Below are 144,179 nucleotides of genomic sequence, written 5' to 3' on the forward strand. Positions count from 1 at the left end.
TCCAAAAGCCTTGCTTTTCATCAGTCCACACGGTAAGATAAATTGTCTATAAATGGAGAAAGTTCAGCACTGCTGCTACTCTCCCTAGGAGTGGCCGTCCTGTAAAGATGACTGCAAGAGTACAGCGCAGACTGCTCAATGAGGTGAAGAAGAATCCTACAGTGTCAGCTAAAGACTTACAAAAGTCACTGGCAAATACTAACATCCCTGTTAGCGAATCTACAATACGTAAAACACTAAACAAGAATGGATTTCATGGGAGGATACCACAGAGGAAGCCACTTCTGTCCAAACAAAGCATTGCTGCATGTTTACAGTTTGCACAAGAGCACCTGGATGTTCCACAGCAGTACTGGCAAAATATTCTGTGGACAGATGAAACCAAAGTTGAGTTGTTTGGAAGAAACACACAACACTATGTGTGGTGAAAAAGATGCACAGCACACCAACATCAAAACCTCATCCCAACTGTGAAGTATGGTGGTGGGGGAATCATGGTTTGTTGCTGCTTTGCTGCGTCAGGGCCTGGACGGATTGCTATAATCGAAGGAAAAATGAATTCCCAAGTTTATCAAGACATTTTGCAGGAGAACTTAAGGCCATCTGTCTACCAGCTGAAGCTCAACAGAAGATGGGTGTTGCAACAGGACAATGACCCAAAGCATAGAAGTAAATAAACAACAGAATGGCTTAAACAGAAGAAAATACGCCTTCTGAAGTGGCCCAGTCAGAGTCCTGACCTCACCCCGATTGAGATGCTGTGGCATGACCTCAAGAAAGCGATTCACACGAGACATCCCAAGAATATTGCTGAACTGAAACAGTTGTGCACGTCTGATGTGCAACTACAGGAAACGTTTGGTTGAAGTTATTGCTGCCAAAGGAGGTTCAACCAGTTATTAAATCCAAGGGTTCACATACTTTTTCCACCAGCACTGTGAATGTTTACATGGTGTGTTCAATAAAAACATGGCAACATTTCATTCTTTGTGTGTTATTAGTTTAAGCAGACTGTGATTGTCTATTGTTGTGACTTAGATGATGATCAGTAAATAAGAAGAAGAATGCACACCAGAATTCACATTGAATAATCAACCAGGTTTAATAAACCAAGGGCCCTTGCTAAAGGCAACCAGGAGGTGCCGAAACGTTGGGGGGTTATTTTGATTCCTGTTTCTGCCCTGTTATATATTTCTGCATTTCAACCTAATATTGGTTTATTAAACCTGGTTGATTATTCAATGTGAATTCTGGTGTGCATTCTCCTTATTTGGTTATTATTTATATTGGTATTTGAGGGAATACCAGTGGGAATTAGCACCCAGGTGGCTATAGCCTATACTAATTAGTTTCTCCATACTGAATATATGCCCCTGCTGGTTTAAAAGAGCGACAAAAACAAATTTGAGCACTCTGAGAACGAAAACAAAACAAAAAAAGCTAAGAGGAACTCAGTAGCTTGCCCTCTGCTTAATCCCTGCTCAAGTCTCAAAATTGTGCTAATTTGTGCTATTACAGAGATAACTTATTCCAAGACATATCAGACTGATACTACCAATAAGGGCAGTCCAGAATCGAAATGTCGGTAAGTGCTCTCTGCACGAGAGATGCAGCTACCCCTGGCATTTCAGTTCTGGACTGCCCTTCTGGGTAGGATTAGTCTGATATACCTTGGCTCTCTCAGTAATGGCACAAGCAAAAACTTTTTTTGAGACCTGAGCAGGGATTTGTCGAAGAGCAAGCTACTTAGTTGATCTATCCTTTTGTCAGTTCTTATATTGTTTTTGTTGAAATACATTAACTTGGCTCTCCCTAAGTTCAAAAGGTTAATCCAGACATGCGCACCATGCATACCTAGAGGGGTATTGGCTATACCTTGCTGAAGAGGCCCAAAGAAGGCTGAAATGATCGTCCCTGGTTTCTGTATCTCTTGTGCAGAGAACTTGCTGGCATTGTGGTTCTGGACTGCCTCTGGGTGGGATTAGTCTGATATGCCTTGGAACTGGTTCTCCCTGTAATGGTAAAAGTGATTATAAATTACCTTGAGACCTGAGTGGGGATTTACCGAAGGGCAAGCTCCTAAGTTCCTTTTGTCTGTTCTCAGAGTTCTCATATTCTCTGTTTTTGTTTAAAAGAGCAGCAACATTTAATTGTTTTCTGATCAGTGTGAAGTTTTCCTGCTGCAAAGTTACTGTAGTCCTGCCATTTTATATTTACCTGTATTTCTGCTTTTCTTTTTCTTACTTTCTTCATAAAATCTCTTTAGTATTTTAATAAATTTCTTTATTAATTTTTTACTATTTTGTTTTGTTTTCTTTCTTTTGTTAAGAAAGGAAAGAGATGTGATGTATGGGCGGTTGGGCTGTGTGTGAGTGTGATGTAGATTAATTTAGAAATAAACAAAAAATGTTTAAATGTCTATCTGTTCCTGTCCAAATTTGAGATGATTAAATTGCGTATACGCAGAAGTAATTCAGACTGACACACGGAGTTCAGGTTAAAATAACTTCGAGGAAATTTATTAGCATCTGGTTAAAAAACGGGTATGCAGACCCTTTTAAAGGCAAAATGACATCATCATTGAATATCAGATAATAACAAATAAACACCATTAATTGGATTAAATGTTAAGTGACTATGTCAGTGTCCACCCATCAATATTATTAATTGGATCAAGAACTAAGTGGTTAACTAGGTGTCCTCCCACCGGGAGGTGGTATTGTTCTGGACACGGGTGTGGACAGATGGCTCAAGCGCCATCTCTCCCAGCATGAGGCTTACTCGGTGGGAAGGGGGGCTTGAGCGTCATTTTGGGCAGTTAGTGATGTCAGACTCGTGGTCAGGTGCAGGGTTCTTTTATGAATAGAACATTTCATTAGGCCGGCGTTCTCATGGCCTTGGCCTTGGCCTTGGTTATACTTTGTTGCATGTTACAGGAGATTCAATAATTCCGGAGTCAGCTATGTCTTTATAGAAAATACAGTCTCTATTCATTACACTAAATGTTACTGGGAAATTCTGTCATGTAATGTGGACAAAATGGAGGGTCTGTCATAATGTGAGGTTAAGATGGAGTTAGTACAATAATTCAATACAGGTTCAATAAAGATTTTTAATAATTCTACATCAGGTGTATGAGTGTATGTAATGTGATGTATAGGCATTGGGCAGTTGGGCTGTTGTTGGCTGTGAATGATGCACTTCCTTTCTTTTGGTTCTTTATTTCCTGTTCCTGTTGGCAGTTGGTGGAATGTTCGAGGGATTTGAAATAGCGGCTGCAGAAACCCTGTGTAACAAGGCTGCAATATGAAGATCCTGTTATATATGTATTAATAAAGTGAGTACTTCGTTATACAGGAATTATTGACTGATTTGTACAAAACATCACAGGGAACAAGAACGGTTGTCTCTGTTCCCAATAACACACTCTTCCGCTGGGGAGAGAGACCGACTGTCTCTTTTCCCTGGCCCCCACACTGCTGCTGGGGTGGAAGGACGACACGCTTCTTTCCCTGTGCTGCACTCTGCCACTGGGGAGCGAGACCGGTTGTCTTCACTCCCAATAACTCCCACTGCCGCTCTGCTTTGCGCTGAAGGTTCCTGGCCACGATATTCCTTGAGTCCAGTAGGTATTCTTCAGCGGGGTTGGGTCCATAGAAAGCCAGCAGCCTCATCAGCAGATTGTCAAACTGCCTTACTGTAGCTGGGCGCCATGCTTGTTCCATTAACGAACGCTGGTTCCGTTTGGCTGGGAAGTGCCATCCCAGCGCTTGCCACCAATTGTAGGTTACCTCCGCTAATACCTTCTTTCAGTCGCTCAGGAACCCTTACTACAAGCAGGCATCCATTTCCCTCCAGTAACTGGACGACACACAGCTCTGGGAGTACAACACAATTAACTATTTATTCAGGGACACACACGGCCATTTATGCAAATGCCTAGTGCAAGGGATTTCCAACACAGCATTACAGAGTCATCCCTCCCATGATCCCCTCTCATGTACAGATAAATCCTTTTATTTTGTCACACATGGTTTGTTAGGCACCGACCCTTACATGGGGTCTCCAACACAATACACCAGGAATGAAGGGGGAGGGGGAGAGGCACAGACACGCAATAAATACATTCAGAAAATGAAGGGGGAGAGGCACAGACACGCAATACATTCAGAAAATGAAGGGGGAGAGGCACAGACAAGCAATACATTGTTAAATAGTCCTGAAAACCATAAGCAGGCAAATATTTGGGCATGGCACACAGTAATGGCGTTTCGTCACTCCCTCCATTTTAATTTATTTATTATTAGTAATAAACTTTGTTATTTTAGCTAAATACTGCAATCCAAACCAACACATTGTGTGCCTGCCTGCTCACTGCTCAGCTCACACTGTCTAACTATCTGCAACAATAACAAATTTTACTTTAAGAAAGCCTTGCTAAAAGTGAAACTCATTCGTGTTATTAATCTAGAATATTCCTTTTATTTATTTATATCTATTTTAAAGCATTAATAAAGTAGTTTATTTTGTAATATCCCTAGACTTACCCTATATCTTTTTCTGGAGCTGGACCATGGGGAATGGCAATAGATTCTCCCCTGAATATTGTAATAGCCCCCACCTATTTGCCATGGGTGGGGGCAGGGGGCCATAGGGGTATCCTTCTATTATTTTTTTTAAATATCCCACCTGCTGGTCACGTGTTGGATCAGGGGGTTGGACAGTGATCTATCCATTTCCCTAATATTTTTTAATGACCCCCTCCAATGCTCACAGTAAGGGGCAGTAGAGGGCTCTGCCCCCTGTTATTTCACCAACAAGGCAGGTGGGGTATAGGGAGGTTAAATCCTACTATTATAGTAATAAGGGGGTCTTATTATAAAAGCCTTTAAAATATTAACCTATTTATTTTACTTTTTTAGTGTCTGGCCTGGGTTATATAACTATTTGCCTGCTAGCTGCTATTTCATTCCTCCGGCCGTGTTAAGTCTGGCTGAAATCAAATTCAGTCCTGTTTGAGGCTTGCATTAAAATTCCAGACATTGTAAAATAGCATGAACAATGTCTGGATTTTTCAGTCCGAATCACCCATATGCAGCCAGATGGTTTTGTCCAAATCGCACTTTAATAAATAACACTATTGGTTTCTACGGATCCCACCATTTATAGACTATGCTCACTTGTGATTGGTGAGTTGCTATACGTGGCAAGTTTACCTGTAGTTTACTTATTTTCATGTTTGCTTGCATTGTATTAATTTAATTGTTTCTTCTGCTAGTTTGAGTAGTAAAGAGAGCTTAGCATAATATAAGTCTACTGTACGAAAAAAATCACATACTTCAACTAAGTTAGCTGTTGACATTTATTTTTGTATTTTTATTTAATTTTTTTATTTTTGTAGTGCATAGCTAAGTAACAGTCGCTTGTGAGGTACCCCAAAGGCAATCCTCCAGTGTTTCATATTTGTGTTTTACATTGGGGTTTAAGAGAAGCATGCACAATTTTGGTATTATTAAGTGGCGGTTAATACAATACGTTGCATACAGGTTTGATTAGTTATGTCTTGTCGATTAGGTCAGCAAAATTTTAACAACAATAGTGAGGCTTCAATGCTACCTCGCTTAATTAGTAATGCGTTAGGTCATGTTTAACATGTCCTGTCCATTAGGTTGGCAAAATTTTAATAGCAACTGTGAAGCTTCAGTGTAAACAAGCTTAACTGGTAAAGCGTTAGGTCATGAGTACAAGCTATGCTAGTCTGAGTAAGGTATCATGCTTAACTAGTATATATGAGGTCATGCTTAAACATTATATTGTGTCATGCTTAAATATTGTATTAGGTCATGTTTGGTCTGCAGTAGAGTAAATAACATAATGTACTAATAACTACCAGATCTATAGTGCTGCCACTATTCACACATGCTTGAGTAGTTAGTCTATAGCAGAGTTTTCATTTTGGACTGAACCTGCTTTAGTGTGTTGCAGAGCATGGTTAGTCCATATAGCAGTTTGTGTGGTTCACCCCACGCCAACTCTGGAGGCCTGGTGCAGGAGCCCTGTGTGTGGGCCATGGATGGGCTGTTGCTGGGCACCATCCTGGTGTGAGATCGCTCTTGTGGAACCGCCGACGTTCCAGTCGTCTTCCGATGTCTCTGAGTGGTTGAGGGGACTGGTATGCTGGCTGGTCTCGTGTTGGTGTAAGTGTGAGTGAGTGCTGTCGCCCAAGGGCCATGTCGGCTTTTCCCGCCATCCTGTTTGTCGGCTCTGTTGCTGTCGAGAGGCCGTTCTGATAGATCTAGACGGGAGTCCGCCCAAGTGACGCTGGATTGACGGGAGTATCCAGGCCGCCACCGTTCTCCTCGCCTTCTTGAAGGCTCGGTGTTTGGCACAGAGTTCCATCCAGAGGCTTGCGCAGATCCTCTCAAAAAATGCCAAGGTATTCTTGGGCAGCTTGATAAAGGTGCGCCGCGTTGCAGGCTGTGCTGTGTCGCCATCTTAACTGTGCCCTGGCAGTTTCGCTTCATTGTTGGTTTTAGCGCTTGTTCACGCTGCTTTGCGGGAGTAGTCGCCCCCAACAAGGACTGGGATATCCCCCGCCGGCCCAGAGCAGGGGGTGGCAGGGCAGCGTGTGATTCTTGCTTGCAAGTGGTTCCTGTGCCGGGCGATCGGCCTCCTCCCTCAGGCACTGGTCTCCACTCTAGTTTAGGCCTCACGGCCGGTTCCAGCTCTCGTGTTGTGGTTTGATGCGGAACAGGTATCCCTGTAATCCACAAGGTGTTCCTCATCGTTTTCCGGGCGCCAGGTGCTTCATACATGGTTTGGTTGTGCAGGATTATTGATTTTATGCCCGCTGGTGTCGGAGCTTTCAAAGAGCACGTCTGGCCATTTTGGCAGTCAGGCCCCGCCCGACATTTATTTTTTTCAATACAGAGAGCTTGTTCTTTTTCACACTCCCATGCTTCTCGGTTACATTTCCTGTGCACTAAATATTTTAAGATGTAAATTAATCTGTGATCACGTAATTGTAACCAGACAAATGGACGCACAGGAACAGAGGGGTTGAGGGCCCTGCTCAATGAGCTTACATGCTAGAGGGAATAGGGTATAGTGACACAAAAGGTATATGTAGGGGTAATGAAATAGGTTGTAGACAAATATTCACTGAGAACGTTGGTTATTTTTGACAGTTACAGGAGAGGAATCATGAGGGGAATGAAAACCCACTAACAGTTTAAATGATATGCTTTCCTGAAGAAGTGTGTTTTCAAAGATTTCGTGAAGGAGTGGAGACTGAATGAAAGTCTAATGGAGAAGGGAAGGAAATTCCACAGAAAAGGTGCAGCCCTGGAGAAGTCTTGGAGGCGAGCATCAGATGTGGGAGTATGGACAGAGGACAGACGTAGGTCTTCGTCAGATCGCAGGGGCCTCAACGGGACATACTTGTGTATTAGGGAGGATAGGTAGGTTGGAGCAGCATTATGAAGGGACTTGTAAGCATGCATCAGAATCTTAAATTGAGCCCCATTTCTAACTGGAAGCCAATGTAGGGACTGACAGGGGGGGAGGCGTGGGAGGTGTGGGCAGACAGGAAAATGAACTTCGCCGCCATATTCATTATAGATTGCAATGGTGCAATCTGGGAACACGTAAGACCACTGAGAAGGGAATTGCAGAAGTCAAGGCGAGAAAGAACAACGGCATGGACCAGCACCTTAGTAACGTCTGGTGTTAGGGCCGGATGCGAGCTATGTTTTTGAGATGGAAGCGGCAGGATTTGGCGATTGACTGGACATGATGGGTGACGGAGAGGTCGGAGTCAAAGAGAACACCTAGGCAGCGAGCCTGCGAGGTAGTGCGCTGTTGACTTGGAGGGAGACAGACATGGGAGTAGCAACACTACATGGTTGATCAGTTCATATTTTACAAGGAAAGAAAATAATGCAAATTCTTAGTTTACATTTTTTTAAAACAAAGTTTATTTACATTACATTAAAATAATATATTTTTTCATATGTTAATGAAACATTTTTAACTTTAGTTAATGGTAGATATTTCACATAATAATACACACTCGTAAAAAAAAAGGATATGTTTTTATTCTGTTGCTTCTCAGTAATCATAGCATGATATTAATGAAATTTGATCTTTGTGACTGCCAATAACGATTCAGTACATCTCCAAGATGGAGCTCTGAACAAACCTTGCCCCTCAAAAGTTGTTAGACAAATGCTTCATAATTGCTGTAATGATTTTAGTATTAAAAGTCACAATCTGAACCTGGGAGAAACAAATGGCAAATATTTCATAGATTGTTTCACTGTTTTTTTTACTGCTTCAATCATCACTACGTTTAGTTATACGGAAAAATTGGATTATTGACTTGAATAGCAGTCAATATGTGACACATGATTGAGTTCAAATATTTATTTTACAATTTTTTAGAACTAACCTGCTTATTTTCACTAAAGTGAGAATTTAAAGTGAATTGAAAGTGAATTTCAAATATAAGGTCAAAATATTCAAATCAGAAGCAGTCTGCTAAGTTTTCAGTTTGGCTAATGCGGCCTTGAATTAAAATGAACTTTCAATTCTCACTTTAGTGAATAAGACATAAAGTGTTTGGGTCTTCTATTTCCAGGAACACCTAGTGCAGACACTCAATGTGTCGATGGGTAACTGTTAGGTGTTCTGCATTAAAAATGGAACCATATGAGATTTTTCCTGTGCATTCTATTGACACAAGCCCAGGCATTGTACAGTGATTGCGAAACACCCGCTTTTAACAATACCAATAACAAATGTTTGTATAGCAGCATATAATCAGCAGGATATCAGTATTACAGTATGGACAGCTATCATATTCACTTCTGGGTATTCATACTTATAAGGATTCAGTCTTAGGACTAGGTTGGGAACCACTGTTCTAGGTAAAGCTCCTTCACGTAAACCAAACCCAAATAAACACTCTATATGAATACAAAGAGCTTTGTATTATACACAATTTTGACATGTTTAACGGATTTATTGTAGCAGTACCTAAAAAAAGCATGTTGTTTTGCTCAGTGCACTGTATATAACAGGGGTGCCCAATGATGCTTTGCATGCCTTTAGAATGTCTTTAGAATCACAAAGCATCATGGAAGCTGTAGTTTTACAACATCCGGGGATCTACCTTCCAGGCGCCACTGGTATATAACATATACTGTTAATACAGTTGATTATATTTAATGGGTTTATAGCTGTTTATAAATGCATTTTGGGATATCTGATCCTTGCTTAAGAAGTTGTTTAAAGTTTCATTTCACATCAATTCAATTTACATTGCATTCTAAGGACCTAACCCATCTTGCCACTGGCACTTGTTAGAATATTGTTCAGGCAACAGTGGCATACGACAGACAATTCTTGGGTAAGCTACCACGTAGCTATTATTGGACAAAAACATGATTTCAATTAACCAGCAGTGTGTTGGTGCTTGTGTAGGTTTGTGAATTCTAGAGCTGATAAAAGTTATGTTTAACAATAATAACAAACATTGTGTATTCTTTACGTACAGTAAACACTTCAAACAGGTTTTAAGGCACAAACATATACGCAATGGTATTTTCGATTAAATAATTTAAATTTCTACCTATTGCAAGAATTCTCAGTGCACTTTGTAGAAGTAGGTTGAAAAATATCTTACAATGATTAAGGCTATAGATAAATGCATATACCAATTACTCAAGTATTGAAATTAGAGTCAAGTATACAAGAGGCACAAGACATGTTAAAGTAAAGCTTAAACTACAATACAAAAAAAACTACTATATCAAAGATAAATTCACAAACAAACGTGTAAATGTTTCATGATCAAGTCAGAAATCATTATATTTACGATATTGTTGGAGGACACATATTATATTTCTGAACACCATCTGAGAAAGATTGCTGTTGACAGCGAATAACTAGTGCAAAGGAAATGTATTTTCCAATCAGCATGCTAAGATTTTTAGACACTATTGGAGATGCTGTATTTAGTTACTAAACAGTAAATTTTGGTGAACTGATATTTAAATTGAAAAATGTAGCAAAAGATAGGCAATTTACAAAAACAATTTGGAGAATTTTTCCAACTCAACCATTAAATATTCACTAATAATGTTACAAATCACCAAGTAGTTCACCACAATTAATTATTTAGTCAATACTCCCAATAGTCTATGAAAGTAAATATTGTTTACATATGATTAAAAAAAGAAGGATGCCGTTCAGTTATACCTACAGCGTTATTGATTTAGAAAACTATAATCTGTTTTTCCACTCTTGCAAAATAAGGCCATTTGTGGAGAGAAAAATTGGAAGACATTTGACAAATTTTAAAGCAAATATTCAAATATAGTTCACTGATAGGAATGAACTCTTTGGGTGCCCATGTGTTGAACACCATTCTCAGCTCTCTGTCTCATACTTTTGGAAAGTAACCTAAAATATGCAGCTAGAAGGGTATAGTTGACAGTACTTTGAATGAAATGACAGGATAACGCATGAAAAAGCACCAATCAAAGATCGATGGTGTTCAAGAATGAAGATCTGCTGGATATGCTACACTTCAGAGCTGTCGCTGCTACTATGGCGGGTAGTCATAGTTTCATTGCTACTGCTGTGGCTGGATGGAGACTTTTTCTCAGATTGTCCTCTGCGTTTCAGCAACAAAGCAACAACAGCTATAGTACATATAAGAAGCAGCAAAGCACTTGTCCCCCCAATGAGAGGCAGTATGTTTCCTTGTGAGTCATATCCAGTGACTTCCAAGGCTGGCTTTTCATACTGTCCTCCAGCAGACAAAATATCCTTTTGGCGACCAGAGCTCTTGCTGGAATGCTCCAAAGTGATGTGCTGAATGTTGGTTCCTCTGTTCTTTTCAGCCCCAATGTCTTGTGTGAGGGCTGTAGACTCTGGATTCGCCCTGCGGCTTCTCTTCAGTAGCAGCTGGTCCTGTTGACTGTTAGAACTACTCAGGATATGGTGATATTCCACACTTCTCTTTCCAATGCCTCTGTTTGCGTTTTCTCTAGAACGAACTGTATAAATGGTGTGAATGAACCACTCACGGCCTAAAGCCACCTGTAAACAAGGAAACACAGAAATAAGTTTCACTTTAAGAAATAGTGATAACATATTTATATAAGCTGAAGCTACAAAGACCACAGAAATAGGTGAAGCCAGCCCTTTAAATTACTGAACTTTGTAGCTTTAAAATAGTGGTTTTCAATGTTACATGTAAGATATAATGTTATGTTGCTACTGGAAACCATCATATTAACAATGCTACCTATCTACAGGTTTGTTTGTATTTCTATTTGTTTACTTACTTGGAATAAAGGAGCAGATGAGACACTGAATCCATCTGAGCCTGGTTGTTTTGATAGGGGAAGAGCTTCTGGAACATCGACAGCTAATCTGGCGTTAAATGGGACATTTCCAAACATCCTTTCTTGAGTTTCTGGCTGAGCTTTGTCCTTCATAGAAAACAAAATTAGTATTACTTTTATGAGTCAAAATAAACATGTTTTGCCTGTGCTTGAGATATGTGAATTCCTAGCTCAATCTCCCACTGGCTGGTGTAATGTGGTAGTAAAGACTCTGGAGAAATACGCATGGCATAAACTGTAGAAACTAGGTGTGATTGGTAATTATACACAGATTTTTAAAGCAGGTGTTGGATTGCTGAATACAGCTATGAAATGTTGTAATTGGTGATAATGTCAGCGTCAGACCATGCCATGGTCGATGTGAATATCAACAAAAAGAAGTATCAACAGAATGACTATTATTAAATGTATTAGCAATTGTCCCTTCTAATGGTAAATGTATACTCAGCTGTGTAAATATTTACATTGGACTAGGTTACTGGGCATCTCTGGTCCTCTATTAGTATGGAGGAATGGTGTTATGATGGGGAAGTTAGAGGCATCCCAAGATCCTCTTGTAAATGGGCTAGGGAGCTTGAGTGTGCCCATGGCGTGGAGGAATTGCGAGTTACATTTTCAATCCCTACAAAGGTATTAACTTACTCTCCATCTCACCAGACACAAAGTGGAAGAAGAGGCGAGCTATTTGACAAGCTGGTTAATAGAGCTTAGCCACTATCTGATAGTTTTGAAAAAAGGGCCATTTCACTGGGCTCTGACCAAATGGGATCATGGTTACCTCGCTCTTTTTTAAAATGGGATCTCCTTGCAGTAGATTTAAAAAAAACAAACACTATCTGATATGCACTCATCACAAACACTGGCCAAAGTTAGCATTAATATTTGTTTGTGTGTGAAAAATGCAAAAAACTAATTTAAATGGCAATTTTGTTCAGTGTGCGTGACTAAGTGGCTACTAAAAAAGACTGGACATACCTCAATTGCAATAACTTGGGTTGTCTACTTTTGCAAATGGTATGCCATCATGGGGGTAATTCTCATTCCTGGACTACCATACGCAGTGACGGCTCTAGACTTTGTGAGGCCTTAGGCGAAACTCAAACATGAGGCCCCCACTGGCACCCAAAGTGGAAAAAAAAGTAGGAGTTGCCTTGTGTGTATAAGGTGCTGTAGTTGTATTGAAGGACAAGCTTGCAATGCTGGATACAGAGAGCTAGTCTCTGTTTTCTTTGTTCAGAGGCTTGCAGTGTCGCGGCTTCCTGTGTCGCTGTGCTGTGAGCCCTCCAACTGTAGTTATGGCATAATTTGCAAACTAAATTTATTTGCAATAAACAAATTTAATTAGCAATTATGCTAATCATTTATATACGAATGCGGGGTATGATTACATAGTCTTGCAGCCGTGTATACATTACTGTCAGTATGTGTATTTCTGAGTGTGTCTGGCATTTCTACCTGTGTATGTGCATGAAAGTGTGTGTATGACCGAGAGTATTCTTTTGTGTGAATGTATGACTTTATGAGTATGTGTCTGGGACCGTATGTGTGTGGGGTAACTGATTGTGGTGTTTATGGGGGCTGCCTGTGACCATTGTGCACGTGTGTATGGTGAATGTCTTCAGTTTGTGACTGTGACAAGGTGAGTAAAGGGGCAACTTTGGTAGGGTGAGTGTGACAGAGTGAAGGGGGTCAATGAGACAGGGTTGTGGGGATGAGTGTAACAGAATGAGGGAGGGTAAGAATGATAGGGGGGGCGATTATTGACATGGCTGGAGGAGGAAGTGTGACAGTGCATGGGGAAGTAAGTGTGACAGGATTGGAGGAAGTTAATGTGACAGGCTGCATGTGGCATAGTGTATCACAGGGATGGGGTGAATGTGCCATGTTTGGAGGAGGAAGTGTAACAGAATAAGGGCAGGCAAGTGTGACATGATTAAGGGGGTTAATGTGGCAGGATTAGAGTAATGTGGAAGGGTGAGTGTGGCAGGGTTTGGGGTGAGTGTGGCACAGTTAGAGGACAGGATTGTCGGGGGTTATGTGAGTGTGGCAGGGTGAAGGGTGTGAGTGGGACAGACTGATAGAGGATGAGTGTGACAGGGTTAGGGACTGTGTGCGACAGTGCAAGAGAAGATGGGTCTGACAGGATTGAGGGGGGTTAATGTGATAGGATAATTGTAGTAAAGCAAGGACAGGTGCGTTTGGTATGGTTGGAGGGGGTGAGAGTGACAGGATTAGGAGGGTTTAATGAGAGTGTGGCTGGGTGAAGGGGGTGACAGTGTGTGGGGGCTGAAAGTGTATATGTATGGGGTTACAATGTGTGCGTGTGCGGGTGACAGTGTGTGGAGGGGGGCTGTGACAGGGTGTATGTGTGTGGGGGGGCTGTGTCAGGGTGTGTGTGTGGAGGGGTGAAGGGGTGACAGGGTGGGTTGGAGGGTGGGGGCTGTCATCCCACAGCCAGTAAGATATGTTGTTACAGGGTAGGGGGGGACTGTGACAGGTTGGCTGGGCTGTGACAGGGTGGGGGGGGGGGCTGTGAGAGGGTGGGGGGACTGCGACAGGGTAGCAGGGGCTGTAACAATATGTGTGGGTGGTTGTGACATGGTGGGTGTGGAGGCTGTGACATGGTAGGGGGGCTATGAGAGGGTAAGGGGGATGGAGGGGCTGTGAAAGGGGGTAGGGGGGATTGAGGGGCAGCAACAGGGGATAGGGGGATGAAGGGGCTGTGACAGGGTGTTTGTGTGGAGGTGTGACAGGGTGTGTGGGAGGGTGGGGGGCTGTCATCCCACAGCCAGTAAGGTGGGTTGTGACTTGGTAGGGGGAGACTGTAACAGGGTGGAGGGGGGGAGGGCTGTGAGAAGGTGGGGGGACTCTGAAAGGGTAGGGGGCTGTGACAATATGTGTGGGTTGCTGTGACAGGGTGGGTGTGGGGGCTGTGACATGGTAGGGGGCCTGTCAAAGGGTAAGGGGGCTGGAGGGGTTTTGACATGGTGTGGGGGCTGGAGGGGTTTTGACATGATGTGGGGGCTTGAGGGGCTGTGACAGGTTGGGGGTGGAGTGGCTGTGACTGTGAAGGGGGGTGGAGGGGCAGTGACAGGGGGTAGGGAGGGCGGAGGTGCAGTAACAGGGGTAGTGGGGTAGTAACAGGTGGTAGGGAGTAGTAACAGAGGGTAGGGGGGGTGGAGGGGCAGTAACAGGTGGTAGGAGGTTTAGTTACAGGCAGTAGGGGGTGGAGGGGCACTGACAGGGGATATGGGGTAGTTACAGGGGATAAGGGGTGGAGGGCCACTGAAAGGGGGTAGGGGGTTGTAACAGAGGGTAGGGGGGTGGAGGGCAGTAAGGCAGGGGCAATAACAAGAGGTAGGGGAGTAGTAACAGGGGGTAGAGGAGTGAAGGGGCAGTGACAGGAGGTAGGTGGTAGTAACAGGAGATAGGGGGTGGAGGGGCAGTGACAGGGGGTAGGGGTGGAGGGGCAGTGACAGGGGGAAGGGGGATGGAGGGGCAGTAACAGGGAGTAGGGGGTAGTAACAGGGGGGAGGGGGTGGAGGGGCAGTATCAGGGGGTAAGTGGGGTGGAGGGGCAGTGACAGGGGGTAGGGGGATGGATGGGCAGTAACAGGGGAAGGTAACAGTTGCCATGACACTTCAGTCTGCAACTCACTCCCAGCAGAGCTGCAGACTGACAGCTGGCTCTCTCCCGGGCGCACTGACAGGAGGGGCCTCGCACCTGGTGGCATTATGGACAATCTGCTGGGCCCCCTCCTGTATCGGGCATGGTAGTCTGTGTCGGACATGGTAGTCTGCCCATGGTAGTAGCAATCTGGCGAATTTTAATGTGAAAAAAATGAAACACAAGCCTTATATTTGACGCTGTAACTTCTGAAAACACCATAAAACCTGTACATGAGGGGTACTGATATACTCAGGAGACTTCGCTGAACACAAATATTAGTGTTTCAAAACCGTAAAATGTATCACAACAATTATATTGTTAATGTAAGTGCCGTTTGTGTGTGGAAAATGCAAAAAACTTCACTTTCACTGGCAATACATTATTGTAATACATTTTACTGTTTTGAAAACACTAATATTTGGGTTCAGCGAAGTCTTCCGAGTAAAACAGTATCTCCCATGTACAAGTTTTATGGTGTCTTGGAAAGTTACAGGGTTAAATATAGTGCTTGCAAATTAAATTATTTGGACTTTCGCCCTGGGTTGTCAGGCAGGTCCCGCAAATGGTAATTAATAAAATGACCTAATTATGTAAAAATATTACATAAATATATACGTAGAATTAAAAAAAATATATAATATATATATATATATATGTATATATATATATATGTAATTTTTTAATAATAATAATTTTAGTAGTGATATATACATATATATTTATGTATATATACATATATATATTATTTTGTTCTAAGTTTATTTTGATATCAATATATATATTAATATCAAAATACAGTTAGAATGAAATTACACATATATATTTTTTAATTTTTTATTTTTTATTTTTAACATATTTATATATTTATTTTATAATATATATATATATAATTATATATTTTTAATTAATATAATTTTACATATATTTTGATATAAATATATATAATTATATATATACTAATATTAAAATACACTTAGACAGTGTATGTTTATTTGTAAGTGTATATATATATATATATATATATATATACTTAGATCATATATATATCTATATATATATATATATATATGATCTAAGTATATATTATTTATTTTTTAACTATGTTGTAAACATTATTTAACGTTCTTTCATGCGGCATGGGGACTACCTGTCATTCCAGGCAGTTCCCCTGCTGGCACTGCTATGGACAGCTATTCCGTCCATGTGATCGTGAGGTCCTTGCAAGAACCTTGAGACCACATGGCCCAGGAGGACCGGATCAGATGCAGGTAAGTGAATAGGATGGCGGGGACATACTATGCCGCTCGTCGGCGTTAAGAGCCGGGTCCCCAAGGACGGCATAGTACGCCCGCCGTCCTTAAAGGGACACTGTAGGCACTGTATATGCCTCATCTCATTAAACTGATTATAGTGTCTAGAATTCTCTGGTGTCAAATTTCATTCAGCATTAACCCCTTAAGACCGGAGGGCGTACAAATACGTCCTTTTTTTGTAAGCCCTACGTTTTTTTTTTACTTACCCAGTCGCCGGTGATCCCACGCCGGCGATCGTGGTTGGGGGGACTCCCAGGGAGCCCCCCGCGGCACGTCTGCCCTCCAGGAGCCCTCCCGGCCATGTGAGAGTGAGGTCCTCACAATCACATAGCCGGTATAGCTGGCTCAGGCATTGCCAGCAGGGGGACTAACTGTAATGACAGTTAGTCCCCCTGCTGGCTGAAATCAAATAAAATAAAAGTTAAATAAGTGTAAACAAATATATATATACTTAGATCATATATATATTATATATATATGATCTAAGTATATATATACACATATACATACACACACATACACTGTCTAGGTGTATTTTACTATTAATATATATATATAATTATATATATATATATATTAATATCAAATTACACGTAGACTGATACTGATTAAATATATATATAATTATTGTTATATATATATATTTATATATAATATAAAAAAAATATGTAAATAGGTAAAAAAATTAAATTAAAAAAATAATTAAAAATAAATAATTAAAAAAGATATAGATGTGTTTTATTTCGTTCTAACTGTATTGTGATATTAATATATATGAATATATACGTATATATCACTATATATATACCTATATATAAATAAAAATATAATTTTTATATATATATATATATATATACATATATTAATTCTACACATATATTTATGTAATATTTTTACATAATTAGGTATCCTAATTAATTACAATTAGCGGGACCTGCCTGACAACCCATGCCGAAAGTATAGGGAATTTAATTTGCTAGCACTATAGTTAACCCTATAACTTTCCAAGACATAAAACCTGTACATGGGGGGTACTGTTTTACTCGGGAGACTTCACTGAACAAAAATATTAGTGTTGCAAAACAGTAAAATGTATTACAACGATGATATCGCCAGTAAAGGTGAAGTTTTTTGCATTTTTCACGCACAAACAGCACTTACACGGATGATATTATTGCTGCAATACTTTTTACTGTTTTGAAACACAAATATTTGTGTTCAGCGAAGTCTCCCGAGTACAACAGTACCCCTCATGTACAGGTTTTATGGTGTTTTCAAAAGTTACAGTGTCAAATATAAGGCTTGTGTTTAATTTTTTTCACATTAAAATTCGCCAGATTGCTTACGTTGCCTTTGTGACCCTATGGTAGCCCAAGAATAAAAATTACCCCTATGATGGCATACCATTTGCAATAGTAGACAACCCAAGGTATTGCAAATGGGGTATGTCCAGTCTTTTTTAGTAGCCACTTAGTCACAAACACTGGCCAAAATTGGCGTTTTTTGCATTTTTCACACACAAACAAATACTAACGCTAACTTTGGCCAGTGTTTGTGACCAAATGGCTACTAAAAAAGACTGGACATACCCCATTTGCAATACCTTGGGTTGTCTACTATTGCAAATGGTATGCCATTATGGGTGTAAATTTAATTCCTGGGCTACTATACAGTCTCAAAGGCAACGTAACCAATCTGGCGAATTTCAATTTCAAATGTAACACGCCATATTTGACCCTGTAACTTCCCAAAACACCCTAAAACCTGTACATAGGGGGTACTGTTTTACACGTGAGACTTTGCTGAATACAAATATGTGTATTTTATTGCAGTAAAAGCAAACAGTATTATGACATTGACAGTTAAAATGTCATGTAGAACTAAAAAAAATAACATTTCTTATTTTCTCCCATTTTTTTCATATTAAATTATGTTTCATAGCTAAATATTTGATATTAACTGAAAGCCCTGTTTCCCCTGAATAAAATGATATATAATAAGGGGGGGGTGCATTTAATATGAAAGAGGTGAATTACGGTTGGACAGACATATAGCGCAAATGCCAGGTTTTGTTTACGTTTTGTTCTGTTCACAACTTGTACATTTGGCTCAGTCCTTAAGGGGTTAAACAGTTTTTAAAATGTTTTTATGTTTTAATGCTAAACAAGCATCCCCAGCAGCCCCCTCAGTGCTGCTTTTGGGTAATGAGGAAGTATTAGCCTAAGCAGCAATGGGCAGCTGTGATTGGTTGAGAGTGTCAGCCGACTGCTTTTAGCCTATCAGATCTCCAACTGACAGTATGAAGGGTATGACAACAAGGGAATGTATAATCTCTGCCTTAGCCATTCCTCCAGAAGGGGCCGGACTGTGGGTGGCCAGGGACCCATTGTTAGTGTTAAACTACTTGAAAATGGTTTAGCACTGAATGGAGAGACAGTGCCTGGGCACTCCATGCACTATAGCTAATTCAAAGAGCTTAAATGGTTATAGTGACTACGGTGTCCCTTTAAGGGCTTAAAAGCTTTAAATGAGAAAGTTGCCTTAATCTGTAGACTGACAAAAAGCCAGTAAATATGCTTGCTTTCTTATGCTTTCCACACCCACTCCAGAGTTGACACTGATCTAAACAATCAGTGTCATATCCCTAGAAATGCTGGAAATTGGGCATGTCTGAAAGATTTACACATGAGCAGTTGGAAGAACCCCTGCCCTTGCAATATCCTGACAGGGGGAGAAGAGAGGGAGCATGATCACTCTGGTCATGCAGAGTAGTCTCTGGTGTTGGGTCTATCTCTCCTGTTTCTGTACAGCAATACCTGTCATTAGGGGACTGGTTTGAAACTGAACTGTACGGGTAAGTGGGAGGATGGGAGGCTGAAGAAACTCGCCTAGTTGAGAGGTGTGCCCAGTAATGCAATCTAACCAATTTTATATTGAGTTTAGAGACGTTTTATTACAGTGGTAGACAACCTTGGGCATTCCAGATGTTGTAGACCATATCACCCCTGATGCTTTGTCAGCATTATGATTGTAAGAACATTATGGGAAATCTAGTCCACAGCATCAGAAGTGCTGATGTTTACTGAACCCTGGTATACATACTTTTCAAAGTTTTTCTTGCTTTATGGTGGTCTGTATATTCGTTTAAAAGTGTTTGCTTGCTGATTTAAAAAAAATATTATCAAGTGATGCATGCCCATTAAAATAAACATTTTGAGGGATATAACTGTGTATAATATTCCACAATATTTCATTGTCCTGTCATTTAATTTGTCACAGAAATTAACCCAACATGTTCAAAACACGTATCAATCGTTATGTATAAAATAATGATTGACCTCAGTTAACTCCTTCACTCCACCACTCATGTATACATGATTGTACTATTGCAATCTAAATGTAGTTATTGCAGAGAAATTTAATTTGCAATAGCTGCCCAGATAGCAGCGCCCGCACTACAATTATAGTTGGCTCCACTGGGCCCCACTGCTACTGCAGGAGTTTGTCGGGGTGATCTATACTGCAGGTCTGCACCTCTGGTTGAGTGCAGATCACTATCGATGCTCCCCCTGGTCAAGGGGAGTATACGGATGGGTCTTCCTGACAGCCCATCGGACCACCAGAGAGCCCACTGGACTTCTAGAGAATTAATATCAGACCCCCTCCATCCTACACAAAAGGCAAGCTTGAGGGAGACTACTGCTAAATAATAAAATAAAAAAATAATTCTAGAGTTGGGTGCTGGACAGAAAAACACAGCCTCCCCACACATATCTCCCACACTTACCCCACACACACAGTGATCCTGCCACACAACAAAGCCTCGCCGTAAGCACAAAATACATATAAAAGACCACAAGCAGCCCCCCTCTATGTATTGTGTGTCTGTATCTCAAGTAAAGTTAGGGAAATTAAATAAAATGTTGCCTAAGTGTGACAGTGCTTATACAGATCTTGGCTTGACGTCCTTGGAACATTTTAAATTTCTATCCCTGTTACTAGTGGTTTTTATTGCAACAACCAGTGTCTAGGTGTGGATGGCTGTAATGTTAATTGACAAGATCCATGGGCCCTTGATCAGTACAAATCCCCCTCCTCTATCTAGTTGTTTTTGCCATGGAAATCAGCTGCCACTTGCAGTATTAATAATGTCCAAGACCATGTGAAAAAGACACTCTCTAAGTGCAGAAGAAAGCACCCTTAGATGGCATGCTCCTGTGTGCATGTCCCTTCTGTTAATACTGACAAATCTGGCTGTAGGTAAGTTTCAGCTGTAGAACTAAAACCCCATTATGTTTTGCTAGCATTTCATATAATTGTATAATAATTTATAACATACCAGTATTTTAAATTGGTACATTAAAGTAGGTGAGCTGGCAAGACATCCATATTCATTTCTATCTGGGTCATATTTAGGAACATATCCATCAGCACCGGAGCATAGAAACACTTTTTCAATACTACAGATAAAAGAGTCTCCAAGGTTTTGAACTGGATCCACCATTATTCTTCCATAAATCGTGGAACCTTAAAAATAAAGAAAAAAATATTAGTATATCCAGATTTCTATCTTATTGTATACTCTGACTGCATCAAATGAGGCAGCACTGTCATGAAACACCAATATACAAAAATATTAAATAAAATAAAATAAAAACTACAGAAACACAAAAAAATAAAGCAAGACAAAAACATATGAGCAATTGTATGTCATATACCTATGTGTATATAAATATATACAGTGATGGAAAAAATGTTTGATCCCCTGCCGATTTTGAACGTTTGTCCACTGACAAAGCAATGATCAGTCTATAATTTTAATGGTAGGTGTATTTTAGCAGTGACAGACAGAATAATAAAAAAAAAAAATCCAGAAAAACGTACCAATTGAAGTGTGATAACGGAATGGTTAGTTTTGAGATCTCTCGTAGGGGGTTGGGAATGTTTGTGTTTGTTTGTGTATGTGAATGTTTTGCAACTTTTTGTAAATGTAATTTGTTAAAAAAAATGTAATAAAAAGTAAAAAAAAAAAAAAAAGAAGAAGAACATTAAGGTCCTGGAATGGCCTCGCCAGTCTCCAGACCTTAATCCAATAGAAAATCTGTGCAGGGAGCTGAAGGTTCGAGTTGCCAAACGTCAGCCTTGAAACCTTAATGACTATGAGAGGATCTGCAAAGAGGAGTGGAACAAAATCCCTCCTGAGATGTGTTCAAACCTGGTATGACCACCCTCTGTGATTGCCAACAGGGGTTTTGCCATCAATTACTAAGTCGAAGGGGTCAAACAGAGGCGGCTCTAGACTTTATGAGGCCTTAGGCGAAACGCAAACATGAGGCCCCACTAACAAAAAAGTGTCACATATACACATTGACGCACTGTCTACCTGTGTATGTGCCTGAGAGTGTGTCTGACAGAGAGTATCCTTGTGTGTGCGAATGTATGTCTCTGTGAGCATGTTTGTGTTTTTGTCTGAGACCCTATGTGTATGGGGTAGCTGATGGTGAGAGGGAGCGGGGGGTGTGATGGTGAGAGGGAGTGGACGGTGATGGTGAAAGGGAGCGGGGGGTTGATGGTAATGTGAGAGGGAGCAGGGGGTGATAGTAATGTGAGAGTGAGAGGGGGTAATGTGAGAGTGAGATGGGGTAATGTGAGAGTGAGGGGGTTAATGTGAGAGTGAGAGGGGGTAATGTGAGAGTGAGAGGGGGTAATGTGAGAGTGAGAGGGGGGTAATGTGAGAGTGAGAGGGGGGGTAATGTGAGAGTGAGAGGGGGGTAATGTGAGAGTGGGGGGGTAATGTGAGAGTGGGGGGGTAATGTGAGAGTGAGAGGGGGTAATGTGAGAGTGAGAGGGGGTAATGTGAGAGTGGGGGGGTAATGTGAGAGTGAGAGGGGGGTAATGTGAGAGTGGGGGGGTAATGTGAGAGTGGGGGGGTAATGTGAGAGTGAGAGGGGGTAATGTGAGAGTGAGAGGGGGTAATGTGAGAGTGAGAAGGGGGTGATGTGAGAAGGAGGGGGTGATGGTGAGTGGGGGGAAGCTGAGGGTGGTGACGGAGGGTTATGCTGAGGGTGGTGATGCTGAGGGTGGTGGGGGGTAATGCTGAGGGTGGTGAGGGGTGATGCTGAGGGTGGTGATGCTGAGGGTGGTGGGGGTGATGCTGAGGGGGGTGATGCTGAAGGTGGTGGGGGGAGTGATGCTGAGGGGTGGTGAAGCTGAGGGTGGGGTGAGGCTGAGGGTGGTGGGGGGTGAGGCTGAGGGTGAAGGGGTAATGGTGAGGGTGGTGGGGGTGAGGCTGAGGGTGGGCAGGGGTGAAGCTGAGGGTGGGCAGGGGTGAAGCTGAGGGTGGTGGGGGGTGAAGCTGAGGGTGGTGGGGGGTGATGGTGGTGGGGTGATGGTGACGGTGGTGGTGGGTGTAGCTGAGGGTGGTGGGGGTGAGGCTGAGGGTGGTGGGGGTGATGGTGGGGAGGGGTGATGGTGAGGGTGGTGAGGGGTGATGGTGGTGGGGGGTGATGGTGGTGGGGGTTAAGCTGAGGGTGGTGGGGGGTGAGGCTGAGGGTGGTGATGGTGGATGATGGTGGTGGGGAATGAGGCTGAGGTTGGTGGGGGGTGATGGTGACGGTGGTGGGGGGGTGAAGCTGATGGTGGTGGTGGGTGTAGCTGAGGGTGGTGGGGGTGAGGCTGAGGGTGGTGGGGGTGATGGTAGGGAGGGGTGATGGTGAGGGTGGTGGGGGTGATGGTGGTGGGTGGTGAGGCTGAGGGTGGTGGGGGGTGAGGCTGAGGGTGGGGAGATGGTGGTGGGGGTGAGGCTGAGGGTGGGGTGAGGCTGAGGGTGGTGATGGTGGGTGATGGTGGTGGGGAATGAGGCTGAGGTTGGTGGGGGTGATGGTGGTGGGGGGGGTGAAGATGATGGTGGTGGTGGGTGTACCTGAGGGTGGTGGGGGTGATGGTGGTGGGGGTGAGGCTGAGGGTGGTGGGGTTGATGGTGGTGGGGGGTGAAGCTGAGGGTGGTGGGGGGTGATGGTGGTGGGGGGTGAGGCTGAGGGTGGTGGGGGGTGATGGTGAGGGTGGGGGTGAGGCTGATGGTGGTGGGGGGTGAAGCTGAGGGTGGTGGGGGTGATGGTGGTGGGGGGTGAGGCTGAGGGTGGTGGGGGGTGATGGTGAGGGTGGGGGTGAGGCTGATGGTGGTGGGGGGTGAAGCTGAGGGTGGTGGGGGTGATGGGGGTGAGGCTGAGGGTGGTGAGGGTGGTGGTGGTGGTGAGGCTGAGGGTGGGGTGGTGGGGGTGAGGCTGAGGGTGGTGGGGTTGATGGTGGTGGGGGGTGAAGCTGAGGGTGGTGGGGGGTGATGGTGGTGGGGGGTGAGGCTGAGGGTGGTGGGGGGTGATGGTGAGGGTGGGGGTGAGGCTGATGGTGGTGGGGGGTGACGCTGAGGGTGGTGGGGGTGATGGTGGTGGGGGGTGAGGCTGAGGGTGGTGGGGGGTGATGGTGAGGGTGGGGGTGAGGCTGATGGTGGTGGGGGGTGAAGCTGAGGGTGGTGGGGGTGATGGTGGTGGGGGTGAGGCTGAGGGTGGTGAGGGTGATGGTGGTGGTGAGGCTGAGGGTGGGGTGGTGGGGGTGAGGCTGAGGGTGGTGGGGGTGATGGTGGTGGGGGTTGAAGCTGAGGTTGGTGGGGGGTGATGGTGATGGTGGGGGGTGAAGCTGAGGGTGGTGGGGGGTGATGGTGGTGGTGGGGGGGTGAAGCTGAGGGTGGTGGGGGTGATGGTGGTGCGGGTGAGGCTGAGGGTGTTGGGGGTGGTGGTGGGGGGTGAAGCTGAGGGTGGTGGGGGGTGATGGTGGTGGTGGGGGGGTGAAGCTGAGGGTGGTGGGGGTGATGGTGGTGGGGGTGAGGCTGAGGGTGTTGGGGGTGATGGTGGTGGGGGGTGAAGCTAAGGGTGGTGGGGGTGATGGTGGTGGGGGGTGAAGCTAAGGGTGGTGGGGGTGATGGTGGTGGGTGAGCCTACCTTTCCCTGGTGGTCCAGTGGGCTCCCTGGTGGTCCGGTGGCCCCTGCTCCCGGTCTGCAGCTCCACAGAGCTGCAGACCGTGTAATCTCGCGAGATTCAGAGCGTTGCCGTGGTAACCCACGGCAACGCTCTGATTGGCCAATTCTCGCGAGTCACATGGTCTGCAACTCTGCACACTGCGGAGCTGCAGACCAGTGTCTGCGGTGGCCGGCCTGGCAGCAAGGAGGGGCCTCGCACCCGGCGGCATACTGGGCAAGCCGCCGGGCCCCCTCCTGGTGTCAGGTCTTCGGTCACTGACCGAGGACCTGACACACTCTGCTAACAGGCGGTTTAGGCGGCCGCGAGGCCCCCGCCAGCGCGAGGCCTTAGGCGGCCGCCTAAACCGCCTAATTAGAGAGCCGCCTCTGGGGTCAAATACTTATTTCACTCAATGACATGCAAATCAATTTATAAGTTTTTTGACATGTGTTTTTCTGGATTTTTTTTTTTGTTATTCTGTCTCTCACTGTTAAAATACACCTACTGTTAAAATGATAGACTGATCATTTCTTTGTCAGTGGGCAAACGTTCCAAATCAGCAGGATATCAAATACTTTTTTCCCTTACTGTATATAAAACCTCTCGGTAAAGCACCCATTTCTCCTTATTCCTTTGCCACAGTTCACTCTAGCCAAATGTACACAATCTCTTGAAGGAATGAAAGTCCAGTTGGGAAAGAAATTTGATCATGTATTGAATAAAAGTATTTATTTAAATATACTAAACAGTCCTTTGAGTCAGCTCCCCTGAGGGATTGTAGATATATATACGTGCACTCCAGACTTTCCCAAATTTATTGCCCCGTTGCTAGGCTCCAACCAAATAACTAAATCAAATGTGCAACAATGAAGCTCACTCAGGGGTCTCAAGTTAATGCAATATTATTCTGTTTAATACAGCATTGTATTAACAATTAACCACATTTCAGTCCAACAATATTGAGAAAAGGCCCGACTGATTACTGAAACGTCGACTGTGACTGATTGTTAATACACTGCTGCAATAAAATTTTAATTGAGTAAGCTTCTTGATTGATGCATGTATATATACATATATAGGAATTTTTGGAAAAAATAAATAATTTTCTTATTAATATAACCAAGATAACCAAGGAAACCAGTATCACTAGTCACTTAATTTTTCTAATTGAATTACTTGTACAAATTATCAAAAACAAAAAAACACAAGTTGTTTAGAACATTCTAACAGTAAGGAGATCTAAATAATAAACTGACTTTCTATAAAAGTTAAAGCGCGACTGTCACTGTAATTACTGTCCCCAGCCTTTCTCTAGCACCCCCCAATCGCCAATAACATTTAGGTCACCCTGGGACTGGTGATACTTACCTTCAGTCATGATGTTGAAATCTTCATTCATGGCATGCCATCTTATCTGTTCTGGAAATCTCCTACTTTTGCCCTTCGTATGTCCTGCACGTCAAATTACATGCCTGCCTGTAGAGGACCTAGAGGAGGGTTTACAGCACTGTGTTGACGCTCGTGCTCCCGCAAGAGTCAACAAAGAACTCATATTGCGATGCTCCAGGAAGTGACGGACACTGGCTGAAAGTGAGTACTAGGTGGCCAGCCAATTATAAAGTAGACAATAGATCTGGAGTTTGACTAAACTGAACCCTTTGTCAATTTTTGCCAACTTGCAAGTTATACATAAAGAAAAGTAGTCCCTATGCTTCATTATGTATAACTTCTAAAATAATCATAGTTTTGAAAAAAGAAAATCCGGAGCAGATGAAACACAATATTAAACAAGAATGATGACAGAGCCGCTTTAAAGGACCACATTTTACAACATTTACAGAGGCAAAATCAGGGCACTTCTATGGAAGAAGCAAAATCATTGAGTATTTCTTGTTATAAAAATAAAGACTGTCCTTATGGCCCAGGCTAGCAATGACTTTCTAGTTACACAATGCTAGTTACAGAATCCACTATTACTCAATGCCATGAATGGTGCAGTATTTTAAATTAAAATGCAAAAAATCTCATCAATATATTAAGAGCAATGTTTCCATACCTTCAGAAAATGCAACATCGGCTCCCTCCCCAAATCCCATTGAGCCATCAGAAATCCAGAGTTCCTTCTTAGACAACAAAAACATTTGTGTGTTGAGGCTGAACTCTGCTGCTACAGGATCACTCACCTGCAAAAAGTAAATGTCAAACTCACTGTTCAATACACAAATAGACACATACACAAACAAATACATCTGTATGTTGGATACAGTCTTTCAATGAAAATATAAAAGCAATGGCAAAATCATTGTCTTACCTGTTGGAACCTTATATCGATATCAAAGGCTATAGGTTCTCTAGGGTTACACACAATGGGTATTGTATATTCCTGGTTAGGAGATGCACTGCATGGAATGAGCTTTACTGTATATGTTCCTGAGTAATCCCGTACCTAACAATTAATAGAAATGTTGTTTGTTGCATAGATGTAACAAATAAACTTAATACAACTCATATATACTGGTCAATCTAAATAGTATTATTGTTACAATGACATAGGTTATCCAGACTAACAGAGAATAATGTTGTGTGAATTACAATAACCACTTCCTCTGTGCCACAAACCTGTTTATCTACCACATATGCATTTTTAATGCAGTGATCAATGTTTCCATAAGGTTGTAAAGGTTTCCACATTCTAGTACCAGACCATAAACTCTTGTTGTAGCCAAATGTACACTCTTTGTTTAAAGAGACGCAATTAAATGCTTTCCTATGGGGAAACTTGGATGTACATGGGGCACATGGGCATCTGGTCCTCAATGAAGGTATGGTACTCATGATGGGCATTGGATTGGAACAACCTACGGAGGAGGCCATGCATCCTCAATGACTGCACAGGAGGCGGAGAGGTGAGCAGTGCAGAGTAAGCTTCTGCACTTGAAAATGGTAAGTAAAACTTTTAGTTTTTAGGTTTGTATTCCTTACTGTTGCTTTAAATGCATTTTTTTTTTTGCTGTAGTTATTCATGTATTTTTTTTCTAATTTTAAATTAAATCTTGGCATTGAAGTATTTGTTTTGTTGCATTATTTAACTCAAACATCGGTCTTTGCTTGAATTTCTGCATTTTTTTGGACTTGAATGAGACCGGTTAATTGCCCGATCTTAACATGTATAGCTTGGAGGAAAGACAAGACAGGGGGGATATGATAGAAACATTTAAATACATAAAGGGAATCAACACAGTAAAGGAGGAGACTATATTTAAAAGAAGAAAAACTCCCACAACAAGAGGACATAGTCTTAAATTAGAGGGGCAAAGGTTTAAAAATAATTTCAGGAAGTATTACTTTACTGAGAGGGTAGTGGATGCATGGAATAGCCTTCCAGCTGAGGTGGTAGAAGTTAACACAGTAAAGTAGTTTAAGCATGCGTGGGATAGGCATAAGGCTATCCTAACTATAAAATAAGGCCATAACTATATGAAAGTATTTGGAAAATTGGGCAGACTAGATGGGCCGAATGGTTCTTATCTGCCATCACATTCCATGTTTCTATGTTGCCCAGAATCAAAACTGGGTATAACAGCCACTAGATGGCACTATCATAACTCATACCAAGTGTATGAACATCAAAAAGGGTGAGACAAGCTGAATCTGCCTTATTAAACAGTTTGTAGAATTTATTTTGTGTTATGGTGCAAGTGTTACCCTAAAATTATCTATGCTTTTTCACTTTTTAATGTTACAAAATGACTAGCATGCCACCAAGCTGTGGGCTTTGAACTAAATACCTACAGCATAGTCTGAGACAAAGCTCCATTGCTGCACTGGCTGTGCAAAGCTCGGCTCACTGCGAAGAAGACTCATTGTGAATGTGAGCTCTGGGTGGTCAGCAGACATTACCATTGATGACAGAGAAGTACCTGAGAAGTAAAAAAAATAATATTCAGTCTGATGCACAAGATCAGATTCACTTTCACATTGAATGACTCTATCTTTCTGTCTAACAGTCTAATTATATTCAACACTGCAAAATGCCCCAAGAGTCACATCAGTTTCCAACAGACATCTTTGTGATGAGGTTTATCTTTGTGTTGAATACATAATCCAGATCTCTCATACAGCAACCTATTTTCATTTTTGCTAAATGTTACACCCCTAGAAAACCTTAACAATTAATGAATGAGATCTCGTTGCAACTTGGTAATAGTATTCATTTTGTTTACAAAGATTTTCTCATTTTGATAAGTGAAGATGTCTTGTTTTATAATCGTATGTCAACTCAAAGAGTAATTTACTACAGTGAAAATTTGAAGTGAATGCAAAATTCATTTTAAATTTAAGGACAAAATAGCCAAATTTGAAAAATTCTCTATGTTAGCTAATCTTCAAACTTCAGCTGCGTTGGCCTAAAATTTGAAATTCACTTTGAATTCTCACTTTAGTAAATACTTCTGTGAGAGAAAATGTTCACATTGTTTGAATACATGTATATCACAAATATGTGTTACCTGGGTGAGACGTAACAAACTGTCCACGGAAGCGAATCTGAGTCTTAAAGTTAACAACCAGCTGTCCTTCATCATTGATGCGCATACTGGTTGGATACAGCGATCCTGAAAACCAAAAACACACAATTTACATTTTTTTATTAAAATGATTGTATAGCAAAATAAGCCAAAATATGGATGTTGGAATGAATATATTTTATGCCTATCCATTCACATAGTTTGATACATGTAACATTTTCCCTTTTTTTTGCTTTGGGGGAAGATTTAATAAAACGTACCCGACAGACACTCTTAGTGAACTTTAAGCACTTTTATTGAATATATTTTCTATGTATGAGATGAGTGCTGCCGACTCAGCATTGTATAGATAGATAATTTGAAGATTGAAACATTAAAATTTGTCATCTTTAATATGGAATAACTTAATACCCAAAATTGTCCTGAAAGTGCAAGAAGAGTACATTTACGTTGTGGCAGATTTATGCAATGTATGATCATATACTGTAACTTATGGTAACCTCCATTATTTGTATAAAATATATAATCTTTTGCAATAGCCCTCTTAAAAAGAAATTGATCTCAGATGCAATGTAATTGTTTTGCACCTTGTTAAATGTGATTGGTTATTAGCACAACATGGCCTAACAAACAGTGAACGTACCCTGCAGTTCGGATTCTGGGGGGCTGCCAATTCCTTCATTCCATAAAATGGCTGTGTCATAAACAAATGTCAGTCTCAATTCCGACTGGAGGTCAAAGTGCTGCCAACCTCCAACTGCTGCAGGTGAGTGAAAGACATAGGATACATAAAGGGGCACTCTTAGGGTGACATAGGACTGGACCAAATTCAGCACCTGTAAGAAAAGACATAGTTATCATTACGAAGATCGCAGCCCATCTCAATACTGTACAGCTCTAAAAAACACATATCACCTTTATAAGTAAACAGTTTATGTGGCACAAACATTTGTTTTGATTAGATAGAAAATTATACAACGTAACATTTCTAGTCATATTTACAGGAATTTTATGTATAAAGGATCGAAAAAGGTTCTAGATTATGGGACTGTCTTAGTCGGCTTAGAGATTCTGAAAAGGTCGTCAATAGTGCTGCAAACTTATATATAAAGTTTAAAAACATATTTCTTTCCTTTAACATACTTCCCAATGCAAGATATTTACAAAAAAGTTTCAAATTAATGAATCATGTAAGTGGAGAATTTAACGAAGGCCCCGACCATTTATGACATTTAAAGCATTTATAGATTATCTATGTTTAACTTTGCTTTTAAAAATTATTTATCTATGTATTTTTGCAAAAATAAATAACTGTCCAACCCTGATAAATGACATGGAAATAAAATGAGGATTATAAAGTAACATAAACCACAAAGTTAACATGGGAACAATAACAAAGTTGAAACAAAAAATAGCTACATTTAACATTTAATCACTAGTAATATTATTTACCGGGTAGTTTGAGTACACTTGCTATCAAGAAACATATATCTCAAACAAGAAACCGTCAACCACATTAAAGGAACGTGTGGCTTCGGTCGTCATTCAAGTAAAGCACTCTGCTACCTGTTTTGGTAAGTTTGGGAAATTCCTTATATATTCATGATTCAATGATATATTTATGCAGCTATTCCTGCTGTGACTCTGTCATGTGCAATATCTGTTGGATCAGCCTATGTTCTGCATGGTTTCCTTATGCTCTATGTGGCTTCAAGTGTGTGCATTGCCAGAGTCTATAATCCTATGGGCTGTGAATACTTCAGTTTGCTCATGGTTTCAATTCCATTTGCAACTGCCACATCAATGTTCTAGAACTCATCCCTAATTATATTATCTCCAGCCATGACGTGCAGGGCTTTCTAAATGGTTATAATTATGAAAATATATCTCTTGGGTACTATTCCTTGAACACAAAGAGCGACCTATCTGCTAGATGCTTTCATATCACCGCTCAGACCTGAAAACACACGTAGCTTGATTATTTTGTTATTTAGCTCCATAGTTAAGCGTCACTGAATCCTGTCCTTTAACTCTTGATAATGCTGATCCCAACTTTATTTCCTGGTTCATATTTCTGGAATTCAGGTAATTAAATGTGCTATTTTATAAAAACGTTACTCTTTAGGTTCCAAAGCAGATGCAGTGCACTGTAGAAAGTGTTTACAGCTCTGTTAATGAAGGGTTAATCTTTTGAACACAAGACAAAAGTATGCTATGGTGTATCTATGTCTGCCTGTGTATATTGTAAATGTCATTCATGGGTACAGAGGCTGTGCAGCTAACCCTTCAACACCTCTCTCTCTACAAAAAAAAAAAGGGTGAGGGGCCCTAGTCTCTATTCATCTTAGAATGCACACATCGTGAATGGAATTCCAGCTAATAAATAAAGGTATCCCAGAGAACAAACATCTAGCCAAGGGGGAAACAATGAACTCTATAGGACACCAATCACAAACACAGAACCAGAAATCCCTAAGCATAAATATTATTATAGTTCTATAGCCCACAGTTTTATAAAGGACATTATACTTAGAAACATTAAAAAAATATATATATATGTATAGCCCTAATGTGATACGTGAAAATAGCTGTCTGTCTGTCTATCTATCTATCTACCTATCTATTGTCAAGGTTCTGGCACTCAACCCCAACAATCAAAATAAAACAAAAAAATACCCGGTGCTATATTATATGTTCTAAAATACGCCTTTTTAATTTGAATACATTTTGGGATGGGAATATAATTCTGGCTTTTGCTGTCCTGCGATGCTAGGTGTTTTTAGCTCTATTTTATCTTTATTGTTTGGCTGCACCCTGTTTCAGTCTTTTTACATGAAATCACAAAAAACAGCAAATTAGACTGCACTGCAAACCTAACCATTTATTTGTTGAATTATGATTGTTGTGGAGGTTGATGTATTTCTGCAGTATTATGTACACATGATTTATGTTTCCAGGTGTCTAACATGTGGTAGTCTTTAAAACATACTCAAAAATTACTTTTTGGGGGGCATATAAAGTGTAAATGGATGTCAGTTATTTTTATATTCTGACCTAAATTTTATAATTTGATTAATAACTCAATTTGCTGTTTAGGGAAAAGACCACCGTGCGTGTATTTCCTTTTCAATACTGTTTTGTGAAATTAGCAAATAAAAGCAATTATAAATATAACATTTCACTGAGTATGAGATTTTTATACTATTTTTTTTTCTAAATAAGAATCTCCAACTTTCAGTTTTTTTTAAACAGAAACAGTCAACTGCAAACAGCAGTATAACTATATTACGGCTGGGTACAATTAACTCTCATATCTTATACCCTAGTGAAAGCAACATATGTATGTAGATCCAGGATCTGCATGTATAGCTACACCTTAAAAATTCTGGATAGATTAGAAAAAAAGTTGTACAGATATACCACTCTTCCTGCACAAATGAAATGAAATTAAAATGCTCTCCACACACTCCTTCAGCAGTGCAGGAGTGCTGAAAAGAATAATGACAGGGTTGAAAAGAATGAGTAGGCTAGACAAAAAACACAGGAAGATTAAAGGGTTAGGCTTATGTTTAAAAACAAAACCAAAAAAAAACCCTGAAAAAGTATCTGGGCAATTAGCTTGCATGGATTACACGTGAATACTTCAAAAAGTCTCTTTTTTATTACCCTACATTTTGCTAGATACAGACAAGAATTGTGCTGTTTTATAAAGGTAGATAAAATCAAATGCTCTTAATTTTTTGGTATTATAGAAATGTTGTTATCGTCAATGGAATGTAGCACTCTGATCAGGGCCGGACTGGGGATACAAAGCAGCCCTGGAAAAAATATATATGCCAGCCCCATAAGTCAATGCGCCATATATTGTCGCATGTAATATGTAAGGCTATGTCTTGCCACCCCACATGATTGAGTAAAAAAAAAATATATATATATATATATATATATATATATATATATATATATATATATATAGCTTTTTCTAATATAAAATATTGGTCCTTTCATAGTAAAACGTTTAATTATAAAGTAAGCATACTCACATGCAGACACAGACAATGTCACTGACACACACAAGTTCATTGATACACAGCCTCATAGACAAACAATCTCACTGATATACATAAGCTCATTGACATAAAAACACAAGCTCACTCACTAGCAGGCACACACACACATGCAAGCAAGCAAGCTCACTAGCAGGCGCGCGCACACACACACACACACCGCTTAATGTAGTGGTTCTGGTGTCTATAGCCTGTTCCTGCAGGCTTTTCAATGTAAACACTGACTTTTCAGAGAAAAGGCAGTGTTTACATTGCTTCCAAGTGACACCTCCTAGTGACATCATGACACACAGACACACACCCACCCACCATGACACAGACACATACCATGACACAGACAGACACATACCATGACACACACACACACTGACAGCATAACACATATTACCTGTGGGTGACCGGCCAGGGGGGTCATGCAGGGTAGAGAGCTGGGTGTGATGGCGGCCACTGGAGGAGCAGGGATGCAGTGGCGGATCCAGAGCCTGACCTCGGGAGGGGCACTTGCAGATTATTTAGAGAAATAATCCAGACACAATACCCACTACAGCTCAGTGTAGTGGTTATGGTGCCAGTACCCCCTCCCAGAGTAAGTAGTCAAACCGTTTAAGAACAGTTTGACAACTTACCTGAGGTCTGCTTGGAAATGGGGCTGTAGTAGGGCATAGGAGCAGGGGTGCAGTGTGTGTGTGTGTGTTTTGTAAGAAGGACTGTGTGAGCAGTGTGTGTGTGTGTGTGTGTGTGTGAAAGTTGCAGTGTGTACGTGAGGACGGCAGTGTGTGTTAGGGGGGGCAGTGTGTGTGTGTGCGTGGCAGTGTGAGTGGGGGGCAATGTGTGTATGGGGGGGAAGCTTGTGTGTATGGGGGGAAGTTTGTGTGTATGAAGCAGTGTATGTGTGTGGGGGGCCAATGTGTGTATTGGGGGCAGTGTATGTGGGCAATGTGTGTGTATGGGGGAAGTGTATATGTGTGGGATCAGTAGTATGTGTGTATGGGGGCAGTGTATGTATGTGGGGCAATGTGTGTGTATGGGGGCAGTCTATGTAGTTGGGGACAATGTGTGTGAGTGGGGGCAGTGTATGTGTGTATGTGTGTGATAAGGATGTGGGGCTTTTTTTCAATGTTTTTTTTTTTGATAAAATGTTTTTTTTTTTTTAAATATAAATAATGTCCCCCCTCCCTTCTTACCTTTGTTTAGGGAGGAGGGGGGGCATTTCTCAATCCCTGGTGGTCCGGTGGGGAATCTCTGGTGGTCCATGTGGTGAGAGTGAACTCTAGCCCCGGTCTCCAGGGCTAGAGTTCACTCTCGCGAGATCCGGAGCGTTGCCGTGGCAACGCTCCGTGCTCGCGAGAGAAGGACCTGGAGGAGCTGCAGACTGAGCTCCCCCAGGTCCTCTCTCTCTCTCCCTCCCCTGCCGGCGGCCAGCAAACAGTGCCTGCGGACCGGAGAGGGAGATCTCTGATCTCCCCTCCGGTCCATGAAGGCACATTGCAGGGCTGGCACTTGGACAGGCCAGCCCTGCATTAGCCGACAGGGGAGAGGGAGAACTTCGGATTCTCGGGGGGGCACTTGCAGTGCAGGGATGGCGTCCGCAGAAGAAACTGTGCTGGCGGCCGCTGGAGGAACTTTTCTGGCGGCCGCAGGGGAAGCTGTGCTGTGTCTGCTCCCCCGCCCTCACGCGCTACTGAATGAGACCGGGGCTGGAATATGATGTCATATTCCAGCCCCGGCCTCATTCAGTAGCGCGCTGGAGAGCAGACACAGCACAGCTTCCCCTGCGGCCGCCAGAAAAGTTCCTCCAGCGGCCGCCAGCACACCCACATGTCTGCCCGGCCCCAGGTGCCGACGGCCCACCGGGAAATTTCCCGGTATCCCGGTGGGCCAGTCCGGCCCTGACTCTGATCATTTCTGGGTCTCTGGGACCTGCATCTGCTGTACAAACGTCAGTGTGAATGCCACAAGAGTGTGCAATGAATAGAATTCTACACCTGCCGATTAATACTTTAATACCCCATTGTACAGCGCAATGGAATCTGATGGCACTATATAAATAATAAACTACTAATAATAATAATACAACACCACTTACTTGACCATCTGTCCCAATGCTTCCACTGCATTCTGTTAAAAGCTCTGACATATCATAGTAACTGTTGAATTCCCATAGACAGGCTTCTAGATTAAGGTTTCTATAAAATCGTAGAGTTCTAGCAGATCTCAGGGCAGTGCTGTACTGGTATGGAGAGGTCTCCCCAATCATTTCTGAGTTTTTGGTGTTATCTGTGATGAAGCCATGTTTTGTTGTAATTTCATTATAATCCAGGAGATTAGAACATTTATGGTTACCCACTCTAGTACCATCAGGGCTCAGAGTTAACTCAAAATTGGAAATATGTCTGGTTGACACAACTGGAAGCATACCTGTGATAAAAATAAAGATAATGTAATTTTATAACATTTATATGTAGTTTCATGCCAAAAAATGTCTCTTTCAATATTCTTATTGTATTGACTTCATTACTCTCCACTATCAAATACAGTAATTAGTATTAGTATATCTGATTCTAAAAACATATTAGAATTGTTGTGAAAGTAACCTTTGGTTCTTGGAGGGGCCTGCTTGCCAGCCTGCTCGTGCCTTTTCCCTGGTATTATTCAGTATATGGGGCTTATCGAACGGATTGTACTTATTATGTTCAGTTATTGAACAGTTGGACCACCCAGAACAGGAGTGTGCAGCCCATTACCTCCCTGACCTATGTTTAACCACAACGTTCTAAGTGGTTAGTTGTTTGTCCATCGTTCTTATGTGTGAACACGTGGCGGTGGCCATCTTTAGCAAAAAACACATACAGCGGTGTTTGGTCATAGAGTGCATGGAACTATAATCGATGGTGCAAAGACCACTGGGACTTCCATACCTTCATATGTTCATCTGGATTAGTATGAGAAGAGCAGCGTTCAGTAGGAACAAGCTCCCGAACCAGGAACATAGACTAAGTGTCCATAAGAAGTCTTACGTTCGGTATTTTGACTGTTTTATGTATTACCGTAATAGACTGACCCCACAGCCTGATTTCATGGAACTCTTTTGGGCAGGAGCAGTAGGTCAAAATGTGACCTCCATGTAAATCTTGAACTCCTGAAATGATCTGGGTGATATGTTGGTCCCCCAGATCGGGGCTATCAGGGGATATAACTTTTTTGGGGTTTCCATGTGTTTTGGGGATACTTTCGGGGTAATGTTAAAAAGTACATTTTTCTGTGCTTGGAGATAATTGGATTAGATCAGTACAGTTCCTGATCCAACTATCTCCCAGGCACAGAGGAGGGATTGTATGAATATGTATGGGAGTGTCTTGGATCTGAGAGCCAATGTGGTTGTGTATTTGTTTATACTGTGGTTTACTCTCAGGTACAGGGGGGGGGAGGGGGGGTGCCCCTTGCATGGGGACCTGCATATAAGGTCAGTTGTGGCTGCCAATAGATGAGTTCCTGCTTACCCTCAATAGAGTCTTGTCTCATGTGTGGAGGAAACGGCTGTATCTACCCTGGGGATTGCTATATCACTATACTCCTCTGGGTTATAATCACTCTTAAGAGCAGCCTGCTATACTCTCTGGTGTAGGAGAGGTCTGCCCACTGGAAGCTGGATCCTGGTCTTGGGTCCAGGGTGGGTGGAGGACGGCGAGACCCCAGCCAAGCTGTAATGCTGGAAGTGGGGATTACAGTGCTGATGGTCTCTTGTGCGGTGCTTGTGGTACTCAGTAAGCACTAGGAAGCAGCGACTGGTGGAGGCAACCAGTCGGGGTGCCAGGTGGTCCATCACAAGAATCATATTAGAACATATTTTATAGCTAGAAATATTTATCTAGGATAGAACAGATTATCAACTAAATGCACACTGTATAATGAATAATATAACAGCTACTATGCACAGCTAGCGGTTGTTAGTAGATTCGTTTTGTTACAAATTGCAATTCGTCTGAATTTTTTGCTTATCGAGTGATTGCATGAATTCCCGAACTCCGAGCTGAATTGTAAGAAAGCTTATAATGTGCATAGCCTGTCTCTGTGTATGTTAGTGATTTGAATCTTTTTTAAGATAATCTGAATTTGCAATAAAAACTCTTGCTGGAAACACTTACCATCCATATGTGGCATAGTTACGGTCAACTTGATCAAGTTTTGATAATCCGGATCTTCAGGGCCAGTGTAACGAATTTTTGCAGAAAAGGGTTCAGCTCCCACTGTTCCAGGAACACGAGGCTGGCACAAACCTAGGCAAATAATCAGTGTTTTAGTGTACAACATTTTTTTCAGATTCGAAAAAATTAGACACTAAAGTTTACTCCCACCACTAAAGTCCTGTCAACGGTCCCTTTTCATGTTGCTTCACAATTACAAATGTCACTAGGCAAAGCTGCAACTCTCATCCTCCTATTCCCCTTGCACCCTTGGTTCTCTTGAAACCTTACTCTGAGTGATTTGCCACAATAATGGCACAAGACATTTTAAATTGCACCATAAGATCGGCTACTATGCAGACAATCTCTTCTTTATAGTTATCTACACTACTATATCTTTCAGTATATGGTGAACTTTGCAACTTGACAGCAAATTTAACTAAATCTAAAATATTTAAGATTATCGTCCCCGCACAAGATAACCTACCCTAAATACCAGTAATTAGAACCATATTCCATTGATGTTATTCCCACATGAAATGCCTAGGGTAAACCTTACCCTGCACAACTTGTCCTTATACTCCACTAATTTCTCTCTCCTATTAAATAAGCTGGTGGATGACGTCTGTAAATGAATGGCACACTGGTAATATGGACTGGGACTTCCTCAACATCATTATACTCCATGCTTCCTGTATTTCTTGCAAGCCCTCAAAATCTAGGGACTCTCTTATTCTTTCAAGAGTTCAAAACATAATTTCCTCTCATTTGTTTGGAAGTTGGACAAGCCTCAAGTGACAAATAGCACAATTATTCTCCTAAAATCAAGTAGGGACTAGGGACTTCCACACATTTTACTACCTAGCAAGTTTACCTTCTCAGAATCCTGGAATTGTTGTATTACCACTAGCCACCCTTCGCTGGGAATTTGAAAGCACAATTCACTCTCTCTTTAAAATGTATCCAGCTTTTTCTCCCATTAGGTCTTGCTGATAAATGGCACTGACTGATAAATTCATTAGCTCATTGCCTCATTCACATTCCCTCTACAGCCAATCACACACTCCTTCTCTTTATCAATCAAAGCAAAATCCTCCAGAAACACCAACGAGGTAACATATCTATGGGTCCTCCATTTGCTAGAGGGGAAACAAGTATTTATCATCTTTGGAATTGGATAACTCCACTTTTGGAATATTGTTCTAGCTCCATAGGATCAAAACCCCAAGCCCTTTTAATAACTCATTCTCTTGAACTGTTTTGAACATTGTATATCTTTATTATTCTTAACTCGTGACCCCCCTCCCATAATCAACCAAACCTTTTAAATACATTGTATATAAGAAAAGGAACTATCAGTGATGCTAAAATTAACTTGATGGAAAAAAAAGCATATTCCTTCTTACACACCAATGTTCTCTCTCTTTCAAAATGAAACAGTAATACACTGGTATGAGAGTCAAGACACTCCCACACAGAATTTCTGGCAATGCAGTTAGGCAGCAGGGTCCATTCTACATATTTGCTGGAATTGCTCTAGAATTCATCCTTATTCGAGAAAATGCAAGCACTCTAACAATTTCAGTGAAATTAGTCCGTTACAGACTTTATCCCCTAGAAAAATAAGAAACCTTTCACCTTCTGCTTATTTAATGCAGCTAAAGCTTGGATAACCTTACAAAGAATAACTGCTTAAAATAGAGGACATTGAAATTATGAAGAAATGGCCCATACCACCAATGCACCCTCGTTTGGTTCTACTAAGTCTGAACCAACTGGTCCTATACCCAAAAACAGACCAGGGTTGGTATTTGCACCTCTCTCTACTACTAGAGTGATTAGAACCATTTGATTTTCATGAATAACAGTGATAGAATTCAAAACAGACTAACCTTCCTCTCTGCTGAGTGTAACAATTGGGCTTAGTAGCTCAAGTCCAGCATCTCCATTAGCATTAACAGCCCGGGCTGCACATTGGATCCTTGAACCAGCATGGAAGTAGATGGAGTCTAATGTGATTGACTTGGTGTTTGTGAAAAATGTATTGGAGTCTACTTCCCGCATTGGACTTGTCACTCCATCACTGCCACTTGGAGCACTGACCAGCCATCGATACTGAGTGAGGGTATCATTAATATTCTCAGCTGAACAAATAGAGCCAGTTTTATCAAAATCAGAATATTTAGGATTGCATGCCTAGAAAAGATAATTTTTGTGGATTAACATGAATGGTAGAAAAAAAATAACATGAAACTACTACATGGAATTAAAGGACCACTCTAGTGCCAGGAAAGCATACTCGTTTTCCTGGCACTAGAGTGCCCTGAGGGTGCCCCCACCCTCAGGGACCCCCTCCCGCCCGGCTCTGGAAAGGGGAAAGGGGTTAAATCTTACCTTTTTCCAGCGCTGGGCGGAGAGATCTCCTCCTGCTCTCCTCCTCTTCTCCTCCCCGTCGGCTGAATGCGCACGCGCGGCGCGCATTCAGCCGGTCACATAGGAAAGCATTCATAATGCTTTCCTATGGACGCTGGCGTGCTCTCACTGTGAAAATCACAGTGAGAAGCACGCAAGCGCCTCTAGCGGCTGTCAATGAGACAGCCACTAGAGGACATAGGGGGAAGGCTTAACCCATTCATAAACATAGCAGTTTCTCTGAAACTGCTATGTTTATGAAAAAATGGGTTAACCCTAGAAGGACCTGGCACCCAGACCAGCTCATTAAGCTGAAGTGGTCTGGGTGCCTAGAGTGGTCCTTTAAATATGCTATATGCAGATAATCCTATTGTGCCTTCGTGGGCACACCTTAATACCAAATATTCTCCCTATATTAACCTAAATGCAGCACCACCACCCACCAATAGTTAAATCAAAGTAACTATTATCAGAAGTTTAACTGAGTCTGTTTAAATAAAGACTAGCAGAAAACCCTAATAGTTGTATGGTGACATGTCACAGACGACATGTAAGAAAGGCTAGCTGTGAACACTACTTGTTGTATGGTGACATGTCTTCGAATTGAATGTGAGCAGAGTTGCCCCTGACGCGCGTTTTGCTCTTCAACTCATTAGAGGATTTTTAGGAGCCTTATTTTAAGGCACATGAATTCTTTATTAAAAATAAACCACTGTTTTAAATTGCAATTAGTCCTAAATCTCTTATATGTTGTAAATGAGAGTGGCTGTACTGAGGATTTCAAATAATGCAAAGTGAATGAATGGAGCTTTTGTATGTAAAGATATAAAAAAATATATATAAACCAATATAATTTATTTACTGTAGCAGCAACCTTATATAGTGTAAGATTGGGTACTGGGGATTTGTAAGAGTTCATAAAAGCACTTTTGTTCTGGATCGTTGGTGTTGAAGTACGTTAGATCAAAGAGACAGCATACATCTAATTTGGTTCCCTTATATATGAGCCAATCTGTCTGGTATATGTTTATATACACTAACTTCGTAAAGGCATTTGACCATCAAAAATAGCTACTTTTTGCAAATATACACATTTAAAACATCAGTTCTTGTTCTATTTCATAATTATGTTTTGATCTTAGTACTGCTGAATTCTGTATAATAATTAATATTAAATACATACCGTCACACACACTACAGGGTAGCCTGCAGGTGGATGTGTGTTCTCTTTGGCTTTTGAAGTATCATCATATATTAAAAGTGACACAACCTGGGGAACAGCTGGAAACGTCACGTCGGCAACACTGTCCATTTCTTCAATGTAAACAATAGCCTTATTCATCTGAAATAAATTCATGTGTCAGTGAAACTTGCTTATCTATATACCAGAGATACCAAATGGACCTACAATTAATTTACCCATATTAAGAATATTTAGGGGTTCTTTGATCATTGTAGGTACAGTTTGACATAAAATGTGACAACATTCACATTACAAAAACTATTTTGTAAAAATCAAGACTAACAAGGCTTAGCTTATAGAATACTCGTAGATGGAAATCACTCAAACTGTAAAGACTGCAGTACAGGTTATGGACAGATTCATTGTCTGTGGTGTTCTGTGTCATCACTTGTAGAACATTATACTAGGAAGAAGAGCAGGAATGGCAGTGTGTGAGTGTGACTGTGACAACGTTCCCCCGTGCTAAATATATTACAGCTCTATTGCATAACAGCAATCTATTCCATAATACTAAAACATACATAATCTATATTCCATAATACTGCATCCAGAATATAATACATTGGACTGCTAACTCATTTTTCAACTGTACTCTCTCAAATACGTAAAGCACTGCATGTATGTCTATTACTGCATTCTGGCTCTGGATCTGTACAAGGGACCCTGGTGCAGGTTTTAGGCAGGTCAGGTTTCATGATGCTTTATTGTGAAATAGTGGATGTACTAGGGAAACAACAGACTATGTGAAAGAGGAACTTGAAAGATATTTCTAGAAGAAGACTACATAGTACATTAATGGTCTAGATAAGTGGTTTTCAAACCAGTCCTCAAGGCACGCCTAGAAGTCCAGGAATTTAGGAATTACCCAATTGTGTTTTCTTTTTTTTTCTTTTTAAAAACACCTTACACATAACTGGCTAATCCCTAAATCCTGGACTGGTAGGTGTACCTCGAGGACTGTTTTGGAACCCACTCGTCTATATAGGAAATATAAGGAAAGTCTGTAGGAAATATGATCAAAAGTGTTCAGCTTTGAGTTACAATATTTTTTTAATTGTTACCTGTGTTTCAGCTACCATGTTCTCGTCAGGCTTCAGATGAACAGTAAAAGCTTCACGCATTTCTCTTTTGCCATCATATAATATTTCCACTTCCACAAAGTGTTCAGTTTCTCCCTCTTTAAATTCAATGTCTGGGTAAAGAGAATAATGCTGCTAAGTGCACTTTAAAAATTAATTACATTGTTTTGTCAGTATGTAAGGCAGACAGATTGGTGTAATTGCAGATCTTCGACAATACTTCTGCAGACAATATGAAACAAATAGCTGTTTAATTGGATATCCTATGTCGTAATGCCTTATAAATGTATACAATATTAACATACAGCATTCAATAGGAAATTATTGAAAAATGAAGCATCTTTTGTGTAGAAAATCTGATGTTCCTTCAGTGACATCCTCATACATAACTTAGAGGACATATCAAAGCTTGTTTGAAATTTTTTTAAATTCTGTTCTGTTGCACGTCGTGCAGTCAGGCATTTCTTATATAGTTTGATGTATGTCTATTAATTTAATAGTGATATATGTTTTGCTTTTTTGGGGGGGAGATAAACATTCTCAACAAATCCCTATACGTGCAAAGCAAAACAATTTAAGAAATGAATGGAAGTATAAAAAAAAGGCAAAAAGAGAAATAAAAAAAAAACACGCATCTGCAAAGTGGTTAAATTATAGTCTACAACAAACAGGCAAATTATTTTCCTGGAGAGCAGCAATGCCGTATACCTTCAGACAGTGGGTTATAATCTTCACCAGATGTTGCTGAGCCATCCTTTGTGTGAATTCTTACAATAGACACTTTGGAACTATCCCCTATCCGCTGCACAGGGATCTTCACTACGGCTATTTCTCCTATCTCCTGGGGTTCTTGGATGCTATATTTGATTTCGGAAAACTTGATGACTGGTTCTGTGGAGAGAAATGACTGGAAATTAGTAGGTGAAATCCAGTTTTTGTATCTGCATAATTGTTATTTAAATAGATTTAGTTTAGTATAGTATAGTATATAGCACCAGTCAACGTACTGAATACTAAATACTAAAACAACTTAAGGATGCCAGAAACAGGATTCCATTAGTACAGAGTTATAGTTATGATCAATAATTAATATAAATAGCAGAAAACGTACTGTCCTCCAAGTCTTTAATCTTCATTAGAGTTTCTTTCTTTTCTCCAATCAAAGCCCCAAATGGTGAGTCACTTTTTGGCGTTCCGAGAACCAGCCTGAACTCTTCTTGTTCTTCGTAAATTGTATCATCTTGAAGAAGCACCACACATGGCTTTTCAGTCTCACCTAGGGTAAAAAAAAGTCTCTATTGAAACATGCATTGAAGCATACTCACAAACTGCTAACTTTACTTTTTTACTATCTAAATAATATAGATACATCATATTCCTTGCTTGTATTTTTTTTCAAGTTACAGTTTTTAAAATTACTAGTACCAAAACCACCTCAGTTTAATAAAGTGTTTTTGTGTCTAGATAATGCTTCTGTAGGTACACTGCTCACTTCACTGTCAGTTAGGAGCAAAATTACTTTCTTGTTATAGCACTATCCACAACACCTGAATCACACAGCCTTTCTGCATACTTCCTGAAAAGAAGTATCCTTCTGAGCCCTGGTATGTTCAGTATCGAAGGAATGTTTATTTTGCAGAGTGGAGTAAGAGGAACAAGTATTTCTTATCTATAATTGCCTGTTAATGCCAGCAAAAAAAACAAAAAACTAATTCTCAAAAAAAAAACACACCAAATCTCCCTATGCCAGCAGCCTCCGGTGTGAGATACATATTTCATAAGAAGAATATTTCACTAACTAACTATTCAGGCTGCAGACATTTCCCAAGATGAAATAACCTTTACACCAGTATAGTGTAAACTATATATATGTATATATATATATATATGTATATATATATATATATATATATATATATATATATATATATAGTTATTTTTTTTTTATTTTTTTTTTTAAATATCTATGTTCAAGTATGCCTTTTTCTAGTTTCCAAATGAGTTTGGAGTATGTTCACTTAGCTGTTATTTGAGTAAGTGTTCATAACATATTATATTATGCTTCCTGTGTCCACAATGCCTCTCTTTGAGAAGCATTTGATTGGTCACTGGATAGATCAAAGGGATGGATCCAGTTAACTGAAGAAAGCAAGATCTGTTGTGAAGATAATGTGTGATTTTATGGAGTTAAAGAACAACTGTTTAAAACTAGTAAGGACCCATTACCTAGACATTCCCATTAAGGTTAACTACTTCATTCAAATTCTTTTACATTTTATAGATAATCTACATATCATATAGAATTTTGTTTCCTATTTTTAAGTAGCCTTTAAAATATGTAGATGTAACACACACAACTTACGAAAGATTACGACACCGTGAATCAGGCTCAACTGTTTTTAGCCAGTGTAGATATGAATCATTGATAAATAAGTGTAAGTGCTTTTACGTTTAATGTTGTCAAACATTTTCCACGATAGGGAGTAGATGATAATATTAGCAACAAAAATGTGCGTGTAGTCATTGCAAGGTTACTATAAAAACATCTCTAAGTGCCTTGCTGCACCATTAGAATAACAATGTTAAATATGTTCATGAACTACTTACATTTCACAGAAAATCATCAAAACCTCAGATGTCAATCAATAAAACTGTGCATTTTTACTGAGGATGAATTGGATTGCAGTAGCCAAAACAGGAATCCAGTAAATCACAAAACATATTGTGAGACTGAATGGGTAGCAATATATATATATATATATATATATATATTACTTAGATCATTCTTGTAAAATACCTGGCATAAAAACCACAAGAGAGTCATCGGTATTTGGCCTTTCTTCATAATCTATTGTAACTTGAGCAGAGCCTTGGCGTGTGTAGCACCGAACTGTGGACCTGTGGTTGACATCACCACTCCTATATATGGCAGCAGATACTCGACCATCTTTTTCCTTCACAAGATACGTAGACTCTTTGAACTGGACCTTGGGTACTACAAAGAAAAATTATTTATTTAAATTGTTGACATTTATTTAAAAACTCATAGATTAAGGACCAAAACATTATGAGATGGCTGATTTAATATACAAAAAAAAATTCAAACTACAATTATTATGTTGATTATATTTTTTTCCTGAGGGAGACACTGTGGGATATTTTGGCATAAGCTCCTTTTCATGCCATGGCACCATTACTTGTCCAATATAGCATAGACAATATTCTGAACCCCACTACCATAGTGATTGTGTTAGAAGCAGGTTGGATTGAAAAGCAGTTGGAGAAGCTTCTATTGGTGACCAACTTTTAAGTCTAGCTAATAGCATAGAAACTGTTAATGTTAGCCTTGTCAGAATTATAAAGGAACTGGCATGGTACTTACAGTCAGACACAGTGTCATTGATAGTGACAGTTGTTTTGCTAGGCTCCCCTAAAACTGCATTCATGGGCATCCGAAGAACCAGTTCAAAATTTTCAAGGCCCTCCAAAGCAGGTTGACCCAAGTCATCTAGAATTGTCACTCGAAAACTCTGCATGTTCACTCCAGGAGCAAAGTCCAGATTTCTGCTAATGCCCACATAATCTGTCCCAGCTAGACAAATAAAAAAAGAAAAGATGATAAAACATTATATACACATATGTCATAGAATTTTGAGCACAATGGAAAACTGAATTTAATTGGAAGCTATACCACAGAAATTCCACCGAGGTACGGTTGTCATAATCAAAAGTATTTAGTTAGCATGATGTTGCTTTTGGACCTTTTTACGTATTATTATAAAGTAAAATAATTTGACTTTAAGCTAACTACATATCTTTTTTAAAACATGTTCACTTAATATAATTTTTAAACCGCGTGTTAATTGTTTCTTAAAATATCATAAAGTATGTGTAACAAATTCTCTAATTCTCATTTTATTATGGTCCATTGGCATACATGATTGTTATATCACAGGTAAAAATAAATTACATCTTTTTCAGCATTAACATTGTTATCTAAGCTAGGAGCCCTTGTCTCAGGCTACATATTCACAGTGGAATCCAAAATGTAAGATCTCAGATTATCCAAGTTAGAACTGAATCTGCTATATCCATTTTTCCCCTTTATTTTTTAAATTTTGTTTATTGTTTCTCATGTTTGAAAATAATAAGGTAATTCAAATTTTTTTTTTCTTTTTTACGAAAACTCCTGGTATTAGGCCTCAATTTAATATTTTTGTATAAGCTTTTCAAATGATGTAATATTTTTAGATACACTTTTAAAATGATTTAATATTATGAAAAATATTTTCATTTAGTGATTATTTTTGGTATATTGCTTTAATTTTAGATATGATATATATTTTTAAATTCTAATATTTTGAAAAAATCTTATTTAAAGTATTTCCAAAAGTATTAAATAATTTAAAAAAGCTTATCCAACAATATTAAATCAAGTTCTTGGTGTTCTTGGGTCAACCCACATCCACAGACCACAGCAGTATACAATAAAAAATAATGTAATTGTCTATTTATTTTAATTTAAAATATGTGTGCAATACATTTACATTGTGCAATATATGGAAAAAAAATAATAAAATATTTTAATTAATATCAGCATATTTGTTTCTTGCCTCTGTTATGGACAATTTGCTAACCTACCTTCAGCAGACAGTGGTTCTGCTTTTTTGGACTGTACTGTGACTGTGGCTGCTTTGGAAAGATCCGTTCCAGTTCTCCAGATGCTAACTTCCACATATCCAGCACTTTCATCGACATTATAATTGCTGTCAGCAAAATAGAAAGCTGGTTCTGTGAGAAAAAAAATTGACATTTTTTAAACGACCAAGCTTATGTATTCTGAACTCTTCTTGAAAATGTGTATAATATATATTTTGATACTGCAGGGCATGCACAACTACCATACTGTTTTAAGATAGCTTCACTCCAAGAGGTTAAAGCCTGCAATGTAAACACTACCATTCCTGCCCTCACTGTAGAGATTAAGTTTTCTGGGTGCCTATAGTATCTTATTAACATTCAAATTCAAATCAAAACACTCTGGCTAACTAACACAAAATAGGGTAAAAAAAAAAAGCATTGGATCAACATAACTCAACAAAATTGTTCTACATGTCTTAATAAGCAAACAACAAAAAACACTAGACTTTTGCACATCAGGAAAGGCTTGTTCTGCCAAATCATATTCCGCAAAATTGAAATTTTTTTCAGGATGTGGGACACTTGTTCATGTCACAGTTCAATCTGACCGAATATTGTCCATGGAAAAAAGATTCGGGGAAATGTTCAGACAAACCATAAAACCAAAGTGAGAAGTGACCAAGAGAGGGAAAAAAGGAAAAGAAGTAAATATATAATACATAAATATAGATTTTTTTTTTAACTGTTCCTCCTCTTTTCCCCTCTATTGGTTACTATTTTTTTCACTTGATCTGTGAACGAAATGACGGGAATATACTTCTATTAGTGTACTGTAAAATAAAAACACATTCGCCAGATTCGTTTTCCATATCATATCTTCGTTAGTGAAGTTCTGCCAAGCCAAATCATTACATGGCTAAAATTTGGTCATACCGAAAAAAATTGTAATTTTGGGGGGAAAAAATTAACCAAAACTAATTTTTTTGCAGTGCACAAGTCTACTAACTATAAACTATATACTTCTAATTTGATAAAAATTTTATGAAAAAAAGAAGAAAAATTTAAAATGTAAAAAAATGTATGCAAAAAAGTAGTATGATCAATGATCTTATATGCGTATCAGAGGTTATACAATAAATTTCACGTTGAGAAGACTTGCGAATGCTCTCTGTTAATAAATTTCATGTAGTAAAGTAGACTTAGCACTCTTAAGACATAAGGAAGAAAGCAGTATTTATATTAAACATATCATAGAACAATGTTGTGATACTTTGTTTACATTCTTTTAATCAGCACAACATGGATGGAACAAATTTATCTTATCTACGCTTAATGGCAATCTGCAGTTATGATTGACAGTCCTTTATGGTTCCTTGCCCCCTGTGCCAGACTGCCACTGCCCCCTTATTCATCCCTAAATCAAACAATGCAGGTCTCAAGGTGTTTCTCTTCTATTGGCCTGTGAGCCCCCCTGCTTGGCCAGGCCCCTTAACATTCCCCGATGGAGGGCTGGCTAGGCTTGTTAGAGAAAATGCCTTTGTTTTATATTAATCCAGCCTGATATAAATGAATAATCTGATGGAAATTCAAAGTTGGGAAAGACAATATCACATAATAACAGCATGATCTTATTTCCAGTTTGGTGATGTCATTAAGACTTGAGCCCTGAGCTTGCCATGGGAAGCTGATTCCATCTGAAGGAGTTCCTGTCCTGCTAAGTGGATTTTACATTTCACCAATGAAACATAACATTAGTTCTTCAGTCTTTTATTTGAATGGTAATCCTAAATCTTTTTGTCCTCTTCCTGTTCTCAAAGCAAGTTAAATATGACAGCAGAGCTTTAATCTGCTACCGTGTGTCAGCTATTTCCTAAAATCAGATCTTTTCATTTTGTTTGATCTCTCTTCATTTAAAATATACAATTTAAATAATATTTTCTTTTATACACTTACAAAATAGTCTCCCCAGGGCCGGATTAAGAGCACACTGGGCCTGGTGCTGACAATTATGATGGGCCTAATTACGGAATCTTATCGACCAAAAACACTAAAACAGTCATTCCTCCCAAGCGTCATGTATCTGATGGAGATGGTGCTGGAGGGAAACTCATAGGATGCAGCTATAAGAAAACACATACTCTATGCTAATCTATCTCTAATTTATGATTTCATCTTTCAAGTAAATCCATAACCCCTAACAGTGTCCAGTGAAGCAGGAAGTCAATGGGCGGGGTAAAAGGGTGGGCCACTGGTGCGACTCACGTGACCAGACCTGCCAAAAGGGGAGAACATGCCCAAAAAGGAGGCATGTCTGTCCAAAGAATTTGAAGGACAGCCTGGCATGAATGCATGTCGGGCTGCCCGCCAATCCTGCAGGCTGTCCAACTAAGGGTATACTATGCAGGCAGCACCCTGAGCTTGACATAAATGCATCTAATGACGCGCTCAATCCATGCTTTCCAAGGACTGTTCCCTAGCACTCGCTGGTCCACTTGGCTCCTTACCTTCTTACTAGCAGGCAGAAGTTCCTGGTATATAGTCTGAGACAGAGAAAAGGTGTATGTAGTGAGTGTAGAAGAAAGGGGACATGCCACAGTGTTAGAGAGACCAACGTCTGCATTACCTAAACTAATTTAGGTAAACTGAACATTCCTCATAGAGATGCATTGATTCAATTTATCTTTATGAGGAGATGCTGATTGGCCAGGGCTATGTTGGACTTGTGCTGGCTCTGCCCCTGATCTGCCTAGTTGACAGTCTCAGCCAATCCTATGGGAAAGTATTGTAATTTGCTCAGACCACCACTTCTGATGATGTCAGCAGACAGTCAGTTCAGAGACAGAGCCAGCAGCTGCAGACTTGAATACAAGTTATATTTTACTATACTTAGGGAGGCAAGAAGGGGCCAGGGTGGTGGTTTTAACATAATAGGGTCAGAAATACATGATTGTGTCCCTGACCCTATAGTGCTCTTTTAAGCAAGAGTATGTGAAGAGTAGTTAGGGTTGCCACCTTTCTTGGAAAAAAATACCAGCCTCATTTGTATAATCAAAAGGAGTGAATCAGAGAAAATTCTGTAAAAACACCAACAAACTACTCAGTTTGATTTTGCTGTATAGATGGATTGCTCCCATTGTCTCAGTCTCGTAAGTCACCCAATGTCTCAGTGTCCCTATGTATCACAGTGTCAGTGCCCCCATGTCACCTAGTCCCCTAGTCTCCCAGTGTCTCAGTGTCCCCATTTCTCCCAGTGTCCCAATGTCTCAGTGTGTCCATGAGAGACCAGGGGACACTGAGAGACATGGGGACACTGAGACATTTAGGGAAACTGGGAGACATGGGGACACTGAAACATTTGGGGACACTAAGACACTAGGGACACAGAGACATGGGAACAGACACTGGGAGACTAGGGGACACTGGGAGACTTGGGGACACTGGCTGGGAGACAGACACTTGGGGGCACTGGGAGACATGGGGACAGTTGTGGACATAAACATGGGGACACTGGGACATATAGGGACACTAGGCACACTGAGACACTAGGAACACAGACACTGGGAGACATGGGGACACTGAAACATTTGGGGACAATAAGACACTAGGGACACAGAGACATGGGAACACAGACACTGGGAGACTAGGGGACACTGGGAGACTTGGGGACATTGGAAGACTAGGGGACACTGGCTGGGAGACAGACACTTGGGGACACTGGTAGACATGGGGACAGTTGTGGACATAGACACGGGGACACTGGGACATATAGGGACACTGGGACACATAGGGACACTAGGCACACTGAGAGACATGGGACACAGACACTGGGAGACTTGGGGACACTGAGACCCTAGCAACACTGGATGGGGGACATGGGGACACTGGGAGAAATGGGGACATAGTGTCTCCATGTCCCAATGTCTCAGTGTCTCCCAATGTCCCTATGTCTCACAGCATCCCCATGTGTCTCAGCATCCCCATGTGTCCCAGTGTCCCTAGTGTCTCAGTGTCCCCATGTTTTCCAGTGTCCCCAAGTGTCTCAGTGTCCCCATGTTTTCCTGTGTCCCCAAGTGTCTCAGTGTTTCCAGGTCTCCCAGTGTCTGTGTCCCCTAGTGTCTGTGTTCTCATGTGTCCCCTAGTGTATGTGTCCCCATATGTCCCCTAGTGTCTCAGTGTCCCAATGTGTCTCAGTGTCCACATGTGTCCCCTAGTGTCTCAGTGTCCCCATGTGTCCCTGCTGCCTTTCCCCCCATCCCTCACTTACCTAAGCTGTAGAGCTGCTGTCTGGACTCTCTGTGCTGTGTAGCTGCTCCCCCACAGATCACTGAGTAGTAGAGAGAGGCAGGGATATGCTGTAACTTCCTATCCCTGCCTCTCTCCACACACAGTGACCCCTACTGGCCGGTGCTGGTATTGCAGAGTAATCTCCATTTATTCTGAGAAAAATACCTACCTGCCTTTGTATTGCCGGTATTACTGCAATACCGGCATGGACAGGCAACCTCAAATACCGGCTGTGCCAGTAAAATACCAGTCAGGTGGCAAACCTAAGAGTAGTGTGTAAAAAAAAAAAAAAAAAAAATATATATATATATTTTTTTTTAAATGGGCCTATTCCATGGGCCTGGGCCTGGAGCTGCAGCTCCATCAGCCCCTATGTTAATCCGGCCCTGAGTCTCCCTAACAAAACAAAATAGTTAACACTCAATTAACTTTTACAAGTTGATATTTAAAAAACATGTTATTTGTAATTAATGCACTTTCTGGTATTTGGCATAGTATCCTGTACTTTCATTTCAAAATAAAAATGTGATCAACGATATGAATTAGGACTCTTATTGTATAGATCATGGTCAAGGTAATTGATTAAGTATTACTAAAACGTAGAAGAAAATATTCTTTGGTTAAACCATTACAATATTTTGAATACACATAAATTCTTTATTTGTAGCTTGGCTGTTAATAATGGAGTTCAGTTGGTAATACAATACCTAAACGCATGGTGAACATACTGTCCCTTTCATAAAATATGTGTAGAAACTATGCACTCTTCCACTCAGCAATAATTGTAATAACAGATTTATTTGCTCATAGAATGGCAAGACTTGACCTCAAAGTAGGAGAGGTAACAAGGCACACGTTTTTTATACATTCACACATTCTCTTTAAAGGAACACTCCATTAAACACTAAACAAAAATAATAAAATGAAATAGAAAATAAAAAATATGCATCCAAGCACATCAAACATTTCACACAAATGCACTCACACATACAAATATATTCACACACATCAAACACTCACACACACATACGTTCAAGGGACATTATAGTCACCAAAACAACTTTAGCTTAATCAAGCACTTTTGTCATACAGATCATGCCCTTGCAGTCTCATCGGGGCCGGTGCAAGGATTCTTACATCTATACACACATACTGCCTAATGCATACATCAATAGACACATACTGCCCAATACATATATCCATACACACATACTGCTTAATATTTATATCCATAGACTTATACTGCCTAGTACATACATCAATGCATTTGGTGAGATTTACTTTATAATACCGCCGGTGGGATTCAATTCATGTGAACTTTAAGTAGAATTTTTTCATTTTAATATAGAATTATATTAATATATATTATAAATATACTATACGAATCTCTTTACATGGTAACACACACACTAGCACACACACTCTCGCTGACATGCACACACTGTCACTTACACTCTCACTGACGTATACACACAGTGTCACTTACGCACTGACTAGCACACACTCACTGACATACACAGTGTCACTTACACATTCTCACAAACACACATAAACACTCTCACTCACATACACAGTGTAACTAACACACACACTCTTACTCACAGTCACTAACACACAAACACTCTCACTGACATGCACAGTGTCATTTACACACACTCACTAACACACACTCTCACTCACATACAGTGTCATCTACACACTCACTCTCACTGACATACACAGTGTCACTTACACACTCACTAGCACACACACACACACACACACACACACACATTCACATTGTCATACACAGTGTCAGTTACAGTTACTAACACACACACACACTGCCACTCAAACACAAACTCACACCCCTTTATCTAAAGTCACACTTTATTTACACACACTGCAATTCAGTACACACAGACACACCAATTTACAATTATGTAAAATATTAATTTCTCCTAACTTCCAAATGGTCCTAAGTGATGTGAATGGAGGATGGGGTCCAGTCTGCAGGAAGTGTTCCTGTTTCTGCTGGTGGAGCAGTAAAACCATGCACTCTGAGCACAGGCTGCTCCTTACTTCCTGCAGAGTGTTTCCGGTGTTTACAGGCAGGGGGCAGCTGGGATACCAAGTCGTGTTCCGGCTTCCCCTGCCTGCAGCAAGCAGAGTGCTCTTCCAGGAGGTGAGGTAAGGAGCCCAGCAGATAAATGGCTGTGCTGGGGATGATTAAGGAGCTGCTCATCCAGCACAGCAGCAGCCAGGGCAGCCCACCAGGAAACCTCTTGGTGGGTGCCCCCAACAGGCCGGCGCCCTAGGTGAATGCCTTATTCGACTAATGGTAGCGCTGGCCCTGAGTCTCATTGATTATTTCGTTGCCATTTAGAACTTAAATCACTTTGTTCATGCAACCCTAGCCACAGCTCTGTGCATCTTACTTTCAAAGCCTTCGTAAATAATTCCTGTAAAGTGAGATCTAATGTTTACACATCCTTTATTGTATTGTCGGTTTAATTTGGATTTCTTATCTCCTGCTCTGTTAATAGCTTGCTATACCTTGCATGAGCTTTCTGTGTGGGATTTTAGTTCAATTTACAGAGCAGGAGATAAACTTCTAATCAAGTTAACATCTGATTGAGAATGAAACCATTTTTTTTCAAATGCAGGCTGTGTCAGTCACAGTCAGGGGAGGTGTGGCTAGCGCTGCGTTAACAGAAACCTTAACTCCTAAACACTTGGGTGTACAATGACTTGGAAAGATGTAAAACAGCACATTTTATACAATCCTGGGTATATTTTTGACCTGTGCAATACTATAATGCAAAGTAAATCAAATAACAAGTAAAATTAATAATTTATTATAAGTAAGGGCAATGGCTTCTTATTTATTTAACATGGTCTCAATAACATTTACATTTCTATGATAACTTCCCAATTTTAAAACTCTGCAAAACTGTTCTATTTATAACGTCTTCTATATCCAAACAACATGAGACCTGCTATTCAATAATAGGTGATTTTTACCATCATCAGTGTCGGCCAGAATAACCACTTTAGCAGTGGAGAATTCAGATCCTACTTTTCCACCCATGGGCATGCTTAGTGTGACATTGAATATCTCATCTTCCTCATAGAGCGAGTCATCTATGATGATTACACGGCAATTTTTTTCAGTCTCATCTTTGTCGAAACGAATTATGCTGGTCAGATCGTCTGTACGGGTAATGTAGTCAGAATAGGACAAAACTGACGATGGAACTGTTCCAGTGGCAGAACCTACATGACACATTAAAAAAATAAAAAAATAACCTATAATAACAGATTTGAGAAAATTACATAGAACATTACTATAGAAAACACATAAAATTATTAGAAGACAACAATTCAGAGATTTTACTGTGCATAGACAAATCTACCAAGGTCACAAGTGGTAGCGTAGAGAGAGAAGTGGTATCCTCAGATGGCCAATATTCAGGTGTTCATAGCAGGCTCCTCTTTAACAAGATCTGTACTCATATTACTGCCTATGCATTACTTGCAAAGTGTTTACATCATGGGAATGAAATAGCTTTATAGTTCCTACTTCCAATCTCTTTTATCAAATTTACATGCTCTTAGCTACAGCTAGTAAGACAATTTAAGAACACACTCTTTTACTGAAATAATGCACGGCAGTATAAGGTTAAGTTAAGAGAATGCTTATTGCTAGCACAACTGGATACTTTTTTAGATGAAAAACTTTACCTATCATAGAATCATCATTTCAAGGCTATATGAAACTGCCACCAACCAACAAGGTGGCCGCTAAAATCTAAGCTATCTCAAGAGTGACGTAAAACATAATGCTGGAGCATTGAGCTGCTAGTAGGAAGACAAACATAAAATAAAGTAAATAAAACAAATGTCACATTTTCTTCTTCTTAACCAGGTGGGGACCAATACTGCAAATACTACGGTTCATCTGAATAAACTCAAAGCTTGTCAGCCAGTGTCACATTAGACAAAAAACAAACAAACATGGAGACCAAATGAATGAAAATTACAGAAAATATTAAAAAACTATTAGCGTAGCTATAATTTTTTTAAATTTATTTTTACTGCACTTTTGTTTTTTTTTACCAGTCAAAATTTTGTATTTAAAGTATGAAAAAAATAGATACGACTTTCTAAAATTGCTTTAAAGCTCAGTTCCATTGAGTTACCCCAGAAATTCACTCTGGCTTTTAAAGTTGCCCTGCAAACCACAACAGAGGATTAAAATAAAATATATAATCCTGGGGAATCCGGGAAACCTTGAAAAGAAGGACAATGGCCTTTGACTTCTAAAACTCGTCTGACCTTTAACCGCTTAAGGACACATGACATGTGTGAAATGTCATGATTCCCTTTTATTCCAGAAGTTTGGTCCTTAAGGGGTTAAAGTTTAGTGATCATGCACGGGAGATAGAATGGCACTGAATACTTTAAAAGGCATATTCTAGAAAAGACATAAAGAAAGCTGCCATGTTCTCTTTTCATCTGAACGGGGATGTAGGGTGAGATCAGAGTTAGATTATGCAACAAGTAACAACTTTTTTTGTATTTTTTGTAAAGTGCTAAAATGAAAGAGTTGCGCTTGATATATTGTTAAGGCACGTTTTGTATTATCAGACGTGTTAATGCATTCTTAGATGCAGAACACAATATATAAACAAGCAGAAATGCATTTCCATGGATTCATGTAGAATAATTTCAGGAATATATCAATGTGATTTAAAAAAAAAATAATACAAATGTATTGTTTTATTAATATTATTAACAGAATAGTTCAATTACAAACTAAGAAAAAAAAACAGGCAAAATGCTTTTTCTTATAACAAGTCTAATTTCTCTATAAAATCTGCAAGAAGAGAGGTCAAACCCATTATACACCTTCATTCTCATTTGCAGAGTCATGGCGTAATAGCATGCTTAAAGATCTCACTAACAGATACACACTAATATAATTAGCTCTTCATAACTCTGCTTACATCCATGAAGAAATGAGCCTACTGTAAAGTTATTCAACCTGTGCAGCCATCGTAATGAGAGTTAGGCTGTACTTTTTTCCACTATAGGAACACTATAGTCACCTAAATTACTTTAGCTAAATAAAGCAGTTTTAGTGTATAGAGCATTCCCCTGCAATTTCACTGCTCAATTCACTGTCATTTAGGAGTTAAATCACTTTGTTTCTGTTTATGCAGCCCTAGCCACACCTCCCCTGGCTATGATTGACAGAGCCTGCATCAAAAAAAAAATGGTTTCACTTTCAAACCGATGTAATTTACCTTAAATAATTGTATCTCAATCTCTAAATTGAACTTTAAATCACATACAGGAGGCTCTTGCAGGGTCTAGCAAGCTATTAACATACCAGGGGATAAGAAAATCTTAATTAAACAGAACTTGCAATAAAGAAAGCCTAAATAGGGCTCTCTTTACAGGAAGTGTTTATGGAAGGCTGTGCAAGTCACATGCAGGGAGGTGTGACTAGGGTTCATAAACAAAGGGATTTAACTCCTAAATGGCAGAGGATTGAGCAGTGAGGCTGCAGGGGCATGTTCTATACACCAAAACTGCTTCATTAACCTAAAGTTATTCAGGTGACTATAGTGTCCCTTTAATATTTAAAGCTGGTGTAATTTATTTTCCTGTGTATGAAGAGCATTCATCAAGGATGCCCAAAAAGGTAGATCCCCAAATGCTGTAGCGCATGCCGTTAGAATGGCAAAACATCATGGAAGCTGTAGCTTTAAAACATCTGGGGATCTACCTTTTAGGTACCCCTGACGTACATGTTGAAGAACCAGTTTTCTGTCTGAAGGCTATATTCAATACAATTACCTGCTGCCAAAGAACTGAAGTGCCAAACCTATTTGTGACGGACAGTAGTTAAATCAAAACCACACTTAGAATAATTTTCTGTTTTTTCTTCTTTGTTTAATTGTTAAGGAGAAAAATCTAAAATCTTGGCTAAATTTGTTCCTATTGAGTATTGACATTAATATCCATAATATGAAAGAAAGCATCAAAGGTGAGAAGCAGGTATATAGGAATTAAATGGGGAAAATGTTAAGTGGACACGTGAGATGTACAATAAATTCAGATTTTGCTTAAACCCAAATGAGACATGGCTACAGCTTATTAACCTGTACCACGCCTGGTAACATGTAAAGTATAGACCATTTGGTTTATTGTATATTTTAAAAGAAGGAATAAGGGTATTCTAACATACACCGATTGCTTTGTATTAAAGTATAAATGAGAGATCTAATCTTTCCTGTTATTGGATTCTTTCCTGTAGACAGCTGTTATTAAAGATTATGAACAATGGAGGCACAAACGAAATGAAAGTCATTAACAATGCTCTTTTCGAAGTCCTTGGGAAAATTGCTATTGCAAAAGTCTATAATAGCAACTTATCCTAATCTCTTCTGAGAGGGCGCACACTTTACAATGCTTTTATCTTGGTCAACAGCTGCAGAATCACCAACCATGAAACTTAAACCAAAACAAGGATTGCCATTTCCCCACAACATGTGACCTATTCCCAAACGGTTCCTTCACCTGTCTAGAATGTAATTATCAAACCAGTAAAATATTTGCTCAAAAAGTAAAACAAAAGTTGAATTAATTTTTTTTTTTATTATTTACATGTTTGAAGCCAATTAATGAGGTTCTATATTGATATACAATCTGTTCTTTAAAGGGTAACTAGATGCTCCATGACCATTAAGCCTTGCTGTTATAGTGCAAGGAGTTTTTGGGTGCAGCATCTCTGGATTATATTGCATTCTTTGACAAATACCCAACCCTCATCCCTTGCTACAGCCGCGATAATACGGATGTTTAATTTAGTATAAATTCATGTAGATGTCAACGACCACCAACTTTTTACACATCATCTAGAATTGATTGGTTATTTGAAGCCAAATAAACAAGACATTCTATTCTGGCATAAAACCTTTATGGGCCAGGTTGTCATAACAGAAAGTATAAAACTTGGTCCTTAAGGGCTTATCAGGAAAAAAATTGGTGACAATCTAAAAATGATATGATAATGTCACCAGACATTCAGCAAAGACATAAAGGGACACTCTGGATACTATAAAACTTGATTGAGACAAACTTGATATCGTGTTTGGAGGTAAAGGGTGCCATCTTTGGGATTAAACTGTTCACAAATGGTGAACAGTCTCGTCACCCATCTTCCAACCAAGTCTGAGGCTTCAGTAAGGAAGCCTAGTACTGGGTGCTGGTGATAGGCTGAAAAAGTCTGCTGAAGCTCTAAGCCTTTCATAGTGTCCCATTTCAGAAAATATGTGAGAGAGGTACATACCTGTCTCACTTATATATGACCATCCAAATGACATTTTACAAGATGCAAGGAAAGGAATGGGACTCACCTGGGGGCACTACCCAGTTTTAATTAAGGTCAAAAAGAACTTCACATTTTTTATAAATACATATATACATATATATATATATATATATATATATATATATATATATATATATATATATATATATTTGTGGTAGAGAAATATGATTAGATCTTTCAAAGTTTAATGCCTTATGCTAGTTATTTTCTCACAGTTATTTGCCAAAGCCTGTTCTTACACGAAGAAAATAATCATGCTGGCTGAGCTTTTACACAAGTTATAATAGTAAATATTGTGGCATCTGACTTCTGAGAATAACTCATGTTATCAGCACAGTGCTGCTTAGTAAGTCAGGCTTCAAATGTTCTAATTCAGAAATGTGAAATGTAAGCAGCAAAGGCTTGGCTTTAATTTCAAAGTAAAACTAGCATAATGATATGCAGGTGCAACTAACATCCTATATCACCCTCAATCACCAGTATGATTTAAAGTGCCACTGTTAGCAAGTGTGTTGATAACTCATGTCAGATTTTGCAGAATGCTAGAGTTGGTTGAACCTATTTGTGTTTCAAATACAATACATAATGAAATCAGTAAATGTGATATTAAAAATAACAATGGCATGCTTTGTAGGCTTACCTTGATGTGTTGAGCAAACAACCATAAGTTCTTCACTGAGGTCCCCTGATCTTTTAATTGGGACTAATAACTCACCAATGTCTTCCTCAATTTTATATTCTGCGTGTGGTATGTATACAGTGGATTCTGTGTAAGACATACACAAAAAAAAATTCAATATTTATACACAACTCTTAAAGTATGTTGTTTCAGCAGAAACGTTGCGATATTTTATATAGAAACACAGGCTTTGATGATGGATAAGAACCGAAAGCCCCACAAGCCAGCCAAAATGAAATCTGAAGGGCAAAATCTATTTATTTTTTGGATATCCTAGTGCATTTCACAGGCATTTTTTTTTTTTTTACAAATCCTCACAATCTTTGTCTCCACCAGCTCCACTTGGAGCCTATTTGATGGATCAACCACACTTTGCTTTTTTCTGGTGTAAATTGAAATGAGCAGTCTAGGCACCATAGATGCATTATGTCATTTGCTCAAAATGTTTTCAAGTAGTATAATTAAAACCAGGGACCCCCAGAGGAACCCACAGCCTGATCTCCGATGTTCCATTGCTGCTGCTACCATTGCACATTGCCCCTCAACCTCTTACCCTCCAATGTGAAATTACTAGCCCTTGTTCTAGTGTTGCTTTTTCTTTAAAATACTTTTATCTTTAGTTTTATTCTGCCTTCATGCATGAGGCTGAGATAAAGAGGTAATATATATGATGTGAATGCATGCAGAATTCATATTTTATTAAATCATTATTGTTGTTTAATGTCTCGTTCCCTTTCAAAAATGTTCTAATAATGACAAATACATACCATCACCAGGGTCAACAATATCAACAGTGGCTTCTCTAGGGTACTCTAGTGCAGCCATGACCGGCTCAGATAAGAGTATTTGAAAAGTTTCAGATTTTTCGTATTCATTGTCTGCGATAATTCTCACTTTCCATGAAGCTGTTGTCTGCCCAGGATTGAACTGAACCTGTTTCTGTGCTTTCCCTTTAAAATCTTTTTCTTTGAGAGCCGTGCCATCTTTTGTGGTAATACCTTAAAATAAAGAAAAAAAAAATGAAAAAAAATGTAATAATAAAAGGGGAAACCACAGCAAAGTAAATATAAATTATATAAACAAACAACAAATATGATTTGGTGACACTATAGTGCCCCCCTGCCTCTGTGCCTACCCCTGCCATGAAAGGGTTAAAAACCCCATCTTTCACTTTCCTCCTCCTTTTTAAGATGTTGGATGTCCTGACGCAAAGTGCGAGGATATCCAGCATCATTTCACAGAGTTAAACTCTGTGTGAATCATTGCATAGTAAAGGGGACAGGGACACTGTCCTCAGACCACTTTGATGAGATGAAGTGGTCTGGGTGCCTAGAGTGTCCTTTTAAATTAACTATGCAACTAGTGTATGGAGTAGGGTGGTTCTTTTTTTTTGGAGAGCATCATATGCAGAACTAAGTAACTCATTTACAAAAAAAAAATGAAACATTAAGTTGGTTTCATTTGTCTGTTTTATAGATATATTATGATAATTTCCAAGAGGGAAATCAGGTCAATGTACCATCCCAAAAACTAGTAAGGTGTTGTATTTTTCTCAATATATACTTTATTAGGGAAACCTAGCTAATATCTTAATTCCACTAATACTTATTCAACAATGTGCTGGAATCATTCATTAGGGGATTTAAACCCCTGCTAAAGAATATTCACCTATATATTTATATTGAAGCCCCATATTTCCCATCATTCCAATGCTGACATATTGCATTTAAAGCTGTGGACCGTGTAGAAGTAAACTGAATTCACTGTCATTTTGATGGAACTGACTCGAAATGATGCATGCTATGTGATCAATATCCTGCTCAAAGTATCCACTTTGAAAATATGCACCTAATAAAGTGGGTAAAAGTAAGCTGCTACAAAGATCTCAAACTCATTACTGGATGTTATCAGGAAATCTACACATTATTGTGGATTTCCTTTTAGTATTGAATTGCAGTTTACTGTTAGGAAAACTTAAACTGATTATCTGAACTTACGGGACCTTGACACTGGAGACTATAAAACACTTTACCACTCTTGTAAGAGGATAAAAAAGACTTGTCAAGTTTTGTTCTTTTACCTGCTAATGGAAAAATATGATACTCTAATGAACTTGTAATTCTCTGAAGTGCGGAAGCAGATCAGTGTTAGGTCTAACTGTGGTTATAAATGTGTATTAGAAAGATTAAAAAAAAAAAAAAAAAAAGAAGCTATTAAAGACATAAACAAATATATTTTATTCAATGCCATTAATACAAATGTCAATGTTTTAGAAACTGTAGTATAGGGAATATTGAACCTTAAAGGGGAACTGGGGAATTTATACAATTGAATAAAACATTGACAATCCAGTGAATACAAGACAAAGGCAGGGTAAGACTTGCAAATTACCGCACAGTTACATGTTTATTAAATGTTGAGCTAAGTATGCATAATATTAAAAATCCTGGGAAGGGAACACAAAACTTTTTTTTAGATATTCTGCAGTCACCTTAAAAATAGAATCTTGCAGTCTTATATAAAAAATAAATTGTCCATGCTTCTCCCACAACAAGTCTACAGATGGTATTTTCATACCCCACAATTCACATAGATGATGATCTCCAATAATTAACACATAGAATGCACTGAGATTGCCTAATTTTGTGAAATAAAACAGCTCTGTCACTGTCTGTCATAAATTGCAAATATCTCCGATCGGGACATCGCCGCCAGGAGTCCAGTGGCCATGGGGGCAGGAGAAGGTAAAATTTACTCACCTGAATCTGGCCATTACAGATGCCGCCATCCTCTTTCTGCTGGCCCTCTTTCAAAGTCAGCGATGTACTCTTGCGCCATGCATGAGAGTACAGCATTGAGGTCTTTGAAGGATCCCACAAGACCACAGGTCCTCCATAGAAATAACTATTTCTCCCTACAAGCATCATTAGAGATTTCTGGGGTAAATTACAAGCTTGAAAAAAGGTAACTGCCCCGTTTTCAAGCAGAGAAAAATACTGAGACAATGTAGTCCCTACAAATCCCAGCACAGTCAATCTAAGTATTTCACAAAAATTCCATGTTTATGAAATACTTGGTTTTCATATGGGGTTGACCAAGTCGCTTTGAGGGGTAAAAGATTAAGTGCACTTTGTTCTTCTTTGTGAAGTGTTGCTTCAGAGAAAGAAGAGCACCTCTATTTCCTCTCTCTCTTTCTCTGGTCCATGCCACCATCTGCTGTCAAGGTGATGCATAATGGGGGTACATGCTGGCCGGCTTCCTGAAGAAAGAAAATGGATTCACTTATTCCCCTCTCCTCTCCATCCTTATTTCTTCATTCTCCAGTGGGGATCCAAGTATTTTGATTGAACTGTGTATCACACGGTGTGTGTTTGACTTATGTCATTAGCATAATTATGTAAATATGTGTCAATATATTTCAAATATGCAAAGCAAAACAACGCAATGTGGAACACGTATATAACTCTTCAATAACATGCTGTAATTAATGTAGTTATTTTATTAAAATAATGCTGACTTGACTGAATAACTTGTAGAAATCAGTTCTCATATTTACTTACTGATAAATGAAGTCTCTCCAAGGTACCCTCTACGTCTAAGAGTCACTTCCAGGAACTTTGAGTCTTCATCAACAGTGTAATGATGCCTTTCTAGAGAAATCCAAGCCCAGTTGAGGCGGAATGGTTGATTCCTTAATTTATTGCCACCTGAAATAAAAACAGATATAGAAATACAGTATGTTCATAGCACTGGTAAATACACACACACATATATATATATATATATATATATATATCGGTTTAGAACTTTACATATTAAAACGTAAACATAATATGGAGATTATTCTCAAGCTTTGAATTGTGGAGATCTGACAAACGAGTTGCATATTTTCTGCAAAAATAGCTGAACTGGAAAAATCCTTTGTCAATTCTCCATCGTGCCAGATTTGAACAATAATCCCTACCAACTTCACAGAGACTCTATTTCAATCTCAAAGCTTCTACACAAAATACCAAGATAGTGGCTGATTGTTTCTGTATTTTTTAAGGGGTTCAGGGATGCCCAAAAGGTAGATTCCAGGATGTTTTAAAACTACAGCTTCCATGATGCTTTATCATTTGAAAGGTATTCTAAAGGAATGCTAAGCAGCATGGGAGTTGTAGTTTTGCAACATCTGGGGCTCTACCTTTTGGACACCCTTGCTTTAGATAGAATCAAGAGAATATATACAATGCATATATTCATTCAGATAAGAGGAATGCAGCATGTCTAATTGGGACAACTCACCTCTAAGCACGACTATATATCTAGAGACTGTCTGAGATAGCTCATGGTGTCAGAATAAGCAATAAATAATCAACTATGGAGATAGATGCATTTCACACAGTGTCGTTTGCAATTTAATTGCAGCACCATTTGTTACTGTGCAAAGACTGCACTGTCTTTAACAAGCTATCTTCATTATCTACATCAATAGAAAAGTGCTAAATTATAAGGTAGTTAATTATACTGTTCCTAATCCATTAAACAATACTTTTTCCCTGATACCAAACTGTGTCACTAAAGCAAAAGAATCCATATAAAACTACCCCTTTCTCTGAGAATTCAATGTGAGATTTGAATTTAAGGTCAAAATTGTTTAAATAAGTCAGTTAGGCTTTCAGTTTGGCTACTTTGGCCTTACATTTGTAATTACCGTAAGTTTGAATTCACTTTTAATTCTCACCCTATCTGAATTAGTGATCTAGTTTAGATTTCTCAAATTGTATTGTTTGTACTTCACTGAGCAACTCTGTTCTCCAGTCATCACAACTTGGTGTTTAGTTAATAGACTATTCAAGCTCATTTTTATTTAGACAGTTTGCTCTCACTCCGTTTAATTGTTAACAAAACAATTAAGGCAAGCATTAGGAATAAAAACATGAATTATTATGATGGCTTAAGTATATATATTTCCCATGAAAGACACACTTTTCTTCTCTTACAGTATATTTTACAAACCTGTGCTCTGTGTGTCACTATGCATTCTAACAACGTTTCCTAGACCACCCATGTTTGAGGTTAGAGGATGATGAGTTATGCATTGAGAGAAGTATTGTGTTATATTAATGACATTTCAGAAGTGTCCTATATACATTGCATTAGTTGTCACAGCCCGATGTACCTTTTTACCTATGTTGTTTTACAATGTTTACCCTGAAGGATAGAATCTATGGAGTGGCAAGCACAGTCTTGCCAAATCAGCCCCAGTATTAGAGGAGATTGCTAACGTTGATTGCAAGAATAATGGAAAACGCTCCAGAAAACTGTTACAGTTAATGAGGGTGCAAAGAAGCTGTCATTTATCTCTGTATTTCTGTTCTCAGTGCTATTATACCACAGAATAGGAATGTGACTGTGTTTTTTAATAGGTCTTTAAACAATATATATTTCTTCTTTAAAGCACTTCAAACATATTTTTAATATAATTTGATACAATTTCCTTTAAAATGCTTTATAACATGTTTTTGAGCTCAGCAAAAATAACAGTCCTTAAGCACTTGGCCACCTATTGCATTATTTAAAACTACCTCTAACCACTGCCCCCAACCCCAAAACTGAAATAAAATGTAATCCTTACCTTGAATGATTTATATCAAGAGGGATCATAACATATTGTTACAAATTACATCATTAATCATCCCAAAATGATCTTCGGGGGTCAACTACAATGCAAGCACTCACTAAATGACCCTAGTTATAAAATATTGTTTCTCTCCCCCACACACACTTCTCAGTATCTGAAACCAGGGCAAGAATGGTGGCTTCCACTATCTTATAAAAGCAGTTTATTCAATTCAGTGATTCCACTGGCATCTACTCTCCTGCTTCAGATTTGGGACTATTTATTTGTCATTTGATCAATTTATATTCATTATAGCTTTATTTGCACTGATGTATAACAAAGAGAAGAAAAAGGAAATTATAGACAGTGGTGTATCCTGGTTTTGTGCTGCCCTAGGCAGAACAAAACTCAGGCGCCCCCCCCGCGCGCCACCCCCACCCAACCTTTACCCCGCCCCGCATTCTAAATACACACACACACATTCACTGACAGATACACATACACTAGCTAACAGAAACACACACTCAGTAACAGACAAACTCACACTCAGTAACAGACAAACTCACACTCAGTAACAGACAAACTCACACTCAGTAACAGACACTCAGTAACAGACACTCACTAACAGACACTCACTAACAGACACTCACTAACAGACACTCACTAACAGACACTCACTAACAGACACTCACTAACAGACACTCACTCACAGACACACACACTCACAGGCAAACACACACACGGTCAGACAGACACACACACACACACACTCACAGGCAAACACACTAACAGACACACACACTCACTAACAGACACACACACACACTCACTAACAGACACACACACTCACACTCACTAACAGACACACACACTCACACTCACTAACAGACACACACACTCACACTCACTAACAGACACTCACACACTCACACTCACTAACAGACACTCACATTAACACTTTTTTTGTTTTTTTTTTACTTTAACCCCCCAGCCTCCTTACCTTTGGGAATGCTGGGGGGGGGGGGGGCTTCTTTTTTCCCTGGTGGTCCAGTGGCTTTTTTTTTTACTTTAACCCCCCAGCCTCCTTACCTTTGGGAATGCTGGGGGGGGGGGGGGCTTCTTTTTTCCCTGGTGGTCCAGTGGCTTTTTTTTTTTTTACTTTAACCCCCCCCCCCAGCCTCCTTACCTTTGGGAATGCTGGGGGGGGCTTCTTTTTTCCCTGGTGGTCCAGTGGCTTTTTTTTTTTTAACTTTAACCCCCCCCCAGCCTCCTTACCTTTGGGAATGCTGGGGGGGGGCTTCTTTTTTCCCTGGTGGTCCAGTGGCTTTTTTTTTAACATTAACCCCCCCCAGCCTCCTTACCTTTGGGAATGCTGGGGGGGGGGGCTTCTTTTTTCCCTGGTGGTCCAGTGGCTTTTTTTTTTTACTTTAACCCCCCCAGCCTACTTACCTTTGGGAATTCTGGGGGGGGGGGGGGCTTCTTTTTTCCCTGGTGGTCCAGTGGCTTTTTTTTTTTTAACTTTAACCCCCCCCAGCCTCCTTACCTTTGGGAATGCTGGGGGGGGCTTCTTTTTTCCCTGGTGGTCCAGTGGCTTTTTTTTTTTAACATTAACCCCCCCCCCCAGCCTCCTTACCTTTGGGAATGCTGGGGGGGGGGGCTTCTTTTTTCCCTGGTGGTCCAGTGGCTGCTGGGCGGTCGGGCGGCGCTGCTAGGCGGGCGGCGAGGGAGCACTTCCTTTGAGCTGTCTGCTCAGCTCCCACGCGCGCCGCACAGTGAGGCTGGGAGGCGGAGCCGGAATATGACGTCATATTCCGGCTCCCAGCCTCACTGTGCGGCGCGCGAGGGAGCTGAGCAGACAGCTCAAAGGAAGTGCTCCCTCGCCGCCCGCCCAGCAGCGCCGCCCGCCCGCCAAGCAGCAGCCCAGCATGTCTGTTAGCCGCAAGGCTAACAAGACATTTGCCTTGGGCATTTGGGGGGCGGCTTTTTTTGCCGCCCCCTGGAAAATGCCGCCCAAGGCAAATGCCTTGTTTGCCTCGCGGCTAATACGCCCCTGATTATAGACTATACATTATCCAGACTAAGCTAAAGTGCTTTATGTGTGAAGCATGTGTCCTCTATTTTTATTTTACAAAAAGTGCAGTTTGCAATAGAAATTGGCCCTTTTAAAAATTAACCTTGTTACACCACTGGCAGTCAATCAGACAACTGGACCTGTTACTTTTACGTGTTTTTTTTTTTCCGGGGTCGAGTGCCCCTTTAAGGGCTTTGTTTATATTTATTTTTTATTTTTTTAGGTTTCCTAAAGGTTATGATCCCTTTTCACAAAAATCATTCAAGGTAAGGGTTCAATTTTATTTCTGTTTTTGGGTTGGGGGAAGTAGTCAGAGGTATTTTTAAATAATGCAATATGTGGCCAAGTGCTTAAAGGGACACTCCAGGCACCCAGACCACTTCTGCTCATTGGAGTGCTCTGGGTGCCAACTCCCACTACCCTTAACCCTGCAAGTGTAATTATTGCAGTTTTTTTTATTACATAACACAACCATCGTTCTTGCAATCGAAACTGTGAGAAAAAATGTTTGAGAATTCACATGGGAATGAATAGTCTTTACAATGTCAAGCAGAAACTTATACATTCTGCTTGGAACACCAAGTTCCCAATGCAACTTCAGAACCAATTATATTTATGCCTAATTATTTCTAGTTAGTCAACCCTGGGTGGCCTGTGGTGAAATAATCTTCTTAAAGTTTGAAAAAAAAAAATCTTTACATCAGCTTGACAGGGGTATGGAATCAATTTGAAATGCTAATGAACTCCAAGCCAATTGTCTTTCACTAATTAAAATGACAGGAAGATAAGACTTACTAAATACTATACTATACTAAAAAAAAATAATAATAATAATTCTGCATATGATGTCGCTGTCCTGTGATAAGCCATGCACAGCAAGCAAAATGTTTATGCTAATGTTTTACTGGACATGATGTGTTTTACACTAAGAGTGTCCTAAATGTATGATAAAAACTCCAACTGTTGTACAATTTAAGTTATGTTCTTACATAACATTCTTGAAAAGAAAGTAGTCCAAAACATACCTTCTGCTCCACTGGGGCTACTGTGATCCCCAATCTGCTGCAATACTCATCCCAGTAAGCACTTTCTTAGTGGTTGCTGGGGTGAACGAATGAGGAACTACCCCTTCTAGGATAGTGATAGTTCTGCTTTAAATTAACACTTCAAGCACCATAACCACTACAGACACTTATCTGGGTACCTGAACACATATACATAAGCCAGATGTTTCCACGGAATAAAGCATTACTTAACCAGAGCTGTACTCATTGGCCAAGAGTATTCAGCTATTGCTCTAAGCCATGAAACAGAAACAGAAGCCGTGACAACTAATGCCTGGCAAGGCATACATTACGTTATCAAATCATTCACACACAGTTTGATTACATAGAATGGGATGGCACCAAGCACACCTAGCACCATAACTACTTAAGTAGACTTCAATGGCTTTGGTGCTTGGAGTGTTCCTTTAACGATGGGTATTGAGTCCCCCTGAGAGACCCCATACTTTTAATTTTCAGTTGAAATCATCAATCAAATCGTATTTTCATATGTAATATTTATAATGCCAAGAAACATTTGGTCAACTATTGAAAATCTCAATAATGCAAAGAAATAGTTGGTCAACGTGTGATAATTCCGTGTTACATTGTCATTATAATATTACCGTACTTTAAAACTTGTCCTCTGTGCATCACTGCTTTCTTTTCAAGCATCGAGTAAACAACGTATTTCCAGACACAAACTAAAACATCCGTACTATAGATTTATTTCCAGAACACAAAGTACTTAGGCATTCCTTTAAAAAAAAAAAAAAAAAACTTTTTTCAAGGCAATGTGCCTTCTGACATAAAACTGACAACAATAGACTAAAAAGTGGAAATATCTTAACCCCTTAAGGACGCATGACGGAAATTTTCCGTCATGCTGGTCCTACCCTTAAGGACGCATGACGGAATATTTCCGTCATGCATATTTTTTCCAGCAGGGTCTATTACCTTGCTGGTAACTATGAGCCCCAGGTATCATTTGATTCCTGGGGCTCCCCTCTCTCACCTTGGGCCAGAATTAGTGTCCCCAGACTGACTGATGCTCTGTTTGCAGAGCTCAAAGTGAGCGCTGCAAACAAGCATTTAAATGGGGATTTAAATCCCCACTATTACAATTTGGTGTGATCAGGGTTAAATCCCTGCTAACACAAGGGAGTTCCAGGTATCATTGGAAACCTGGGGCTCCCCTCTATCAGCTGGGGACATTTTTAGTGACCCCAGCCTTTTTGATGAGTTACATGCAGTGCTGGAAGTCAGCGCGGCATGTATCTGCTTAAATAGGCATTTAAATGCCTATATCTAGATTGTGGTGTAAGCAGGGTTAAATCCCTGCTCACACCAGGAAACCCAGGTATCATTAGAAACCTGGGTCTCCCCTCTGTCAGTTGGGGTCATTTTTAATGTCCACAGACTGACAGCTGAGCTGCATGCAGAGCTCAAAGTGAGATCGGCATGCAGCTGTTTAAATGGGGATTTAAATCCCCATAGAGCACAATGCAGTGTGAGCAGGGTTAAATCCCTGCTCACACTAGGAAACCCAGGTATCATTAGAAACCTGGGTGTCCCCTCTGTCAGCTGGGGCCATTTTTAGTGGCCCCAGGTTTTTTGATGAGCTGCATGCAGAGCTCAAAGTGAGGTCAGCAAGCAGCTATTTTAATGGGGATTTAAATCCCCATAGACAGCAATGTAGTGTGAGCAGGGTTAAATCCCTGCTCACACTAGGAAACCCAGGTATCATTAGAAACCTAGGGGTCCCCTCTGTCAGTTGGGGCCATTTTTAGTGGCCCCAGGTTTTTTGATGAGCTGCATGCAGAGCTCAAAGTGAGATCGGCATGCAGCTGTTTAAATGGGGATTTAAATCCCCATAGAGCACAATGCAGTGTGAGCAGGGTTAAATCCCTGCTCACACTAGGAAACCCAGGTATCATTAGAAACCTGGGGGGCCCCTCTGTCAGTTGGGGCCATTTTTAGTGGCCCCAGACTTTTTGATGAGCTGCATGCAGTGCTGAAAGTTAGCACTGCATGTAGCCATTTAAATCCACAAAGAACACTGCAGCTGAGCGATCAAGCTCAGCTACAGTCATTCTCTCAAGTGATCTGGTGCTTGGGAGACCCCCAGGGTCTGAACAAACCCTGGAGGATCACCCTCTATGCCCAAATGCCATTCTGATCAGTGCTGGGCATTTTTAGTTGCCCAGCACAGATCGCATTGCATTGGGAATAATGTCTTCAATGTAAGAGATGGGAGACTGCAATACTGAAAATAGCCAGTAGATGGCAGCAACATACCACTGTGTTTTAGTTTAAAATCCCTTTACTAATATCAGCACTGATATTAGTAGAGGGAAACCTTTGGGATTAAGATTAAATTAAGGATTACAATTAAGGATTATTATTCGGTTTAGCATAAGTACTAGATTTATTATCAGGTTTATTACTGGGTTTATTATTAAGTTTATGTTTGAGATTAGGTTTATAATTAATTGTAGTATTGGGATTATGTTTCAGATTAGGATTCAGATTATGGTTCAGATTAGGATTAGGGTCAGCACGGGCATCCCTTGCTGAATATAGCAAGGGAATTCCTCGGCTGACACCAGCAGGGGGAATCATTTTAACACTATTGCTAAAGGTAGGATTGAGATTTGGATTAAGGTTATAATTAGGGTTACACATGGGATTACGTTATGGGTTAGGATTGTGGTAATGGTTTATTATTAGATTGAGGGTTAGATTTAGGATTAGGATTTGGTTTAGAATTAGGGCTTGGTTTGGGATTAGAGATTTAGATTAATATTAAGATCGCTACTTTCCAAAGATATGGGGTATGCATATGGGGTATATTTGTACTGAGAAGATGTTGCTGAGTACAGCTAAGATAATTTTATGACAGTAGGAAACAGGATATTTAAAAAATAATCATCAGAAATACTATGTGTATGTAAAAATGTTAAAATAAAAATGAATACCACAAACTTTGAAACAAAATGGTAACAAAATGTCGCTTCAATAAAGCTTATAATATTTTATATGAGGATCCCCATGTTGTCCACTTTTGTAAATGGTATGCATTGGTGGCGTTATTTAAATATATGAGCGACTAAAATGCCCCAAAATGAAACAATGACCATTCGTCAATTTGTCATTTAAAAAAAACTGTAATGGGCCGGGTATGATTTTAGCCCTGTATTTTTTCACAAAAACCTGGCTAAGGTGTACAAAGGGGGTAATTTTGTACTCAGGAAATATAGCTGAGAATAATTTTGTGATTTAATTTACAGTAACATATATCAAGTTTCCAAAATTAACTACTAAAATACAACGTGTGTATAAAAATGCAAAAATAAAACAATATGATAACATTTGAAAGTAATTGGTGCTAACATAACTGTATAATAAAGCTCAAAATATACCATATGACATAGCCCGTGGTGTCTACTTTCACAAATGGTATGCATTTATGGAGTAATTTTAACTGTCAAACTGCTACAATGCCCTAAAAGGTGATATAGACACACCAAATCCATTTATCAAAATTCTAATTGTAAAAACTGTAATGGTCAGGACTCGTTTAAGGCACTGTAGCTTCACAGGATAGTGTCAAAGACATACATTGGGGGTATTGTTTTATTCAGAAGAGTTTGCTGAGCATAATTATGGGGTTTTGATCACAGTGGCACATACCAGACTTGAAAAATGACCCCCAAAAATGTAATGTGTATGTAAAAAATGCAAAAAAAAATATTTTACCACAAAGTTTGACATAAACTGGTGAAAAAATGGCATCACGCTAAGGCACAATATATACCATATGAGATACACTGTAGTGTCTACTTTCACCAATGGTAGGTCATTGAGGGATAAATTCAACAGTTAAACTGCTACAATGCCCCAAAATGAGACTTGCTCCATCAAATTCATCTATCAAAATTATCACTGTGAAAACTGAAATGATCAGGTCTCTTTTATGGCACTATAACTTAACAGGATAGTGGCAAGGACATAGATTGGGGGTATTATTTTACTCTGTTGATATGGCTGAAAACAATATGGGTTTTTCTACAGCAGTAGTATATATCAACTTAATGAAATACACATTAAAAATCCTTGTTTTATGTGTGTATGTTAGAAATCTGAAAAAAACACAATTTTACTACATGATTTAGCAGAGATTGGCAGCGAAATGGCTACGTAAAAAGTGTCAGAATACCCTTTGGTAAATAGCCTGTGATGTGTGCTTTATATAAATATATACTTTTGTGCAGCAATTTTGCTTTCTGTGATGGCTATTAAGCTTACAAGACAAACATGCCAAATTCTAAAATTGCTCCACATTAAAAAAAGTTTTTACTCCTTGTATTTTGTGACCTGTAACTTTCAAAATAAGCTGAAATCCTAGACATATTATGTACTCTGAAAATCAGAACAACTAATTGAATATTTTTAAAATTACTTTCCTTAAGCTACACTTATTATACACACGTTATTATTGCCTAAACTGTGAAAAAAAAACAATTTATTTCATTTTTTTGTCATTTTTTTGGATTTTTTTTTAATAATAAATAAGAATTTATATATGTATATGTCACATCAGATTAAAGCCCTTTTTGTCCTTTAAAAAACGATATATAACATGTGTTGGTGTAATAAATAAGAAAAATGCAAACATAGGTTGAACACAAACAGCAAAAAATGCAAAAAATGCTTGTGTCCTTAAGGGTAAGTCCAGTTTTTGAAGCTGCGTCCTTAAGGGGTTAAACAGCCTCAAAATAATGATATAAACAAAAAAAAATTTTTGGTTAATTTTCATATTCTCCTTCATTTCAATGTTCAAGTAACAAACACTAACAAACATAACCAGTGGAATAAGTGATGTACAAATGTTTCTTTGATGTATGATGAACACCTAATACTGTGGGGTTTCAGCAGATACAATTGGGTACAAAGTTAATTTATATGGAAGAATTCTTGTCATAATTTAGAAATGATAAAAAGTTTGATCGAACTGGAAGATTTTGTGTTTTTTTATTTCTGTTTGTCTTGGGTTTTTGGCAATAGATTTTAAACCATGAAATTGGATATTAGAGTTAATCTGTGCTGGGTGCAGTGCCCTGCTTTGTCTTGCTTGTAATCTCATTGTCAATCAGGATTTGCAATACCAAACCAAAAAGGCTCTTGTCGAAATTGTAATTGGGTAGTCACACACAATGTCTGTTCTGTAACACTGATAATCATTGAGTCAATATTTATTTATTTATTTAAAATGTGTTTTACCGAAAGCATGTCCTGAGAACTCTCTTATTTTATTTTTTATTATTTGGATTTAGACATCTTTACCTGTGTGAACCCTATGATTTTTTTAATTATTTAATTTCCAATAGGTAAGTAATTAGGTGATAAGCTCTATAGAGCTCTGTGAAACAGAGTTATCTAGAGGTTGGTCATTAAAAATCAAAAAAGTCATTAAAAAAGTCATTCAAGTCATTAAAAAAAAAAAACCCCAAAAAAACGTTTTCATTAAAACAACTGAACCAATTTTAGCCTTCTTGACATAGTGCACTAAGGAAACAGCCATCTGCAGTAATATAAGCTGATCTTGATGACTTGCAATCTTAAAAAAAATCCAATGTACACTTTACTTCTGATAATTTAATAACACCTTTCTACGATCTATCTTACAATGTGCAGCAAATTTGTAAGTCGCGCAGGTTTTTCAAAACTAGTTTTAACTTGCACTTTGCGCATTAAAATAAGTCCTCTATTTCATCTTCATAGGAAGGACACATTACTTGTATAATATTTCAATGCATTTATATGGATGATCTATAAACAATCCAAGCTCAGCTAGCGGGAATCTTGTTTTTTTTTTTTTACATTATTGAATCTTTGAAAACTTTCAGAATTCACATACACATTATGCCAGATCCATGTTTGTATCAGCAGACAATTCATGGCTAGTGATTTAAATGCATTATTAGTCAGGCATGTTTTGACAAGACAATGCGCACTTTCAGAACTGTGTATCTGTACAGTAGAAGGGGTGTGTATGTGTTCTTTAATTCTAAGGTTTACAGTGTAAACTTTTCAAGGATTTTACTGGTTGTGCTACTAAGAAAGCACTGTGTGACACAGCAATATCATATAAATGACACATTTATACATTATATTGTTTTGTTAAATTAGGTATAGCTCCACTTACGACTTCAAAGATTCAGTAAATTACAGGAAGGGAAACTCGAGTGCACAAAACCGTGCCGCTGGGGCTATTACCTATTACACATAAACATCTGCTCACTGACGAGAACAATGTTAATTGGTTAATAACTTGTCCTTTGGAGACCCAGAAAACATTGCCTTTATTTTTATTGGTGAGAAAAGTTACTGTTTCTCTGTACTGTACTCCAAACAGGTAGACAGACATCAACATTGCAGACAGGAGTATATCTCACCTATATCTAATGTAAATATAATAAGCAAATCAATACTTTACAGGTTGGATATCGCTGGTAATTGAATAGCAGCAATACTAATGTAGAAGATTAAAAGCAAAGATAATCAGTAATAAAAATCAGCCTAACATCTCAATTAGGATAGCAAAAGCCCTTAAATCATGCTTAACAACATTGTATTAATTAAATAAACACTTTAAATAATTGAGGCCAATTCTACATTTTGTAAAGTTGTATTGGGACTTACCAAGGCAGAGTCTCCATGCATTTTCTAGTGAATTTGTCTGAGAGCTCTGTCACAAGTCTGGTTAAAATTATAAATGTTGAGGTCTAACAGTCCATAAATGCCATTTGTAGCAGCCTACTGGCCAGACATTTATATATCTCCTTTTCAATGGCATCAGTCTCAAACATGTTTTTTTTTTTTGTTTTTTTTTATTTTTTTTTTAGCAATTCTACCTGACCAGTCATTTGGCACTCAAACAGTACTCAAACAGTTGAACAAGTAAAGTTTTCTTGATAACATAGTAAACTAAGATTTAAAAGAGATTAACTTTTCTTTCGGTTTTTGTAATTTAGTATGAGTGTTACTAAGTGCTTGCTTAAGCTAGACCTTCTATACAATTTGAAATTTGAGGTTCCGTAACAAAAGTAGAATGGGATGAAAGTAAACGAGAGGAACATAAGTTCATTTAGAAGCTCAAAAGAAAAAGCTTATGGGTTTAATTAACAAACAAAAATTTATCTCCTTACATAACTACTTTTGTCCAGTAACCAGACTAACACATTTTTCACAAAATGTTATTTTTCACAGATTGCTAGTCCTCATGAATAACAGCATCAAAGAAGAACTCTTTTAAAAAATGTTCTATAGGGCTTACATCGGTGTACACTTGACAATGCGGAAATGTTGTTTCTTCTGCATCATTGTGAGAATCGATAAAACTGTCTATGGATGTTAGGGAGAACCCCCCCAAAATGGGGATGACCCATAGACTTACAGTACCTTAATCACTACAATGAACTGTGATGTTTATAATGTAGAACCCCTTTATTTGGTATCTTGCTGTGCAATGGATGAGCGAAAATGTGTGTTCTGCTTACTCCTTTCTGGTTGATAGAGACCCTGATACTGCCCTCGCATAGGAATTTAGAAGATGTGGAAATGATAAGGGTTCAGCTACAGACATGTCTTCTCAATGCTAAACCTTGTCATCATTGTGTATTCTGGGGAAAAGGGGGATTTATGTTTCTGGGTACTCTCATTCCTTTAAAGTATTTCAACAGAAAAAGTAATCTTGAAAAAAAAGAAAGGTATGTGATCTTTATTGCAAGAGTTCCTAAGGGGATAACACATATAATTCCATTGCTTTTTAGTTTTGTAATTCTTTTTTTAATACTAGATTTTTAAAATCAATTTCAGCAAATGGAAATATATTTATAACTGTGCAGTTCTCTACAAGTCTCTTTTTACACCCCTGAGAATTTGTTCCTAATCCCCTTTTCTCTCCTGTTGTCATTAACGTAATTTGACTTATTAAGTATAATTAAATAGAAATAGTATTCTACTAGTTTTTTTTTTAGAATAACTATAAATAAAACACTTTGTGGATCATTATCTTTCTGCAAAGTGCTAAATACTAATGACGTATCTGAGTTTAAAAGACACAACATTCCTGGATGTGTCTGATCTTTGACAAGGATTTTGCCAATGATCTTTAACCTTTTTTTCTGAAGTACGGAATACATCAGTCTTCCAAACATTGTGAATGAAGGAAAGAAAAGATCTCTAGGGCAAGGCTGAAACCTAATGTCATGGGGCCAAAGGTTCTCCAAACTCTAAACAATAGGTGAGGCCCCCAGGTGCTGTGACAATGTTTACCTTGATATCATAGGGAGAAAAGAAAAGTATTGGAATGCTTTGTTTTCTGAGTGTCTATTACACTTCTACACTCAATGTTATAAAGTAAACATTTTCACTACCATAAATTCTTTCAATTTACATCTATCTTTATATCTTAAAAAAAACATACTAATAATTCATGTCTGAAACTGCTTCATGAAACATAGAATGTGACGGCAGATAAGAACCATTCGGCCCATCTAGTCTGCCCAACAATGAATTTTTCATTTCTCCCTGAATTGTCTTGGTTAAAATGTCTAGTTAGAAATATCCATAGTAGCAATCAGTGATGCAGTAGACAAGTTCTGGATAGTTTCCTTCCTACACTAGGTAAACATAGGTTATGATTCGCCCCCGTAGTTTTGACATCAAATTTGCAAGTTTAAAATGTACATTATTACAATAACATTGTTATGGTGCTGTATTAATCTGATCATTACACCATTGCTATACTAGTTTTAAAAGGTACTAGGTAGGATTTTTGGAGTGTACCTTTGAAGGGAGTATCATTAGTGCAGGTTACAACATAGCTTGAGGGATGGGTGATTTATTAAAGTGTTGTCTTCTTGGTGCAGACTGGTGTAACGTTCTATATGTGGGACTATTACATATAAACCAATGGAATCCGTCAGGATATTCCATTAGTGCTTACTGCAGTTTTAGAACTTTGTTCCACTTTCAGATCACAACACTCTCAGTCTATCTCTAGAGCACAGGTAGGTAGCAATTATACAGATTGACCACCATGGATCTTTCTCTCTTCTTAGACACAGGATAAGCTGTGGGTACTATGGTGTGATTATTATCACTCTCAGCCACACTCTGCATTTGACCACAACTTACATCCACTATGTCTTTTGGAATTTGCTTCCCAGACAGGAAAATAGGACTTTGCTCATTTTCCCCTCTTTATAATTTAAACAGCTGCCTGGGTAATATTGGATTGTATGGTGGAAAGGAGCTTCAAGCACTGAAGGGCAGTCATAAACTGAGACATCTTTCTTAGAGTTTGAAAATGATATGCATACTCATTATATATTTATATAACCGAAATAATAAACTTTGACTGACAGAAAGGAGCCAATATTTTGTTAGTGACCAATGTCAGTTCAATACTACTGTGTGACAACTACTTATTTTCTCTCTAGGACAATAATAATTATTTCCCCTTCCTCTATTCATCCCATATTCTCCTTCCATGCCAGTTTTTCTTTCTTCTTCTCTCCTTTATCCCCTCCTTCTATGTGTTTCCCCGCCGCATTTCTTGGCAAGTCACTATATTCTTCATTTATTTTATCCTATACACAGCTATCCTTCCCTCCCTCTATGTTCTATGTCAGTCTCCTTGCCTTGATTTATTAACAGCATCACATTAAATAATGCACAATTTATCTTCTAAATATGAACAACCATTTAGCATACTACAGAACAACACAGTGAGAGAGAGAGAATGGGCAATCATTTAAATCCATACAAAAGATTTAGCCAAATATTCAATATCTCCTAAAAAGAAAGCAAAAGAACAAAAGGAACGAGAGCCTAATCTGTGCAGCAAATCTGTATTACTGTATCAGTTACCGTTTCGCATTGAAGGAGATGGTGTAAAAACTGTAATGTACACATTTCCTGACAATTACTTTCCTACTGGATTGGCTTCAGCAAGTTTAATTGCTGTCCGAGAACGTTCCGGCCACAGGCCATTTGAAACTTGTAAAAGATTTACAGATTGCCTGATTGCCACAAGAGATCATCTTTTCAGTAGTACAGTAGTCACGACTACCAAATATGGTTATTGAGGTATGTGCAACCCTCTTTTATCATGTGTAACCACCTACATCATGTGTTCTTCTTACAATGCTGCAGAATGAATACATGTTAATTTGTATCTTAGAATATGACACAACTTCTGGAATAAAAGGGAATCTTGACGGAATATTTCCGTCATGTGTCCTTAAGGGGTTAAATGAAAGGTTCTAGGAATCTGCTGGTGATCATCATCATCAGTTCTTATTTTAGTTTATTTTAATATGGTCTTGGGCAGGTAATTGATCAGTAGATAAAAAGTTCACTAATGGTTCAATATCTATGGTTTTATTAAACATCAGAGTTTATTCATTACTCTCAAAATTGTAGTGAATTAAACACCAACTCTGTAAAATTGTGGCAAAACATATTGATTTGGAAAATTAGCTATTTTAACCAGTTTGGGTTTTAGTTTACTTCAATTCTGTGTTTTGTGAATAACCCTCCCAAGTGCAGTAGTTTGAATAGTTACATACACACTGTTAGATTCTATAATGTCTACATAGATATTTAATGTTCTTCTACAAGATTATTCACTGAAGTTCAACCGGATTTATTTAAACTTACTAAATAAGTTTATCTACATTTTTGCAGGCAAATGTACTAAAATCTGGACAATATGCATGCTGGCAATGCTATCAGTCAGCCTGCAAATAGTTAAAAACACTCAGCAGTGCGAGAGTTAAGGAATGTTTTGGCTGTCAAGATCATGCCAGACAATCACCACGGTATAAAGTAACAAAAAGAATATAGGAGTCCCCATATAACAATTGTGTGAGCAAATTCCTTCACGGTGGGTGCATGTCTACAAAATGACAACCAGTGGCTGTTCATAGAAACATAGAAACATAGAATGTGACGGCAGATAAGAACCATTCGGCCCATCTAGTCTGCCCAGTTTTCTAAATACTTTCATTAGTCTCTGGCCTTATCTTATAGTTAGGATAGCCTTATGCCTATCCCACGCATGCTTAAACTCCTTTACTGTGTTCATCCATTAACTCCATCATCTCCTTATCAGTGGGATGGAGTATTAAAAACATTGACCTGTCTCATGCCACTCCTTAAAATACCGCAATACTACAGTACAGGAACTTCTGTTTAATGTACCCGGCCGCCGGCGGACTGAAGGGAAGAGCTCACTGAGTGAGCACTTGATGTCAGTCCGTTGGCGGCCGGGTACAGGAAACAGAAGCTCCTATACCATTGTTCGAGCCGCCCAGCCACACTACATTGAGTGACCGGCAGGAGGGAGCGCTGTGCGCTTCCATCCTGCTGGTCACTTAAATCTGGCGCCCCCCGGGCCGGTGCGCCCTAGGCAGCAGCCTAAGTCGCCTATAGGAGGCGCCAGCCCTGTTCTTATGTTCCCTCTTCTTTCCAAGTCCTTATGCCAACCTTCTGTCTCCAAATCCCAATGTGCTCTCCCTTTCTTAAGTCCACATATCCCCTCCTCTGCAGAGTCCCCTCCTTTCCGTAAGTCTTCAAATCCCCTCATCTCCACATGTCCACTCCTCTCCCTAAATTTAAGTTTCCCTAAGTCCACATGGGGGGGGGGGGGTTAGGGTAACTGTAAGGTTGGTGGGGGGGCTGTGAGGTTGGTAGGGATTATCTAAGGTGGGTAGGGGGACTGTGGGTAGGTAGGGATTTTGTAAGGTGGGTAGGGGTTCTGTAAGGTGGGTAGGGAGGCTGTGAGTGGGGAGGGGGGACTGTGAGGTGGATTGGGTTCTGTGAGGTGGGTAGGGGGGCTTTATGGTGGATAGGGGGACTGTGAGTGGTTTGGGGGTCTGTGAGGTGGGTAGTGGTTCTGTATGGTGGGTAGGGGGCTGTATGGTGGGTAGGGGGACTGTAAGGTGGGTAGGGGGAATGTAAAGTGGGTAGGGGGGCTGTATGGTGGGTAGGGGGGCCCACGGACTCACTGACAGACAGACACACTGACAGACACACACACACACATTCACTCACACATTCACTGACTGACACACACACACTCACAGACACACACAGACTCACTGACAGACAGACAGACACATACACACACACACACACACACACACACACTGACAGCCATACCCAGACACACACACACAGAGATTATTTTATTTTAATTTAAATCCACCCAGTCTCCCAACATTTGGGAGAGCTGGTGGATTTTTTTGTTAACTGGGTTCCAGTGGGGCCGGGCTGTTTGGGCAGGGAGTAAGGCAGGCATGCAGGCAGTTGGGCGGCTAGCTGAGTTCCAAGGCGCACCGCAGAGTGATGCCTGGAGTCGAAATATGATGAGCGGAGAGAGCTCACAAATCAGCGCTCCCTTGCTGCCCACCTGGAGCTCAGCTAGCCGCCCGCCCTGATGCTAACAAGGCATATGCCTTGTTTGCCTCGCGGGCAACTGAGCCCTGCTGGGGGGGGGGGGGGGGGGGGGACACAAAAAAAACTAATACTACATATAGACAGGCCTGAATTTACTCTCCTTTAATTTACTCTCCTGCCCCAAGACTGCACACACTAATCTATTAAACAGCAACTTGGATGCATTTGGATGCAATTGGATGAATTTATACAGCAGGTTTGGAGTATGATTAAATTGTGAATGTGACTAGATGGGTAATTGGATGATAACTGATGACAGTATTGACATCGGGTGTGGGTGTATATGTGTAGAGGCTGCTTGTGGTGTTGCATGTTTGTGAAATGCTGCTAGTGGGGTAGTGTGTCTGTGGGTGGCTGCTTTTTGTGTTCAGTTTGGGGCTGTAGTGGGGGGAATATGGATTATAGTGGGTTACATGGGTTATTGTTAGAGTATATTGACTTACTGCTGTATTTAGGGAAAAAAAATATTTTTATATAAAAAAAAAAAAACTGAAGTGCCCTGATCTCTAGTGGTCCAGTGGGAGAAGCAGCATGTTTCCTTCTGGCTGATGTCAGGAGAATGTATCAAAGCATTTCTGCAGTAAACCATGGAAGCACTCTGATACAATACAGGTGAGGAAGAGCAACAATAGCGTCTCTGTTCAAGCTCCAGCCCTGCAGGGGCAGGCTGGGAAAATGTTTTCTGTCGACCACAGCCACACAGCAGGAGAATGGGCTGGCCAGTGAGGGAGATCTTTGCTCTCCTCACCTGCCATGTGCTCCTGTCCTGCTTGTCGCCCTGAGGCTGTGGCCTCAGTGGCCTTGTGGCAAATCCAGCACTGCATATAGAGAAGTAGCCATGAAACGTCTCAATTAAAGGGACATTCAAAGCACCAAAACTTCAATTTGATGAAATGGTTTTGGTGCATAGACTCTCTGCTATTTCTGAGATACAGCAATGTTTACATTCATATGAAACCACGCTTCTGTGAGAAGCATTGGATTGGACCGAGTGCATCAGTAATCACTTCATGTAGCATTGCTGATCGGACCGTGGAGGAGGATATTTTTTATCTATCCGGTCAGACAGGAAGTGCTCACTGAGAGCAACAAACAGCTTCCTGTCAAATCGAGTAAAGGATACATACGATCTCTACCACAGTTTTCCCAGTCATGCTACATGGAGCGATGTCTGTAGGCATAGGAGGGGGGGAGAGACCACAAAGGGAGGGGCGGAATGGAAGAGACCACAAAGGGCTGGGAGGATGGAAGTGACACAAACAAAATGGGCTCAAGGGAAAGAGACAAACACAGGGGCTTTTGGGAAAGAGACACATAGAGGGGCTGGAGGGGAGAATGCACACACAGAAGTGTCTTTCGGGGGGAGAAAGACACACAGAGAAGTTGTGGGGGGGGAGAAAGAGACTCAAAAGGGGCTGTGGAAAGAAGGCTACATAGAGAGGGGCTTGGAGGGGAGAAACCCACAAAAGGGGCTTGAGAAGAAAGATATACAGAAGGGTCTGGGGGGAGAAAAAGACACTCAGAGGGGCTTGGAGGGAGAAATCCACACAGGGGCTTAAGGTAGACAGACACATGTGGAGCTACAGATACACTAACACAGGGAAAATTCTGGCCCTGGTGATCACTCATTCTCTTGCCTCTTTACTTATATGTGGCTGGTGGACAAATGGTGCCAAGGAAATTGGGAAACTGTGTGGAACGGTAGATAATGAAAGGTGACACAGAAATACCAGAGGAATTGGTCATCCCTCTGTTATATTAGCATCGTATTGGCCAGAGATTGACAAATTATTTATATTAACTCATCAATCCTAAAATAGTGTATGGGAAGGGTCGGTCCATAACCTCCCTTTCTAATAAGGTAGGAGCACCCACGGGTTGTGTAAACATCCTTTTGCCTGTCCCTCAATGCTTAGAAGAGGTCCAGAGGATTTGTGCTCTAGTATTCTTTTTTGGGGCTATGTGGCCATCGCTGGCAGGCCTTAATTTCATACCCTCTCATTATATTAGCTGCTACTAAATACAACACGGGGTAACAGTCATCTTAACCAAGCTCCTTGCTTACCGTTCAGATAACGTGGTCCACATTTTACGTCTAAGGCAGTCTAACCTTGAATGCCATTGAAAGACTGTGAGCACCGAGAACCCAGAGTTTGTAGCCTATTGCTGCCATCGGGAGTTAGACTGCTTTGATGGGAAGATATGAATTTTATCATTATCTGCACTGCAGGCAAGAGTACCAGGCATTGGGAGGGATAGGCTTTTGCTTATATCAGTATTTATTGAAAACAGTTTTGCATAAAGTAGCAAGATGGCACGCATAAACTTATTTCATGACAACCTCTACAATATATTGTAACATCTTTGAATAAAACCAAAGTAAAACACTCATGTGAACTGTGTTTACCACAATTACCAGATGTTGAGAGGGACAGTTTACATATGCTCACGTGGGTCTTTTACTAGATAGGAATTGACCAGATTTTCATTATTTTAAGCCAAAAGAGCTGAGCTGTTAAAATAGCCAATTTAAACATTTTTGACAGTTCAGCTATTTTTGCCTAATATTTGCAAACTCTGCTTAAGCTGCATCCGAGTAAATAACCCTGACAGTGTAGGAGAAAAAAGAGAGGGCCTTTAGGTTTTTTAGTTTTGGTTATCCATTAAATTTGGTGGTAACTAAATTAAGGCCTTCATTTAATATTTAATATTTTGGATAATATTTTCAAATTATTTAATATTTTTAGATAAAGTTTTAAAATGTTTTTCAAAATATTGAATCACTTGACGAGCTTATCCATAATTTTTAAATCACGGCCTGAATCTTAATTAGGCTAAAATGAGCTGATTTGGAATAATTTGGCTATATTCATAAGTTGGTTAAATTAATATGACTTCTGCCATTCAGATTTAATTTAATAAAATTCAGGTTGGCAAGTAACCATTTTAGTAATGCAACGTTTACATCATGCTTTGTGATGTTTTACTACACCTACACTGATAAGGTAAAGGTTACTTACATTTTCCCATGTATAAATAAGGTTTGACAATGTAACAAAGCAGAGTAAGTTCATTAAACAGCATTTTAAGGCACACTATAGGCACCTAGACCACTTCATCTCACTGAAGTGGTCTAGGTGCAGTGTCCCTGTCTCCCTTAGTCCTGCAATGTAAAACATTACAGTTGTTGAGAAACTGCAATGTTTATATTGCAGTAATACAACTGCCTCTAGTGGCTGTATGCCAGACAGCATGAGGACATCCAGCATCAGAGAATTGCCCATAGGAAAGCATTAAGGCCTTATGCAATTGTGGCACTCACAGTGCATGCACATTAGGTCCCTCGATTAAATAATGTCAGAGGAGGTGCCCCGACCTGGCACTAGAATCGGGTAAGTGATTAAAGGGTTATTAAACCCTCTACAACATGTGGAGGGGAGCAGCGGGGGCTGAGGAACACGTTAGTGTTAGGAATACATCTTTGTATTTTTAATACTAAAATGTTTCTTCAAAGGGACAATATAGTCATCAGAACAACTACAGCTTATTGTATTAGTTCTGGTAAGTATAATCATTCACTGCAGGCACTTTGCAGTAAACACTGTTTGTTTCAGAGAAAATGTGATGCTTACATTACAGCCTAGGGATACCTCCACTCAGGGCCGGACTGGGAAAAAAATTCGGCCCGGGCATTTTTTTATCACAGCGGCCCACTAAGAAGGGGGCGGGGCAGAGAGAGTGTGTTTTGTCATCATTAATGACAAACACGCCCCCTCTCAAAGTGAGCATGTTGGTTCAATGCTCTTCCAGGGCAGACCATGCGAAGAGCTCTGCTGAAGAGCTCTAGCATGAGAAAAAAGCCCTGTATTTGTTCTGCACAGCGCAAGCAAATTTAATAACATGCTTGCACTGTGTTTCCTTGCAACTTGTCTCTGGTGTCTCTATAAATGGATACCAGGAGACAAAAATGCCAGGAAAGAGTATTGTGCATGTTTTTGGAGCCTGCCATTGTGTGTGTGCAGAGTGAGCTGATTGTGGTGTGGTATTGTGTTATAAGGTCGGTTTTAGTCGTGTTGTGTTTGTGGTGTAATGTAATGCATATGCTGCTAGGGGCTGTAGAGAATGTGTGTATAGGGGATGTGGCAAGAGTGTGCATACAGGCTGTAGTGTGTGTGTGTGAATATTATATATACATATATATATATAAAAATATGCTTGGAAGTATTGTGTATGTGTGTGGTGCAGTGTGTCGGGGGGGTTCTGTGTGTATGTGAGGGGTGCAGTATGTGTATGTGAGGTGTGATGTGTGTGAGGGTGCTGAGTGTGAGGGTGCTGTGTGTGATTGATTTGTGTGAGGGTGCTGTGTGATGTGTGTGAGGGTGCTGTGGGTGATTTGAGTGTGTGGGTGCTGTGTGTGATGTGTGTGAGAGTGCTGTGTGTGTGAGAGTGCTGTGTGTGTGAGAGTGCTGTGTGTGAGAGAGTGCTGTGTGTGAGAGAGTGCTGTGTGTGAGAGTGCTGTGTGTGGGAGTGCTGTATGTGATGTGTATGTTAGAGTACTGTGTGTGAGAGTGCTGTGTGTGTGAGAGTGCTGTGTGTAAGAGTGCTGTGTGTGATGTGTATGTTAGAGTGCTGTGTGTGAGAGTGCTGTGGATGATGGGTGTGAGAGTGCTGTGTGTGATGTGTATGTTAGAGTGATGTGTGTGAGAGTGCTGTGGATGATGGGTGTGAGAGTGCTGTGTGTGATGTGTATGTTAGAGTGCTGTGTGTGAGAGTGCTGTGGATGATGGGTGTGAGAGTGCTGTGTGTGATGTGTATGTTAGAGTGTTGTGGATGATGGGTGTGAGAGTGCTGTGTGTGATGTGCATGTTAGAGTGCTGTGTGTGAGAGTGCTGTGGATGATGGGTGTGAGAGTGATGTGTGTGTTTGGGGGGGTAGATAAAAACAAAAAACAAGTAGGCATTATGTCCCCCCCTCCCTTCTTACCTTTTAGCCTGGGAGGGGGGGACCGGCACGGTGACACCATCCCTGGTGGTCCAGTGGGTGAGTGAACTCTAGCCTGCGGGCTAGAGTTCACTCTCGCGAGATCCAGTCGTTGCCATGGCAACGCTTCGGATCTCGCGAGAGGAACCCAGCGGAGCTGCAAGATAGAGCTCCGCCGGGTCCTCTCCTGGCTCCCTCCCTCTCTCCCCGCCGGCGGCCGGAATATACTGTATGTGGGCCGGTGAGGGAGATCTTTGATCTCCCCACCGGCCCATCATTGAAAACAGCGGGGCCGGCGCTCGGATAGTGCCGGCCCTGCATAGACCGGCAGGGGAGATCCTGGGACTTCCCCTGCCGGCCTCGGCCCCACGGCCATCGCGGCCCACCGGGCATTTGCCCGGTGTGCCCGATGGCCAGTCCGGGCCTGCCTCCACTGGTCACTCCTCAGATGGCTACTATAGGTGCTTCCTATGCATGGAGACACTGCACTTTACTCATAGAGATACATTGATTCAATGTATCTCTATGAGGAGCTGCTGATTGGCCAGGGCTCTGTTTGGCTTGTGCTGGCTCTGCCCCTGATCTGCCCCTTGATAGACTCAGTCAATCCAATGCTTTCCTACGAGAAAGCATTGTGGCTGGCTCTGAACAACACTTGTAATAGTGTCAGCCAAGCAGGCAGATGAAGGGCAGAGCAAGCAGCAGCAAACTGGAATAAAACAAAGACTGTACTGTATTTATGAGGGCCAGGGAACTAGATTGTGTTTTTAACATTATAGGGTCAGGAATACATTTGTGTTCCTGACCATATAGTGTTCCTTTAAAAATAGTAACTGGGAATGTGCCCCCCTCCCCCCCCAAAAAAAACCCAAAACAACATTTGTATTTCTCTATCTTTACTCATGCTACCATTGAAGCATGCTTCCATTCAGCAGTTCAGGTGATTCTGTAACCTTGTGCTTGTCCACACATGTCAGTGGAAATTGTGTTATTAGACCAGTTTATTTGCTATAGAATAATGGTTCATTCCTTTCTTACAATTTACATTCCTGATGGAAACAGCATGCATAATTTTAGCATAAATTACAATTTGACCGGAAAATATTGGACAATGAAGCGTATTCACCAAACTGTAAATTGTTAAAACTGATCAAGAAATTACAACTTTTATGCAAAAGAAGCCCAACTGAACAAACAGTTGAGCAGAATATTTTTGACCTCAATTTACAATTACTGTGTCAATTATTCACAACTCTCAATTTAGTGAACAAACCCCAATGTCTGTAGCAATGTGATCTGAAAATATAAGTGGTACAAAATGTTTCATGCATTGATGCATTATGGAAATGCTCCAACAGATATTAATACTAAGGATATAAATAAAAATAAATAAAAAATAAAACTAAAGACTGTGTTATATAATTAGCTTCTGTTTTGCAAATCATGTTAAAATATACACTTACCAATGTCTTCTATTGAGAAATGAAATATATCACTCGTGACATTGTCACCGTCTTTTAGAACATAGCAGATCTTCAAATCATCAATATCACCTAATAAATACAAAATAAAGATTTTAAGATTTAATATATGTGTTTCAAAGATATTCCACTTGTGCAGCTATTACTTATAACTTTAGCTGTTAATACATACAAATGTGAAGAATTTTCAAGGAACTGAATATAAATGACTGGTGGGGCATAGAAAGAGAGGAACGGTCATAAAGGTTATAGAAAAGGGAGGGGAGTAGAGAGCAAGGAAGAGAGCTATAAGTGAGAAAAAGAGATGGGTTAAAAATAATATCGGATGTCAATAACACACACTTACCCTGAGTGAATGTCCTGATAGAGTCGTTGCCTTGAGCCATGTTCATGATAAAGCCATGTTTTGGACCATCAATAACTCTGTATTTGAGTTGCTTGTGTGGACTGTCTCTATCTTCTGCCTTCAGAGATTTACTGGTGATCATGAATCCCAAGTGTCCAGAGGGGAGGCTTTTTAAAGTTGGTGCTCCCTTGTTGACAATAATTTGGGGTACTCCATTGTCAACTGAATTTATCTGAATCTTCATTAGTTGAGGTTTCCTGGTTTCAAAGGTATGGGGCACTATATAAAACTCTGTGTGTGTACCATCAGTGACAGTGAAGGAAAAACTATCTTCATGAGAATCACTCCCATCATGTCTGTAACTAATTAGATTCTCGTTTAAGTCTTGTTTAGTGAAAGTGTTCACTTGCTTGCTGCTATTAAACATGATTCTGCCGTGAATGGGCACTTGGGTGATAGTAAACCGAAGCAGGTTGTCAGGTGTGTCCCTATCTTCTACAGTCAGCTCAAATGGGGTGATGAGCTTATTTTCTCCTTCACTGGCCACTAGGTCATGAATTGTAAGGACTGGCTTCTTGTTGTCCACATCTGTAATTGAGATCCTAAATGTCCGGAAAACTGGGTTATAGCCATCAGTAGCCTCAAATTCAAAGCTATCCATCTTCATCTCATCTTCTGAAGTATGTATATAGTATATCTTGTTTCCTGCCAGCTGGAGTTGAGTAAAAGATGTGATGGGAACTCCTGGCCCATCTGTGCTCTCCAGATGACCACGACTGGGAGCCCTTGTAATACTGAACCTCAGGTTTTCATCTGGACTGTTGATGTCACTTGTGCTGAGAAGGTCTGTAGTTAGTGTCACCCTCCCTCCTTCTTTTAATGTGACTCCTTTGTTGATGACATCTGGGAAAACAATGTCAATGCTGCCAATATTTATGTAGAAATATCTGTCAATGTATGGGTTTGTCCCATCAGTAATGTCAAACTTAATAAGGTCACGGATGCCTTCTTGCCCGGTGTGGGTATATTGAATGAATCCATTATCAATATCATCTTGTGTGAAATTCATACCCAGAGTGATGTTACCTAAATGAGCCCTATCTTTGCTCAGACGCTGCAAAATTCCTTGGCCAGGGCCATATCGAATTATATAAGTCAATGTCTTGTCATCTGAATCTAAATCTGTGGCTTTTAGGACTTTATTAGTGATTAACTTTGATTCTCCAATTTCCACCTCCAGACCATCGTTAATAGCCATTCTTGGGGTCTCATCATCTACAGGAATTATCATAATGAGAACATTTTTTTCCAGCTTGTGTTCTCCATCAGTCAGGAGAATTTCAAAACTATCCTCCTTGGTTTCAGAGTCATCATGCTCATAGACAATGTTAGAGTTCTCTTTAATCTCTTCCAAGGTAAAGTTCAAAATTGGGAATATACCAGATGCTTGCTGTTGTAGTACTCTACCATGCTTTGGTGGCTTTGTAATGATGAAGAGAAGATCATCTGGTGGCTGGTCTGCATCACCAGCATTGAGAATAGGGGTATCAATCACCAGGCTCATGCCTTCCATGACTATAAACTCCCGGGTGAATATTTCTGGTTTCTCATCATTGGTCGGGATGATAACAATGGGAAAAAAGAGTCTCTCAGAGAAATTGATTCCATCTGAACAGCTGAAAGTAAATCTGTCTTCTAATGGTTCCACTCCAAGATGAATGCTCTGCACATAGTAAATATGACCCAGATGGATATCTCGTATTGAAAAGGCACTGATTGGGGTTCCAGATCTGGACTTTTCAGAACCTGGAGCTGGAGAGATATTTTCCACATAACCTGAAGTTGGCTGGACAATAATTGTGCACAAAATGTCATCTTTGGGTGTATCCTCATCTTCTCCTTGAAGGTATTCAGAAGTTATGATGTTTTTCCCGCCTTCAAGAACAGAAAATTGTTCTTCTAACTTCATCACAGGTGCTTCGCTGTCCACGGGGAGTATGGTGACTTGTACTCTCACACCCTTAACCTTGTTGCCTCCATTTACCCACTCATTAGAAAGGTCAGAAATTGATAAATTGAAGTTATCATGCAACTTTTGCTGACCTACCTCACCAGAGGTGTGGACATAGACTACTGCACCGTTCAGGATATCTTGCTGAGAGAATCTTTCAGATGGCACACCATTGACCAATATGTCCCCCAACTTAGGAGGTTCTTCTATGATGAAAGTAAGCATAAGATCATCAGTGTCAGGATCAGTACCCTGAAGGACATTGCTGGTGATCTCAGTTTCCCCCCTTTCTAGGACCTCTATTGAGGAACCCCAAAGACCTCCTGGGAGCATCAAGGTGGGAGCTTCATCATCCACAGGCTTCACATTAATTCTGATTGTAATTGGTACTTCGTGTACCCCATCACTGACCACTAGGGAACAGAAGTCACTGGTGGACTCATCTCCACTGTGAAGATAGGAAACACTACCATGTACTATATCTAACATGATAAATGACTCTCCTAACTCCATGGCTACCCCATTATATTGCAGTTCTCCATGCAGGGGCACCTGAGACAAAGTGAAGACAATGCTGCTTGTGTCTGTATCTGGATCTGTGGCATCCAGTTCTGATTTGCTAAGGGTGAATAAACCCCTTTCTGGAACAGTAAAACCACTATTGGTGATTACAGGGGGTTTGTTATCAACTGGCTGTAAATAGATAGTAAATGTCCCTTGGACTGAATTACCTGAAGCATCCTCTACTGTATAGTTGAACTGCAACACTTTTGGGACTATTCCAAGCTCCTTCTCTGGGGGTCTGTAGGAGATCTTGTGGTGGTTGATCTGGGCTTGAGTGAAATTTGTCACCTGGACATCTGGGTGATCACTAAGCACTATATGCCCAGTAAGGACATGGTGATTAATGTCTGTATCTCTGGGATGGCTGACCAAAGTGTACTTTAATTCTCTGTCATCTGTGTCCAGATCGGTGTAACGGAGATGCTTCTTCTTGAATGGGGTCACTTCATACTCCTTGACAGTCATGTTCAGTGTGGTCCCCTGGTAGGTTTCTGGTGGAATATCATCTACAGGTTCCACTCTCACTGTAAATACTTGGACACCAGACTGGTTTGGTGGATCATTGTCATCCAGCACCACAAACAGCAACCTGTCTAGAACTGTCTCAGGGCTATGAGGTCCAATGTGATTGTAAAAAAGTCTACCATCCAGAATGTCTCTTTGGTTCCACTCACTCACCACCTTCTCATACACTCCTTCTTCAGGCAGGAAGATCCACCCTTCTTCATCTTCTGGTTCTTCTACTTGCCTCAACACCATCTCCCCAATATTGCTTTTGGGCTCCTGTAGCACAAACATGATGGTTGAATCTTCGGAGTCAATATCTGTGGCACTGAGCATGAAGGGGGAGATAAGAGCCAAACTCTTTTCAGGCAAAGTCAAACCTGTGTTTGCATTTAGCACTGGAGGTTCATCATCTGTTGGAGATACAGTAATGGGGTATAGCAATTCTACTCTATGTCTTTCATCATCAAGTCTAAGGATAATATTATCACTGTAGGTATCACTGCCATCATGCTGATAAATCACTAAGCCAGAGTGTAGTTCGTGAGGTGTAAAGGTAAAGCCCTTGGGAGCACTGTGGCTACTGGTGCCCTGTTGTGCCAAAAACAACTGACCATGTCTAAGACCATCCACCACACTCAGTTTCACCTCATCTAGGTTGTCCTCATCGCTGATAACCAAATTGTTCATACCAGAACCTGGCCCTGACAGGGGGCGGGACTGGCCCTCCAGAAGCCAGAGACCGGTGTTCCGTGTAGCTAGTGGGGCCAATGTGTTCATGGGTTTCACCACAATCATGAAGGCGAATGGATCCGAAGTGGCACCTTCAGTGTCCATCACCTGCATCTCCAGCTGCAGGATCCGTTCTTGCCAGGACTCGCTTGCTGGGGGCTGATAGGCAATTCTCAGCTCAGTAAGGTCACTCTGAAAGAATGAAGTAATGGCCAAATTTTGATCATCAGTACTGATCAGATAACCAGATGTCTCCGGGTCTAAAGAACTTGTGAGGTTGAAGATAAGGTCCCCTGGATCAGACTCCAAGTCCTCTGCTGCCAACATTTCAGAGGTAAGGGCTGTCAGGACGAACTGGTCAACTTCCATCATCATCATGGACACAAAGCTCGGGCGTGGAGGGGTGTTTTCTGATCCTTCCTTGATCCTCACGGTGACATGGAAGTGTTCTTGTTTTAAGGATCCCCTTTCATCAGTGAGTTCCACCAGCATGGGCACATAGTCTCTATTGGGGGAGTTATGGGGAGCAGTGTGCTGATAACGGATGTCAGAGGTGGTGAAAGTTTGGCAATCAGTACCCTGCTGTTGGTCAGTAGGTAAGCTGAGTAACTGACCGTACCTTGGTAGCCCCCCTGTTCCAATGAGCGGTGTAATCCTACAAGACTCCCTTGCATGATCGTAGGAGAAGCCCAGAACCTTCTTGTCAATGGGAACACTAAGTCCATGGATCTTCTCCACCAGCAATGGCAGGTTTCGGGTCACAATTTCCAACTGCTGGAAGATCACCTCCACTTCCAGTACGAAAGGCACAATAAAAGTGTCGGTGGGCGAGTCATACTTGAGCTGGAGTCTCACTCTGTCGCTGGAGGGGCTACGGGAGCCCATGTGAGTGTATTTCACCTCTCCGGGGCCAAAATCGCAAGGGAATCTTTTAGGGGTGAGTGATCCAGGTCTCTGAGATAAGGGGTCGTTGCCTAGAACACTCAGAATACACGTATCTCCGGGTTGTACTTGTATGATCAGATCCTGTACAGGGTCCAGAAATACAGATCTTCCAAAGGGCACACGAATTCCGCGATTGGCCACTATGATATTGTCCGGGTTGGATAAACGGTGGTCAAGTTGTGCTGCAGCTGGTGTGAGAAAGGTAAGGATACCCAGCGTGAAACAGATATAGACTGCAGGTCGTCTGTGAGAGCCATGCTGCTGCTGATGTGCCCACCTCGCTACCCCCATCCTGGCGACGCAGTCCTCTCCCCCTTGCAATACGTTAAGGCTGGGGGTTCTACAGGCTCCAATGAGTAAGTGTTATAAAGTTCCACATGCAGACTCCAAGATTCTAAAAGAGAACGTCAGATCCAGAACGAAGGTTGGTCCTCACTGATTCCAGAACGAGCTTCTCTTCCTCAGAGATCCCCAGGAGTGAATGGCAGGACATGGGCTGCTGCAGGTAAGAGTATAATGGGAGGGAGGGATTGACTGGCATTTGTGAGACCTCCCCTCCCTTTTCCCAGCCCATAGCCCACCATCACCAATAACCCTCCCCGGGCTCAATAAACTCTTCCCTTCTCTCATTCAACTAAAGTATGGATTTATTCCTGTCTGCACAGCTTACACATGTTGTGCACACTGCTAGATCAGACAGCATAATTATACATTTGATGGTGGGTGTGATAGTAGAGAATGAATCTATTGATGTGTTTCATTCATTCTTAAAATGCAAAGTATAATTAAAGCACAAGGCATGCACTTGACAACTAAATATTGCAGAGAAAGACTTGCAGTTTCAGATGTGAGTGGAGTCTGCGTTACTTCATCATGTAATCCAAATGTACTCTTATATGTCTATGTTTTGTAATTGTTAAAATCTTGTCGTTATTGTCAGAACGCTCTGTGTGACATCATTATATAATACTGTATATAGATGTCTCTACCAAGAAATATCAGTAGATTAAAAGGCATATGAAATTTAATCTGCTGGGTATTTTATATATACAGCAATGATACAATTATTAGTTATTTATTCACTCCAACTTTTATTTATTTTTTATTTTTTCTAAATCTGTGTCTGGAGTGTTTTGACTTTCTGCATCCACATCATAAATATATTTATTTTCCATGAAAGCCAATATGGCATTGCTATACTTTCCTTTTATATACGTACATGCTATATTAATGTATTGCATGTTAGAGTTAAGATTTGGTTTAGGGCTATAGTTAAGACTAGTATGAAGGTGAAAGGTATGACTAGTTAGTGTTAGGGATAGGGTTCCTATAATGTTAAAGCAGCACTAGGATACTCATTTTCCAGTCTGCCCAAGGTTGGTGGGAGTTATACTTTCAACAGCTGCTGCTGCTATTGATTCAGTCTTTCTCCAGATAGTCTGCTTTCTACCTTTTCCTATACTTACAGCAAGCTGAAATGTACATTGCTCTTTTTGCAATTTTCAATGTGCATTTCTTTTACGTTTTGCACTTTTTGTTTGCAATTAAATAAGGAATGATATGTAAAATTAAGATGCTCTGTAGCCAGGTAATTCTAAAAATGACTCCTTTGGCCACTATAGGTTCACATGTCAGCAACTGACAGCAGTGATAAGTGACCTGCAAGAAGACAAGCAGCCTGCAGGACAGTAGGAGAACTACCAGGTAGGAGGGCATTTCTAATTTTTTGCTTCATTTGGCCCTTCATGTGTCTCTTACCCCCTTTTGGTGTCTCTTTATTATTGCATTAATTATAAAAAAAACAAAAAAAAAACAAACAAACATAGCTTTTAGGAACACTCCAAGCACCTTAACCAATGCAGCGAGCTGTAGTGGTTATAGTAAAACAATATCAATAAATACTTATCTCAAAGATATAGTGCGACAGCCTCCCAGGTCACTAAGGACAGCAGCTCTAAACAGGGAGTGTAACTCCTAGAAATCCCAGGCAGACCACTGCATGTATATCCTAGTGCTACCCTAACATAACAGAGTCCATAGCCTTACCCTATCCTTGGTTGTTACCCTAATTTTCTTTTTAAATCATGTAATATAAAATATTATTTGTTTGTGTATTTGTGTGCATTTGTGTGTATAGCAGCTGACACATCTCAGTACACATGTAATTCATTCAATACTATGTACTTTCCATAAAAAATAGGACATAACAATGTATTTGAAATACAGAATTTAATGATAGAACCAAGCATTTATTTTTTTTATTTATTTTTATTTTAGGCAGGCAGTGATAAGTACAAGCTTTTGTAATGACATGTGACAGGAGTTAAAATGACAATATAGAAACATAGAGGGTCAAGATGTACTGCATTTTTTTGTTTTTTGGTAATAAAGATATAGCAAGCAGGCTAGTGAACATGTTTACATAGAGATAGTAATATAGGTGCGTGAACAGATTGAGTATTTTAGACATAGTATATTCATGTAACACGTTTTTATAAATAAAATAATAAAACAAAGAAATACGTGCTGTGATTGCCAGGCCCTCAGCGTGTGACTGTTAATATTTTAATAGCAAGAGGGTTGCCTCTATTGGAGGGACATTGACCCTATAGTGTTAAAACAACCATCTAGCCCCCATGGGCCCCTCATGCTTCCATAAATATAGAAAAATCTTACTGTATTCAAGCATGAAGCTGTAGATCTGCATGCTGTTTGCCTCAGAAGAATAAGTTGTCTGCTGACATCATCAGAAGTGGTAGCCTGATACTGACAAGGAGGCAGATCAGGGGCAGAGCCAGCATGATCCAAACACAGCCATGGCCAATCAGCATCTCCTCATAGAGATGAATTGAATCAATGCACCTCTATGAGGAAAGTTCTGTGCCTGCATGCAGAGGGAGGATACACTGAATGTTTGGATGCATTTTAGGCAGCCATGACCCAGGAAGAATCTCTAACAGCCATCCGAGGTGTGGCCAGTGAAGTTATCACTAGGCTGTAATGTAAACACTGTATTTTCTCTGAAAAGACAGTGTTTACAGCAAAAAGCATGAAGGTAATGATTCTACTCACCAGAACAAATTCAATAAGCTGTAGTTGTTCTGGTGACTATAGTGTCCCTTTAAGGTCATGCGAGTGTGGCGATGGGTTGCTATCCTTCTCCTGAAGGAAATATGAGCTTGAACCATTAGTGGGCCTGTGTATTAATATACGCTTGTAGAGCTCTCTATCTATGGCCAGAAAGGACCTGCTAAAATTGAAATAGGCTGATGAGCATGCCAGAGGCATAATGAGTTGTGTACCATTGTGATGGTAGTAAGCTCCTTAACCCCAAAGCTCATGGGGGGGAGCAGGAGGGAGGTGATGAGAGGTGCTTTTTATAGATAAGGGCAGGTATGCTTACTGACGGTGCCCCCATGATTGTAGAATTGGGCTACAGATGGGTAAGAAAGAAAGGCAAACAAAAACAAAAAACAGCAACAGTAACAAAGGTGTTGGTTGATCAGTCCCCTTTCAGACCTGCCAATGGCAGCTCAGCTTGGGACAGTTGAAGTGCCTGGTGTGAAGACCGCTATGTTGTCCACATTCCAGCGGTGTGTAGGTCTGTCGGTGGACTGTCCCACGTCCGGTGTTGTGAGTCCCAGTGATTGCAGGAATGTACTTGCATTCATTGTTGAGGTCAGTCGGTATCTCCTGCCCTGCTTCTCCACAATAAGGGCTAATGGGTTCCCCCACTTGTATGGGACATCAGCTGCTCTCACCTGGGTGGTTACTTCTCTCACGGAAGCCCTCCACTGCAGTGTCAGTCGACTAAGATCTTGGTAAAAACTTAGTGAGTGTTGTTGAAACATATATTGCGTGTCCCAGAAGTGCTTATTTGTCAGCCCGTGATCGAAAGCACAGTGTGACATCTCTAAGGGGGAATGGTTTGGTAGAAGGTCGTCCTGGTAAGCGGTATAGTCCCTCCAGGGTTAGGTCTTTAGCCTGCTTGTGTGTCAGTGTGGCAGAGAGCAAACGCCTGATGAATTGATGTTCACCGTCATCCACAGTGTCTGGGATCCCCCTCACCTTCAGATAACGCATCTTCCAGCTTCCCCACTTTGGCACTCAGTAGTGTGCTCTATTTGGTGAGGTCTTGGATTTGGGTTGCAGCTGCATCTTGCCTGAGTTCTAGGCCTTTAATGTCACCTTCTGTAGCTTGAATGCGGCAAGACTGCGTGCTGAGTTATTTCTTTAGGGTGCCTATCTCAAATGCAAAGAAGGCTTTTAGGTTGGCCACCATGGTGTTAAGTTCTGTTTTCGTGGCTAGTTGAGGCTCCCTTCTGCCTAGTGACAGAGCTCAGTTGCCCCCCAGCTGAGGAAAAACCATGAGTGCGTCTGCCTTCTTGGGCCTTGGAGTCCGTGAAAGGAGCAAGCCGATATCGCGGGTGTGTCCTCCCGCCAGATTTTCTGGAGCGTTTCCCCATGCTTTCTGCATCAAATGATGCTATTAGAAGACAGAAGTTGCTGCCTTTTGTGCCTAGGAATCGCTTCAATGCAGTCCGGTTGTCGGAGCTTGTGACTCATGCGTCTGATCAGGACGCTGGTTAGCTAAACCCCCCCAAGCATTCCTTTTGTATATAAAGTGATTTTCACAGATTATAATTATCAAATTATGTAGTGCAAATAATTTGATTATTCATTTATCTTTTGTAGTAACATTTCAGGTATAAAGCAATAGACATTACAAATTATTCATTATCCTGCTGTAATTCATAGATGTTTGGAAGATCATATAGAAAGTGTTATATGTATATGTTAAATTTCCATGGTTATGGGCATTTGAAAGGAATTCATGTGCAGAATATGAACATTCTGATGTGTGCCCAATTGCCCAGAGTACTCCTCCTTCAATGTGTTCTCTTTTCATGTTTTCATGAACCTTGCACATGTTGATCTGTGAAGGTTGTTGCAAACAAGAGAGAGAGATTTGGTTAACATCATTTAGACATCCTCTGCACAATGCAGAGGGGAAGAACCAAGTGCTTGCAGAAAACACAATCAGTGAAATGGATAGACATTCTTGTTAGTGAAGGGGTTAACATTAAACCTAAAATCCTTGAAGCAATGCAAGCACTGAAATATGAAAAGCCACCTTTGATTGTCTGAAAGATTAAGGCTGGAGTCAGGTTATGAAAGCATAATAGCTCTTCAGATCAAAAAGCATCTTCACACAGCTATATAGCCACTAAGTACCCTCTGCCACCTGAAAGCATTTATTGTACTCAGTATCTTAGCTTCTTGCAGAGAGCAGTCAAGGAAGGAAGTGTCTGAACAAGTGGTACGGTAACAGAAAGCTTTGTATCCCATCTAGGCTATTCACTTTTACTCATATTGTATTATGAAGGTGAATATCTAATGTAATATTGGCATTTCACATAACACATACATGATCTGTCTATTGCAAAAAAAATAATATATAAATACAGTAAAATAAATTAAATAACTTTTACCACCTCCTTCTTTCGTCTTTCTTCATTCTTCTTTTATTTGATTTTTTTTTCTACTTGTACCTCTGACTCACTAACATTTTCTTTGTGATCTTTACCACCTTCTGTTCCCTTTCATTCTTCTCTAGCTCCCGAAATAACGAGTCTAGAACTTCCGCTTCTTTCACCCGGAGTGCAATAGAGTGCTTGTCCTGAGTTTCACACAGTATTGCGGAGTTTAATTGCTAAACAACATGTTGCGGTGATTTGAAATAAGAATTTTAAAGGTGAGGAGCAAAGACAAAATGGTCGAGTAGGAAAGATATCAAACTATGCTATAATGAAATAAATTATGCATGTTTATTGGCAGCAGTGTACGGCGATTAGACCCCTGTAGTCATGTTATGCTCATACAATATTCTGACAAATCTACTTAATTCCATACTTGCAGCAAATCTTTTTTTTTTTTTTTTAATCATACCTGGCAGTTCAGTTTGGAAAATGTATTTCCTATAAAAGTCCAAGCATTCAGTGTCATACAAATTAATTTAAACTCTAGATCGATCTGACTCAGCCCCGAACTGAAGACTCAGCAATTTAGTAAAAGAACAATCAAATTTGCAAATCATTTCAAAATAAAACAGTGATTTAGAACTTTTTTAACATAGAATATGTATCTGTCATAAAAACATCCCAAACTCAGAAGTATGGAGCTAGGACTGACTCTCCAATGTGCAGTAATTTGAATAGCGAAAAAAAAATAGAGCTCTCTCAGAACACAATAGTAGCCAGGCATGAATGCTGAGCATGGTCTACCCTGGGTGCTGGGCATTTTAGGGTTAACCATTGTGAGTGTGAGTGTGCAAGAAGGTGAGTTCTCCACCCACATCTGCTGCACATGAGTTATGTAGTATGGAGCACAGCCTGTCTAAAAGGTGCTCAATGAACTTTAACATCTTTATTCATTTTTTTTTATTTTTTTTTAGATTAATATATGACTTGATTAAGACTTAATTCCCAAGTAATTCCTTAGATAGTTGACCACAGGATTACTCAGTGGGATTGTCTATGTAAAATCTGATCACATATTCTTATTAATGCACTATATAGATTAGACTTATGCATTCAGACGATTATTCGTAAGAATCACAAATGAACGAATTGCATTAAGAACAAAATAAATGAGAAACAAATGGCTTGTTCTGTGCAATTTGTTCATTCATTATTCATTTATCTAATTATGAGGAGGGACCTACAGTCTACCTCCTTACCATCATTGTCTTTCAAAATAGAAAAGATTCCTCTGCTTCTTCACCCAATCCCCAGGCCTGTAGGATTAGTGGGTAGTTAATTCTTAATTTTTTTTTACATTCTTTATTTTGTGCAGTGCAGTAAGACAGACAAGTATTTGGGGCGTTACCACATATGTAGATATGACAGCAAAAAAATATAAAAAAAATACAATATATGGTATGTCAAGATTGTCGCACTTTTTTTTTTTGTTGTTTTGAAAATAATAAACAAGAGGAAAACAAGATGAGCACTATCCCTGCATGTAATAGATTGTAGCTTGGTTTATGTACTGGCGTCATTTGCATCTCAAAGTAGATATGCAATGCTAAAACAAGCTAAGTAATATAGACAGGAATAATCATATCCAACAAAAATTGGGTGGTTAGTTAATTTAAAGGAGAGGACTTGTGCAGACTTGCCATACACCCATTCCACTCCCCCAGTGTTGCAGGTGAGAGGTTAAAAAATGAAGTAGCTTGCTTTCGAGCTAGCAGTCATTTCACCCCCCCCCCCCTCCCCTACTCCACTGCCCAAATACCCAAATACTGGAAATAAAATGCATCTTACACAGTACAAAATGTATTTCCATTTATAGAATAATATTGTGCATAATTTTCTGTGCTGTCTTCACTTTGCATTTAGTGTAACCTTGTTCTGTCTCTAAGCATGTATTGCAGGGACTAGCCCTGACAATTTTAACCCCTTAAGCTCTCCCTTTTTTCAAATGCCTTTCAGTGTGTTTTTTTCCTATCTGACTTAGTATTGCTATGCCTGTTATCTCCAGAGATGCAGTTGGAAACGGCTTTTTTCCACACCGAAGGACGGTAACTTATTTTACTAAGTATAAAGTAAGTGGGCATGGGCAAATGACAACCCACTCTCACTGGAAAGAACAAAGCTTTCCCACACATCCAGTCTGTGATTGACCATCTTTCAGTGTGGGAAAAACAGTGCCCTCTCATCAGCTTCTACCAACTGCATCTGCGAAGGTAGCAGGCATTTGATATAACGGGGAGTTGCAGCAAGAAAACAGGTCATTTTTAAAAAATGCCTGGAAAAAGTGAGCGAGCAATTGATGACCCAATCACATGGTCCAAACTTTTATTTAAAAAAAAAATTTAAAATATTTTTTTTTCAATTTAATGACACCTGGTGGCACTGGGGCACAGTTAGCTTTATTTAAAACTGTTCTGCATAATATAATTTACTAAAGATGTATAAAACAGTCAAAGATCTTGTCTTGTCAAACAAGGACATGAACTAATGAAACATGCCTGTTAATGCAGTATGTATTCATTATCTATTGATTTAATAGTGTAAAATTTAAAGGCTTATAGGAGGAAAGAAAGTAAAAAAAAAAATAAGAAAAGAAGGAAATGTGTAGAATAACAGAGAAGTTGTACATCATTATTTTTAATGCCTCAAGGTTACCGCACACTAATTAACCTTTAACAAGTTGTTTGTCTATATGTGTCCCTCTGTGGTGGTACTTTGATGTGTGTGATGGTTGATAGTTCACTACTGATTGCCATGGTAATCTTTACAATAGCTGTGGCTGGGGGTCACTTACACCCTCAAATTTATGGTGCTGATGCATACAATACTACCAGTTCACACACACAAACTCTATGTCTGTTTAGTTTTTTCCCAGATGACAGCATTTAGAAGCAATATTGAGGAATTAACTTTTGTTGGTTGTTGTTACTGAGTTTAAATTGGTGGCTAATAGTTGTACCTCTGTATCTTTGCATATTGCTGGTAAGATATGTCACTGGTTGATAGTCAAAGAACAAGATTGTATAGAAAGTATCAATACAAAATAACAGGGCGCCACATTTACTATATAGTTATTTTATATTGATACTTTCTATACAGTCTTGTTCATCGCATGTAAGAGGTTGGGAGTGACCTTAGGACAGAGGCTATCCTGCAGCTATTGACACTGTGTACTCCACCTGTGCATTTATATTTGCTTTCTTGCACTGGTTCGTAGTCCAACTGCAATATCATAAAACTGCATCTGTGATTTCAAAGACATTACAAAGTTTCAATTCTTATGATTTTGATAAAATGGGTAGCATTAGGCTGGATAATAACAGCATATATACCCTAGGAGGTGCATAGAAACTAGAAATACTATTTAGTAATTCACCATAAAAATATATCAATTTCGGTTATGGAATTAAATACTATTTTGCCCTTGAAAAAATAAACAAACCAGCATAAAAGCGTTGTTGGATATATGTAAAATGTGTATTGAAGTTGGACACTCCACTGCCTAAAAACAAGAAAAAACACACTCTTTAGTCGATATTCCCCAAATGAAAACACACATCTATTTAATTATGCATAGTGATGTCCCGAACGGTTCGCTGGCGAATAGTTCCTGGCGAACATAGCGTGTTCGTGGATGGCGAACATAGCGTGTTCGTGGATGGCGAACATATGCGATGTTCGGTCCGCCCCCTATTCGTCATCATTGAGTAAACTTTGACCCTGTACCTCACAGTAAGCAGACACATTCCAGCCAATCAGCAGCAGACCTTCCCTCCCAGACCCTCCCACCTCCTGGACAGCATCCGTTTTAGATTCATTCGGAAGCTGCATACATTTTTTTATTAATTTTTTTTATTCTTTATTTTTGTAGTGCATGGAGGTATAACAAATGAGCATGTAGTACCACAACAGCATTCCTCATGCTTTTCAAGTAACAATTGTAACAATAGGGTATATGTTAATACATGTACATTTTATATGTTAAATTATTATGAGGTTTGTCAGTCAGATTCAACAACTTGGTAGTGCTTAGACAGGCTTAGACAATTTAAGAACATCTTTGAATTTAAACAGGCTTAAGCTTACGTCATAGTGAATATGTTATATTAAGCAGTGCGTGAGTATATATATCTACATTTAGATAATTTAAGAACATCTTTGAATTTAAAGCGGCACTGTCATGCCGAATCCTGTTTTTTTTTTAACCCCCCTACCGCCTCCACTACATCCAATTTACCCCTTAGTCACCCCCAAATGCCCCTACGCCCCCCAGATTACCTATTTATTAATCTGTATTTACTGCCCCGATCTATATTCAGGGCGCCGCCATCTTTGTGTGGGTAGGTGAAGTCCCTGTGGCCTTCCCCCGCCCTGCAGAGCTCAGTCTATGCGAAGCCCTCCATGGGTGAAGATGGATTAATTTTTTGAGCGTTGTGTTTTTTCTTTTTCGTCGGGAATTTTTTTTGCGCTCTGGTTTTTTATTTTATTTTTAAGTTCGACGGGTATGATGGCTTTTTATTTGGCCCTTTTTGGGGCTGAAAAATGAAGATTTTAGAAAAAAGAAGACGTTGAATGGTAAGTTCAATTTTACTTTACAGGGTAGTAATTTTATTCCCCCCTGACTATTTTTTAGAGTGAGGGGGGTAGGTAGGGGCTTTTTTATTTGGGTGGGGGTGGGGGGTGGGGGGTGACTAGGGGCTTGGGCACACTGTATATAGAGGGAGCCATGTTACTCTGTATATAGAGGGGAGCCATGTTACACTGTATATAGAGGGAGCCATGTTACACTGTATATAGAGGGAGCCATGTTACTCTGTATATAGAGGGGAGCCATGTTACTCTGTATATAGAGGGAGCCATGTTACACTGTATATAGAGGGAGCCATGTTACTCTGAATATAGAGGGGAGCCATGTTACTCTGTATGTAGAGGGAGCCATGTTACTCTGTATATAGAGAGGAGCCATGTTTACACTGTATATAGAGGGGAGCCATGTTACTCTGTATATAGAGGGAGCCATGTTACTCTGTATATAGAGAGGAGCCATGTTTACACGGTATATAGAGGGAAGCCATGTTACTCTGTATATAGAGAGGAGCCATGTTTACACTGTATATAGGGGGGAGCCATGTTACTCTGTATATAGAGGGAGCCATGTTACTCTGTATATAGAGAGGAGCCATGTTTACACGGTATATAGAGGGAAGCCATGTTACTCTGTATATAGAGAGGAGCCATGTTTACACTGTATATAGAGGGGAGCCATGTTACTCTGTATATAGAGGGGAGCCATGTTACACTGTATATAGAGGGAGCCATGTTACACTGTTTATAGAGGGAGCCATGTTACTCTGTATATAAATAGTCGCCATGTTTACACTGTATATAGAGGGAGTCATGTTACTCTGTATATAGAGAGGAGCCATGTTTACACTGTATATAGAGGGGAGCCATGTTACTCTGTATATAGAGAGGAGCCATGTTTACACGGTATATAGAGGGAAGCCATGTTACTCTGTATATAGAGAGGAGCCATGTTTACACTGTATATAGAGGGGAGCCATGTTACTCTGTATATAGAGAGGAGCCATGTTTACACTGTATATAGAGGGAGCCATGTTACTCTGTATATAGAGAGGAGCCATGTTTACACTGTATATAGTGAGGAGTCATGTTACTCTGTATATAGAGGGGAGCCATGTTACTCTGTATATAGAGGGGAGCCATGTTACACTGTATATAGAGGGAGCCATGTTTACACTGTATATAGAGAGAGTCATGTTACTCTGTATATAGAGGGGAGCCATGTTTACACTGTATATAGAGAGAGCCATGTTACTCTGTATATAGAGAGGAGCCATGTTTACACTGTATATAGAGGGGAGCCATGTTACTCTGTATATAGAGAGGAGCCATGTTTACACTGTATATAGAGGGAGCCATGTTTACTCTGTATATAGAGGGAGCCATGTTACTATCTGAGGTGGTTAACTATGATTGGCCCTGGCATGTTTGTTAGTCTGGCCTGCATGGTTGTCTGGCATGAATAAAAGTAGCATGTTTCAACTATATTAGTAGACTAGTTTGCACTAAAACATGGAAGACATCCTAGTATGAATCGTGATCAACCGCTCTCAGAGACTATGCATTGCGACATGTATATGATGTGGAAAGGTTAACTGTTAAGGATCACCAGTCCGTGGGTGCTGTATCTCTGTGACTGCTATTCAGGAGCCATAATTGCCGGGTATTGTTGCCAATGCTATTCAGGAGCCATAGATTGCCCGCTATTGTTGCCAATGCTATTCAGGAGCCATAGATTGCCGGGTATTGTTGCCAATGCTATTCGGTGGGTGAGTCCTGTAGCCTCCTGGTGGGCTAGAGTCCATAAAGCCCGGTGCTGGCCTTTCAAAGTCATGGTACTGCCCAGTCATCCTATGCCCGTTCGGGGCCTGGGTCTGAGGCTGGCGCATGGAGCAGCACTGCAGTGCTTGGTAAGGAGGCCGGTCCGGTCTCGTACCTGCAGAAGGGGCTGTAGCATCCTGTGAGGGGTTTGTTGTCCGACAGGGCTCTGGGTCGGCCCTGGTGTTTTCGGCTGCTGGGCCCGGTCGGTCCGTCTCGCGGGTCTGGTCCGGTGCCTCTCGTCTCTCCGCGTGCCTCAGAGGCCTTTTGACATCTGACAGCTGGCTTGTCTGAACTCTTAGCCCATCAGCTTTTACCATACAAGCTGGTGGAGTCTGAGGCGTTCCAAAAATTTGTGAGAGGCAACGCAGAGAGAGGAGTCTGAAGAAGAGGAGTCAGAGGAGGAAGGTGGCTTTGAGGAGGTGGAAGACCAAACACAGCAGGCGTCCCAGGGGGCTTGTTGTCACCTTTCGGGGACCCTTGGTGTTGTACGTGGCTGGGTGGAGGAAGAGACCTTCATTGACATCAATGAGGACAAGGAACAGGACATGGCTAGCTTGGTTTCCAACCTTGTGTAAATGGGGAGTTTGCGGTTGTGCAAATGGACTGTTTGCGGTTGTTTGCGGTGCGTTAAACGGGGAGTTTGGTCTGTCACTGTGAAGCGGGCGTAACCCTTACACTACCTGATCGATACAACATCATACCTGATGTTTTAAAGCATGTTATTCCAAACAATTTAGGAATGTTAGGTGATTTATGCTCTTTATGGATTAAAACCAGACTCTGCATCAACTATGTAATTTTCCATGGGAGTTTTGCCATGGATCCCCCTCCGGCATGCCACAGTCCAGGTGTTAGTCCCCTTGAAACAACTTTTCCATCACTATTGTGGCCAGAAAGAGTCCCTGTGGGTTTTAAAATTCGCCTGCCTATTGAAATCTATGGCGGTTTGCCCGGTTCGCCCGTTCGCGAACATTTGCGGAAGTTCGCGTTCGCCATTCGCGAACGGAAAATTTCATGTTCGAGACATCACTAATTATGCATTTTTTCATTAGGATTATATCTAAAACAGTTTGCAAAAGTTGCAGACCTCTTGTCTTTGCAAGCCCTTCCCAACTAACCAGCCCAGACTTCCCAATGCAGCTCAGTGATGAGTTTTGCAAGGCAGGTACTCTCCGCTAGGCTTGCACAACATACGGTCTAAATGATTTCTTGCTGTCTGCGAGGTCACATGGCACGTGCTACTGTAAGTTGGGGCACACCGGCCCAGGGGCGCAGAATCCGCTCCTGCTGGCCACAGCATGTAACAAGGCATAGCCGCAGATAGAGATCTCTCTGACAGAAGGCAGTTCTATGCTCTCTGTGAGTATTTTCTGTCAGACCGGGGAGAGGTTACAGGAGCTCCTCTACCCCAGTTCATGGCTCAGCCACTCTGCAAGAGACAGTTGAGCACAGAGGTGCTGGGAGGGGTGACAGACAAGCACAGAGGGGCTGGGGGGGGGACAAACAAACACAGAGGTGCTTGGGGACACACACAGACAGACGTAGAGAGGCTGGGGGAGACAAACAGATACAAATAACTTGTGGAAGGGGCAAATGAGACAGACAGGGTCTTGGGGTAAACAAAGATACACAGAAGGGTTGGGGAAGAGCAAAAGAGACATAAAGGGACTAGGGAAGGGTCAAAAGAGTTAGACAGGGGGCTGGAGAGACACAAAGAGACACATAGGGGCTGGGGGGACAGGATGCATGGGGAAAGAGAAACCCAGAGTGGCTGGGAAAGGAGGAAAGAGACAAACTAAAGGAGCAAGGGGCAGAAAGAGACAAACAGGGGGACTGGACAAAGACACATACACACAGGGGTTGGGGAAGGGGCAAAATAGATAGATAAGGGCTAGGAAGGGGCATACGAGACACAGGAACTGAGGGGAGACACCCTGAGGGGCTGGGGGAAGGGGGAGACAAAGCTACACAGAGAGGATGTAAGAAGAAGAAGGGACAAGGCATTGGGGAAGGGACAAACAGGGCTAGACAGGGCTAGAGGGACACAAAGTAACACAGAACAGTTAGGAAAGGGGCAAAAAGAGACAGGGGCTGATGGGAGACACACAGAAGGGCTGAGGAGGCACAAATAGATACAGAGGGGCTGGGGGATACCAATACAATGTGCTGGTGGGGGTTAGGGGTTATGAAGGGGAGAAAGGGTTTAGGAAGGGGAGAAAGAGACACAAAAGGGGCTGGGTGAGAAAGAGATATACAATGGGGGGGTCGGTGAGAAAGATACATAGAGGGGCTGAGGGGGGCAAAAAGATACACAGAGGGGCTGGTAAAGGGTGACAGAGACAGACATAGGCTTGAAGGGGAGACAAAGAGACACAGATATTTTGAAAACATTGATTTCAAACATGATGGTAAGAAAACCTGAAAGATAGCTTAGCAAAGTCATTTTTATAATATGGGTTTTATGCAAACTAGTTTAATCATTGATTATACCTACATGTGGAAAGTGAGGCTCTAAAAATGTATCTGTGGCCTGAAGAAGTTTAACTTTTTTAAATGTTGGTCCCTACCTACTGCCAGGTCTGCTCTAGGCAATTGTCTGCCTCTTCAGTTTTGCTCCACTGAGCTTAACAACCAGGAGGAAACAGGACCGGTTGTCTGATTGATAGCCAGGGGGTGTAACAATGTCAGTTTATAAATGAGTCAATTTCTATTGACATCTGGACTTTTTCTAAAGTCAAAAAAATTTAACACACTGTTGACACATAAAGCACTTAAGCAACCTGAAGTGCTTTAGGGGTCTGGAGTGTCCCTTTATTTCTTGTGGTCTAGCTGCACGGTAGCTAAACTTCTCAACTTTAACTGCTTTCATTTACAATGGTGTTTTCTATAGAGTCTTAGTCATTGCAGGTGTGATGTTATACAATAAGTGTAAGAAAACTCTTATATTAAAATAACATAGTTTGTCCTTTGGGTTGTCTGCACTTTGGAAAGTCTTAAAACATATTTTAGTTCCTTTGTGCCATTACAGAGACAACTCACGCTATTTCCATTTTACACCCATGAGGATAGTCATGTACCAAAACCATGCAGGAGCTTTCTGCATGAGAGATAAAAAAAAACAAACAAACCACAATCACTGACAATCATGTTGGCCTTTCTGTGTCTCATACTTTAAAGGATGCTTCAGGTGTCTTTTTTCATTTGGCCTAAAGACCACTTTTTGTTCAGCATGAAAAATGTGCAGCTTATACACGCAAAAGAAAAAAAAACAGCCATAAAAGGTTCAATAATATGACAAACAATGTGTAAAGACAAAATATAGCAGTGAAAATATTAACGTGGTGTACAATCTCAAAACAATATTATGAACATATTTATAATCAAATTCCAATTCAAACCTGAAAGTTATAAAGAAAGATATGTACTACTGTGCACAATTTTATGATCCAAAGGTTTGGGTACAATAAAGGAGGTATGTACAACTCTTGTTTTAAAGATCAAATCGTAATACCTTACTAGGTATTAGTTTATGACTATACTATCTACATTTAAGAAAAGATTTTTAAAAAAATATAACAGTATAATATTGTAAAAAAGCTATGGAGTATAATAAGGTATGTAACAGATGCGAAACTATATTTTAGAGCATGTAAGTTCTCAGATGTAATGCCTTGGTGTTTCAATAATCACCACTGGATAGGATATATCATTTTTATGTTAGATACATCGAGTGATGTGATGAAACACATGAAAAAGCATGACAAACAATGCCAACAATTCTGATTCTTCCTGACTCAAAGTATCGCAGTTTGCGGTAATCCTCACTCTGGATATGCAAGTGTAGAGAGATGTCCAGATTAAAACAGCAGGCATACTCAGGAATGCTATAAAAAAAAAAAGTACAAATATTTATAAAAATGTAAAAAATAAAAAAAGACAAAATAGCAATAAAATGTTACACAGCACCACCTTTTCCTTAAAACGTTGCAAGTTGTATGTTGTTGATATTGTTTTGTACAGGACTTGTGCAGAGCGAAAACATTTGGTTCACATGAATTGATTCATCCAAAAACATGTATTCGTACCAGTCAATTTGGGAATCATCTATGTTTTGTTGAAATTCACCAAGTCAGGAAAAATTATTTGGATGAACCAAATTGGGAAACCAAAAATGTGACAATCAGTATGAATATTTAGCATTTTCCCACTTTTTGGTTCACAGACCAAATGAGAAAACATAACTAATAAAAGGAGAAAAGAGGAGTAGTAAAAAAAAAATATATCTATATATATCTTTATATCTATATTATATATTTAGTAAATATGCAATATATCAATATAGGTTTTTCCTTTTTATTGCTCTTCCTTTCTTCCCTCTGTTGGTCACTTCTCATTTGATCTGCGAATAAAATCAACATGTTGTGGCTGTCCCCTAACCATAAATCATAGTTTTTCCCATTAATCATCTTTCTTTTTGGTGCCATGGGCAGAACTCTGAATTACAAAACAAATAAAACTGTCCGTTCGTTTGTTGTACGTTCATAGAGCATTTTGGAGTTACAGAATTTAGAAGAACCGACAATCGCCCAAAATTTGGACGAATCGCAATTTGTTTGAAATCGAATACACAAGTCTATTTTGTACATGGTTTGTATTTTTCATGTAGTCACATTTGAATTTGTAGCTTTTCTTCATATTTTGTACAATACCAATATTTTATGTTGCATTTTCCCCTATATGTTGTTTGTTATTTGTTAGCATTCCTATAATTGCTGTTTTTTTTTTCTCTTAATGTAGCAACAAATAATAATGAAAGTTTCTGGGGTTTGTACATTATGCATTCTTTAAAGCGTATAACCTTCGTTTGACTGTAGCTTCATGAAGTTAATAACCAATTTAATAACTATTCTCCTTAGAAATTAAAAGATGTTGCTGGACTACGCATATTTGCTTTGAAGCTCCATAATCTCAAACTGAAAGAGGAATTCTATTGATTTCTGTATGCAGCCATTGTTCAAGAATCCTAGATGGGATAAAATTTCTCAAAACTAGAACGTTATCTGTCAAGCCTCAGAAATCCATATTGTCTATTTTTTCTGTATTGTGCATACCATCGTGTCATTTATAAGGTACATATGATAACCAACACATAGCTTTGTGGTATCCTGCTCATTCTATATGCACATTACAATTGATTTTCCTTGGCTTTATATATTGTAAGTTTATGGGCATGGGTTCTCAACACCAACTGTAGTAGTTTGTAACTGTCTGCAAAGAATGTTTCCTTTAATTATTATACCCTTGACTTATTTTATCCAGAATGATGTATTTTGTTGATTAAATAATAATGACTACATTTTAACAGCTAAAGTCTCTTTAATATAGGAATAAAATATCATAGTTGGCTTTGCTATTAAAATGAAGAGCTATAATATTCTTCATTGGGTAGATGCAATCTTAATTTGATTTTACATTCTCAGATTTTGCTGCTGACAGATCAAACTGTAGCTGTCTCTATAATAACACTGTAGACATTCATAAGAGTTCAACAATGGCCCTATGCATTTTCTATGGGTTTATAAGATAATTATTAATCATTCATGGATTGTGATGATAATTCTGTCCACTTTTCCTTTCTTCAGGCTTAGAATGATTACAAATGATTACAGTTTTTATCTTTCTTAAGTAATTTATGAAATTAAAAAGTAAACTTGCCAAATGCCAACGTGAATAGATTTTTTAAAATAGATTTTTATCTAGTACATAAAGTTAGTAAAACCTAAAAAAAAAAAAAGAAAAAAGACAAAGCACGAAAAGCTTGATGCTGCAAGTAAACATAATGGCTTAGGAGTATTATGATTATATTGCTAATAAAATATAGTAATTTTATCTGTATAAATTAAAGCTTCAAATAATCAGAACAATATCTTTATTTAAACTTGAGTGTTAATTCACAAAATTTAAATTAAACCACAAAAAAATATATATAATAAAGATCTTCTTAAAGAAACAGTGATATGGATTTCTAATTGGAATAAAAAAGTAAATATATAATATATGAATGTATTAATTGTGTGATTGATTGCTGTCAGGAAACAATCCAATGGCACGTTTTAGTGTAATTGAGTACATGATTATTCTTATTAGTTATTACATAGCACCAGCTTATTCCGCAGCACTTTACAACAAGAGGGGGAAATGCTTGTTTACTATGTCTCATTTCAGTGACCCCAAGAAAAACAAGGATTTATTTAACCACAAACTATTTTAACATACATGTTTTGACAATTCTCCTCCACAAAAAATAAAAGAGTGATAGACAACTTTCAGTTAACCAAAGTTAATGTAAATCCCAACATTCCTGAAAAGTAAATGCAAAAAACCCCACCTTTCTCTGTGTGTCATGTCATCAGGATATTTTGTTCTCTTCGTTGTTAAGAGAATTAGTAACAGGGTTATTTACTAAAGTGACAATTTAAAGTGAATTTAAATATAATTTAAAATTTAAGGTCATAATAGTTGAAATTGAAAAATTCTCTAAATCAGCTGTGCTTACAGTTTAGCTACTTTGGCCTTAAATTTGAAATTCACTTGTATTCACTTTAGTGAATAACCCCGAAAATATTGCAATGCAACCATGCACAAAATACTGTTATCGGGGAATGCAGCACACAACTGGCAAAAATATTAAAGTAATACTCCTAAGCAGTGGCTTCCCTTAGCTTCCTTAGCCAAGTCCTGAAGTGCAGGACTAGATCACTAGCTTAGAATATAAGCTGATCACTATCAGCTAGGCTTAAGAGAGAGAACAAAGAATAGGTAAGGCTTAATAAAAGGGCAGATAGGAAAAAAAGAATTGTCTGCCAGCCTGGAAATTTGGGGTTTCCTCAAGACACCTTAGAACACAAACGTGAAACTAGAATACCACTCAGGTAGTGCTTAATAAGCCAATAATAAAAGTAAAATGATACCTGATACCCCCCAGTGGGGGTTATCCCAGTCCAATCCTGAGAGGATACCCACCTGCTAAGGCCCCAAAGATGGAGCTCTGCTAGCAACGGGAAAAAGCAAAATCCTGCAAAATGGCTGCGATCACACGTGCTCGAACTGCAGAGAAGCCTGACTTCATGACCAAGCTAGACGACCTATTCGCTGAGTTCTGTAAGAAAATAGTATCTAGGGAGCAGCAAGCTAAGACACACAAACCTGCTAAACGCATTCCCGCGGTGTTGCCGGCACTTTCCCAACGTGGGTGCACACTCCCTCCAGCAACCAGAGCCCAAAACTGGCATAGAAGAAGATGAGGCTCCCTGCGGGGCTTCGAAACCCACGCGAACGACCCTGCCGATAGCGGCACTTCACCGCAACAAACATCCTGCAAAATTCAGCCTACAAACAAGGCAAGCGAAGGGGACCTTCCAGAACCTGCATCTCGCTCCACGTTGGGACCGGGTATTACCGAGGGGGCCCGGGCGGTACTCATCGAGCCTCTTCCAACTTTATCACCCAGATGCAGACCCCCACTCGGGCACACTCCAGGAACTATCAGAGGACTCTGTAGTCCCCCAACAGGGCGTCGGCTGAACTCTGTGAAAAGCCGAGGAACTTACCATTTCTGGCTTAGATGGGTCCTCATGATACCCACAGAAAAGCGGAAAAGCGTATCCAGAAGGATTATTTAAAAATGTACTGGGGGACTATCGCATAAATATAGATGGTAACCTCTTGGGATCTCTCATGTGAACCCACTATGTGCACTTAGAAAGCCGCAAAAGCTTGTTTCATCTTCTTTCAGTTATCCTGACATTAACCTGCATTGAAGCCTTGTTTAGCCTGATCATATGTGCATTTAACATGCGGTTAATATAATTTATACTAGCCTAAGCTAAAAGACACCCAAACAGGCAGGGCCAGATTAAGAGCCCAGTGGGCCTGGTGCTGACAATTATGACCGGCCTAATTACAGAATCATATCGACCAAAAACAGTAAAACACTCCCAAGCGTCATGTATCTGATGGAGATGGTGCTGGAGAGAAAGAAAACAGCAGCTATTAGAAAACATACTCTATGCTAATCTTTCTAAATTTATGCTTTCATCTTTCAAGTAAATCCATAACCCCTAACAGCAGTGTCCAGTCAAGCAGGAAGTCAATGGGCACGGTAAAAGGGTGTGCCACTGACACAAATCACGTAACCTGCCAAAAGGGGTGAACATGCCCAAAAAGAGGACATGGCTGCCCAAAGAATTAGAAGGCCAGTCTGGCATGAATGCATGTCAGACTGCCTGCCAATCATGCAGCTGGCCAACTAAGGGCATACTATGCAGACAGCACCCTGAGCTTGGCATAAATGCATCTAATGATGCGCTCACTCTATGCTTTCTAAGGACTGTCCCCTAGCACTCGCTGGTCCACTTGTCTGCTTACCTTCTTACTAGCAGGCAGAACCTCCTGGTATATAGTCTGGGACAGAGAAAAGCTGTATGTAGTGAGTGTAGAAGAAAGGGAACATGCCACAGTGTTAGAGAGACCAAAGTCAGCATTACCTTAAAGGATCACTATAGGGTCAGGAACACAAACATGAATTCATGACCCTATAGTGTTAATACCACCATCTGGGCCCCTCATGCCTCCATAAATATAGCAAAATATTACTGTATTCAAGCCTGAAGCTGTTACTCTGCATGCTGTTAGACTCAGAAAAACAAGCAGTCTGCTGACATCATTAGAAGTGGTGGCCTGATCCAATCACAGTGCTTCCCCATAGGGTTGGCTGAGACTGACAAAGAGGCAGATCCAGCATGATTCAAACACAGCCCTGGCCAATCAGCATCTCCTCATAGAGATGAATTGAATCAATGAATCTCTATGAGGAAAGTCCAGTGTCTGCATGCAGAGGGAGGAGATACTGAATGTTTGGATGCATTTTAGGAAGCCATGACCCAGGAAGGATTTCTAACAGCCATCTAAGGAGTGGCCGGCAAAGTTATCACTAGGCTGTAATGTAAAGACTGCATTTTCTCTGAAAAGACAGTGTTTACAGCAAAAAGCCTGACGGTAATGATTCTACTCAGCAGAACAAATTCAATAAGCTGTAGTTGTTCTTGTGACTATAGTGTCCCTTTAACTATATTCATTGTCAGCCAGTCCACACAAGTTTTGTTCCCATACATCCCTCTTACGTTTCCATACTTAAGTAAGAGTATGTGAAAAGTAGTTGGGGTTGCCACCTTTCTTGGAAAAACATACTTGCTAATTTGCATAATTAAATATGTATGGGTGACATCACATGATGATAATCACAAGGAGTGACATAAGAGAAAATGCTGTAAAATCACCAAAAAACTACTTAGTTTGATTCTGCTGTATAGATGGATTCCTCCCCGTGCCCCCATGTCTCCCAGTGCCCCATGTGTCAATTACTCCAGTTCTCAGTGTTCCTATGTATCAGTGTCTCAGTGCCCCATGTCTCCCAGTGTCCCCTAGTGTTGTGTCCCCAGGTCTCCCAGTGATCCTATGTATCACAGTGTCTCATTGCCCCATGTATCCCAGGGTCCCCATGTCACTAGGACACTAGGAAGACAGGGAGACCTGGGGACATGGGGAGGCCTAGGGACACGGAGACACCAGTGACACTGGGAGACTAGGGGACTCTGTGAAAATAGGGGACACTTGAAGACATGGGGACACAGACACTAGAGCCACTGACTGGGGGACATGGGGACATGGGGACATTGAGACATGGGGGCACTGGGAGGCATGGGGACACTGAGACACCAGGGCCACAGACACTAGCTTGGAGACATGGGGACATTGAGACATTTGAGGCACTGTGAGACATGGAGGCACTAGGAGGCATGGGGACAGTGAGACACTGGCAGACAGGGGCACTGGGAGACTAAGGGGCACTGAGACACCAGGGACACTGGCTTGGAGACATGGGGACACTGAGAGACATGGGGACACTGTGTCCCCATGTGTCTGTGTCATAATGTCTCCCAATGTCCCTTAGTGTCTCAGTGTATGCTTCCTTGCAGCCTTTCCCCCCATCCCTTACTTCCCTGAGTTGTAGGCTGTCTCTGCAGGGTGGGAGTTGCTGTCTGGACTCTCTGTAGCTGCACCCCTGCAGATCAGTGAGTATAGATAGGCAGGGAGGGATATGCTGGAACTTCCTATCCCTGCCTGTCTCCACACACAGTGACCCCTACTGGCAAGTGCTGGTATTGCATAATAATCTCTTGTTTATACTGAGAAAAATAACAGCATTTGTATTGCAAGTATCACTGCAGTATTGGCGCCAGCCAGGCAGCCTCAAATACTGGCTGTGCCAATAAAATAAAAGCCAGGTGGAATCCCTAAGAGTAGTGTGTGAAAAAAAAAATGTAAAAAAAAAATGTTTTTTTTTTTTTTTTTTTTCTTCTTCAATCAATGGGCCTATTTCATGGGTCTGGGCCTGGAGCTGCAGCTCCATCAGCCCCTATGTTAATCCGGCCCTGCAAACAGGATACTCATTCTCATCTTGCACATAGCCTGAACTAAACTACATAACTTTCTTGCACCACCTTCCTCCTTTACAAACATTAAAAACACTAAACTCCACTCTGGAAACATATCCGTTCAGTTAAGATTGTTTATGCATACCAAAAATGTGCGATTGGTCATGCAACTGTCGAGCTCTTATATATATTGATGTACGCTGTGCGCTTGTTGATATTTTGTACCTACCTGCACAACAACAACAAAAATAAAAAAGTAAAAAAAAAATGGACAAAAGAGTGGTACATAAGAATTGACACACAATGAAAGCAAGCAAAAATATATATATTACTTGGCGGTAAGCTCGAGCATGGCTTGGGGTTACTTTTCAGCACCAAAAGCGGTAACTCCTAGCCATGCTCGGGATTACACTGTAGTATCACTTACCTTGTCCCTACGAGCCTCTGGTGTCCTCCCGCAGTGTCCTCCACCCGATGCCAGCATCCGTCTTCCGGGTTCCCTTTCCCTGTGAGCGCCGCCTAGCGGAACCAGGAGGGAAATTAAAGAAAAAAAAGTACACATACACACAATACATTGTAATACATTATAATTATTTATTATATTATAATTTATGATTTCATGTTTCAAATTTTATCATACCCGGGATGTCTACTAGACTCTTGTTTGGACAGATTTAAGTGAGTTATTCCTAAGAATTACAAGCCTACAATATGAAACAACAAATTTACATACAAATAATGTAATGCGTTAACATTCAAAACTACTGACATAATCAGACCACCAGGGAGGTTAAAACAAAAGAGTCCTTGTAGTGAAGATGTTTTTTTCTCCAAAAAAAAAAAATAGGCCTGAATAGGACCTCTTACAATTTCTTGGATTAGTGCGTAAAATATGACCAGCTCAAGTTAAAACAGCTTACAGTGGCATAGATCCCCACTTCTAGATATTCTTCAGAGATATGGTAGACATGGAGACCATACAACATAGTGATCCCTGTATAAGTATATAGAGGGTGGTAATAAAAAAAAACCTTACTTACCCTTTCCAGAGCAGTTTCACCTGCTCTATGTGTTCAACTTTGGTGGTATAATACCCACCTAGTGATGTGGGATTATTAAAAATCTTTATTGTACTTGTATTGAATTATTGTACTAACTCCATTTTAACTCTATACTGTGATGATCCTCCATTTTGTCCTCCTAACCTGACTTCTTCAATCCTCCATTTTGTCCTCATGACTTAACTTGTTCATTTTAAAACTACATTACGTGACTGAACTTCTCAACCCAATTAGTACAGTAGACAAAGACTGTGTTTTCCTGCAAGGACAAGTACCAGGAGGTGCTGGCTACTCCTTAAGACTTGCTGGCTACTCCTTAGAACTTGTAAGATAGTATAGTTTGAAGGCCACAGAACACAGTAGTAATGAAATGTTCTATTCATAAGAGACCTTGCACCTGGACATGAAGCCTGATATCATTGACCGTGTAAAATGACGCTTAGGACCCCCTTATCCCCACCCGTGTCCAGAATAATCCCACCTCTGGTGGGTGGACACGGGACTAACCTCTTAATTTTCGAACCAATAGGTAAGATACTAACACCGACACTTAACAATTAATCCAATTGATGATGTTTATTTGCTGATATTCTAATAATCAATGATGACGCAAAATGCCTCTTAAAAGGGCCTGCGCGCCCGCTTTTACTTCACTTGCCAATAAACTTTCTCGAAGTTATTTTAACCTGAACCTTGTGTGTCAGACTTAATTACTTCAGCGTATATACGCAATTCAATTTATTGATTTGGACAGGAACAGATAGACATTTAAACATTTTGGTTTACTTTTTAAAAGTACCATAACAACTTGGCGCCCAACGTGGGGCATCGGGCTATGTCCGGCCGGTGAGCCGTCCTAAGGAAGACAAGGGTGGACGGAGGAATCCGGGGGGAAGGAAAGGAGATTGATCACCTCCAGGTACACGGTAGAGACTTCTGCAGAGCCACCGGTATGTTCCGGCCCCTTTGATTGACCCGTCCACGTGTCTGTGACTGCTTCCCGGGAGGACATCAAAGACAGGTAATATCTTGCCCGGTGTCTCGTTACTCACTTATTTACCTGCATTTTAGTCTATCTGTTGCCTGGGTGTGTTTGAATTGTTTGCCTGTTTCCCCTTTTTGGGATAAAGGGGGGTGGACCTGCGGATGCGTTCCTGGGGGTCTTCTGTGTGACTGTCTATCTGTTTGTATTTTACCCCTTTTGGGATAAAGGGGGGTGGACCTGCGGATATGTTCCTGGGGGTCTTCTGTTGCCTGTTTTACTCCTTTTAGGAACCACGGTGCTGTGGTTGTAAGGAAAAAGGGGGGTTGACCCGCGGATGCGTTCCTGGGGGTCTTCTTTGCCTGTTTACCTCTTTTAGGAGCCTCGTGGCTGTGGCTGTAAGGAAAAAGAGGATTGTTGGAACTGTGGATTTTGTGTAGACTCATAATTTTCTGTGATCCTTCTTGTGTCACTTTGAGAGCCTAGCTAGCTTCTTTGTGCACGTGGTAACCCGCAGCTTCAAGTGTGGAGGCTAAGGGAATTCCAATTTTCTTTTGGTAACCACAACCCCGAGCGCTGGGGCTGGTGGAATTCCAGTTTTCTGTTATTTGTGGTAGGGGACTCTGTTTCCTGGGGGGACTCAAGTAGGCATTGCTTGTTTTCCGCATCACGTGGTAGTGAGACTTATAAAGTGGGTTTTATAGGGGCACTACGGGAGTGAGGATAGAGGTGGCCACATTCTTGTGGACTGCTGTGTAGAGGGAGGCTGACGGAATTCGGACCGGTGTCAGTTGTTTTCCGTGGCCACTGGTAGTGAGACTTATGAAAGTCGTTCTCCGAGCGGGGACACTACGAGGTTGAGGGAGGTGACTTTGGAGTAAGCACACGAGTAAAGGAAAGGGATTATTGTTGATTTCATTTGAACTGTGATGCATGCACTGTATTTCAATTGTATTGTTGTCTTGTTTGTCTAATTAGGAGTCTCATGAACTCCTGTGTCTGTCTCTAAGGATTTTCCTTGCCTTTCATCTTTTCTGTACTTCCTATATTATTATACTATCCACTCCCATTCCTCTTAAAAGAGAAGTGATTGGTCACACACTTCTCACCTCGCTCCAATCCGTGTCTACCACCCCGGGTAGGCGGATTCAGTGACTAGTCTACGTTTTGGGAAGACGCACCTGAGAAAGTCCCATGGTTCTCGGGTGGCAGTCGAGCATTGTAGACGTTCTTGTTCAGTTTTCTCTCTCTCTCTCTATATCTAGGACGCTGGTATAGGGGTAAAGGGATTATGGGGCAGGATTTAAGCAAGCCCAGTAAGGGCTGGTTAGCATGTGATTTGGTAGAAAACAGAGAGGGTGAGGAGATGGTTAAAGGTGTTGAAAAGATTGCAAAAGTATGTAAAATTACTGTACCAACGGGTGGAAGATTGCAACCAGAAAGTTGGCGCAAGTTACTGGCAGAAATGAAAGGCAAGCTTACAGATAATGGTTTATTAAAGACTGCTGAAGCATGGTACAGAGTAGCGAAGGCTATTCAGCTAGAAGGTTGGGTTGAGGAAGAAATAAATCACAAAGGTGTGAAATTGTTTGTGTATCATAATAATTGTGTTACTGGGGTTTACCCTCAGCCAGCGCCCCAAAACGGCGCCCAGGGGATATCTATCCCCAAGGTTCAGTCAGCCGTAGGTGGTAGCCAGCTGACTATGTTCCCCACTCCCAATCCTCCTAACACCCATCCCGTCACCTCCCCTGTCTGCCCGGTCCTGAATTCTGATGGATCTTTCTTTTCCCCTTCCCCGTCTCTAACATTTCCATCATCCTCATCCATCCCTACGCTACCTGCTGTACCTCCCCCTAATATTTCATCTGCCATTCCTTCCCTACACTCTCTCTCCGTTAATGATCCCCTCCCCTCTTCATCCGCCCAACTAACCACCTCCTCCACCCTTGCCCCGGCTCCTCCCTCTACACCCACCCCTACCAATCCCTCTCCGTCCCCTCCCATCTCCACCCCAGTTCAATACCCCACCTCCTTCCCCTCCCCAGCCTGGCCCTACCCCTTCCCATATCCCATGGCCCTGCCCTATCCCGGATATCCACTACCCATTCCCCAAGCCACTCCCCAGGTTCCGGTCATGCCCAGTCCGGCACAGTCTGCCCCGGATGTGCCCACATCCAACATGGCCGCCACTTCTTCCCTTAACCCTACTACAGTACCTTTTCCAGCCACCAATATGGCGGCCCCCAGTACAGCCCTGATGCCAGTAATTCCCGGTGACTACCTATCTAGTTATGATCCACTAGCCACCCCTGCATCTGGGACCCCCTCTCATCCCCCGGTCCTGTCACCTTACTCGGGCCCTGCCCGTAAGAGAGCTCAGATCACAGAATTAGATGAGGGAGAAGAGGATAGGTTATCCCAGGACTCGTCGGAGGCTGCAGGAGCCGCTGCAGGAGCCTCAACTCATCGTTCTATCGATGATCCCTTTGGACACAAGGGTCGGGGAGAACGGACCCCTCCTAAGTATGTTGCTTTTAACCCCACTCAAGCCAGTGCATTAATGAAATCGCTCCCTGACCCAGAAAAACAGCCTATGCCTTTTTACCGGGGGATAGTTCAAATTCAAAAGACTTATTCCGCCGCATGGCGTGATCTACTCAGCATTTGTGCTATTAAAGCAGGGGATGCCTATTGGCCAAGCATGGCCCGTCACCTCAGTACAGATCTGCTTTCCAGTGATGTTGATTACCCCTCCGGGGTAACCTTTTGCACCCAATTAAGAGAATGGGCTAAGGACAAACTTGCAGATCAGGCTGCTGGCCTTACTGATGTTATTCAAGATAAAGGAGAATCAGTGGAAAGGTTTCATGCAAGACTGTATCAAATGTTCACAGATTTGGGGTTTGATCTTACTGACAAAATTAATTCACAAATGCTGTCAGGTGCGTTTGTCCAAGGCGTTAAAGACTCTATACGCAAGGGAATCATTGCTGCACGCCCTGAATATAAGGTTGTTCCCCTGGATACCCTGCTTTTAGTTGCTAGAGGTTTGGAATCTGTTCAGACCCCAAGAAGACCCACTTCAGCTCCTCTCATGGTATCCCGCTCCACTCCAGTCCCAAGAGGTACCAGACCGGAGAAGGGGGGACATTGCTTTAATTGTGGAGCAAAAGGGCACTTTAGAAGTGACTGTCCAGAGCCAAAAAGGGAGCAGAGGGAATCCAGAAAACCACCCAAGCCTGCCCCGGCTCCCAAAGCCACCAAACAGGTTCCAATAGTTGAGGAACCCGATGAATAGGAAATTGGCAAGCCTGTGTCTGTGACCCCTGTCATGGCAGTGTCTACAGGGGATAAAGGGGGGCCACTTGCCACAGTGACTTTGCCCATTGAAGGCCACCCTACCACATTTCTAGTTGACACAGGTGCAGCCCGTAGTGTTCTGCGAGAACAAGACCTGCCAGACCCATCCTTCCTGTCCAATATTGATGTTTCTTGTGTTGGAGTGGATGGCCAGCCGAGACATAGCCCTCTAACAACTCCACTACGAGTTGGTTCTAGCCTGCTTGCTCGCTTTGTAGTATCCTCCACATGCCCAATTAACCTGTTAGGTGCTGATGTCCTCTCACGCCTGCAAGCATCCATCACCTTCACCCCAGACGGGCAAGTAGAAATGTTCACACCCCTATCTGTATCAGACACCTCAGCCCTGTGCTCCTTGCCTCTGATGCTGCATTTAGAAAAGCCCCGTGAGGAAGCAGCAGAATTAAGGTCCAATTTCCCAGAGGAATTAAAAACACAGGTGCCCGCCAAGTTATGGTCCTCAGGCCCAGAGGACATAGGTCACCTAAATGTTCCCCCTGTGGTGGTAAAGCTTATTCCAGGAGCTAAGTTACCAAGAAAACCACAATATCCATTAAAACCAGCACAGTCTGCTGCAATTTCTGTCCACATCAAGGCACTCTTGGAGAAGGGTGCCCTGGTAAAATGTAAATCTGAATGCAACACCCCGTTATTTCCTGTGAAAAAGAAAACTCCAAAGGGTGAGCCAGAGAAGTACAGGATGGTTCAGGATCTCCGTGCCGTCAATGAAGCTACCGTCCTGGACACCCCTCTTGTACCAAATCCCCATACTCTACTCTCTGGAGTCCCACCATCTGCAAAATTCTTCACAGTCATTGACCTGGCCAATGCCTTTTTCAGTGTCCCACTGGACCCATCCTGTCAATACCTGTTTGCCTTCACTCATGAGATGCAACAGTATACCTGGACTGTCATGCCCCAAGGGGCACAAAATTCTCCAAGTCAATTTGCAAAGGCCATGGGTACCATCCTTGACCCATGGCAAGCTGAGCACCCAGAAGTTGTCTTGCTTCAGTATGTGGATGATCTACTGCTGTGTGGAGATGATATACCCACTACTGAAAGGTGTTCAATTAGTCTTCTTTCCTATTTGGCAGAACAGGGATGCAAAGCTTCACTCATCAAGCTACAATTCTGTCAATCTTCAGTGATCTTCCTTGGACATTGCCTATCTCAAGGTACCAGACATCTTACTCGGGACCGGGTAAGAGCTGTTCTGGACATTCCACCTCCAAGGACTTCAAAGTCTCTTCATGCCTTCCTAGGCCTCATTTCCTACTGCAGAGCATGGATCCCAGAAGCCTCTCTGCTTATGCAACCTCTCTATGATGCTCTTAAGTCTGACCCATTTTGTCTGACCAATGAAGCTCTGGACAATTTCAATGCTCTAAAACGTGCCATTGCTTCTGCTCCTGCCTTGGGCCTACCTGACTACTCCAAACCTTTCAAATTATTTGTCTCTGAAAGACAAGGCCATGCAACAGGAGTTCTCACCCAAACTAATGACTTAAGAGGCCGCCAGAGGCCTATTGGATATTTCTCATGTCAACTGGACATTGTGGCCAGAGGGACCCCTTCCTGTCTCAGGGCTGTTTTTGCTGCTAGAGAGCTCATAGAAAGAACCTCAGACCTGGTCCTTGGCCACCCTCTGGTTGTTTTGGCCCCTCATGATATTTCTGCTATCATCAACCAAGTCCAGCTCAAGCACGTGTCTCCAGCCAGACACCTGCGCCTACAGTGTCATCTTCTTTTGCCTGACAACATTTCCATCCAGAGATGTCAAGTGCTTAATCCATCCACTCTTCTTCCACTCCCTGAGGGGGGTATCTATTATGGATTTATCACGGATGAAACCTACATTTACCTGCTCTGTGGATGTATCAAGAAAGTCATGCATCCACATTTGTCATTTTATGAAGATGAGACACCTCTTTGTGAAGGTCCGGATTACGCCTTCTGTACCATGTGGTACAAACCGAACATTACTCCTGAACCTTGCTATGAAGATGAGCTTTACCACTGGACCGATGTAAAGCTCACTGCACAAGACTTCTATTGTGACTCTGAAGGTAATAGCATGGTCTTGGTCCAGCTACCTCAACAACTCAACTACCTCTACCGCCATTGGGATACTGCTATCCCACATATTCCTGTTACCAAGTTGAAGACAAGGTCATGGAATGATCTTGGGCCCATGGCAAAACTATGGGCCACCATGAATGAAGAACAGCTACAGGAAAATGGTATTGCCAAATACCCAACAACTGACCTTCTAGAAGCATGGCCACGCCATTTCCTGGAAAAGGAATTTCAAGACCTGGTCATAAAGAATGATTATGACCCAGAAACACCTCATGACTGTTTCGAACAGATGAAAATGGAAACAGTGCACTTACCAACTGTGCATGAGAACCCATTACCAGATCCGGATTTTACCCTGTTTGTGGACGGATCAAGATATGCCGATGAAGGAGGAACATATCACACAGGATATGCCGTAACCACAACAGACGAAGTCATCAAATCATCATCTTTACCGCCAGCAATGTCTGCGCAAGAAGCTGAATTACAGGCTCTGACTTCAGCATGCAAAATTTCTGAAGGAAAACGTGCCAACATCTATACAGATTCAAGATATGCTCTGGGTGTGGCACATGACTTCGGCCTAATTTGGAAGACAAGAGGATTTCTTACCACCGCCGGTACACCAGTCAAACACAGCACTGCAATCAAGGAGCTAATGGATGCCCTCCTACTCCCCAAAGAAGTGGCCGTTTTGAAAGTTAAGGCCCATGGGAAATTGGATACAGATGAAGCAAAGGGCAACCATTTAGCTGATCAGGCTGCTAAGCTAGCGGCCAGGGATCTGCAGGAAGTGGATGAAGAAGTGTCCGGACAAGAAGAAGAAGAAGTTCCTATTTTTGCTCTGCAAACTCTTCCTACTGATTTGCGAATTTTGCAAGAACAGCAAGCTGCAGTCACTCCTGAAGAAATCCAGAAATGGAAAAAGAAAGGAGCTGTCCAAAAGGACGGAATATATTACAACAATTTCAAATTTTGTCTTCCCAGAAATTTGTATCCAGCAGTTGTCCAATGGGCACATGGGCCTGCACACCTGTCAAAAGAATTGATGGCCGCCCTCGTACAGAAGTATTATGAAGCACCTGGAATCACAACATTGATCAATAGCTTCTGCAAGGCCTGTGTCATTTGTGCAAAATGCAATCCAGGAAGACCAATTAAGGTGCCTGCGAAACACCTGGCAAAGCCCATGTACCCCTTCCAGCGAATTCAAATTGACCACATCCAAATGCCCAAGAGTGGGCCCCATGAATATGCACTAGTAATAGTGGACATGTTCTCAGGCTGGCCAGAAGCCTACCCAGTGGCCAACATCACTGCAAAAACAACCGCAAGGCGCCTACTTACAGATATTGTATGTAGATTCGGACTCCCAGAAGTCATTGAGAGTGATCAAGGCCCAGCCTTTACAGCAACAGTGACTAAAGAAATTTGGACTGCTCTAGGGGTGACTCTAGCCTTCCATACCCCTTACCACCCACAAAGTAGTGGTAAAGTGGAGCGCATGAATGGCACTCTAAAAACCAGAATGTTAAAAATGTCACAAGAAACAAAGATGCCCTGGCCAGAAAGCCTACCAATAGCTTTATTTAGTGTTAGGCACACACCTAGAGGGAAGCATTCACTGTCCCCATATGAGGTTCTATTTGGGACAGCACCCAGACTAGGTTGTTATTATCCGCAGCAGTTGCAACTCCAATCAGATGTTTTAGTAGACTATGTAACTGAACTTGCAAGTGTCCTAAACAAAATACATGCCCAAGTTTTCTCTTCAATTCCAGATCCCGAATTGGATACAGGTTCCCATAACCTGCTTCCCGGAGATTGGGTCCTGGTCAAGAAGTTTGTGCGGAAAAATACCCTGGAACCAAGATTTGACGGTCCATTCCAAGTTCTCCTGATTACCGCAACCTCCGTCAAACTGGCCGGTAGGCCAAATTGGATCCACGCTTCCCACTGCAAGAAATCTCCTGCCCCAGAGGAAGCGAATACCGCACAAACATGTATCTCTGGTACACCTTCTCCCTAATTAGTCTTATAAAGGCCCAGCAAGTAGCCATTACCAAAGACATTAGTGGGTACACCTTCTGGTATAATTCATCGTGCACCCAGGTGGCTACTTATACCTTTGACTACTGTGATATTGTAGAATGCCCATTTCCCACACCACAAATCCAGAGCATCTATAGAGATATCCCTCATTCGAAAGACCCATATGTTTGTGTAGTTGACAAGCAATGGGGGCACAATTGTGACCATTGGGGGGCGGCGGGATGGAATGCCGGGCCTGCCTGGGGTTACAAACCAAAAAGTGCCGTATCTAAAGTAGATGATCATGGTAGATCCCTCCTCCAGAGAATGACTTTGAGAAAGCCTGGGGGGAGTACACCAATGAAATTAATTCTTAACATTGAGCATCCAAGCCCAACAGATGCGGACCAGTATGTGATGGGAATGTATTGGAAAAAGGGTTCCTATAAAAAGTTAGGGCATTTCTACCTTAAAGATATGTGCAACTCTTCTGAGTGGCAAGGGGCCACCCATATGGTCCCTAACCCATTAAAACCTCATATCCAGACCTTTCAAGACATGATGGCCATTGCTAACCCCACTTTTGAAGATACCATGGCCGCTGAAACAGGTTTTAATGATGTAAATCTATGGTTAGAATGGATGAAATATAATGCTAATAAGCATAATAGAACTGCATGTTATGTGTGTGGCGGTGCCCGGCCTCACCTGGGTACCGTGCCTTTAATCCTACCAGTAGATATAGAAGAATGTGTTTTAAGCCTTTTTGCCTATCACTATAATTTTAACAGGTCCATATGTATTGCATGGACAAAGGAGTATCCTCTCCTAACCCAGGATGTCAAACCCCCAGATGGTATTACCGTGTATAAAGGTAATTACACTTGTTATGCTAATTATGATGGAATAGGTAAATTCTTGGGTAACTTCTCTAAAGGGTATTGTGCTACCTACAGAAATGTCTCTATGGACTTGTTGCAGTTTCACACCAGGTCATTAGGGGATATTTATTGGTTGTGTGGGGATTTACAGCTAAGATCCAGAATGGACAAGCAGTGGTGGGGGGAGTGTACTCTGGCTAAAGCTATTATGCCTATACATATCATCTCTGACACACACCTCGTCACCCATGGGTCCAAACACACTAAGGTTAAGCGTGACGCCCCAGTGAAAGGAAGTTTTGATCCTCATGTGTATATTGATGCCATTGGAGTGCCTAGGGGGGTGCCCAATGAGTTTAAAGCAAGGGATGAGGTTGCCGCAGGGTTTGAATCAATTTTTACCATAGTTACCGCAAACAAGAATTTAAATTGGATAAATTACATTTATTATAATCAACAGCGTTTTGTTAATTACACCAGAGACGCCCTCCAGGGGTTGGCCGAACAGCTGCAGGCCACATCCCAAATGGCTTTCCAGAATAGAATGGCCCTAGATATGATCTTAGCCGAAAAAGGAGGGGTTTGTAAAATTTTGCCCGACACCATGACATGTTGTACCTATATCCCAGAAAACACAGGCCCTAATGGCAAAGTTACATTAGCCATAGAAAAATTAAATGACCTGTCTGAAGAATTAAAAAGGAATTCTGGGATAAAAGATCCCTGGGAAAGATGGTTTGGTTGGATGACAGGATGGCAAAAGGCTTTAATGCAGATTGGTATGGCTATACTAATTTTTCTTTTTATCTTTGCTCTTCTCTTTTGTTGTATCCTCCCATGTCTGAGAAAATCCCTCATGAAGACTGTTGACCAAGCGGCACCCACTTTCACCCATCTCGAAGTTGATGACCAAGATTTCCAAGACGTCAACTCACCCTGTCTGCCGCTACAAACAATCCCTTTTGTTGATAAAGTGCAGGAATTCTAGGAAGGGACTAGTTTAGGGACAGCATCTGTCAGTGAATGGTAAAGGCCCCGTGTGGAGAAGTGGTGGGTTAGCTGCCATGGGACACCCATGGGTGTGAAGTGTTCGAGAGCCATACTGATGGATGAGTTAGCCTATTAGGGTCAGCTCTAGGGACAGACTTGCACTTTGCATTAACACCTAGCTAGCGGCCACGGGGTTTCTGTGCCTTTGGGTTAACACGTCTTCTGATACTAACATAATAAAGTTTTTATCTCTTAGAATCTAACATTTCATAGGGGGGACTGATGTGGGATTATTAAAAATCTTTATTGTACTTGTATTGAATTATTGTACTAACTCCATTTTAACTCTATACTGTGATGATCCTCCATTTTGTCCTCCTAACCTGACTTCTTCAATCCTCCATTTTGTCCTCATGACTTAACTTGTTCATTTTAAAACTACATTACGTGACTGAACTTCTCAACCCAATTAGTACAGTAGACAAAGACTGTGTTTTCCTGCAAGGACAAGTACCAGGAGGTGCTGGCTACTCCTTAAGACTTGCTGGCTACTCCTTAGAACTTGTAAGATAGTATAGTTTGAAGGCCACAGAACACAGTAGTAATGAAATGTTCTATTCATAAGAGACCTTGCACCTGGACATGAAGCCTGATATCATTGACCGTGTAAAATGACGCTTAGGACCCCCTTATCCCCACCCGTGTCCAGAATAATCCCACCTCTGGTGGGTGGACACGGGACTAACCTCTTAATTTTCGAACCAATAGGTAAGATACTAACACCGACACTTAACAATTAATCCAATTGATGATGTTTATTTGCTGATATTCTAATAATCAATGATGACGCAAAATGCCTCTTAAAAGGGCCTGCGCGCCCGCTTTTACTTCACTTGCCAATAAACTTTCTCGAAGTTATTTTAACCTGAACCTTGTGTGTCAGATTTAATTACTTCAGCGTATATACGCAATTCAATTTATTGATTTGGACAGGAACAGATAGACATTTAAACATTTTGGTTTACTTTTTAAAAGTACCATAACACCTAGGATACTTTGTATGGAAATCTGTACATATTTTTTTAACAATCAGTTTCCTCCTATCACAATTTTTACCATCAGTTGAAGCTGCAGAGTAATGTAGAGTTTAGTAGTGTCACAAGATAAAGGGTGTTTTCTTTTCAGTGTACTTAAAGGAACACTATAGTATTTGGAATATAAATAAAACAGGACTGGGCTAGGAACCACTGTTTTCGAATGGCCTTTCCTATATGGTGTATGAAATAATGTAAATTATTACAATTATGAGAGCTTATATTTACAGACAGACAAATCATTTATGTTGTTTTAAATATTAAAACTAAATATCACAAGTACAAATTTACAGATCCATTGTTCTAGAAGGATTTCAGCTTACTGTAGGTGCTATTGTGCAAAAAGCTATGGGTGCCATCATTTTTGTCCGTTTTTTTGAGCCGTAGCCATGTCACCCATAGGTCACTGTCAGCCTCATTGTTAATGTTGAATTTACATTTCTGCATTATTCTTGGTGACTCCTGGCCATTGAACTCTAAGACATATCACTGTGGATGGACAGAATTAATATTATTTCATTTTTCATGGCTTAAATACAATGGCATTATCTTTTTTATGTAATGTCATAAAAATTAGCCAGTAATCACGAGGCAAAATCATTCTAGCTGATCTTGTGATATCTATTTCACCTGCTATTACTGATAATATTCTGCTAGCTCAATTGATCAAATCCAGAGTTCAATATTATGGTCATATTGTTGTACATGTTAAATATTAAAATTTAGCTTAATTCCTTTATCATTCACAGTCAGGAATACAACACACAGTTCTTCCAAATGATCGTTCCACTTTATGAGAACAATTGAAATGAACATGTAAGCAAAAATAAAGAAGGAATCATTTCTTCTTTTGTGTAGAACAGGCTATTACCATTCCTTATCTACATTTTGTATATGTTTACATATACAAGCTTTTCTTTTTGGAATGATGATAGCACTGGTGAAATAAACTAACCATGTAAAACATGGCTGATTTTTGGGAAGATAACATGCTCACTCATTCAACACTAGTACTCATCCAATCTCTGCACATCTGCAAGGTGAAGGTGCACCTTTATGGATACGTTATAGACATTACCCACATGCAGGCACACGGGTCACATACTTTGCAAATCAGCTGTAAAGCAGTGCTGACTGGTACATATTTAGGAATACAATGAGTGCTGTTGCCCGGGGTCAAACTGTATATTCAACATGCAAAGACGTTTTTCTGTAACTACTTCCACTGATGGAACTCTGTAGGCTAAACAATAAACCAGCATCCACCATTCAGTGTTATACATGCAGGATAATGCTATAACAATCATATGTATGTTATCACTACGAGCAATAATAGCTGCTCCAAGTAATAGCATAATGGTTATATAAAGGGTTACTCCCAGGACCATGACCACTTCAGTAATTTGAAGTCGTCATGGTGTCTAAAATTTGTAATGAAACGCTGTTCTTACTGAGTTTAATATCTTTACTTCCGGAGGTTGTAACTCCACCTTCAGCAACTTCCTTGGGGTGCCATTAACTACACCGGAAAAAGAGTTGCGTGCTGGCTAATGTCAATTCTGTGCATATTTCTATGCACATATACTTTTTCATTGGCTGAGAGCGATCAGCTAGCGCTTATAGCCAATGAATAGACCATAACTGGCTGACAGGCTCTGTCTGTGATCATTGTAAGAACTAATCACAAAGATTGTGTACCTTTACTGTCAGTTTCATGACACAAATAGTTTATTATTAGGCATCGCAAGTAAACAAACTAAGAGACTTTTCAAAATTAGGGCATTGCTGAAATGATAAAATCACATAAAGCTAAGTTAAAGGGGGTATTGATGTACTTGTAGAATGCGAGTAGAATTTTGGAGGTTGAAGTAAATGGATATGTCAGCCTTATTGAAATTCACACTGACAAAAATTGAATGCATGTCTATAATTTGATCATATCACTTTCCACACGCTTGACAAAGGTATATGTGGGGATATTGATAAGGGATATATCTATATATATATATCAGAATGCAAATCACTTCTATGTTCACTAGTAGGACATATCAAGTCGTGAAAAAAAAGTTGTGCGGGAGAAAAACACTGGAAAAACTATTTTTCCAGGCAGAGAATTGTGTATTTGTGCAGAGTGGCAGTGTGCAAATGTGGTGGTGAGTTTGTATAGCATGGCAAGGTGTTTGAGAATGTGTATTTGTACACCAGACATAGAAAAATAAAAATGGGATCAGATTTCTACCCAACTCACCCATGGTCTATGATCACCCATGGACCTGGTTTACGCATGAACATATCTAGGTAAAAGTGCATTCCTTGTACGGGAAGTTACTGCTGCTAGTGCATATTGGGATTAGCAATTTCTCAGCCCCAGAGTGTCAAGCCGATAGGAAATAAACCAGGGCAAACAGAAAGAAAATACACGAACTGTCTCTCGTGGGCACATATGCTGTGAGGAGGTTGAATTAATTTAATATGTTACAGCTGATGGATGTGTACAAGGAGCAAAAGATATCAAACCTTTTGGAAGTGTTTTCTTTAAATGAATCTATTTTTCACTATAATTGTTGAGGACTACTGGGAACTGAGTTGCCACTGTGCCTTTATTAACCTATATTAGTATAGTTCACCTTCTATTTCAAAGGGATAATGCACATGGACACTATAATCACCAGACCCACTACAGCTAAATGTAGTGATTCTGGTGTCTATAGCCTGTCCCTGCAAGCTGAGCACTGTAAATGTTGCCTTTGTAGAGAAAAGACAGTGTATATATTGCTGTCTAGATACACCTCTAATGGCAGTCGCTCAGATGGTGCTTCCTGTCTCAGTTCTGTGCAGTCTGATTACTGATTGGTGCAGCATGGTGTTTTGCCATGCATGTGCAATAGCATCTCAATGCTTTTCTATAGGAAAACATTGGATTGGCGGATCTCTTCAAGTTTTTGATGATCTCAGCCATAAAGACGAGGCCAAGTAGAGCTAGCTGCAGTGAGAGTGGTGCAGAGTGAGATAAGCACTGTTTCTGCACATTTGCAGCTGGGCTGGGGGGACCTAAACAGCCATGCTAGGACTATAGTGTGAGGAATACATTTGTAGTCCTGACACTATAGTGTTCCTTTAAAGTACTTCAGCACTTCAGATGCATGCACCTCATGTCCCCATTCTTAAAAGTGGTGTTAATTTCAAGAGAAATCTGTATTTTTATGTGTTATTTTGGGGACACCCCTCAGGCTCTCAAGCTGGCAATCTCTAGCCTTTCTATTGGGCAATTAATGGTTTAATTTTCACCAATTTCTGCTAAACAGGAAGGGGTGACTGTTGTCACTGGCATCTGATTAGGAGAATGTATGGAGGCTTAAGAAGGAGAATTTTTCAGTTTACAGATTTTGTAAAAAAATATAACATTGTTAAGGCTTCATCTATTCCTTATTTGAACCCTTTTTTTATTTTTATTTTTTACATGACAGCATCCATCAAAAGAATAGATAACGATTTTCTTTTAAGAATGAATCATCCAATAATTGCATTGGTTTAACCCCTTAAGGACACATGACGGAAATATTCAGTCATGATTCCCTTTTATTCCAGAAGTTGTGTCCTTATTAATACACTTGGTTCTTGCATAAGAAATTATAAAGCAAATAATAATTTCTTATGCAAGAACCAAATAAAATTGATTCAGCTTGGTTTTTATCCTATTCATTTTTTTAAAAGGTCAATATAATTTGAACTATAAATGATCAAGAATTTATCAACAGTAGGATATTTTTTAATTAGTTTACTAAATCTGGCATGCTTTCCAGTAACATGCAGAACATAACATTGGCTTCCCAGCATTTTGTCTATGGATTAAAAGGTACTTGACATGTACTTTACATTCTATTGCATTCTCTCCCCCAGGCTATTCAAATAGACAACACTTTACCCTGTAAATGGCAGTTCGACATATGTCTAAATACTGTAATGGGACATACCATTGACTAGTCAGAATAGCCCATAGCGCCGGAACTGAGCAATTTCCATCTTTATGGCAACTATATACTAAAATTTCTTAAAGGCACGTGGTGTGAACACTCACCATGTCTGGAACAGGTAGGTTATGAAGCACACAAATATGCACTTCCCAATGTAATGTTGTCACTTTTATTTTAAATTTTTTTCTATTTCTTTTTTATTATTTTCAAGTTAACAAACACAACAGCATAAATTAGTAATGCCACAATTAAATGTGTAGTTCAGGCCTCAATTTAATATTTTTGGATTCGCTTTTTTTTTTTTTTGTAAATCTCTTTTTATTTGTGTTGTCAAAGTTGAGAAAAAATAGGACTCGCAGGTCTCAGGAGACATATTACGATCTACAACAGCATGAGCACCATTCATTAGCGTAGGTAGCAGGATGTGCGGGTATGCTCTCGGGCTCGCAGGCCCACAATGTTGACGGACACGCAGGTCCCTTATAATTTCTAGAATTGCATATATGGTTTTTAACTTCACCAATTCTTACTGTTTACCTAGGCGTTAACCTAATCGTGGGCGTTGGAATGGGAGACTTTCCAGTCTCTGTTCAGTCCCTCTGTTGCTGTTTATGTGTCAGGGTTATTCAAGAGTGTGTGGGCGGTCGGTTACCCTTTGTTTGGTGCGGTGTGTAGGCTCGTGGGTCGCGTGCAAGTTAGCATTTTTTCCCCCCTGTTGGTTATGGGCCTTAGCTTGCATGTAGCCTATTGTGCATGAGAGCGTCATGCCGATGTCTGAATGGGCTTGAATCATTGTTTCGTGTGGCCTATGACATCTACTCAGCATGTTGCTGTGTTTTGTCTGGTGTGCCAGTTCTCGTCATTATGGGTGTGCTCAGTCTGTCCATCTATGTTGTTTTTTTGGGGGGGGTTTCCTCCCTGTTTTGCTTTTTGTAGGCTCCGTCTCCTTAGCCCAGTCTTCCGTCAATCCTTGTGGTCATTTGTTGGTGTCCGTCTGTTTATGGTAGCATTAGCGTGTGTGGTCCTGATTTCGCGTTTTGTCGTGTGCCCGTAGTCCTATCGTATGGTGTCTTGTCTGTTCCATCTGTATATCTTATTGTTTGTTTCATGTCTCCTGACTACTTATCCTTTTCCCTTGACCTGTTATGTTGTTTAGTAAGAGTTTTTTGTTGTTTTTTAGCGTGTCTGTAGTTGTTCATATTATTCATTCATTTGTCATGTATCTATTTTTATATATATATATATATATATATATATATATATATATAAATTTCGCTTTTATTCCTTGCACACACACTTTCTATTCAAATAGGTGCCTGGTGCATTCAGCCACAGCCAAATTATGCAGTGAAAAATAGTAAACAAAGGCTTGCACTCACGGTCTTCTGTAAAAGTATAATTTCTTTATTCCATTTCCATTAAAAAATCGACGTTTCAGCCCTCGTCAGTGGCTTTCATCAGGATCAACAAAACAATGTTGTTTTGTTGATCCTGATGAAAGCCACGGACGAGGGCTGAAACGTTTCCGCATCTCCTGCAGATGTTCGGAATGGTTGGTTTGTAGCGGTTAATCGTGGAGGGTGTGCGATACCAGTGCGTGAGAAGGTTGTAGTTTACTTCCTCTCTTCCGATATGTCACGCAGTGGTTTCACTCCCGTGTTGCTTAGAGTTGCATATATGGGTATGTATCCGTCTTGGTTCGCCATCTCTATCTGTGCGTCTGCTTCTCTATGCCAAATCAGTGTGTGCAGTCTTTTCTCAGTGGAGTCCCTCCAGAGTGTTACCCATCTTTTGTTAGGTGTGTACGTGTGGAGTTCCTTGAGTCTCTGCAGTACCGTTGCCTGGTGATATCGTCTGATGTCGGGTAGGGCTAATCCCCCCCAGCTTCTTGGTAGGCAGAGTTTATCATAGCCAATGCGGGCCTTCTCCCCTCTCCATATGTATTGTGTGATTTCCGTTTTGAGTGTCGTGAAAAATGTTTGTGGAATCACCTGTGGAGCTGTGTGAAATATGTAGAGTAACCTAGGTAAAACATTCATTTTTACCACTGCAATTCTCCCCAGCCAAGATATGTGGGGGTAATACCATATCTTGTGGTCCCCGATAATGGTCTTCAGTAGGGGCATGTGGTTATGGGCGTAGATGTCCTTTGCTTTGCGTGTGACCCACAGCCCAAGATATTTCATTCGGTCTGGAAACCAGTGGAAAGGGTATTGCCTTTTGATCTGTGCGCATTCTTCCTTAGGGACCGTGACGTTTAAGATCTCGCACTTAGTGATGTTCAATTTGAGTCCGGACAAGCGTCCGTATGTTTCGAATTCCGACATTAACTGTGTGGTGGAGGTTAGTGGGTTTTCGAGGAAGAATAGCATGTCATCCGCATATGCGGCCACTTTGTGTTCGTGTGTTCTGTATCTGAGGCCCGTTATCCTCTCATTTTTCCTGATGCGGTCTAGGAGCGGTTCCAGAGAGAGGGCGAACACCAGGGGTGACAGCGGGCAACCCTGTCTCGTGACGTTTTTTATGTTGAAGCTGTTGGTGAGGGCCCCATTTACTCTAACTCTGGCAGACGGTTGGTTGTAGAGTGCTGTGATCCATGTGAGCATGCCGTTTCCAATACCTGTCGCACGTAGTGTCTCCGTCATGAAGTTCCAGTCTACTCTGTCGAAGGCTTTTTCAGCGTCTGTCGACAGCAGTAGTAGCTTTGTTTCCATTTTTTTTGTGATGTGTTGTATGGCAAATAACCGTAGGGTGTTGTCTCTGGCCTCGCGGCCAGGTATGAAGCCCGTCTGGTCTGGATGTACTAGTCTAGCCATGTACATCTGTAGTCTCTTAGCCAGGACCTTCGAAAACAGCTTGACGTCTGCATTGAGGAGTGAGATTGGGCGGTAATTTCCGACCTGTTCGGAGTTCTTGCCCGGCTTCGGGATCACCACTATTGTTATGGCCAGGGTCTCCCTGTGGAAGGCATTGCCTTCTCTCAGGCTGTTTAGGGCTCTGGTCAGGTGTAGTACGAGGGCGTGTCCAAACTTCTTAAGATATTCCACCGGGAAGCCGTCTGGTCCCGGTGCTTTCCCTGTTTTCGCTTCTTTTAATGCTAGTCAGATTTTCCCTTCCGTGATTGGTGCTTCAAGTTCCTCTGCTTCTTCCGGCGTGAGGGCTTTTGGTTGGAAGTTCCCCAGGTATTCTATCATGTCCCTCTGTTTTGTGGCCTGTGGCAAACCTCCTTCGTCGTCATTTATATTGTATAGTTTTGTGTAGAACCTTTTAAATTCATCTGCGATTTCCTCCAGAAATTGTGTGGTCCTGTTGCGTGTGGTTCGTATTGCGTGTACCTGTACCCTGCCCTGTGTGCCTCTCAGCATCTGTGCTAGTAGTTTGCCTCCCTTGTTGGTGTGTGTATATAGAAGAAAGCGCGTGATCGCTGTATTGTTCTTGCATGTCTGCGTTCAAGAAGCTCTGCCAGCTGCCTCCTGGTCGCTATCAGGGTTCTGTAGGTCTGTTCTTGTTAAACTAGTTTGTGTGCTGCTTCCAAATCGGAGATTTGTCTTGCGAGCTCCCTGATTTGCTGACCGGTCTCCTCCTTACGTTGGGTGGCCATGCGGATAAGGTGGCCCCTGAGCACGCTTTTATGTGCTTCCCAGATCGACATGGGTGATATGTTGTCTGTGCTGTTCTCCTCAAAGTACTGATTTACGTGTTCTGCGATCTTCTCCTTCGTCGCCGCGTTCGCCAACAAGGAATCGTTTAGCCGTCCCGCTGTTCTAGTCGGTCTGAACAGGGGTGAAGCCATGGTCGCCTGTGCCGCGCTGTGGTCCGACCATGTTGTGGTGAGGATGTCCGTTCTCTGTACGTATGTGAGTCCCTCTTGTTGCACCAGGATATAATCAATTCTGGAGTACCTGTTGTGGACGGTGGAGTAGTACGTGTAGTCTCTTCCCTCTGGATTGAATGCTCGCCACATATCCACCAGCCTCAAGTCCCTGAGGGCTTTGTGTATTGTCTTTGTCGCTGCTGGTACACTGCTATGGCCCCTGGAGGTGTCTACCCTTGGATCCAGGGGGACATTAAGGTCACCTCCCAGTACAAGGGTGCCCTTCGTGAATCGGGATAACTTCGTCAGTGTTCTCCTGAGAAAGCTGGCTTGGCCACTGTTGGGCGTGTATACTGTGGCGAAGGTATACACCTTCCGCGCTATCTCACCCTTGATGAAGAGGAATCTTCCTCCTGTGTCTGTTAGCGCGTCCATTAGTGTGAATTACAGGTGTGATGCCAGAAGGATTGCCGTTCCCGCTTTACGTGCCATTGGGTGGTTACTATAGTAATTTGTTGGAGATGTTTTGTCTTTGAGTAGTTTGTTTGTATCTAGTCTGAGATGTGTTTCTTGGAGCATGGCCACTGACACATGTTGTTGTTTGAGACTGCGCAGAAGGTGCAACCTTTTTTTTGGAATGTTAAGTCCTCTACAGTTTTGAGAGTGCACCACTAAGGGTGACGGTGTATACGCCATTTGTGTGTTCTCAGCGTTTCCGAATGGGTCAGTCCCACCGTCTCTGTCCTCAGAACTGAGAGGGCGTTGCGTGTTCTCTCCCACGGGTCGGCCCGGACGCGCCCAGGCAAGCCCCCCCCCCCCCCGAGTTGGGTGTGGTTGTTTACCTCCTCGTTGTGTCTAAGTGTCGGACGTGTCTGTTCTCCTCACCCTCTATTGCCGTGCGTGTGTTAGTTCAAGTGATGTTCAATTGTATTCCAGCCCCCAATATGGGAAGACACTGTGTAACTGGGTAGATAGTCAGAGCCATACCGCCGGTCTCTATTTCCGGCTGGGCGTCGGCAGTGGGTCTCCCAATGGTTAGTCTACACGGGTATTGTGTCAGGTAGTGGCCTGTACCTTGTAGTGTGTTCGAAATCTATTTGTGTGTGTTGTGTGTCATCATACCCACTGTATGTGTAGCTAAGTGGGTGCACCATGCTGTACAGTATGAGTGGCTATGTTGTAACCTTGTCGATCGGGTAATATTCGCATTTGTCTTAACCTAAGCCAAGGTCTGCGTTCCATGTGCAGCGAGCGTGTCATGTCATCTCCCTTAATTCCTGTCAGTCTTCTTGTGTGTGGTGAGGTTCGGGGTGCTGTCTCATCCGAGGGGGTGGGTCCTATGGGGACTGGGTTGGGGTGGAGTGGTTCCGAGCCAAGGATACCTAAGTATCTACATTGGTATTCAGGGGATTGGGGGTGCTGTAGGCTACCACAATTGCTCATAGATTGTACTGTCCTGCCCCTTAGGGCTTTTTGCAAGGCAGTAAGGGTATTAGTACTGTCGGGGCATTTCATGTTTTGAGTGCCGCTGGGGTCTGTGGTATGTGTGATGAGTATACTCCTCCGCATTGCGTCCTGCTGAACTCCATCTCAGCCTGTTGCGCTCCCATCCCTCTCCCCCCCCCATCCCCATCAAGTTGCTATGAGACCGGGCTGTGTCATCATAGATACATACAGATAAACATGCACATACATATACATATATATATATATATATATGTATTAAGGCCTTTTGGCCTGTAATTGTGGGAGGGGCGTATGACACACCTCTTCCCTACTTAAGGGACACCCCTTACCTGGCTCCATATCGTTCGAGGTCAGCGCTGCATCATTTCCACTTCCGGGTCATCCAGACGCCATTTTACCTGATTACTCCATGAGGTTTTTTAAGCAGAGCTGTGTCAGGAATCCAGCCACAGGCTTTTCCGGCCTACCACCTTCTTTCTTCAATCCATCGCCATGGATGGTGTCCAAGTGACTCACAAACTGTAAGTCAACCTACCCGTTATGCCAGGCATCAGTCCCACGGCACCATGCACGGGTCAGGTCCTCACTTTACGGCTGCATTTTGTCTAAGTCTGTTCTAAAACCATTGCATGTTCATGCATATCATTCGTTTAAACCCCCTACCGGTCTTTGGGTGTACTACAGGCTTTTTAGACATTATCGCATTTCATGCACAAACCAACGAACCACTGCATTTTCGCCTACACACTGACCCCTACCGGTCATTCGGTGTACTACAGGCTTCTCAGACATTATTGCATTTCATGTACAAACCATCGAACCACTGCATTTTCGCCTACACACTGACCCCTACCGGTCATTCAGTGTACTACAGGCTTCTCAGACATTATTGCATTTCATGTAAAAACCAAACCTTGCTTCATTTAAACGATTGTCATTTCGGTTTGTGTTTTCTGGTCGGCACTTATTCATAGTATATTCTATGCACGATTGCTGTTCGCATTAAAATGCATACGGTTAAGCTATTCATGCTAACTTCTGTTTCCCTTCATACTAAGATTCGGTTATTCTGCTATGTATTCACATAGATCTTTTTCGTGAGTTACATTTCATCATTTCATGTATTTACATTTGGTTAAAAAGTTGCTTGGTTAAATAGACAGACCATTTTCATGCTATTGTTAAGGTATCACTTATTACATCAAGGGTATGAAACCAGCTAACATTTCTGTATAGACATTGGACTCCCACGCTTACTGGAGTTTTTTTTTATATAATTATCCATTTCATTACAATTAAATCAGCCTACGTTACAGGCCTCATTTCTTTGTTGTTAACCATGACACAAGGATTTAATTCCTTTTCATGCATACTCGGGTTGAATCACGCGTACTGATCCAACCAATCATACGTGTCCTGCACATTAATCGGTTAAACTTTCAAATACTTATTTTACACGATCTTAGGTTGTCTATTTTGTTTCAGTTTGCTTATTATATATATATATGGTTTTAATAATAATAGTTATTTTATTTTACAATGCAGTTATTACATGTATATTACTGTTATGGTTAGCCTACATTACGGCTCCTTTTTCTGTCATGCTCGTACGACATACCGCGAGTTCAAGGACACGGTCCTATTTTCAAAGAGTATAATGGAGATATGATGTTATTACAACCATGTACATTACGATTACATGGCACTAACTATTCAGGCCATTTCTTATCATGCTCATACGATATACCACGAGTATATAAGAACACGGTCCTACCTTCCACAGAGGGTTTCGAGTTGAATCACACGCATTGGTTCAACCACTCATACGTCACGTTACAACATTTTCTGCATAGATTGTCATTTCACATAATTTCATGGCATTTACAAACTCAGGCCTTTTCTTGACACACTCAGACGACGTAACACGAGTATTCAAGAACACGCATATACTTCTCACAAGACTTTCTCACGTTCTGGTTCATACATTCATACGTCACTTTACAGCAACATTTATGATTCTGCATATTGTCACTTCACATTAAAAAGTCCCTTGCATTCCCAGATCAGTTTAGTGACATGCATATCATCTGATCACCTTCCATATATACACATTACACGGCCAATCCCCTGCTGCCAGGTATCGGACTCAGCGTAACGCTTGTCACCAAGCATGGGCAGTCATGTCACTATCATACTCATAGATTTTACGACTCCCACACATACTGCTAGAAGCCCTAATCCCAGCCTATACAGATTACACAGGTCTCACAGGATCCATTCTCACTCTATCCCTTTTTAGGTTTATCCAGGTTTTCATACCTGTCGAATCTCAAAACTTCATACATACTACCAGGTACGTAAGCCTGCTCACGTTGTAGTTCACATACGTTTCATTCTTCTAGGCCATAGAGTACTGGCAAGTTAGGGGTATAGGCCCAAATAGGTACCTCCTTTCTTGGCATTTCTGCCTATCGTTTAGTGGTCCGCGAGGCCAACACCCCGCCTCAACGTTTCGGAGGCAAACGCCATCGGGCCACACGTGAGTTAGCCGCCTCGCAATATTATAGAGAGGGCCTCACCTGTCACTCCCTCCCCCTGTTTTCTTTTACTATCACCGAGAGGCCTACGATTCCTGCCACTACGACGGGTGGCCTCAATAACCCCTCGCGCCAACTCATAGACAGAGCCTCTCATAGCCACTTGGCAACTAGCAGGGCCTCACCTGTCACAAAACAAGATTAATTTTTCGCCTTTCAGGCCTAGTTAGCCTGCCAGTATCACCCCTGGGGAATCGGTCACTACACCCCTTACCATGGCTGGGTCGGCCGCTGCGACCCCTCCAGCACTGGTTGAGTTGCAATCACTTTCTCCAGCCATCTGTTTCAGGGCACATGCTAAATCTGTGTCCAAATAAAATGTATCCCAAAACTATACTTAACATCAATAAACATTTCTGTACTTACGACATTACTGCCACATCATCCTTCTAGACATTTGGTGGAATTCATTATCTCGGGTCTATCAGAAGGATTCACACAGGCCTCATACACATGCCTTCCGGAATCCTGGAATGTCCTAATTTACAATCCGCACAACAAACCCTACAGCGGTGGAGACACTCATAGCCAGGAAGTGGCAGAGGACTTCCTATGGGGGCCCTTCCAGTCCCCTCCGTTCACCACATAGCGGACAAACCCCATCGGTATTGTCACGGGGAAATCTTCTCACAAACGTAGACTTATCATTGATCTATCAACACCTCACACCTCTGCCACTCCTAGTCTGAACTCCCTCATACCCTCTGAGGAATTTTCACTGCAATATTCCACCATAGATCACGCCATTACGGCTATCATGCAGGCAGGGGCCGGAGCATGGCTCAGTAAGACTGATATCACAATGCTTTCAAGTTACTGCCTATCCACCCTACACTGTGTCACCTGCATGGTATCAAATGGGCAGGGAACTACTATTTTGCTCACGTTTAACATTTAGGTTCCAAAGTAGTCCGGCCATTTTCAACGTATTCGCCGAAACCCTATGCTGGTTTTATTAAATATAGCCAGGTGCCCTACAGTTATACATTATCTGGATGATTTCTTACTGGTCGAGGAGAATATTTCCCCTCCCAGTAGCCTAAAAGAAACCATCAGTCTATTCGAACAGGTGGGTGTCCCAGTCTCCTCCACCAAGACTGAAGGACCAGATACCTTCATCACATTCCTGGGTATCATACTAGACTCAGCCACCATGCAAGCTAGCCTGCCACGCCCAAGGTAGAAAACATTCTGATCAACATAATCTCTACATACAACTCGGTACTTGCAACTGCAAGAATTACAGTCTCTGCTTGGGTCACTGAATTTTGCCATTCGCATCATACCTCAAGACCGGGCTTTCATCTCACAACTCCTTTACATGTTTCCCACTTTTAGACATGATGGACACAGGTCACCCCTGGATACCCAAGCCACGGCAGGCGTAATTATGTGGAGAAAATTTTTAACCACCTTGAATGGTAAAAGCATGTTCCTTCCAAAATTGTCTGACTCCTCACCTACCATTTGGTCAGACGCGGCGTCTACCACAGGTTTTGCAGCAATTTTTCAGGAACGAATGGCTTTGGGGCAGCTGGCCTTCAGAAGTTCAGGACCTGGAGGGTTTTTCCACTACCTCAGCTCTGTTTGAGATATATCCCATCGTGACGGTTGCCGTGGCATGGGTGCATTTATGGGCAGGTTCGTCTGTACGTTGCTACTCAGACAACCAAGTAACTTGTCACATTATAAACAAGGCCGATCCAAATCACTGACTATTATGAGATTCTTGAGGAAACTCACTTGGCTGGCTGCATGTCATAATTTTCTCTTGTTTTGTATTCATGTTCCAGGTGTATGTAACACTGCTGCTGACAATTTGTCTCGCTTTAATTTCCAGGCTTTTCGTCAAATACTCCCGTCAGCCGCACTCACAGCCACGAACACCCCACTATTCCACCATCTAGTAATGGACTAGATGCTATTATGCAACATAGCAGAACATTGTCCCAATTAGCACTGTCTACTAATACCCGGGAAACTTACGATAGAGCTTTCATTTGATTTAAAGATTCCTTTCTGAACACAACATCTTACAACCTTTCATCGTGACATCCTGGTTGGGCTTTGCTTCTTTTTGCCACCTCAAACTCAAACTATCATACAACACAATCAAACCATATCTGACAGGCATCCAACATCACATGCTAACTTTACAACCAGACAAATCAAGTGTCCTCCTACCATTAAGAACATCCTTAGGGGTATTCAGAGATCCGAACCCCCACGTACGGCCCAGAGGCTACCCATAGATTTCCATATTTTTAAAGACTTATACAATTCACTAGATTTAAACCCTTTGCCAACAACACAAACCTCATCGTTAAAACCGCCATATACGTAGCCTTGTTTATGGTATCCTACTTCATTCACACTTAACAAAACACATGGACTATTATATCTTGACTCTGCCTCACTCCAAAACCAGTCAACATGCACTTTCAGTAAAGGTTAAGTACTATCCTACTCACAACAGGTGGAGCCCCGTCAAACTACTGGACTCATATACCCAGCATAACAACGAACCACCATCTCAACCACTTTCAGTCTACAAGGTTCGGTACTCACTACCACCACCTTTATGACACACGTCAGGTCTTTACTTACACAGCTGGGCCTCAAATCAGCTAACTATTCGGGCCACTCCTTCCGCATAGGAGCGGCCTCCACAGCATCCAGTGCAAACATTCCAGTTCATGTTATCAAGTCACTAGGACGCTGGAAATCATCGGCTTACTCTAGATACATACCTAACCCGGTACAAGAAGTAAGAAATGCCTTTCAAGACATGTCTGGTTAAAGTATGTATATTGCTGGTATGTAATAAATTTGATTTTCTACTTTTGCCCTCTTTATTTACAGGCCTACCTCATCGTCGGTTCCGGCACACCACAACCGACTTGCTCTTTTTTTTTTGTCAATCTTTCTTTTATTGAAGCATTTTTGATAGGGTACAGAAGAGAAGGAGGGAAACGCATAGTTTGATTACAGTAGAGGGTATAAACATTGTCAGCTTTAAACTATTACATTTCTGGGATAGCGATGCTTCGTTTTTGTTTTTAATAAATCAGGTTGAGAAAACAGGTTCATAAATCAGTCATAGAAAACAGGATTCTAATACAGGCGTTTAAATCAGGCTTTTAAATCAAGTTATTAAATCAGGCTATTAAATCAGGTTATCAGATCAAGCTATGAAATCATGCTATGAAATCAGGCTATCAAATCAGGCTATCAAATCAGGCTATCAAATCAGGCTATCAAATCAGGCTATCAAATCAGGCTATCAAATCAGGCTATTAAATCAGGCTATGAAGACAGGCTATTAACAACATGACATTAAGCATGCTAGGCTAGTAGTGAAAACGTCAGTTTTAGTCACGCTTAAATGTGTGATAAAATAGGAGTCCAAATTTGAGGGGTACTTCCAAAGTTCAGCTTCCATACAGGATAGCGTCCGAGCAGAAGCACAGTCCACATGGTGTGAGTATGGGTAACGGCTGGATGCCAGAAGATGAGGTAGTCCCTATGTGCCTAGCCGATACCCATTCTGGAGGCCGTGGTTGCTGATCTGGAGCAAGAGGCTAGCGAGGTGCTGGACCGCTGTGGCTCCTCCGGTCCTGGCAGTGGTAAGAGGTTGTTGCTGGCTGGGTGCTTGTCTGGCGGCTGAGTGCCTCTCCCCTTCGGATTTCTTTCAGCGGAGCTGGCTGTGCGGCGGGCGCGTGGCGTCGGCGGGTGCTTTGTCTGGCGGTGGTGCGTAGTTAGTTTTTGTGGGCCATTGGGACCCCACGACGGGGTGGGCGGTTTGTTGGAGCCTCCTTCCGGCGCCTTTGCTCGGCGTCTGTGAGGCTGTTTCAAGCTAGTAGTGCCCCGGCTTCGCTTCTGCCGCCGGGTCTCTTTCTTGGCTTGTGCCCGTTCTCGCGGTGGCAGCGCTGAGCTTGGATGACCCGGCTTTGTGTTGAGGAGTGTGCAGTGGCTCGTTGCCGGTGTTACCCGTACCGGTACGGGGTGCGAGCCTTTAGTTTCAATGCGGTCCCAAAAGCGTTGGCAAACCGCGTCAAATTTCGCCTTGAAAGCCCTTGCCCAGTCCTCGGTATTTTGCTGTCGAGGATTTGCGGCCCTGCTGTCGGCCATCTTAGGTAGGCCTCGTGGTACCGCCCGGGCGGCCTGGTTCGGGACTACGTCCCCTATGTGGATGCTTGTCCTTCGCTGGTGGACCGGGATGACCCCCACCGGTCCAGGGGGGGGGGGGGACTGGGAGCTGTCCGCAGCGAGTCCCACAGGCGTAGTGGGGGGAGAGCGGCCGTCTCTCCTGCTCCCACCTGTCGAGTAGGCCTCCGACATTCACTTGGCACAAATTGCTTTTTCCTCAACGTGAGGGGTATCATTTTGTTCTGCCCAGTGTGCCCAGTCGATTGCTGGCTCTGGCGGCCTGATTAGTCTCCGTTTGGGTCCGAAAAAGCAGGTTAATTAGCAGCTCTGTGCAGGAGCCCATGAGGTTGTCGACCAGTTGGTTCTGCAGCCAGGCCCCGCCCCCCGACTTGCTCTTTTAATACCATCCTACACTTATCAGTGTTTGTATCTTCTGTACTATCATGAGCCCTTAACACAAGTATTAAGGCATTTTGGCCTGTAATTGTGGGAGGGGCGTATGACACACCTCTTCCCTACTTAAGGGACACCCCTTACCTGGCTCCATATCATTCGGGGTCAGCGCTGCATCACCCTCCCACCCACTCCTCATTATTAACTCATTTTCTCTTTACATTTCTTCTTGGTGGGCCCTCTTTATTTACAGGCCTACCTCATCGTCGGTTCCGGCACACCACAACCGACTTGCTCTTTTAATACCATCCTACACTTATCAGTGTTTGTATCTTCTGTACTATCATGAGCCCTTAACACAAATATATATATATATACATTGTTATTTTTTTTTTTTTAAAGGTGTCCTTAAACATTTTGGAGTACATTGAGTATATTTATATTGAATATATGGAGCTTATTGAGTATAAGAAGGGGGGTGCTGTTGTATGTCTCCTATCTCCCCTCTCTTCCATGTTCCCAACTGCTTCCCCGCCTCCCCCTCCCCCCCTGCCACTTGTTCCCGGGTCCCCCGTCTTCCCCCCCCTCGCCCACCAGGGGTAACGCGGTGACTATTTTCAGGTTCCTCAACCCTTGCCTCTTCCCCTCCCCCCGACATAGTCCTTATGTAAGTGCCAGTCGTCTATCAGCCTGTGCTTATGATCCTTGTTCACGTGTCGTGCTCGGGTCTCCTGTATCTCCTCATCCGAGTGCAGCGCTTCCTGCTCAAAACTTTTAGTCCCCTGCCTTCTTCACGTACCCTTTTTCTCCCCCCTCCCCAATTTACGGTCGTTCCCTGATGTTTCCATGGGGTGCAACTTAGTGGCTGTCTCCCTTGGTGATGTACCGGTCCCATAGTACTAGGCATTGCGGTGTGACCATAGTGTTACTACCACCTTTAGTTTGGGTGGTTTTGGGCCTAGTCTGGCAGCGTTGCCATTTGCAAGTGGTCTGGGCGGGGTATGCGTCGTGGGGATGTGTGTCAATGTCTGTAGCGTTACATGTCTAGATTTAAATTTTACTTATCTGCATGTCCTTTGTGTCCTATGTCCGTCCATTGTCATCTGCGGGAGATTCTTCACAGTCGCTGCGCTACATTGTAGCTG

The 144,179-nt window shown here is 41.1% G+C and overlaps 1 protein-coding gene across 1 annotated transcript; it reads right to left on the reverse strand.

The window, feature by feature from the left end:
• Nucleotides 1-10,088: 10,088 nt before the first annotated feature.
• Nucleotides 10,089-92,132, reverse strand: FREM3 (FRAS1 related extracellular matrix 3). The gene is made up of 24 exons (XM_063458469.1): nt 86,963-92,132; nt 86,599-86,688; nt 62,466-62,612; nt 59,673-59,903; nt 58,867-58,992; nt 53,849-54,100; nt 46,562-46,711; nt 45,303-45,512; nt 44,718-44,915; nt 43,032-43,196; nt 42,629-42,811; nt 41,903-42,033; nt 40,782-40,940; nt 39,079-39,382; nt 37,148-37,279; nt 35,089-35,420; nt 29,579-29,771; nt 28,918-29,022; nt 28,202-28,329; nt 26,721-26,855; nt 26,466-26,592; nt 20,736-20,923; nt 11,355-11,501; nt 10,089-11,106 (listed from the first exon to the last, which is right to left on the reverse strand). The coding sequence occupies exons 1-24, from the start codon at nt 92,007-92,009 to the stop codon at nt 10,585-10,587; spliced, it is 9,402 nt and encodes a 3,133-aa protein (XP_063314539.1). The 5' UTR covers nt 92,010-92,132; the 3' UTR covers nt 10,089-10,584.
• Between the last annotated feature and the right edge of the window lie 52,047 nt (nt 92,133-144,179).

Source organism: Pelobates fuscus, chromosome 6, assembly GCF_036172605.1.
Source record: "Pelobates fuscus isolate aPelFus1 chromosome 6, aPelFus1.pri, whole genome shotgun sequence".
Lineage (NCBI taxonomy): Eukaryota > Metazoa > Chordata > Amphibia > Anura > Pelobatidae > Pelobates > Pelobates fuscus.

Bases quoted from the DNA above. Each gene is read 5' to 3' on its own strand.
- FREM3 (XM_063458469.1), bottom strand. From the start codon at position 92,009: ATGGGGGTAGCGAGGTGGGCACATCAGCAGCAGCATGGCTCTCACAGA. The intron at 43,197-44,717 runs GTATTTTACAAG...TTTTTACCCTAG, and splicing joins TCTTGTGGTTTTTATGCCAG to GTGAGACTGAAAAGCCATGT. The intron at 42,034-42,628 runs GTATACGGCATT...CTCTTTACCCAG, and splicing joins TTATAACCCACTGTCTGAAG to ACATTGAATTTAAAGAGGGA.